The sequence below is a fragment of the Procambarus clarkii genome, chromosome 50 (genome assembly GCF_040958095.1).
Source record: "Procambarus clarkii isolate CNS0578487 chromosome 50, FALCON_Pclarkii_2.0, whole genome shotgun sequence".
Lineage (NCBI taxonomy): Eukaryota > Metazoa > Arthropoda > Malacostraca > Decapoda > Cambaridae > Procambarus > Procambarus clarkii.
Window position 1 is genome coordinate 16,315,456 of NC_091199.1, and position 144,179 is coordinate 16,459,634.

Below are 144,179 nucleotides of genomic sequence, written 5' to 3' on the forward strand. Positions count from 1 at the left end.
CCATAATCACATCAGGCAGTGAGGACCTTTCTGGTGTGCTCTCCCTGGGACGTTTAACCTGAGTGCCACTAGGTCCTGGTTGAGGCTCACTGCTCGATTTCCTCACCACAAATCTGTCCATGGAAGCTTGCTTTTCCCTTCTTCGCAAGCTCTCTCTGTAGTAAGGCATCACATTGTCATTGAAAAGATTAAGACAACGGCCTACTACAGCTTTCTCTGGGTGAGTCTGTTCAATAGTTGTTTGAATCTCTTCCCACATCTGACACACCTTCTTAATTACTGCAGAAGGGACATTCGCTGGTGCTGTTGGTGGTGCTGCTGCCACCTCCTCCTCCACTGCAGAATCATTCGCTGCTGTGTTGGCTTGCTGTTCCTGTTGAAGGGCTAGGAGTTCTTCGGTGGTCAGTTCTTCGTTGTGTTCTTCCACCAACTCCTCCACATCATCACCATCCAATTCCAAGCCCATTTGCTGGCCTAGACTAACAATTTCCTCAACAATAGGCGCATCATTTATAGGCTCAAACCCCTCAAAGTCTAGTTCTCTCACACCTTCAGGCCACAATTTTCTCCAGCCAGAGATCAGGGTTCTTTGAGTCACTTCTTGCCAGGCTTTGTCAACGAGTTTTAAAGCACTACAAATGTTAAAATGCTCTCTCCAGAACTCTTTGAGGGTGAGGTTTGTGGCTTCAGTCACTTCAAAACATTTCCGGAAAAGTGCCCTTTCATACAGTTTCTTAAAATTCGCTATGATTTTCTGGTCCATAGGCTGAATTAGAGTGGTGTTAGGAGGAAGGAATTTAACTGTGAGGAATTTATTGTATTGAGGCATCAAATCATCTTCCAAGCCTGGAGGATGAGCAGGAGCATTGTCAAGGAGAAGCACGGCTTTGAGTGGCAATTGTTTCTCCTGCAGATATTTTTCTATGGCAGGGCACACCACTTCATTCACCCACTCCGAAAAAATAAGCCTAGTGACCCATGCTTTTTTATTACACTTCCACATCACACACAAACGGGTTTTCTGCACATTATACTGTGTGAAAACCCTTGGATTTTCAGAATGATACACTAGCAAGGGTTTAATTTTCAAATCGCCACTCGCATTTGAACACAGCACAAGCGTAAACCTATCTTTCATAGGCTTGTGTCCAGGCAAGGATTTTTCCTCCTTGGTAATGTATGTCCTCTTAGGCATTCTTTTCCAAAACAGCCCTGTTTCGTCACAATTAAACACTTGTTGCGGTAGGTATCCCTCAGCCTGTGCAAACTCTTTAAATTCGTCAATAAATCGTCCAGCGGCTGGTTTGTCTGAGCTGGCTGCCTCCCCATGCCTTGTAACACTATGGATACCACTTCTCTTTCTAAATTTTTCAAACCAGCCCCTGCTTGCCTTAAACTCTTTCTTATCTGCATCACTCGTTGCAGGGGTCTTCTTTAGAAGGTCTTCGTGCAACACCCTGGCTTTCTCACAAATCATGGCCTCCGAAACACTATCACCCCTCAACTCCTTGTCGTGTATCCAAATTAATAACAACTTTTCCACTTCTTCAAGTATTTGTGGTCTTTGTGCCGTTAATGTTCTTACTCCTTTTGCCACATTAGCACTCATAATCTTATTTTTCTTCTTAAGTATAGTGCATATTGTTGATGTGGCTTTGTTGTACTGCCTACAAAGTTCAACAACACGTGTACCGTTCTCATGCTTCCGAATGATCTCTTGTTTCTCCTCTATTGTCATCCTCACATGAGCTTTCTGGCCTTTATCCTTACCACTGGCTTTCTTGGGACTCATGGTGAGATATATAATAACAAATTGTATAGACAAATCACCAAAAATCCAACAAAACACTGAAAATCCGCGAGAAGAATTGATGTGGGGGTAGTCACTGAGCGCGAGACAATGGTAAACTGAGGGGCAGAGGGGCGACGATCGCCGAACCACCACGCCCTAGGTCGGCTGTACGCGTATCAACAAACTCGCGTCCAAACTCGCCTCCCGAAGTAACCATCGCCTTCCGAGACAAATTTTTGGAGTAAATACACCTCGCCTTCCGAAAACCTCGCATACAGGGACAATCGCATTCCGAGGTACCACTGTATATATATATATATATATATATATATATATATATATATATATATATATATATATATATATATATATATATATATATATATATATGTATGTACAGTGGCACCTCGACTTACGATTGCCCTGACTTACAATAATTTCGAGTTACGATGTAAATTTGATCGAAAAATGCGACTCGATTTACAATAGTGTCGTCGACTAACGATATTTGTTGGTACACGTTTGGGTCGGCCAAGCGCGTGGTTCCTGGTCATGTGGGCCAGTAGAGGATGTCCTTTCCTCATTAAGAAAATGTGTGAAGTATGGGAAGAACTGCAGAGTTTTGTTGAAAAAAAGCTCACCCAGATAAAGCTGTAGCAGGCCATTGCATTGACCTTTAAATGACAATGTGACATCTTACTACAGACAAGTGTTAAAATGCAGGGGAAAAAAAGTGTCTTTAGACAGATTCTTAGTAAGACAAACAAGCAGCGAGCCACAAGCAGGTCATAGTGGTATGCAGGCAAAACATGCCAGAGAGTGTATCCCAGAAAATTCATCACTGCCAGATGTTATATTGGAAGGAAACTCCCCTTCCAAACAGTAACACCTCTCCTCCTCCCCCATCATCACCATCTTCCATATGCCATCAAGAGCCCTCCATAAAGATAAGGTAAACATATGTACTGTATTGTAGTTAGAGAAAAAATTGTATTCAGTATAAAATGTATTTGTAAGTTAATATTTTGGAGAGTGGGGAACAGATTAATTCAATTCCCTTAATTTCTTATGGGAAAAATCACTTTGACTTACGATATTTCGACTTACGATACGTCTCTGTATCGTAAATCATATCCATCGTAAATCGAGGCCCCACTGTACTCACCTATTTGTACTTGCAGGATCGAGCATTGGCTCTTGGATCCCGCCTTTCCAGCCATCGGTTGTTTACAGCAATGACTCCTGTCCCATTTCCCATTCATACCTAATTTTAAAATTATGAATAGAGCTTGCTTCCACAACCTGTTCCCCAAGTGCATTCCATTTTTCCACTACTCTCACACTAAAAGAAAATTTCCTAACATCTCTGTGACTCATCTGAGTTTCCAGTTTCCACCCATGTCCCCTCGTTCTGTTATTATTACGTGTGAACATTTCATCTATTTCCACTTTGTCAATTCCCCTGAGTATTTTATATGTTCCTATCATATCTCCTCTCTCCCTTCTTTTCTCTAGTGTTGTAAGGTTCAGTTCCCTCAGACGTTCTTCATATCCCATCCCTCGTAACTCTGGGACAAGCCTCGTCGCAAACCTCTGAACCTTCTCTAGTTTCCTTATGTGTTTCTTCAGGTGGGGGTTCCATGATGGCGTGGCATACTCTAAGACTGGTCTCACATAGGCAGTGTAAAGCGCCCTCACTTAGGTTTCTGAATGAAGTTCTAATTTTCGCCAGTGTAGAGTACGCTGCTATCGTTATCCTATTTATATGTACCTCAGGAGTTAGATTAGGTGTCACATCCACTCCCAGGTCTCTTTTACAAATCGTTACAGGTAGGCAGTTCCCCTTCATTGTGTACTGTCCTTTTGGTCGTCTATCACCTGATCCCATTTCCATAACTTTACATTTACTGGTGTTGAACTCCAGTAGCTATTTCCCTGACCATCTCTGCAACCTGTTTAAGTCCTCGTGGAGGATCCTACAATCCTCATCTGTCACAACTCTTCTCATTAATTTTGCATCATCCGCAAACATTGACATGTATGATTCCACTCCTGTAAACATATCATTTATGTAAATTAGAAAGAGGATTGGGCCCAGCACCAATCCTTGAGGTACTCCACTCGTTACTGTTTGCCAGTCCGACTTCTCGCCCCTTACCATTACCCTCTGGCTCCTTCCTGTTAGGTAGTTCCTCACCCATGCTAGGGCCTTTCTGCTTACTCCTGTCTGCCTCTCAAGTTTGTAAAGCAGTCTCATGTGCAGTACTGTATCAAAGGCCTTTTGGCAGTCAAGAAATATGCAGTCTGCCCAGCCTTCTCTGTCCTGCCTTATCCTTGTTACTTTGTCATAGAATTCTAAAAGGTTTGTTAGGCAGGATTTCCCTGTCCGGAACCCATGTTGGTGCTTGTCTACAAACCCAATGCTCACCAGGTGCTCAACAAGTCTTAGCCTAATTATTCTTTCAAGTATTTTGCAGGGGATGCTTGTCAGTGATACGGGTCTGTAGTTAAGTGCCTCCTCCCTATCACCTTTCTTGAAAATCGGTACGACATTTGCCTCCTTCCAGCAACTGGGCAATTCTCCCGACATAAGTGACTCATTAAAGATCATTCCCAGAGGCACGCTGAGAGCCTGCGCTGCCTTTTTTAGTATCCACGGTGATACTTTGTCTGGTCCAACCACTTTAGTTGCATCCAGTGTTGTCAACTGTTTCATTACCTCCTCTGCTGTCACCTCTATATCTGATAGTCTTCCATCTAGGGTAATCTCTTCTAACAATGGAAGCCACTCGGGCTCGGTTGTGAACACTCCATGGAAACTTGCATTCAGTACCTCACAGATTTCCTTGTTGCTTTCTGTATGTGGCCCTTCTGTTTTCCTCAGTCTTGTCACTTGGTCATTTACCGACATCTTCCTTTTTATATGGCTATGTAGTAACTTAGGTTGCTTTTTCGCTTTGATTGCAAAATCATTCTCAATTTCTTTCTGACACTCGTCTTATGTTAACGTAATCGTTCCTAGCTCTGTTACATCTAATCCTGTTGTCCTCTGTCCTTTGTCTTCTGTACTTCCTCCACTCCCTCCTGCTTCTCACTTTTGCTTCCTGACACTGTCTATTAAACCATGGGTTATTATATTCCCTCCTGCATTTTTTCCTTTACTGTTGGAATAAATCTCTCTTCAGCCTCCTTGCATTTCCATATGACTTGATTCTCATATCTTGCACTGTTTTTCCTCTAATTTCTCCCTCCCACTGCACTTCTCCCAGGTAGTTCCTTATCCTTCTGTAGTCCCCTCTTCTGTAATCAAGTCTCCTTACTCGGACCTCTTGTCCTTTGGTCACAATTTTAAGCTCCATCATGTAGTCAAAGACTAGGACACAATGGTCACTGGCTCCTAGTGGTATTTCATGTTCTAAATGCTAAATGTCTTCTACATTCTGCGTGAAAACGAGGTCTAATAGGCTGGGCGTATCCCCTCCTCTTTCCCTAGTGTCTTCCTTCACATGCTGTGTTAGGAAATTCCTGTCAATAACGTCTACTAGCTTCGCTCCCCAGGTCTCCTCCCCACCATGGGGATTCTTCGTTTCCCAATCTATCTCTCCATGATTTAGGTCCCCCATGACCAGCAGCTTCGCTCTCATTCTATGTGCTGTAGTTGCTGCCCTCTGCAGTTCATCTATACATGCCTTGTTGCTGTCCTCATACTCCTGCCTGGGCCTTCTACTGTTTGGTGGGGGATTGTAGAGTAACAAGATTACAATCTTCTTCCCATCCCCTGTCAGAGTTCCACGTATGGAGTTCGTGCTTTTATTGGTACCCGGATTTTCCAGCTCATCAAACTTCTATTTCCGCTTTATTAGGAGTGCCACTCCTCCCTGTATCTGTGTCCTTTCTTTTCTTATCACCTGTGTGTGTGTGTGTGTGTATATATATATATATATATATATATATATGTATATGTATATATATATATATATATATATATATATATATATATATATATATATATATATATATATATATATGTCGTACCTAGTAGCCAGAACGCACTTCTCAGCCTACTATGCAAGGCCCGATTTGCCTAATAAGCCAAGTTTTCATGAATTAATGTTTTTTCGACTACCTAACCTAACCTTACTTTTTGGGGTACCTAACCTAACCTAACCTATAAAGATAGGTTAGGTTAGGTTAGGTAGGGTTGGTTAGGTTCGGTCATATATCTACGTTAATTTTAACTCCAATAAAAAATAATTGACCTCATACATAATGAAATGGGTAGCTTTATCATTTCATAACAAAAAAATTAGAGAAAATATATTAATTCAGGAAAACTTGGCTTATTAGGCAAATCGGGCCTTGCATAGTAGGTCGAGTACGACATTCTGGCTACTAGGTACAACATATATATATATATATATATATATATATATATATATATATATATATATATATATATATATAAGTATCCACTCAATTTAACGGCCTCTTTTATACCGATCTGCCGGTATTAACGACCGGTTTGGGAGACCGGTATCTGGAGCCTGCTATACCGGTCTGCGGTCGATATTACCGACGGTCTGTCGGTATTGGGTTTGTTGTGGCATCAGCGTCCCCTCACATGGCGACCAGGCCACCGACCTGGATCGTCCAGTCATATATTACATCTTAATTTTCTTTTAAAATGATTCACTTTAATGAAGAAAATTGTAAATTATTATTAATAAAATATTTTGAAACAGTTTTTATTAAGCAAAAGTCATTGTTTTCTTATTAAATACCTTTTATAGTATTGGCACTAGGTATTTTTTTTCCCACGGACCTAGAATGTACTCCGCCGGGCCATGTGTTTCCATTGTTTACTCTGAACTCGCGCGGCTAGCTTCAATTGTGAAGGATATTACTGTACTGTAATTGTGATCTTATTTTTAATTTACAAAAATGCCAAAAGTTACCCAAAGGAAGCGCCTGACGGTTGCACAGAAGCTGGAGTTAATTAAGAAACTTGATAAAGGATATTCTCATGCACGAGCAGCAGCAGAGTTTAACATCGGGAAAAGTACAGTAAGTGACATCAAGAAACAGAAGGATACTCTATTAAAATATGCCTGAAAATAAGTGTACATACAGTATGTACCCTGTATACAATATAAACAATATAAAACAAGCGCTGCAGAGGATGACGTAATCTTCACAGCTTCGTAATCTTCAGCTTCATTAAAAGTAAGTCAATTTACCAATTTTATTATAGTATTACAAGATATTAATTGTTTTTTTTCAACTAAAGCTACATATTAGTCTCTGCAAATGTATACTCTATCGTCAGCAGAGAATAGGTGAGCTCAAAATATTTCGTCTTGGCTAGCTCTCAGTGACAAGGCTCGATCGCCATTGTTATGGCATGGCCGCCACAGCCTGTGTTGTAACATTAAAAATACATTACCTGCACTGTTCAGGGTAAATCAAAACATCTCTAAAATATTATTGAGAAAATATTAACTTGCTGATTGATACATGAAATATTTTGCAATACAAAGGAATGAATCAATTTTTTCCCACCCATCTGGGCTTGATCAGACCGTGTTCACACATCATCCATGCAGCAGCCAACAACTGGCTTAATCGTCGGTGTGGCACTAAATTGGAATGCAATTACACAATGAACTTTATTTAATTTTAGTTATACAGTATAAAATATATCCTACCTGAATGTTACTTGAAAAATTACCCGACCCGACTTAACTTCGGAAATAACGGAGCTCCGGAAATAACGACTAGGGCTCAGCCCCATATAGGCTGTTAAATTGAGTGGATATATATATATATATATATATATATATATATATATATATATATATATATATATATATATATAATTATTAAATATGACCGAAAAAGTAAGATTAATAATTCTAACACGAATTTTCTCAATATTTCTTATATTTCTTTTCACTGTTGATGGTAACTGAAAAATCAATTCTCCAAAATTCATTTTTATTTCTAGTCTGATGCGACACTTGAACGCGTTTCGTAATAACTTATTACATTTTTAAAGACTTTAGTTTACACACACACACAACTATACCTAAACAGAGTTTAAACAGCTTCGATTTTATACCTGCATTTGGGTGAGGTGATATGTTTCAATAGTTTTGGATGAGGTGAAAACAAACTTTCAACACAAGACAGAACACCAAACAATGGGTATAATATTTTGTAAGTTAAAGGGAAGAATGGAAGTAACTGCAAAGGGCCTATTGGCCCATATTTCTTGATGCTTCTATATTGGTGTGGAGTCTTGAAGTGGGTAGAATATAGTTGTGCATTAATTGGCTGTTGATTGCTGGTGTCGACTTCTTAATGTGTAGTGCCTCGCAGATATAAAGCCGCCTGCTATCGCTGTATCTATCGATGATTTCCGTGTTTTTTGTTAAGACTTCTCTGGTGATGGTCTGGTTGTGGGAAGAGATTATATGTTCCTTAATGGAGCCCTGTTGCTTATGCATCGTTAATCGCCTGGAAAGAGATGTTGTTGTCTTGCCTATATACTGAATTCTTTGAGGCTTACAGTCCCCAAGTGGGCATTTGAAGGCATAGACAACATTGGTCTCTTTTAAAGCGTTCTGCTTTGTGTCTGGAGTGTTTCTCATGAGTAGGTTGGCCATTTTCTTGGATTTATAGTAGATCATCAATTGTATCTTCTGATTTTTGTCTGTAGGGATAACGTTTCTATTAACAATATCTTTCAGGACCCTTTCCTCCGTTTTATGAGCTGTGGAAAAGAAGTTCCTGTAAAATAGTCTAATAGGGGGTACAGGTGTTGTGTTTTCTCTTCAGAGGTTGCATGGCGTTTCATCTTCCTTCTTATGATGTCTTCAACGAAACCATTGGAGAAGCCGTTGTTGACTAGGACCTGCCTTACCCTACAAAGTTCTTCATCGACTTGCTTCCATCCTGAGCTGTGGCTGAGAGCACGGTCGACATAAGCGTTAACGACACTCCTCTTGTACCTGTCTGAGCAGTCACTGTTGGTATTGAGGCACATTCTTATGTTTGTTTCCTTAGTGTAGACTGCAGTGTGGAAACCTCCACTCCTTTCCATGACTGTTACATCTACAAAGGGCAGCTTCCCATCCTTCTCCATCTCGTAAGTGAAACGCAACACAGAATTCTGCTCAAATGCCTCCTTCAGGTCCTGCAGATGTCTGACATCAGGTACCTGTGTAAAAATGTTGTCAACATACCTGCAGTATATGGCCGGTTTCAAGTTCATGTCAACTAAGACCTTTTGTTCGATGGTACCCATGTAGAAGTTCGCAAACAGGACACCTAGGGGAGAACCCATGGCGACCCCATCTACTTGCTTATACATGTGCCCATCCGGGCTCAAGAAGGGTGCCTCTTTAGTACAAGCTTGGAGTAGTTTCCTTAGAATGTTTTCTGGTATGTCTGGTACATTATATATATATATATATATATATATATATATATATATATATATATATATATATATATATATATATATATATATATATATAATCTTTGGACAACACCCACCAGTGGGACTCGAACCCAGAAAGCACAACTACCTTCCAGTAGCTGGCATAACTAGTATGCTTTAACCCACTACGCCATCAGACCTTACAAAAGAAGTAGATAGTTCGAGATATATATCTCAAACATCTCTACCTCCCGAAGGCACCAGATGAGTGAGGGGTCAGTCTGCATTTTTCGTCAAGCCACTGTCAATGTGAGAGAACTCGTGTCCAGCTTATAAGCCTATACTTGCATAAACCACAAGTGAAGATAAACAATCTTTGGACAACACCCACCAGTGGGACTCGAACCCAGAAAGCACAACTACCTTCCAGTAGCTGGCATAACTAGTATGCTTTAACCCACTACGCCATCAGACCTTACAAAAGTAGATAGTTCGAGATATCTTCACTTGTGGTTTATGCAAGTATAGGCTTATAAGCTGGACACGAGTTCTCTCACATTGACAGTGGCTTGACGAAAAATGCAGACTGACCCCTCACTCATCTGGTGCCTTCGGGAGGTAGAGATGTTTGAGATATATATCTCGAACTATCTACTTCTTTTGTAAGGTCTGATGGCGTAGTGGGTTAAAGCATACTAGTTATGCCAGCTACTGGAAGGTAGTTGTGCTTTCTGGGTTCGAGTCCCACTGGTGGGTGTTGTCCAAAGATTGTTTATCTTCACTTGTGGTTTATGCAAGTATAGGCTTATAAGCTGGACACGAGTTCTCTCACATTGACAGTGGCTTGACGAAAAATGCAGACTGACCCCTCACTCATCTGGTGCCTTCGGGAGGTAGAGATGTTTGAGATATATATCTCGAACTATCTACTTCTTTTGTAAGGTCTGATGGCGTAGTGGGTTAAAGCATACTAGTTATGCCAGCTACTGGAAGGTAGTTGTGCTTTCTGGGTTCGAGTCCCACTGGTGGGTGTTGTCCAAAGATTGTTTATCTTCACTTGTGGTTTATGCAAGTATAGGCTTATAAGCTGGACACGAGTTCTCTCACATTGACAGTGGCTTGACGAAAAATGCAGACTGACCCCTCACTCATCTGGTGCCTTCGGGAGGTAGAGATGTTTGAGATATATATCTCGAACTATCTACTTCTTTTGTAAGGTCTGATGGCGTAGTGGGTTAAAGCATACTAGTTATGCCAGCTACTGGAAGGTAGTTGTGCTTTCTGGGTTCGAGTCCCACTGGTGGGTGTTGTCCAAAGATTGTTTATCTTCACTTGTGGTTTATGCAAGTATAGGCTTATAAGCTGGACACGAGTTCTCTCACATTGACAGTGGCTTGACGAAAAATGCAGACTGACCCCTCACTCATCTGGTGCCTTCGGGAGGTAGAGATGTTTGAGATATATATCTCGAACTATCTACTTCTTTTGTAAGGTCTGATGGCGTAGTGGGTTAAAGCATACTAGTTATGCCAGCTACTGGAAGGTAGTTGTGCTTTCTGGGTTCGAGTCCCACTGGTGGGTGTTGTCCAAAGATTGTTTATCTTCACTTGTGGTTTATGCAAGTATAGGCTTATAAGCTGGACACGAGTTCTCTCACATTGACAGTGGCTTGACGAAAAATGCAGACTGACCCCTCACTCATCTGGTGCCTTCGGGAGGTAGAGATGTTTGAGATATATATCTCGAACTATCTACTTCTTTTGTAAGGTCTGATGGCGTAGTGGGTTAAAGCATACTAGTTATGCCAGCTACTGGAAGGTAGTTGTGCTTTCTGGGTTCGAGTCCCACTGGTGGGTGTTGTCCAAAGATTGTTTATCTTCACTTGTGGTTTATGCAAGTATAGGCTTATATATATATATACAGGCATACCTCAGAATAAGAGTTTAATCCGTTCCTGGAGACGCCTCGCCTTCCGAAAACTCGCATTCCGAAGTTAATTTCCCCATAAGAAATAAAGGGAAATGAATTAATCCGTTCCTGACTACCCCAAAAACCCCACATCAAACTAAATTTTTATACCTAATTTACCTAATTCATCTAAATAAACCTACAAAACTGTGTTCCAGTTATTACTTACCTTGCTGTCGAGTGCTGTAGGCGTATGGAAGATGGTGAGGAGGGGGGAGGAGGAGAGGAGTTACTGTTTGGAAGGGGAGTCCCCTTCCATAATCACATCACATAACCCCATGCCTTGTAACACTATGGATACCACTTCTCTTTCTAAATTTTTCAAACCAGCCCCTGCTTGCCTTAAACTCTTTCTTATCTGCATCACTCGTTGCAGGGGTATTCTTTAGAAGGTCTTCGTGCAACACCCTGGCTTTCTCACAAATAATGGCCTCCAAAACACTATCACCCCTCAACTCCTTGTCGTGTATCCAAATTAATAACAACTTTTCCACTTCAAGTATTTGTGGTCTTTGTGCCGTTAATGTTCTTACTCCTTTTGCCACTTTAGCACCCATAATCTTATTTTTCTTCTTAAGTATAGTGCATATTGTTGATGTGGCTTTGTTGTACTGCCTACAAAGTTCAACAACACGTGTACCGTTCTCATGCTTCCGAATGATCTCTTGTTTCTCCTCTATTGTCATCCTCACATGAGCTTTCTGGCCTTTATCCTTACCACTGGCTTTCTTGGGACCCATGGTGAGATATATAATAACAAATTGTATAGACAAATCACCAAAAATCCAACAAAACACTGAAAATCCGCGAGAAGAATTGATGTGGGGGTAGTCACTGAGCGCGAGACAATAATAAACTGAGGGGCGGAGGGGCGACGAACGCGCTAGGTCGGCTGTACGCGTATCAACAAACTCGCGTCCAAACTCGCCTCCCGAAGTAACCCTCGCCTTCTGAGACAAATTTTTGGAGTAAATACACCTCGCCTTCCGAAAACCTCGCATACAGGGACAATCGCATTCCGAGGTACCACTGTATATATATATATATATATATATATATATATATATATATATATATATATATATATATATATATATATATATATATATATATATATATATATGCCACACATTGCTGTGGCTCAGCAATCAGCAATGCATGTGCACTGCTGAACAACAGCAACCTTTCCCCTGTCTCCCAGTCCTCCCCGCCATTTCTTCCCTCCCCCATCCCAATGTCCTCCTCACCATCCCCCACTCCACCGTCCCCTCGTCCTCCTAACTACTCCATACTCCACCGTCCCCATATCCTCTTTACCATCTCCCACTCCCCCGTCCCCTTGTCCTTCCTATCATTCCCCCCTCCCGTGTACCCTCGTCCTCCGCACCATCACTCACTCTCCTGTCCCCTTGTCCTTTTCCACCATTCTCCATTCTGCAGTCTCCTCGTCCCCACCATCCTCAACTCCCCCGTCCCCCTCGTTCTCCAAACCATTTTCCCCCTCCCCTGTCCTGCAGTCCTCAGTACTAACCTGTACTCCCGTCCCCTTATTCTGCCCACCATTCCCAATTCACTTGTCCGATGCATTCCCAAATGATCTGATGTTCCAATCAGAAAATTGGGAACATCAAATGATCTGATGTTTCCATCACTGAAATATAAGAAAAACAATTAAAAAAACGAAATGAAAAGCAATAAAAAAATAAAGAAAATACCTACACTCATGAAATGAACCGTATGGTAAACAACAAAGCTCAGTTCCATCGCAATGCCACACAAAATAATTACATCAAAATTAAAATAAATTTAAATCTATGAGAATTCAATTTATCAATGCAATCAGACACATTGAAATGGAATTCATAATATATTTAGTATATCGTGTGTGTTGCTAACATGTGCAACAGATGGCGCTGTTTTTGAAAAAAAACATGTTTTTACCTGTCACAGGTGTGGCATCTATATAGTAGGTATATAAAAACAGACGCATATTCGAATGGAACGTTGTGTCAGAATTTCAAAGCATTCGGTGAAAAACTTTGGAAGATTACAGCATGTGTTGCTCTTGTGTCCAACAGATGGTGCTGTTTTTCAAAAAAGCATGTTTTTCCTGTCCTAGGTGAGGCATGTATATAGTAGGTATATGAAAACACGCGCCTATTCAAATGCAACGTTAAGTCAAAATTTCAAAGCAATCGGTAAAGAGGTTTTTCAAAAAACCTCTTTACAAATGGAAAAAAAAATTCAGTACAAAAAGAAAAAAGTTAAAAAAAAAAAATGTTTTTTCCATCACAGACGTGACATCAATACAATATGTATATAAAAACCTGCTTGGATGCAAATGGAACATTGTGTGAAAATTTGAAAGCAATCGGTGCAGAACTTTCGGAGATTAGCGATTTTGAACAAACATATACATTTTTATTTATATACAAGCAAGCTCAATTCCAATGCAATTCACACAAAATAATTCAATCAATATGAAAATAAATCAAAATCTATGAAAATTCCATTTATCAATGCAATCAGCAACATTGAAATGGAATTGTAACATTTAGTATAGCATGGGTGTTGCTCTTACATGCAACAGATGGCGCTGTTTTTCAAGAAAAGCATAGTTTTACCTGTCACAGGTGTGGCATCTATACTTATACTTACGAAATGTACGGTATGGTAAACAGCACAGCTTAATTCCAACATAATGTCACACAAAATAATTCAATAAAAATCAAATAAATCAAAATCTATGCAAATAAAATTTATCAATGCAATCGGAAACATTGAAATGGAATTCGTGACATATTTAGTATAGCGTGCATGTTGCTATTATGTGCAACAGATGGCACTGTTTTTCAAAAACGCATGTTTTTAGCTGGCTCAGAGGTGGTATCTATAGAGTAGGTATATAAAAAGCTGCGCCTATTCGAATGTAATGTTAAGTCAAAATTTCAAAGCAATCGGTGAAGAACTTTCGGAGATTACAGCATGTGTTGCTTTTACGTTCAACAGATGGCACTCTTTTTCAAAAAAGCATTTTTTTTTCCTGTCACAGGTGAGGCATATATATAGTAGATATATAAAAAGATGCGCCTATTCGAATGTAACGTTGTGTCAAAATTTCAAAGCAATCAGTAAAGAGGTTTCAAAGATTTCCCTCACATGAAAAACACAGTTCTTCAGAAAAAGAATGATTTTTTACCGTCACAGACGTGACATCTATATAGCAAGTATATATAAACCTGGCCGGATGCGAATGGAACATTGCGTGAAAATTTCAAAGCAATCGGTGAAGAACTTTCGGAGATTAGCGATTTTGAACAAACGAACATTTCCATTTATATATATATATATATATATATATATATATATATATATATATATATATATATATATATATATATATATATATATATATGTCGTACCTAATAGCCAGAACGCACTTCTCAGCCTACTATGCAAGGCCCGATTTGCCTAATAAGCTAAGTTTTCATGAATTAATGTTTTTTCGACTACCTAACCTACCTAACCTAACCTAACCTACCTTTTTCGGCAACCTAACCCAACCTAACCTATGAAGATAGGTTAGGTTAGGTTAGGTAGGGTTGGTTAGGTTCGGTCATATATCTACATTAATTTTAACTACAATAAAAAAAAATTGACCTCATACATAATGAAATGGGTAGCTTTATCATTTCATAAGAAAAAAATTAGAAAAAATATATTAATTCAGGAAAACTTGGCTTATTAGGCAAATCGGGCCTTGAATAGTAGGCCAAAAAGTGAGTTCTGGCTACTAGGTACGACATATATATATATATATATACACACACACACACAGTGTGTGTGTGTGTGTGTCGAGTTACGGTGAGGGGTGAGACCTCCGATTGGCATAAAGTCACCAGTGGAGTCCCACAGGGCTCTTTACTCGGTCCTATCTTGTTTCTGATATACAGTGGTACCTCGGAATGCGAGTGTCCCTGTATGCGAGTTTTTCGGAAGACGAGCAGGATTTACTCCAAAAATATGTCTCGGAAGGCGAGGGTTACCTCGGGACGCGAGTTTGTTGATACGTGTACAGGCCGACTGGCGCGTGGTGGCATGGCGATCGCGCCTCAGTTTACCAGTGTCTCGTGTCCAGTGACTATCCCACCTGAATTCTTCACAAGGATTTACAGTTTTTTATCGTTTTTTTGGCCATTTGAGCATAAAAGTTGTCATTATATATCTTGCCATAGGTCTCAAGAAAGCCATTGGTAAGGTTCAACCTAAGAAAATAGCTGTGAGTAGAGGCAGTAGAGGATGTCCCTTCTTGATTAAGAAAATGTGTGACGTATGGGAAGAACTGCAAAGTTTTGTTGAAAAAACTCACCCAGATAAAGCTGTAGCAGGCCGTTGCATTGACCTTTTAAATGATAATGTGATGTCTTACTACAGACAAGTGTTAAAATGTAGGGAAAAACAAGTGTCATTAGACAAATTCTTAGTAAAACAAGCAAGTCCTAGTGGTATGCAGGCAAAATGTGCCAGAGTGTGCATACCAGTGAAGTCCTCACTGCCTGATGTGATAATGGAAGGGGACTCCCCTTCCAAACAGTAACTCCTCTCTTCCTCCCCCCTCCTCACCATCTTCCATACGCCTACAGCATTCAACAGCAAGGTAAGTAATAACTTGAACATAGTTTTGTAGGTTTATTTAGATGAATTAGGTATAAAAATTTAGTTTGATGTGGGGTTTTTGGGGTAGTCAGGAACGGATTAATTCATTTCCCTTTATTTCTTATGGGGAAATTAGCTTTGGAATGCGAGTTTTCGGAATACGAGGCGTCTCCAGGAACCAATTAAACTCTTAAACTGAGGTATGCCTGTATGTAAATGATCTCCCGGAGGGTATCGATTCATTTCTCTCAATGTTTGCGGACGATGTTAATATTATGAGAAGGATTAAAACAGAAGAGGGCTGTTTGAGGCTTCAAGAAGACCTAGACAAGCTGAAGGAATGGTCGAACAAATGGTTGTTAGAGTTTAACCCAACCAAATGTAATGTAATGAAGATAGGTGTAGGGAGCAGGAGGCCAGATACAAGGTATCATCTGGGAGAGGAAATTCTTCAGGAGTCGGAGAAAGAAAAAGACTTGGGGGTTGATATCACGCCAGACCTGTCTCCTGCAGCACATATCAAGAGGATAACATCAGCGGCATATGCATGGCTGGCCAACATACGAACGGCATTCAGAAACTTGTGTAAAGAATCATTTAGAACTTTGTATACCACATATGTCAGGCCAATCCTGGAGTATGCAGCCCCAGCATGGCGTCCATATCTAGTCAAGGATAAAACTAAACTGGAAAAGGTTCAAAGGTTTGCCACCAGACTAGTACCCGAGCTGAGAGGTATGAGCTACGAGGAGAGACTACGGGAATTAAACCTCACTTCGCTGGAAGACAGAAGAGTTAGGGGGGACATGATCACCACATTCAAGATTCTGAAGGGAATTGATAGGGTAGATAAAGACAGGCTATTTAACACTTTCGCCCGGGCATGACGCAGCATTGCGTCATCCGTTTACTGGCGATAATACCGGGGATGATGCAGCATTGCGTCATCCACTTTAAATAATCACCAAAAATCAGGTTTTTATCCGATTTTTTTGGGACTGGTTTTAAAATGTGCGCCGATGTCTTCCCATTTTCTTTATTGAGCCTCGTGGCCCTCAGGTGGCTTGGCACACGCCGTTGGCCCATTGTTTTCGCTCCATTGTTGTGACCAGTGTCGCCTCCCCTCACATCTCAAATGTGTGAACATTTCGTCTATTTTCCGTGGCTATATTTCTTACTGCAGCTTTAGAAACTATCTACGCTTACTCCACGATGGATAGTGATCATGAACAAGGTCCTTCCAGGAAGAAAATTGCGAAAGAAAGGCTTGAAAAGGAAGGGAATTGGGAGTGTAGCTGGAAGGCGTCTGAGCGCTCATTCGCGGCTAACGCGTGGCCCGTCTTCAACTCGTCGGCGGTTGGAGCGTGACCAGGTTTTTTATTTTATATGCTAATGTTCCTCTAGAGAATTCTATTGCGAACCCATTGAGACCAAAATGAAAGACCTAGGACAAAAATTGAGGTGACCAGAGTGAAAATAGTGAAAACATTTTATCGCGTTTGCGCGCTCCTGCATAACTCATTCGCACTTTCTCTGTTTGCAGCGGGTAATTAGCCTGGCTTTTGGAGTTTATATGCATTTAGTGCTGTAGAGAATTCTATTGCAAACACAATGATACTAAATTTAATCTCGTAGGATGAGAATTAAGGTGACAAAGTTGGAGAGAGTATACACTTTTCAGAATTTACGCGCGCTCCCGTGACACCCTGGGTCCCATATCGCACAGTTGAAGGGTGGCGCGTGGGGTACGCCAAAGTGCACTACACATCAAGAAGTCAACACCAGCAATCAACAGCCAATTAATGCACAACTATATTCTACCCACCTCAAGACTCCGCTCCAATATAGAAGCATCAAGAAATATGGACCAATAGGCTTTCTACAATCACTTCCATTCAATACCCATTGTTTCGTGTTCTGTCTTGTATTTAGGAATTTAATACCCTATTAATACCACCTCACCCCATCCACCTCACTCAAATGTAGATATAAACAAATCGAAGATGTTTAAGTTCTATTCAGTTGTGTATGTGTAAACTAAAGTCTTTGAAAATGTAATAAGTTTTACGAAACGCGCTCAAGTGTCGCGTCAGACTAGAAATAAAAATGAATTTTGGAGAATTGATTTTTGACTTACCACCAACAGTGAAAAGAAAAGTACGAAAGATCGAGAAAATTCGTGTTAGAATTATTAATCTTACTTTTTCGGTCATATTTAATATATAAATATATATATATATACAGTGTGTCCTCACTTGAACGAACTATATGGGGCGAAGCCGATTCGTTCCAGTGCGGAATTCGTTCCATCCGTCCGGCCCCAACAACCTTATTTTTTTTTTTTTTAACATATGCCAGGACACATTAGTTTGTTTCTTTGTTGTGTGGTGCTTCATTATAATATCTTTCATGCTCTTTTGGTGTCAATAATAATCTGAGATGCGAGAATCACCATCCCCCACCCCACTCACACCATCCTCCACACCACCCACACCATCCCCCACACCACCCACACCACCTACACCATCCCCCACACCACCCACACCATCCCCCACACCACCCACACCATCCTCCACACCACCCACACCATCCTCCACACCACCCACACCATCCTCCACACCACCCACACCATCCTCCACACCACCCACACCATCCTCCACACCACCCACACCATCCTCCACACCACCCACACCATCCCCCCACACCACCCACACCATCCCCCACACCACCCACACCATCCCCCACACCACCCACACCATCCCCCACACCACCCACACCATCCCCCACACCACCCACACCATCCCCCACACCATCCCCCACACCACCCACACCATCCTCCACACCACCCACACCATCCACACCATCCCCCACACCACCCACACCATCCTCCACACCACCCACACCATCCCCCACACCACCTACACCATCCCCCACACCACCCACACCATCCCCCACACCACCCACACCACCTACACCATCCCCCACACCACCCACACCATCCCCCACACCACCCACACCATCCCCCACACCACCTACACCATCCCCCACACCACCCACACCATCCCCCACACCACCCACACCATCCCCCACACCACCCACACCATCCCCCACACCATCCTCTACACCACCCACACCATCCCCCACACCACCCACACCATCCCCCACACCACTAACACCATTCGCCCCCACCACCCACACTCCCCACACCACCACCCACACACCCCACACCACCACCCACATCATCCCCCACACACCCCACACCACCCACATCATCCCCCCACACCCAACCACACCACCCACACCCAACCACACCACCCACACCAACCCACCCACACCCAAACCACACCACACCACCCAAACCATACCACACCACCCACACCGTGTATTGAAGCAGCAGGCTTGGAAGCGTCTCAATTCGCCCGACAAAAAAAAAATGATGGGTTGACAGGTCTCCTCTCACACCTCCAGGACCCCCCCTCCACCCCCAGGTACCCGGCCATACACACCACAATGCCAAGTCAGCTATTGTTTTCTTCAGGAAACAATAATACGTGTTAATGATTAATAATGTATATTAATACACGAAAATTAACATATTTTGGCATAAATATTTTACAGCTAAGATTGAGATTTATAATAGAGTATGAATGAGAGGTTTGGCAACCATGCGTGGTCACCACCCTTCTCTCTCCACTTCCACCTCCCCTGACAACACCTTCCACCACTGACCCCACCTGCCTCTTTCCACTACCTGCCTCCCCTGACACCGCCTGCCTCCCCTGACCCCACCTGCCTCCCCTGACCCCACCTGCCTCCCCTGACCCCACCTGCCTCCCCTGACCCCACCTGCCTCCCCTGACCCCACCTGCCTCCCCTGACCCCACCTGCCTCCCCTGACCCCACCTGCCTCCCCTGACCCCGCCTGCCTCCCCTGACCCCGCCTGCCTCCCCTGACACCGCCTGCCTCCCCTGACACCGCCTGCCTCCCCTGACACCGCCTGCCTCCCCTGACACCGCCTGCCTCCCCTGACACCACCTGCCTCCCCTGACACCACCTGCCTCCCCTGACACCACCTGCCTCCCCTGACACCACCTGCCTCCCCTGACACCGCCTGCCTCCCCTGACACCACCTGCCTCCCCTGACACCGCCTGCCTCCCCTGACACCGCCTGCCTCCCCTGACACCGCCTGCCTCCCCTGACACCGCCTGCCTCCCCTGACACCGCCTGCCTCCCCTGACACCGCCTGCCTCCCCTGATACCGCCTGCCTCCCCTGACACCTCCTGCCTCCCCTGACACCACCTGCCTCCCCTGACACCACCTGCCTCCCCTGACACCACCACAAATGATGCCAGCCACCTCACCAAGGCCTAACGTTCACACGACCTGTGCTTGTTTTATTGGCCTCCTCAAAATTTATTCTAAATAGGTAGGCTGTTAGAGGAGGGAGGGAGGGATCCAGGAAACCCCCCCCCACCCACCCCCCACCCCCCACCCCCCCAATGGCTCAGGGAGCGACCGGCCGGCCACACAATGCCGGCTGTTATCTACACCCCAATTGTATTAAAAATTCTGTGAAAAGGAAATGTGTTCAAACTGTTTAAAATATGTACTGTATATATTACAATTTTCACCATTATTATTGCTCCAATATGACATTTTTCTAATAAAAAGGCTATTTTCAGTGTAGATAATGCGATAATTATCATTAAATTGACTCTTGGCATCTGACGACGAGAGGAGAGTGAGTGGTCTCTGTGGTCAGGTGGAGGAAGGAGGGTGGGGGCGGGGGAGCACGTGTTGCCTCCTGACAACAACTCTCTCACCAATGCCCCCCTGACACCATTTTATCACCATTTTTATCACCATTTCTCCCTAGAAACAATGGGTAGGGATAATAAAACACTACATAACTGTTTACACTCTGGCGAATCATAGTTGATGACAGCCAGCTCTGACGCTCGGCCTCGGTGACCGCTTGGACGAACATTCCTCACTTAATCGAACATTTGTATGTTCCACTGAACATTTGGTACCGAATTCAATTTGTTCGGCTCTTCCGGGAATTCGATAGAGCGGGGTTCGTTAGTCTGAGGAAGCACTGTATATATATATATATATATATATATATATATATATATATATATATATATATATATATATATATATATATATATATGTCGTACCTAGTAGCCAGAACGCAATTCTCAGCCTACTATGCAAGGCCCGATTTGCCTAATATGCCAAGTTTTCATGAATTAATGTTTTTTCGACTACCTAACCTACCTAACCTAACCTAATTTTTTCGGCTACCTAACCTAACCTAACCGATAAAGCTAGGTTAGGTTAGGTTAGGTAGGGTTGGTTAGGTTCGGTCATATATCTACGTTAATTTTAACTCCAATAAAATAAAATTGACCTCATACATAATGAAAAAGGTAGCTTTATCATTTCATAAGAAGAAAATTAGAGAAAATATATTAATTCAGGAAAACTTGGCTTATTAGGCAAATCGGGCCTTGCATAGTAGGCTGAGAAGTGCGTTCTGGCTACTAGGTACGACATATATATATATATATATATATATATATATATATATATATATATATATATATATATATATATATATATATATATATATATATATATGAGACAGTGTCAGACCACGGAGGAAAAATGAAACGGGAATTTCCTTAAGTGCTTTCGTATATTAATACATCTTCAGGAGTCTGAGTAGCATTTTGGTTGTTTGGTGGCAGCAGTCTCCATCTTTTCTGGCGCGGGGTGGGGCTGCTGCGTTCTGGAGGGGTCCTTGGTTTGTTGGTTCTTGGTTGGTCGGGCTGGGGGTGTGTCGTGTTTTGTGTTCAGTGGCGGCCCTCCGCTGTTATTTGCGTACCATGGCATCTGTGTCCGGGGCGCGTTTTGCGTTGATCTGGTTCTGTTCTTTCCGGTTCGCGGGTGGTGGTGTCCCGGGTTGTCAGCCGTGTTCTTGCGGCTAAGCTGCCTGTGTTCTTTCCCCCATGCCCATGGCGTTCATGGCTTCACTGCTCTTGCTCCCATCTGAGCGACGCGTCCTTGCAGTCATTCGGGCATGGATCTTTGGTGTTCGTACGGGGGCCTTGCTGCTCATTGTTCTCATGTTGTTCCCGGGACTTTTCGGGGCTGTGGCGCCTTGGGTTGGCGTTTGCTGCCAATTGTCTCGCTTCCGTGGGGGGTGCGTGGTGTCCGCCTCCCGGTTCCGTCCCTTTGACCTTCCTCTGTGGGTAGTTAGCTCCGGGGAGCCGACGGGGCTCCCCCCAGAAAACCAGCGTTGAATGTAATGAAACACCATTTTCTGGGTGAGACCCGGAGGCTTCCCGGCAACCCTTCCTCCCTCCGGTTGGCGGTTTTTCGCGTGTTTTGACATCCAGCCGAAGAACTGATGGGTGGATAGCCGGCGTGGGAGGTCTGGGGCACCCCCTTCCCCCTCCCGGGGAGGGGGGAGCTGCGCAGACAGTGGCGTGGTAACGTGTGATGTCATACTAGTTTGCTTGTTTTCTATTGGGGAGTTCTATCTACTAGTTCGGCTTTAGGTAGCAATTTTAACCAGAATAGGGGTTTGTTTTGGAATGCTTACCTTTCTGGATGCTTGACCCGGTCGATGACAGACATAGAATGCTTCCAACCACATGGGGATTTCTATAGGCCATTGCTCCCCTTGCCTCTCTGAGGGGGCCAGGTTCTGGCCGTGGTCCCCGGTAGGCCCCTAGAACTCCATACACATGACTGATGCCAAAGTCTGACATTAGCATATCAGCCTGGTAAAAGCTCCGGGGAGCCTCTGGGTCTCACCCAGAAAATGGCGTTTCATTACATTCAAGGCTGGTTTTTTCCTCACTACAATACAGTACCAAAGTTTCTCTTACTTTTATGAAGGGCTCTTGATGGCATATGGAAGATGGTGATAGGGAGGAGGAGGAGAGTTGTTACTGTTTGGAAGGGGAGTCCCCTTCCATTATCACATCAGGCAGTGATGTTTTCTCTGGGGTACTCTCTCTCTCTCCTACGTTTTGCCTGAATACCACTAGGACCTGGTTGTGGTTCAGTGCTTGTTTGTCTCACTACAAATTTGTCATGAGACATTTGTTTTTCCCTTCGTTTTAACATTTGTCTGTAATGATGCGTCACAGTGTCATTGAATAGGTTAAGGCAACGACCTACTGCAGCTTGATTTGGGCGAGTCATTTCAGCAAAGGTTTGCAATTCTTCCCATGCTGCACACATTTTCTTAATTGTTGAGGAAGAGACATTCTATACTCTTGTTTCTGCTCTATGGTCATCCTTACATGGGTTTTCATATCTTGAGCCTTACCACTGACTTTCCTGGGACTCATGGCGTGATATATAATAATTAATGTTCAAAATGCAAAAAATCCCCACAAAAGCGGAATTTCTTATAGGCGCGATCGTCACTCAGCGGACAGCTGTAGTAAACTGAGGCAGGTCAGCTGCGTGACCGGGAACCAAACGCTCGGTCAACCCGAACGTGTACCAACAAATATCAGAAGTCGACGACACCATTTGATGTCGAGTCACAGTTTTCGATGAAATTTACATCGTAACTCAAAATTATCGTAAGTAGGGGCAATCGTATGTCGAGGTGCCACTGTATATATATAATGTTAAAATAATTAAAAAATTTGCATATTCAGCAATATTGAGCATAAATAATAATTCTGACAAAATTTTGTATCAAGACTAGAACACATTAATTTGCTAAATCTTTAACAAAAATGTTAAATCGAATGCAATAAATAATTCCACAAATACACACAAATCACAAAAGTGTCATATATCAAATGAACAAACCCACAGGGGCCGTGATGAGGGTTCGAACCTACGCACGGGATGTTCCCAGCTGCGCCTTAGTTAACTGTGCCATATCGTGGCACAGTTGACTAAGGCACAGCTGGGAACATCCCATGCATAGGTTCAAAACCTCACCACGTCCCTTATGGATTTGTTCATTTCACAAATGATACAGAAGGCACCGAGCAGGATACATCAATTGAGTATTAACTAAGTTGGCAATGCCGGACTGCTAGTGTTAATCTACAGCCATTTTTATTCATGGGACATAATTCATATCCATTGCATCATTCCCAGGGCCAATTCCTACTATTCAACCCCTCCACCTGTTTAGACAGTATTTGTACTTGTACTATGCAGACCATCGTACATACACGAAATGGACAATTAAATATAAGAATTTGGTACTATTCATGTTATATTCCAAAAAAAAAAAAAACAGTGTTGAATGAAATGAAATGCAATTTTTCCTTGGCAAGACCCGAAGGCTCCCCGGAGCTATCCAGGCTGATATGTAACAGTATCCACTCAATTTAACGACCTCTTTTATACTAATCTGCCGGTAATAACGACCGGTTTGGGAGACCGGTATTTAGAACCTCATATAACGGTCAGGCGGTTGATATTACTGAAGATCGGTATTGAGTCAGGGGGGTCCTCACACAGCAAGCAGGCCGCCCACCTCTTTCATCCCCTCCCTCACCCTCACTGCACCTCTCCCCCACTCCTTCACTCCCTCACTTTCGCACTCCCCCACTTTCGCTCTCCCCCATACCCTGCTTCCCTCCCCCCCCCCCCCCCCGAAGACCCTTCTGGGAAATGGCTCAATTGACTGCCAGCCAGCCAGAAACAGCCTGGAGAATCTCCATCTAATACAATAAAGCATTCATGAAACAAGTATTTTATAACTTTTTATTATCCTAATAATATTACTAAACAAAATCTGTAACCAAAAATATATATGATGTACATCCAGAATTTAACCCTTGTGTGGCTCTGGGCTATTTGGATGAAGGTGTGGTGAACCCCATGTATCCGCGGGCCGTTTAAATCTTGCGCAGTACTCGCAATACATCCTATGATGTAGAGCGCAAGTTACTGCAAGTCACTGAACACATCATATGATGTGTTGCGCAGGTAAAGGGTTAATTAGGAAACATCTGGTTAACTGGATCAAGTGTGTTCAAGTGACCCCTTCCCTACCACAGACACCCCTCCTCCCCTCCCCATACACACGCTCTCTCTGCTTCACCTCAATTCAACATCCATCCCTCCATCCCTCCCTCACTCCCTCCCTCTCTTCTTCCCTCCCTCCATCCAACCATCCCTCCCTCCATCCAACCATCCCTCCCTCCCTCACTCCCCTCCATCCCTTCCTCCCCCCTTCCATCCCTCCCTCCCTCCTTCCTTCCATCCCTCCCCTCCCTCCTCCTTCCTTCCTTCCATCCCTCCCTCCCTCCCTCCCTCCCTCCCACCTTCCTTCCTTCCTTCCTTCCTTCCTTCCATCCATCCCTCCCTCCCTCCCTCCCTCCCTCCTTCCTTCCTTCCATCCCTCCCTCCTTCCTTCCAACCCTTCCTCCTCCCTTTCATCCCTCCCCCCTCCTTCCTTTCTTCCATCCCTCCCTCCTTCCTTCCTTCCATCCCTCCCTTCTTCCATCCCTTCCTCCCTCCCTCCCTCCCTCCTTCCTTCCATCCCTCCCTCCTCCCTTCCATCCCTCCCTCCTTCCTTCCTTCCATCCCTCCCTCCCTCCCTCCTTCCAACCCTCCCTCCCTCCCTCCTTCCTTCCAACCCTCCCTCCCTCCCTCCTTCCTTCCTTCCATCCCTCCCTCCCTCCTTCCTTCCTTCCATCCCTCCCTCCCTCCTTCCTTCCTTCCATCCCTCCCTCCCTCCCTCCTTCCTTCCTTCCATCCCTCCCTCCCTCCTTCCTTCCAACCCTCCCTCCCTCCCTCCTTCCTTCCAACCCTCCCACCCTCCCTCCTTCCTTCCTTCCTTCCATCCCTCCCTCCCTCCCTCCCTCCTTCCTTCCTTCCATCCCTCCCTCCCTCCTTCCATCCCTCCTTCCTTCCAACCCTCCCTCCCTCCCTCCTTCCTTCCAACCCTCCCTCCCTCCCTCCTTCCTTCCTTCCATCCCTCCCTCCCTCCTTCCTTCCTTCCATCCCTCCCTCCCTCCCTCCTTCCTTCCTTCCATCCCTCCCTCCCTCCCTCCCTCCTTCCTTCCTTCCATCCCTCCCTCCCTCCTTCCTTCCTTCCATCCCTCCCTCCCTCCTTCCTTCCTTCCATCCCTCCCTCCCTCCATCCTTCCTTCCTTCCATCCATCCATCCATCCATCCCTCCCTCCTTCCTTCCATCCCTCCCTCCCTCCCTCCTTCCTTCCATCCCTCCCTCCCTCCCTCCTTCCTTCCATCCCTCCCTCCCTCCCTCCCTCCTTCCTTCCTTCCATCCCTCCCTCCCTCCTTCCTTCCATCCCTCCCTCCTTCCTTCCATCCCTCCTTCCTTCCATCCCTCCCTCCATCCTTCCTTCCTTCCATCCATCCATCCATCCATCCCTCCCTCCTTCCTTCCATCCCTCCCTCCCTCCCTCCTTCCTTCCATCCCTCCCTCCCTCCCTCCTTCCTTCCATCCCTCCCTCCCTCCCTCCTTCCTTCCATCCCTCCCTCCTTCCTTCCATCCCTCCCTCCTTCCATCCCTCCCTCCCTCCTTCCATCCCTCCCTCCCTCCTTCCTTCCATCCATCCATCCATCCAAAATTTTAAGAAACATCTGGTTACCTGGGTCAAGCGTGTTAGGCTTATCAGTGAGCCGGTCCCCACCACAGACCATATCTGCCATCGACCGGGACAGGCACCCACAAAGGTAAGCACCAAAAAACAAACCCTATTCTAGTTAACAACAGAAATTATCAAATGAGTGGACAGAACTCCCCAAAAGAAAAACGAGCAAACAAGCATGCCTTCATACGAGCTGCGCCGCATGTCTGCGCAGTGAAGATTGAACCAGTGAAGAGCAGAGGTGCCATAGGCACAATCAGAGAACACTGTATAAATATCAGGGGTCCGCGGTTGTTCAACGTCCTCCCAGCGACTATAAGAAATATTGCCGGAACAACCGTGGACATCTTCAAGAGAAAACTGGACGGTTTTCTAAGAGAAGTTCCAGATCAACCGGGCTGTGGTGGGTACGTGGCCCGGCGGGCCGCTTCAAGCAACAGCCTGGTGGACCAAACTCTCACAAGTCAAGCCTGGCCTCAGGCCGGGCTTGGGGAGTAGAAGAACTCCCAGAACCCCATCAACCAGGTATCAACCAGGCAGCTCCCCCCCTCCCTGGGAGGGGAAAGGGGGAGCCCTAGACCCCTTGAGCCGACGATCCCCACCCCCAGTTCTGAGGCGCGATATAAAAAAAATGTGAAAAAACGCCGACCAGGAGGGAGGGACGGTTGCAGGAGAGCCTCTGGGACTCAACTAGAAAATGGTGTTTCATTATATTCAACGCTGGCTTTCTAGGGGAAGCCCCTATGGCTCCCCGGAGCTACTTCACCAAAGACAATAGAAAAATAGGGGACTTACCCGGGAGGCGGTTGGTGCTCCACTCCTCAACTCCAAGTCGAGACAACGGGCTGCAACTGCCATCCCAAAGCAACACAGGCTCGATTGAGCCCAGGAACGTTCATGAGGTAGTGTGAAACCAGGACCCTGTTCGACCGCCAAAAACCCCGTGCCCTAATGTCAGCCCAAGACATGTTGCCAAAGACGGAGCAAGAGCAGCAAACTTACGAATGTCATGGGCACGGGGATAGATCGCAGGCTGGCTAGATTTAATTACCCTGCGGACAACCTGAGAGACCCGAACCCGCGAGCAGGGAAGAAAGGAAACCAGATCAACCCAAAGTGCGTCCCCAGACACAGAAGCCTTGGCGCACAGATAACGGTGGAGGGCCGCAGACACAACACATGATGAACCCCCGGCCTGACAAAACAAGCATCAACAACCCAAGGACCCCTCCGGAAGGCACCAGTCTCATTCTTCTATCTTCAGAAGAATGCCTCATTCTTCATTCTTCATTCTTCTCATTCGTCAGCAGAGACGAATGATTCTGGCAGAGCCAACTGAATGAGTCGGCGTCGACCGTCCATTCCGTGGACAGGGGAATGAACTGGGACAGGCCATCAGCCAGGACGTTGGATACCCCCCCAACGTGAACCGCCAGGAGAGTCAAACCCCGAGAACTCAGCAAACGAGTCACCCGAAGCAACCAACCCCAAAAAGCCAAGGATCACATCGAACCCCCTCAGTTCAGACAATGAACCACCTGGGAGCAGTCCGAATGGAGCCAGATTGTTGATCCACGGGCAAACCCGAACCCTCCGTTGAAAACAATGAACAGCACTAAGAGAAGACTGGAGCTGGAGCTACATAACTGTGCACGATCCCATCAGAAGAGGAACTGTTGTGGGGATTGCCGGCGCGGGGGTCTGGGGCTCCCCCTTCCGGGGAGGGGAGAGCTGCGCAGACATGCGGCGCGACTCGTGTGATGTCATGCTAGTTTGCCCATTTTTTTTTGGGGGGGGGGGGGGGGGGGGAGTTCTGTCCACTTGTTTGGCGATTTTCGTTGTTAGCCAGAATAGGGGTTTGTTTTGTGGAACTTACCTTTCTGGGTGCCTTTCCCAGTCGATGGCAGATATAGAATGCTCCAAATCACATGTGCATTTGTTTGGGCCATTGCTCCTTGTGCCTCTGTGAGGGGGGCCAGGTTCTGGCTCGTGGTCCCTGGTAGGCCTAGAACTCCAGCCACATCGACTGATGCAAAATAGTTAGGGGTATCCATATCAGCCATGGATAGGTCCGGGAAGCCGCAGGGGCTCCCCCCAGAAAAGTGCTGGACCAATCAAGCTGTGGTGGGTATGTGGGCCTGCGAGTCGCTTCAAGCAACAGCCTGGTGGACCAAGCTCTCATAAGACAAGCCTGGACTTGGGCAGGGCTTGGAGAGTAGAACTCCCAGAAATCCATGAAGCAGGTATCAAGCAAGTAACTAGCTGCAACCGCCGACCAATGCAACACATGCCTTACCAGGTCCAGAGACACTGACAAGGTAGCGTGCGGCCAAAACCCTGTTCGACCTCCAAAGACCCCGTGCCCGAATGTCAACCCAGGACATGTTGCCAAAGACGGCAGCCAAAGCAGCAAACTTATGAACGTCGTGGGCACAGGGATAAACCGCAGGCTGGCTAGACTTAATAACCCTACAGACGACCTGAGAGACCCGAGCCCGGGAACAGGGAAGGAGGGAAATTCCCGTCAACCCAAAGCGCATCCCTAGCCACCAAAGCCGTGGTGTGCAAATAACGGCAGAGAGTCATAACCGGACACAGCTCATGATGCACCCCCGGCCTGACCAACCAAGCATCAACAACCCAAGGACCTACCGGAAAGTAGCAGTCATTCTTTGCCAGAAAAGAAGGAGACGGCTGTAATCAGACAAATCTACCACCAGGACCGAAGGAGCAGAAGCCCCTGTGCTGGAGGAGAGCATGAAGCTCCCCGACCCAACCCCCCCAAGGCCAATGCCAACAGGAAAAAGAGTCTTGGAAAAACAATCCTGGACCGAAGGGGCCACAACAAACCGAGAAGGGAGAAAAGAGAGCACTTGGTTCAAAGACCAGGACGGCTCAGGGGGTGTATAAACAGGCCATAGGTGAAACAAAGCATGAGACAGCTTGTGGAATGAGGCAGAAGTAACATCAACACCAAATGCAAGCTGAAGCGGCTGCGCCAGCGCTACATGATACGAGAAGACAGTATTCGGCAAAAGATGACGGTCCTGGAACAACCACAAAAGGACAAAACAACCCTATCAGAGACCAAACGACACCTACACAGTGATAGGAAAAACTGGAAGAACCACCAGGAAACTTCATACTGCCGCATATACGAAGCACACAGGTGGGAGACCAATAAAGAAGCCACCTGTGCCCCATACAAGTTATGATCGACTTAAGTCAGAAACTCCAGATGCGAAGACTCAAAGAGAAGAATGAATCAGGTTCGTACCGGGCTGGACCGATCTGCTGAAAAAGGTGGAGCAACGGGAAGACCCTCAGGTTCGGACACCGAGCAAGCAGTGCCTGAAACCAAAGCTGGGCCGGCCACCAAGGCGCCAGAGGGACAACTCTCCCTTGGTAAGTCTCCAAGCGAGCTAGGACTGGGAGCAACAGCTGAACTGAGGAAAAGAGGTACAGGTAACCCCACCTCGCCCAGTCCTGCCTGAAGGCGTCGACCCCGATGGCCTCACAGTCGGGAAAGGGCGCCAAGAATACCAGGAGACACTTCCCATGTCCGGGGTTCCTATAACCAAAATGGGGCAGCCTCAGGGCATCCGGGGAAGCAATGAATCCATCGCGTTGCAGCAACCTAAATCAGGCATGCAACGCCTCTGCCGCCTGCATCCTCATATCATGTACAGTTGCTTGGGTAACCTGGAGCACGTACAAGGAACAAAAGTCGCACAACTCCGGGTCAAACGAATCACCGACCCGACAGGCAGCATGGGGGAGGCACCTGTGATTGTCATCCCGAGACAAGGGGACAGAGTTGACCAGACCACACACTAGAAGGTGAAGGGACGACGACGTTTCGGTCCGTCCTGGACCATTCTCAAGTCGATTGTCACAATCAACTTGAGAATGGTCCAGGACGGACCGAAACGTCGTCGTCCCTTCACCTTCTAGTGTGTGGTCTGGTCAACATACTTTAGCCATGTTATTGTGACTCATCGCCTGCATTAGGGGACAGAGCAACCATCAACCTCGCACGAAACGAGAGAGGACTCAAGGGTCGCATCCAGCCGACCATGAAGTCCCCGTGGGGTTTCCCAGGGCCTTAGTGTCACGCTAAGGAAAGCCCAGGCAGGGTTATCTTGAGGTTATCTTGAGATGATTTCGGGGCTTTTTAAGTGTCCCCGCGGCCCGGTCCTCGACCAGACCTCCACCCCCAGGAAGCAGCCCGTGACAGCTGACTAACACCCAGGTACCTTATTTACTGCTAGGTAACAGGGGCATAGGGTGAAAGAAACTGTGCCCATTGTTTCTCGCCGGTGGCTGGGATCGAGAGGGTACTGCAAACCGGTGCCCAAAACTACCAAGCAATCTTCTAAAGCTGAACCCCCGGGACATGTCCACTCATAGGGGCCAAGCAGGGAGGGGGGTACCACCATAAACATTGAGATGTCTAGCAAAAGACCCCCAAGTATAGATAGAGGGCAACCAACCAAAGGCAGACCTTCCTGCCAAGCAGGGGAAACAAAAACAAAAGATAAACCCTGCAAGAGGACAACGTACCCAGGCAGAACAGAGCCGGCCGCTACATTAGGTGAAAACTAGCTGTGCAGTAGCCTGCACCCCCTACCAGTGACAAAAACTACCTCCTACCCAGAGGCAAACAAGGGCAACAAAAACCCCAGCTGACTCCAAGGGCAGCCAAGTACCGAGCAGTAAAAGACACAGCAGAGGTAGGCCCAAGGTGACTTGTGGAAGGAGGCCCCAAGCCCCAAGGGCAGTACTTACCAGACTCCTAGAGAAGAAAACCCCTAGGTGCATGCAGCCCGAGTACCGTGGAATATTACTCCTGGCTCTCACACCACCTGTAGAGAAAGCCCACACCACAAGTCACAGAACTGAAAACAGAAACTAGAGCCAGAGGTACCCGATCAGCCAGTATCACATCAGCCAAGAACTGCCGGTTTGATCGCTAACGCGAGGGTCTGGGACTCCCCCTTCCCCCTCCCGGGAAGGGAGGGGTATTGTGCAGACAGCGGCGCGGCAACTTGATATCATGGTCGTTTGCTAATTTTCGTTGGGGAGTTCTGTCCACTCGTTTGGCTTTCGGTAACAATATTTTCACTAGAATAGGGGTTTGTTTTGGGGTGCCCACCTTTCTGGGTGCCAGACCCGGTCGATGACAGACATAGAATGCTCCTAACCACACGGGGTTTCTATAGGCCATTGCTCCTCGCGCCTCTCTGAGAGGGGCCAGGTTCTGGCTTGTGGTCTTCGTAGGCAAGAACTCCAAGCACTTTGACTGGTGCCAGAAAGCTAATAGTTAGATATCAGCCTGGATAGCTCCGGGGAGCCGAAGGGGCTCCCCCAGAAAACAAACTTAAATATTATTAGGCCTATTATAGCATATACAGCATATGTACTATATTAGGCCTCAGAAAACATGCATTAGGCCTAGAAGGATTAGGTTAAGTTTTCCTTGCAACCTCAGTATGAAAATTTTTGCAGTTTGTCCAAATTCAATAGTACTGATTTTTACTTTCTAATTGCCTTGTATGTTAATATATGTACGATAATCCTCACTGTTACTTTAAGTAGTACCTGAAGAGGGGGATGGGTTGTACTATTCCATCATACCAACTATAATAATTTCTGTATACCAGATGTTCTTGGCTCTCATTTTTTACTGGTGAGATTATACTCATCTCATTCTTTACACTACTATACACAGCACTTTAATTTCTCTCTCTCTCTCTCTCTTCTGTCATTACATGCAGGCACTTTGAACTGTGACACTAAGTCAGTCATTGTCCCATACTATACTTAATTTATTTCCAGACTTAAATCTGTCTTACTCTCTCTTCTTTTCTACTTTCACTCATACATTTACTTAATGTCATTCTAACCTTTAAATTTCTTTCAGCTTTGTTTTACACAGACATGTCACATCAAGCTTTCCATCCTTAATTAAAAGCTTTCACCACATTGCCACATAAACCTACCTTGGATTCCTGGGGCCTGGGGAGGTGTAGACTGGACCAGGGGAGAATCGTGCACTTTGTGGAGAAGAATGTGAGAGGTGTAGAGCAGAGTGCACCACACACTAAATACTTGTGTCATTCAACTATGCTAAGCACAGCAATCTGGCATTTAACATTTACACCTATTTTAGTAAATAATTTAACAAACATTTCTTGTACTTAATCATAAAAGAATTTTTACAAGTAGCAAGCCTTCGAACAGCAATTCCCCAGACAGATGAGAACTATAAACCATTAGATGAAATTTGCAAGAGTACAAAATAAAATAAAATGCATGAAAAATGTTGACATGAATGACAATTAAAATTTCAATCAACATAATTTGAGCTGTTAAGATAGAGCACTTGGTCTCAACAGGAATGCAATATTGCCCCCTGTGGCATACACTTGAAATAATTCCAGGTCATAGATTAGATAAACACACATGGATTTCATTGTCAACTGAAAGGAGATGATATCTGCTTTTGACTTTGATGCTGGTTAAATGAGAAAAATTAAACACAAAAATACATTTACATATGATTAGAATTAGCATATTTATCACTACCTCTTGCAGAACCCTTAGTTACCTAGGGGTTCCGCTGAGCCAAGTTTGAGAAACGATGGATAGAGAAAACGCATAATAACACAATTACTCAATTTGGATAAGTTATTGTCTGACAAACTAAAGAACAACTTGGTCAATCATAAGCTATATATATGGAAGGTTTTTTTCTCTTAGCCAATGCATGCATACAGAATGAGTTGCATCTGACCACAAATGCTAGAATAAAGAGAATACCCATAATTTCACTGAAATTTGATAAAATGTTTTCAGGTGCATTCAACAATGTTTTTCTCATCATGAACTTTCATGTGCTTCAATAGGCAAGAATTTTCTGTAAATGATTTTAGACATACTGTACAGTGATAAGGCTTCTCTCCAGTATGACCTCTAATGTGATTTGCTAGAGATGATTCATCCTCAAAATCTTGATGACACTCTACACACTGATGTATAGTATTCACTGAATGAGTTTTCATATGTTTTACTACAGTTTGTTGATCTGTGACATCTTCACAAATCTCTGAGCTCTCATGTGGTTTATCACCTGCATGAACTCTCATATGTTTAACTAGACATGATTTATCAGTAAATTCTTCAAGACATTCTGAACACTGATGTGGATTATCATTTTTATGATTTCGCATATGTTTAACTAGAGATGATTCAAATATGAAGTCTTCAAGACACACTGAACACTGATGTGGTTTATGTCCGGTATGAGCTCGCATGTGTTCAATTAGAGATGACTCTTCCATGAAGATTTCAAGACACATGGTACATTGATGTGGTTTAACCTCAGTATGAATATTCATATGTTTAACTAGTGATGATTCATCTAAGAATTCTTCAAGACATTCTGAACACAGATGAGGTTTATCCCCTGAATGAGTTTTCATATGTTTAAGTAGAGATGATTCATCCATAAAGTCTTCAAGACATTCTGAACACTGACGTGGTTTATCATTTTTATGACTTCGCATATGTTTAACTAGAGATGATTCAAACATGAAGTCTTCAAGACACACTGAACACTGATGTGGTTTATATCCAGTATGAGCTCGCATGTGTTCAATTAGAGACGACTCGTCCATGAAGATTTCAAGACACACTGTACATTGATGTGGTTTAACCTCTGAATGAGATTTCATGTGGTTAACTAAAGATGATTCATCTATGAAGCCTTCAACACACTCCAAACATTGAAGTTGTTTATTCCTTTTATGAACTCTCATATGTATATCTAACAATGAGTTATCTCCGAAGTCTTCAAGACACTCTGAACACTGATGTGGTCTATCCTCCGAATGAGTTCTCATGTGCATTATAAGTGATGTTTTTTCTGAGAAGTATGTAAGACACTCTGTACACTGATACTGTCTGTCCTCAGTATGAACTTTCAGATGCATTTCAAGAGCTGATTTTTGCAAAAAGGTTTGGTGACACATTGAACATTTATATTTGTTATCAGTTGTGTGAATTTTCAAATGTTGCACTAGTTGAGATTTTTGGTTAAAATTTTTAGGACATAAGGAGCACTGAAATGGTCTCTTTCCTGTATGAAGTCTCATGTGTTTAACAAGATTTGATTTTACGGAGAAATCTTTTTGACACTCTGAACAACGGTATGGTTTCTCTCCTGTATGAACTCTCATATGCTGTATTAGAGCAGAATTTTGTGAAAAATCTTTAAAACACACTGAACACTGAAGCGGCTGTTTTCCTGCATGACCTCTCATGTGTGTTGCAAGTGCAGATTGTGTGTCAAAGTCTTTTAGACATACTGTACACTGATTTGGTTTGTCTTCATCATGAACTTTCATATGTTTTACAAGGTTTGATTTTATTGCAAAGTTTCTTTGACACTCCGAACACTGATATGGCTTTTCACCTGTATGAATTCTATTGTGTTTCACAAGAGATGACTTTTCAGAGAAGTCTTTAAAACACTCTGTACACCGATATGGTTTCTCTCCTGTATGAACTCTCATATGTTTCACTAGAGATGAATTTACTTTAAACTCTTTTAGACACACCGAACACTGAAATGGTTTCTCTCCCGTATGAATTCGCATATGTTTTACTAGAGATGACTTGCCAGAGTAGCATCTCAGACACACTGTACATTGAAATGGTTTCTCTCCTGTATGAACTCTCATATGTTGTACTAGAGCAGAATTGACTGCAAAAACTTTTAGACACTCTGAACACTGATACGGTTTCTCGCCTGTATGAACTCTCAAGTGCTTTACTAGAGATGATCTGATTGAAAAGGTTTTTGGACACACTGAACACAAATATGGTTTCTCTCCAGTATGGACTCTCATATGTTGAACTAGAGCTGATTTTACTTTAAAGTCTTTGAAACATTCTGTACAACGGTGAGGTTTTTTCCTGTATGAACTTAAAGATGTCTTACTAGATGTGATTTTAGAGGGAGGACTTTCAGAATCACTGATTACAGACATGGCTTCTGCTCTGTGACAGCTCTCATGTAATAATTTGCTAAATTATCTAAAAACTTAATACACTGACCACCAATGCAGCTTTTCTGTATGAACTTTAATATAGCATTAGAATGTAAGATTTTGGTGACTTTTTATAGAGACTTCAATACAATTTCATATCTCATTTGTTCCCAAGAAGACGAGAAGCCCAATAATTGTACCTTACACAAGTAGCCCGGTGGATGTCAAGAGTAGACTTTCATTCATGACTGAAAAATAAAAAAAAAAAAGATTTATGAGAATTAACTAAATACTGGCTTCATTCCTTTACAAACAATAAGAATAAGTGCAATATAAAAAGCTGATGCAGGAAATTCTTTGGGGGACTACTTGAACACAAATATTCTCCACAACACAATTTAAAATGCAACATCAAAGTTAAACATGTTGTACTGTATAAGGCTAATTCATGATGCAAAAACCATGATAATTTTCCTCATTATAATTATATCATGTAATCATTATAATTATATACTGTATAATCTAAGAATTAGGTTTAGATTTACAAGCTTTATTTGCCAGTGACTTTAAAACATTAATACAGCTCTGGCTGTTTAGTGTCAACGTATTGTCAGCTCCATGTCACAAGTTGTTCCTGGCATTATTTCACCTCTGGCTTGTTCATGCTCCTCCTGGGCCAGCTTGGTCCTTGGACTAGGTTTTGTCTTTCCTCTCATTTCATCAGTTTTCAGAATTGTTGCTAGGCTACAATTCTGAAGCCTAGCCTACAGGGCCTTAACCCCTCCCCCCCCCCTTCCCCGCAAGCTGCTAAGGGCTATTTGGCCTTTGTCACCCACAAGCGCATAAAAAAACTTATAAACCCGTTAATTTGCGTTCCCTGATCACGGGAAAAATAACAAAAAAATTGTAACTGGCATATTTTGGCCGCAATAGGGCAGGGAAGTCTAGCAAAAAGACGCGCTGACTCAGCAAGCATCGGGGAAGTTCTGCTTCGTCCCAGCTGTCAGGCAGGAGTTGCCACAAAGATATAATTACCTAATTATTTCAATGTCGCCGATTGATTTTTTCTTTGTTTTTTGCAGTAATATTATTCAATAGTGTGTAGTGTGATATATTTATATAATAAAATGTGTGAATCATCGCTGTACTCAAAATTATGGTGTGCATATTATTGATTCAATTATTGTGTTCATAAAACAATAAACAAATACTTTTGCAGTTATTAAACTATATACACAGGTTATATATAAGTATCTGCATGTTTTGTTCACCATAACGAACCACTAAGTTGATATTGTGAGCCAAAAAGCAACGAGGACCACTCGTTGCTTTTTGCCACCACATCACCACTCCCTCCCTCAAAAACTCCTCAGTTGCCTACATTCTCCCACCATACTGTTTTTGCTTTTATTCACTACATACAGACGTTATATATAATTATCTACATATTTTGTTCACCATAACTGTTCATCTAAGCTGGCAAAGTGCAAAAAGAGCATAGTGGCCACCCTTACACAGCATGACAAGTCAGGAAGATGATGCCACCTCCCTCACCAAAATATCTTCTCCTAACACTTCTTTTGATGTTATTACACTATATATATGCACGTTATATATAAGTATCTATGCACTGACTTGCTTAAACCACAAGTGAAGTTTAACAAACTTTAGACAACACTCACCAGTGGGCCTCGATCTCAGAAAGCACAACTACCTTCCAGTAGCTGCCATAACTAGTATGCCTTAGTCCACTACACCAACATCAGACCTTTAAAAGAGATAGAGATTTTGAGGTATTTACCCCAAATTTCTCTATCTCCCAGTCAGAGGTCAACAAAAAACCAGCGTTGAATGTAATGAAACACCATTTTCTGGGTGAGCCCCGGAGGCCCCCTTGAGCTATCTTACTTATATATGCTATATTCATCTGGGGCGTCAGTCAATGGAGTTCTGCCTACCAGGTACCACGAGCCAGAACCTGGCCCTCTTAGAGGAGCACAGGGAGCAATGGCCCAAGAAAAAACACCTTGTATTTGGGGATTACCCCATATCTGCCATCAACTGACGTTTGGCACCCAGAAAGGTAGGCATCTCAAAACAAACCCCAATTGGTAGGAAATTGTTAAAAACATGAAGACCAAACAGATAAACAGAACTCCCCAAAGGAAAAAAACAAGCAAACAACAAAAACGTCATCCAATGCCACCTAGCCGCTTGTCTGCCCAGCTCTTCCTCCCTCTTAGGAGGGGGGTGTTGGAAATTTCCAACCCCCAAATACTAACCCTTAGTGCAATAATATAACTTATTATACTAGGAATTCATATTTACTAATATTACTAATAAGTAGCCATATATAGTAAATTCTTACTAATATTGGGGGGGCCCAGTATTGAGTCAATCCCCCAGTTCCCTCGAGAATAAATTATATAGTAGAACCTCGAGTGATGACCGCCTCAAATGGCGACCATTTTGGGTAACGAACGCCCCAATCGCCGACAATTTGTCTTGTTAGGCGACCAATCGTTTGAATAGCGTCAACACCACATGGTGAGGTCTGGGGCTGCTGCTCCCACATTCTCGGGTGCCTCCGACGATGCAAATAATTTTTTTTTTTTAAAGATGCTAATGATGCTGGGATGTAAAGGGGTGACTGATGTGATGTTGCAAAGCATTGGCTTTTTTTGTAAAAAAAAAAAAAAAAATACTAAAAAAAAAAAAAAGTTTGTTCGGTGTTTGTCAGGTAGGCTGCTCCATGTTTCTTAAAAAAAAAAACATGAAAAATTTCGAAAAAACAGAACAACTGTCAAAAAGGTTCATTCGGTGTTCGGCAGGAAGGCTGCTCCATGTTTCTAAAAAAAAAAAAAAAAAAAAAAAAAAAAAAAAATTGAAACAATTTGACAAACGAACAAATGCCACATAGGTTCGTTCAGTGTTTGTAAAGTAGGCAGCTCCATTATTGAGAAATAAATGAAAAATACAAAACAAATGGAACACATTTGAAACAAAGATAGATTGTCATAATGGACAGCCTACCCAACAAACACTGAACTAACCTTTATGGCATTTGTCTGTTTTTCAAATTGTTTCAACTTTTTTTTTTTAAAGAAACATGGAGCAGCCTACCTGCCGAACACCAAACAAATTTTTTTGTTATTTGTTCTGTTTTTTTATTTTTTTTTTTTCAAGAAACATGGAGCAGCCTACCTGACAAACACCAAACGAACCTTTTGCTATAAAAAAATATGAAAAAAAAACAGCATTGAATGTAATGCAACGCCAATTTCTGGGTGAGACCCGGAGGCTCCCTGGAGCTTACTAGGCTGATATGCTAATGTCATGTGATACTTTGGCATCAGTCATGTGTATGGAGTTCTGTGGGCCTATCGGGGACTACGAGCCAGAACCTGACCCCCCTCACAGAGGTGGGGGGGGGGGGGGTGAGGGGGAGCAATGGCTTATATGTGGTTGGAAGCATTCTATGTCTGCCATCGACCGAGTCAGGCACCCAAAGATGGGAAGCATCCCAAAATAAACCCCTATTCTGGTGAAATTATTGCTACCAAAAGCCGAACAAGTGGATAAAACTCCCCTAAAATAAACGAGCAAACGATCATGACGTCACATGACGCAGTGCCGCTGTCTGCACAGCTCCCCCCTCCCCAGGAGGGGAAAGGATGAGCCCCAGACCCCTCATGTCTGGGGATGCCGGGGAGCCTCCGGGTCTCACCCAAAAAATGGTGTTTCATTACATTCAATGCTGGTTTTCTGGGGGGAGCCCCTTCGGCTCCCCGGAGCTAACTACCCACAGAGGAAGAACGTAGGGACTTACCCGGGAGGCCGTCGTTGCTCACTCCATAACTCAAAGCCGCAACAAATGGCTGCAACCGCCGACCCAAAACAACAGGCCCGACTCGGCCTAGGGACGTGCATGAGGTAACAAGCAGCCAGGACCCTGTTCGACCGTCAAAAGCCCCGTGCCCAAATGTCAGCCCAGGACATGGTGCCAAAGATGGCAGCAAGTGCAGTGAACATACGAGTGTCATGGGCACGGGGATAGACAGCAAGTTGGCTAGCCTTAGGAACTCTGCAGATGATCTGGGAGACTTGCACTCACAAACAGGGAAGAAAGGGAAACCTGATCAACCCAAAGCGCGTCCCCAGACACGGAGGCTGAGGCGCGCAAGTAACGGCAAAGAGTTGCCTACGTACACAAAACATGATGCACCCCCGGCCCAACCAACCAAGCATCAACAGCCCAGGGACCCTTCTGGAAAGCAGCAGTCTCAATCTTTGCCAGAAAAGGAGAAAACGGCTACAGACGAACAAAACTATCACGAAGAGCGAAAGAGCAGAAACCCCTGCGCCGGAGGAGAGCATGAAGCTCCTCAACCCGACCTCCAGAGGCTAATGCCAACAGAAAAGGAGCCTTGGAGAACAATCCTGAACCGAAGGGGCCACAACAAACCGAGGAGAAGAAAGAAAAGAGTACTCTGTCCAATGACCAGGACGGCTCAGGCAGCGCAAGAGCAGGCCGGAGGTGAAACAATGCATGAGACAGCTTGCGAAACGGCGCACAAGTAATATAAAAACCGAAAGCAAGCCGACGTGGCTCCGCCAGCACCGCACGATACGAGGTGACAGTATGGGGCAAGATGACGGCCCCAAACCTCCACAACAAAAGGACAAGGCCACGCCAACAAACGCAGTTACCGAAGAGGGGACAGAAGGAAATGGGAGGACCGCCAAAAGACCCACACTGCCGCCAAGAAGAAACACGCAGGTGGGACACCATCAACGAAGCCACCCAACCACCAACAGAAGGTGAGAGACTCAAGGCAGAACCGAACCGGCCCCCCATGGGCCAATCGAGCCTAGGAAAAGGCGGAGCCGCGGGAAGATCTCGGGTGCGACCACGGAGCCAGTAAAGCCAGAAACCCAAGCCGGCAAAGGAGGAGATGGAACATCCTTCGTACAGAAAACATACCAACTCCCACAAGCCCGCCAGGAGATTGGAGACGACAGTCCCGAAGCGCAATTCTAGAAAAGGGAAACCGAGAGAATGTGAAAACACCAACAGACTGGGTAAGCCAGGTAATCAGGAACCAAAACCTGGCAATAGGTGAGCCAAAAGGCACAAACAAAACACACAATCATGTACTCACCTAATTGTGCTTGTGGGGGGTTGAGCATTGGCTCTTTGGTCCCACCTCTCAACTGTCAATCAACTGGTGTACAGATTCCTGAGCCTACTGGGCTCTATCATATTTACATTTGAAACTGTGTATGGAGTCAGCCTCCACCACATCACTTCCTAGTGCATTCCATTTATTAACTACTCTGACACTGAAAAAATTCTTTCTAACGTCTCTGTGGCTCATCTGGGTACTAAGTTTCCACCTGTGTCCCCTTGTTCGTGTCCCACCCAATGTTGAAGAGTTTGTCTCTGTCCACCCTGTCAATTCCCCTGAGAATTTTGTAGGTTGTTATCATGTCTCCCCTTACTCTTCTGTTTTCCAGGGATGTGAGGTTTAACTCCTTTAGTCTTTCCTTGTAGCTCATTCCTCTCAGTTCCGGGACGAGCCTGGTGGCATACCGCTGAATCTTCTCTAGCTTTGTCTTGTGTTTAACTAGGTATGGACTCCAGGCTGGAGCTGCATACTCCAGGATTGGTCTTACATAAGTGGTATACAGGGTTCTGAAAGATTCCTTACACAAGTTTCTAAAGGCAGTTCTTATGTTGGCCAGTGTAGCATATGCCGCTGATGATATTCTTTTGATGTGGGCCTCTGGGGACAGGTTCGGTGTGATATTAACGCCCAGATCTTTCTCTCTATTTGATTCTTGCAGGATTTCACCTCCCAGATGATACCTTGTGTTCAGCCTCCTGCTCCCTTCGCCTAATTTCATCACCTTACATTTTCCCGAGTTGAACATTAGCAGCCATTTTCTAGACCATTCCTCCAGTTTATCCAGGTCATCCTGTAGTCTCTGTCTATCTTCATCCGTCTTGATTCTTCTCATAATTTTTGCATCATCGGCAAACATTGAGAGGAATGAGTCTATACCCTCCGGAAGATCGTTTACATATATTAGAAACAGGATGGGTCCAAGTACTGAGCCCTGTGGGACTCCGCTGGTGACATCTCACCACTCTTATGTCTTCCCCCTCACCATTATTCGCTGTTTGCTGTTGCTTAAGTGCTCCCTTATCCACTGGAACACCTTCCCTTTTACTCCTGCCTGTTGCTCCAACTTTTTTAACAGCCTTTTATGGGGTACTGTGTCAAAGGCTTTCTGGCAGTCCAGGAAAATGCAGTCGGCCCACCCTTCTCTTTCTGGCCTAAATTTTGTTGCCTGGTCATAAAATTCTATTAAACCTGTGAGGCACGATTTACCATCCCTGAACCCATGTTGGTGGTGCGTTACAAAGTTATTTCCCTCCAGATGCTCTACGAGCCTTTTCCTCACGATCTTCTCCATCACCTTGCATGGTATACAAGTTAAGGAAACTGGCCTGTAGTTCAGTGCCTCTTGCCTGTCACACTTCTTGTATATTGGAACCACGTTAGCTGTCTTCCAACTTTCTGGTAAGTCTCGTGTTTCCAGTGACTTGTTATACACCATAGAGAGTGGCACACTTAGTGCGTCTGCACCTTCCTTTAATATCCATGGTGAGATTCTGTCAGGCCCAACAGCCTTTGTCACATCCAGCTCCTGCAGACATCTTTTGACCTCATCACTGGTGAGGTCAAATTCCTCCAAGGTTGCTTGGTTTGCCGACTCCTCATTTAGTGCAGGGGCTTCTCCTTGTTCTATTGTGAAGACCTCCTGGAATCTCTTGTTGAGTTCTTCACACACCTCCTTGTCATTCTCTGTGTATCTGTTCGCCCCTTTTCGCAGCTTCATCACTTGTTCTTTCACTGCTGTTTTCCTCCTGATGTGGCTGTGGAGCAGCTTTGGTTGGGTCTTGACTTTACTCACGATGTCCTTTTCAAACTGTCTCTCTGCTTCCCTCCTCACTCTGAGGTACTCATTTCTGGCCCTCTGGTATCTCTCCCTGCTCTCTGGTGTTCTGTTATTTCTGTAGTTTCTCCATGTTCTTTTACTCATTTGTTTCGCTACCTTGCATTCCTGGTTGAACCATGGGTTTTTCTGCTGTTTTTCGTTTTTCTCCTTTTGGACAGGGATAAACCTGTCTGCAGCTTCCTGGCACTTCTGAGTGACAAAATCCATCATGACCTGCACATTCTTGTCTCTAAGTTCTGTTTCCCATGGTATTCCCCTGAGGAAGTTCCTCATCTCGGCATATTTTCCTCTTCGGTAATTCAGTCTTTTTCCCTCCAACCCCATCCTTGGATAGGTTATCCCTACCTCCACCAAGTACTCAAAGGTCAGTACACTGTGGTCACTCATTCCTATGGGGGCTTCAACTTTGACTTCCCTTATTTCTGACTCATTCAGGGTGAATATCAAGTCGAGTCTAGCTGGTTCATCATTGCCTCTCAATCTTGTGGGTTCCTTGACATGCTGGCTCAGAAAATTCCTTGTTGCCACTTCCAAGAGTTTAGCTCTCCACGTATCTGCACCTCCATGTGGGTCCCCATTCTCCCAGTCTATCTTTCCATGGTTGAAATTGCCTATGATTAAGAGTCTTGAGCCATTCCTGCAGGCAACTGAAGCTGCTCTCTCTATTATATTAATGGTTGCCATGTTGTTCCTATCAAACTCCTATCTAGGTCTTCTGTCATTTAGGGGAGGGTTGTAAATGACTGCCACTATTATCTTAGGTCCACCCATTGTTATAGTTCCTGTTATGTAATCTCTGAATCCGTCACAGCCCGGAATTTCCATCTCATCAAATCTACAGTCCTTCCTTATAAGCAGGGCCACTCCTCCACCTCCTCTCCCTTCCCTCTCTTTCCATAATATATAGTAGTCCTTTGGAAATACAGCATCTGTTATGACTTCTGACAATTTTGTTTCCATTAGTCCTATTACATCAGGGTTTTCTTCCTGCTCCCCTTCTGCCAGTTCACTTGCTTTATTGGTAATCCCATCAATGTTTGAGTACATTACCTTGAAGCTCACTTTCTTATATCCAATTTCACCCTCACTCCCCACAAGTGTAGGAAGTTGTTCCATGGTCATTGCTACTTGGGTAGGCTCATCCTCCTGTGAGGTAGTTGCCAGGGGTTCAGGGGGAGGTGGAGTGGGGGATGGAGGGCTTAGGTCTTCCTCAGGCCTGCTTGGGGCAGGAAGAAGTCCTGGGGGTGTGGGGACAGGGATTGCTTGGGGAAAGGGCACGCCCTCCTGCGGTGTAGTTGACAGGGGTTTGGGGGGAGGTGGAGTGGGGGATAGAGGGCTTTGGTCTTGCTCAAGCCTGCTTGGGGCAGGGAGAAGACCAGGGGCTGGGAAAGCAGGGGATACTTGGGGTAAGGGGAAGGGGAGGATTTGGGTTTCATGATGGGCATTGTGCAGGGGCAAGGAAGAGTTTGTGCTGGGGGATAGGGGGGGGGCCTTATTGGCTGGTGGGCTGGGGTGTTGCATTCCCCCCCTGGGGTTCCTGGATTGGGGATCCCCACTCCCCTCTGGGATTGCTGGGTTGGAGGCTGAGGTTCCCTGGCTCCCTTCCCTCTCCTTGCACCTTTTCCTTGCATCTGCTGCCCTTACTATCTCGTCTCTGGTCATATCCCTCTGAACATATACCTCTTTGTAGTTCCTTGCATACCTCAGTTTGCTCTTCTTTACTAGGATGTCCTCTTTGATGACCTCGCTCTTGAATACTTCCTTGATCAATCTCTTTTTGTCTCTGTTGTACTGGCCAATTCAGAAAAACTGTTATATGTCTCGTGTAGGATAAAAACAAACATGTGTAGGATAAAAGGAGAAAATGGAAAAACACAAGACCAGAAGAAAAGCCCCAGCACCAAGGGCCAGGGACAAAAGCGTAGAAGGAAGATGAGGAACGAAGAAGGCAAGGAGAAAAACGAGAATGAAAGGGACACGACCAACAACACACAGAGCCGCAGGTCATGTCCCAACAAGCCACGCCAACAACACAGGTGTGTGACACGTCAACAACACAGGTGTGTGACACGCCAACAACACAAGCATATGATACATCCCAACACATGACGAAAAGGAAAAAACGCACAAAGGTACGCCAACAGACCAGCACCCGAACCAAGGAGTACGAGCTACGAGGATATGATCACCACATCGAAGATTCCCAAAGGAATCGATAAGGAAGAGAAAGACCGACTACGGGACCCCAGGGGCACACGCACCAGGGGACACCGGTGGAATGAGAGCCCAAACGAACTAAAGAGACATGGGAATGCAGTGTCAGAGTAGTAGACAAGCGGAACGCATGAGGAAGCGATGTGGTAGAGGATGACATCACATACAGCTTCAAGCGCAGATATGATAGAGCCCAGCAGGCCCAGGAATCTGCACATGAGCGAATGACAGGTGGGAAGTGGGACCAAAAGTCAGAGCCCAACTCCAGCAACACAACAAGGGAAGTATAACGAGGTAAGTACCGTACAGAGAATCCAATGTGTATGGAAGGTCTAAGCCAGGCACTGCAAGACCTGCAAGGAAAGAGAGACCCAGATAAGAACATGAAAAATGGGGCCAAGACCCCCCTTGCAACCAAGAACCCAGATAAAACAAGGCACCAGGAAGAAGCACGAAAGGGCCAAACAAAAATCCCCAACCAATCCCCAACACACATCCACAGCATGAAAACTGCTGTAAAATGTCACATCAGAACATCTAGACAGGAACACTTACTCCATAACATATACCCCCACCACTGTACCTTGTAACCTGGTGGAGGTAGGGCCCCCATCTGGACTCAATCATGGGCTGGACATGCATAAGAGTGGGACTGAATAGGTATAAATAGGAGCTGCCTCGTATGGCCCAATAGGCCTGCTGCAGTCACCTATGTTCCGATGTTTGTACATTCGTATCCAAAAAACACTAACCAGAGCCTAGCCAAAGAGAATCCAGACCGCATAAACTCACCTGCAGAGCGTAGGCATGAACATATCACGAACGACACAACATAGCCGAAAAGATTCCGGGAGCCCTGCCAGTGAAAGAAGGCAGAGTCGCACGTGCAGGAGAAGAGGGTAGAGGCAACAGAAGAGTCCCACACCCATACACAGGAAAACCCCGCATCTGCCCTATAGCAGCAATCCAGAACACTCCCAGGAGCTACCGGGCATGGACTGGGGAATGGAGAAGAGCGAGAGGTGAAGCACCTGAAAGAAAAGGGACTCAAAACCCCAGCTCATGTGCACACTGCCCATATCAAAACAAACAACCACGGCGCATGCGCAGCAGGGATGCCAGATGTGGGCCGCCAGAAGTCGCGAGCTGAAGAAAGAAACCATGAATGTGACTAGAAAGAGAGACAAAATAGTGTTGTTAACGACCGAATCCCATATGAAAGTACACAGGGCAGCCGCTAACTGCAGTCGAAAAGAGCAAGGAGCTAAAAGAAATAGCACAGCTCCCCATTTGGGCTACAAAGACCACAACCAGGCTACAAAGAGCCCAACCAGGCAACAAAGAGCCCAATCTGGCAACCCTGTGCAGCGCAGGACAGTGCACGGAGAGAAGAGACAAACACGAAAGAACGAAACAGGACTGAAAAAAGAAAAGCTTGGAGAAGGACCAGCAAGCCCCAGAAAGGACCAGAAGACGACAGACGTTCCAAGAATATGGGAAGAAACAAAACCTTCCCGATCCTTCTAGAACATAAAGAAGCAAACGTGAAGCACGAAGGCACGGAAGGCAAAGTCGCACCCGAGACCAAAAGTCATGCAGATCCCCCAGAAGAGGGGAACATAACTGTGAAGGCTTGTCCCAAGATGAAGGGTGGAGAAACGTACCACCATAGTCAGGACGGACCCGACGGATCCAAGGGACGAGGAACTGATCCTAGGGAGGGGCCGACTCCCAAAAACATGTACGGAGATGGGGGGGGAGAAAAAACCACTCCTCATAACTGCAAGCCCCCCCCAAAGGGTAAAAAAACCAGGAGGGGTCCAAACGTCAGCCCCTCACCAGCCCCAGGAACTCGCAAGACAGGGCCCAGGGCCGAGCCGTTCCCCCAAAGCCCCAGCCTCACAAGAAAAAGCCCGGGCAACCGGACAAATACTAAGGAAGAGAGCCCACTGGCAGATTCATACAACACGGCTGGAGAAACAGGCTCCAATGCCTCCGTTGCTACCCTGGAAGGGGAAAATCCCCGAGACTGCCCGAGTCTCAAGACCAGAGAAGCCCCACCCCGACCCCCAACCCACAAATGGTAAGGATCCGGATGCAGGGAGAAAGGGGGGGGGGGGCAACCATAACAGGGAAAGACAAGGGGGCACAGAAGGAACAAAACCAAAGCGTCCAACACCCCCAAGCCCGTCACAACAACCAAAACGGGGAGGCCCTGGGGCTCCCGGGGAGCAAACGACCTAGCACTTTGCACCACTGAAACTTAACTTGTAACGCCCGTACTGCCTGCACCCGCATAGTCAGCATAAGACAGGGTAATCGAGCCACAAACAAGCAACAAAACTCGCAGGGGGCTCCAAGGCAGAAGGTGCCACCGACCCCACAGGCAGCAGACAGAGGCAAAAACAATAAGTCACCCTGAGACAAGGGGACAGAGCAACCCTCGAACTCACACAAAGCGATGGGGAACTCCGGGGCCACATTCATCAGACCCACGTGCCCCCTAGGGGTTTCCCAGGGTCCTGAGCGTTTACCAACAGGGACTCACGCCCAGGTAATCCCAGGCAGGGTACTGCTAACCGGCGCCCAAGTCTACCAAGCAACAGTCTAAGAACTGAATTCCCCTCGGGACGTGTACACTCACGGGGACCTAGCAGGGAGCACCACCGTAAGAATGAAGAGTACTCAGTACACAGGGGGCAAGAACCAAGGCAGACAAAAAAAAGAAAACCCCGCAAGAGGACAACGTACCCAGGTGTAACAGAGCCTGCCGCTATGATTGTTGAAAACAAGCTGTGCAGTACCCTGCGCCCCTACCAGTGCAAACTGCCCCCTGCCCCCAAGGCGAACAAGGGAGACAGAACACCCGAGCACACAAAGGGAGGCCGAAAACCAAGCAATAAAAGCCAAGCAGGGGCAGAACCCAAGGAACTTGTGGAAGGTGGCCCCAAGGGCAGTACTTACAGGGCACCTAAGGCAAAACAATAAGTCACCCTGAGACAAGGGGACAGAGCAACCCTCGAACTCACACAAAGCGATGGGGAACCCTAGGCGCATGCAGCCCGAGTACTGTAGAATCACTCCTGGCTTATGCACCACCTAGAAGACAATCACCACACACTAGGTACAGTGCTGAAACAACCACCGGAGCCAGAGCACACAACCTCAGCCTTTAGCATCGGCCTTAGAACTGACGGGTGGATAGCCGGTGTAATGGGTCTGGGGCTCCCACTTCCCCCAGCTGTGCTGCTAGTGGCGCGGCGATGTGTGATGTCTTGATCGTTTGCTCGTTTCTTTTAGGGAAGTTCTATCCACTTGTTCGGCTTTTGGTAGCAATAATTTCACCAGAATAGGGGTTTGTTTTGGGATGCTTACCTTTCTGGGTGCCTGACCCGGTCGATGGCTGACATAGAATGCTTCCAACCACACGGGGGTTTCTATTGGCCATTGCTCCCCATGCCTCTTTGAGGGGGGGGGGGGGCCAGGTTCTGGCTCGTGGTCGCCGGTAGGCCCACAGAACTCCATACACATGACTGATGCCAAAGTCTGACATTAGCATATCAGCCTAGTAAGCTCCGGGGAGTCGAAGGGGCTCCCCCCCCCCAGAAAATTGAACAAATTTGAAGAAAGAAATATGTCATAATGGTTGTTCAGGTATGTAAGGTAGGCTACGCCATTATTTAAAACATAAAATATCATATTGATGTTTTCAGTGGTAGAACAGATTAATTTGATTTCCATTATTTTAAATGGGGAAATTCGTTCTGAATGACGAGCATTTCACATAACGAGTTCGGTGCCAGAACGGATTAAATTCGTTATTCGAGGTTCCACTGTATTTTCATAAATCAAATTACATTCAATCTAACCTTGTATTATTTATTAAGAAATATCAATTGGTAATAGATTTATATTTATTTAGCAAATTATAAAGCCGTTTATTGGAAATAATTTTATACCGCTGCGATTAGCTGTTCCAGTAAACAAAGCGATGAACTGAATTTCCACTATGAATATTTCTCATCCATCTAACATCATATAGATTAAATGTTTTGCATAGCAATTAACAATCTGACGTTACATAAAGCACTTTATTATGACATAAATTAACGTCAGTAATGTTTCCATCCATTCGGAAATTAGAATTAAGTACAGTATAGCAAATAATTCCCCAAGTTTTTAATATTTGGCGCTAGGTGGAGCACACATCACTTACTAGAGAGGAGACTTGGCAGAGATAGACGCCATCACAATCTAGTGTCCTGGAGCTGATCCTTATTATCGACCAAATAGAGCACAGTAACGAGCTTCAGATTGATTCGACAGCTTCCATAAGATTACGGACACCACATCTGGCAAGGCTGAGTACCACATTCATACTAATTTGGCCATTTTTTTTATGTTTATGCTGGTGCCTTGTCGTTATACAGCATGCAATTAAAAAAACTCCCGTGTCATTATCATATTCTATTGGCACTAAATTTATGCATATGTGTGGGAATATGTACTCATAAATGGAAATTACATATGATTCATATTTCAGCATGGAGTTAGCTGCAAGGAAATGGTAAGTCTGCCAGTATAATCATGAGTCGCCAGAGATAACCGACTCGGACAAGACTAAACTGGTCATAGCTGCTGGACGCAATCAACGTTCAACTTTGGCAGCTAAGCTGTTAATCGTTAACATTTGTAGTTAACATATTTACCCATGTGCAGGCGATGAGTCACAATAACGTGGCTGAAGTATGTTGACCAGACCACACACTAGAAGGTGAAGGGATGACGACATTTCGGTCCGTCCTGGACCATTCTCAAGTCGATTGTGATAAGGGTGGTGATAAAGGCAATCATTAGGCCAAAGAGAGGTGAGGAGCAAGGCAAAAGGTACGAATGTTAAGTTGTAGTAGAGGAGATAGTAGTAGAAATAAGAACTGCAGAAGGCTCATTGGCCCATACGAGGCAGCTCCTATTATAACCACCGAATGAGAAGAGGATAGTAATAGGAATAAGAAGAGGATAACAAGGGAACGTAAGAGAAAACAATGAACAGAAAAAAAGAAAAAGAAAAAAGAAAATTTAAGAGGAAGAAAGATAAATGGAAGGGTAAGCTTATGTTAGGTCACGTTTGTTAGAAAGATTAGAGCACTTGAGTATATACTGTGAAAGGGAAGCGTCAACAGCAACAAAGCCAGGACTCAAGTTCATGTTGGGTACATTGTGTATTAAGAGCCGATTCAACAAGACAGCGTCTGTGTAGAGTAGAGGCAGCAAAGATTATTTTGGAGGAAGACCAATCAATAGGATGATTAGAATCCCTCACATGATAGAAGAGAGCATTGTTATTGTCTGCAGACTTAACACTTCTCTAGTGTTCTTTAAGGGGCCTCGTAGCCTGGTGGATAGCGCGCAGGACTCGTAATTCTGTGGCGCGGGTTCGATTCCCGCACAAGGCAGAAACAAATAGGCAAAGTTTCTTTCACCCTGAATGCCCCTGTTACCTAGCAGTAAATAGGTACCTGGGAGTTAGTCAGCTGTCACGGGCTGCTTCCTGGGGGTGGAGGCCTGGTCGAGGACCGGGCCGCGGGGACACTAAAGCCCCGAAATCATCTCAAGATAACCTCAAGATAACTCAAGATAAGTCTGTCATTAAGTGTACGGCCAGTTTCGTCAAAGTATTGGAGAGGACAAGACGAACAGGAAATAGAGTAGACACCAGCAGCATTAGAAGCAGGAGGAGCAGTGTGAACTAGATTGCTACAAAGTGTGGTAGTTTGTCGAAAGGCGAGCTTTATGTCAAGAGGACGAAAGGTATTAGTAAAAGTTTTGAGTTCAGATATGAAGGGAAGGCATAGAACAGTGTTACTAGTGTTGGAAGCAGGTTTAGGATGAAAGAAATTTCGTTTAGCTTGAGAGTAGGCACAGTTGAAGAAATGCAAAGGGTAACCAAGGCGAGAGAATGATTTGTAGATAAAGGCAATTTCAGAATCAAGAAACTGAGGGTCGCTGATGCATAGAGCACGGAGGGAGAGAGAGAGACGAGGACACTTTTCTTAACAGAAGGAGGATGGTAGGAAAAGAAGTGAATGTACATGCTACTATGCATGGGTTTGCGGTAGACAGAGAAAGAGAACCCGGACACAGAGCTGTGATCGTGAACATCAAGAAAAGGAAGGAGGGAATTAGATTCCAATTCAACTTTGAAATGGATACAAGGAGCCAGATTGTAAACCACTTAACAGTATCGCTCGCTTTGGACACCAATCACGTCCATTTTTTTTCTCTTGAGTCCCAGCCGTGGACAGGACTCGTGTCCACTACAAAAATATTTGAATAAAATTCCTTTTTTATCTGATCGACCTCGGGTTTGTTTCACAATAACCGCCTTTGGAATGCGCACAATTTGATACCAAAATGAAAGATGTAACACGAAACTTGATGTCAGAATACTTGAAAGATTATAAATGATAAATTTCCATATATTTGTTAAAATTCTATTTATTGTGCTATTATTATGGGACAAGTTTTAAAATGCGTGCCTTTATATTGTGAACAATTTGATACCAAAACGAGCGATGTAACATGAAAATTGATGTCAGAACACTGGAAAGATATAAATAATTTTGATGATGAGTGTCCAAAATTAAAATATTTGTTAAAATTCCAGTTATTGCTCTATTATTATTAGACTAGTTTTAAAATGCGCGTCTTTATATTGCGAACAATTTGATACCAAAACGAGCAAAGTAACATGAAAATTTATGTTATCAAACTGAACGAGTATACACATTAGGTTGTGGTGTGCAAATTGGTGCTTGTTCACAGGTAATTCTAGGCTTTGCTGCGGGGAGTCTTGCCAGGCTTTTGGACATTATATGCATATACGTCTGCAGGGAATTTAATTGCGAACACAATGATACCAAAAGGAACGACGTAGCACGAGAATTAACGTGAGAAAACTGAAACGAGTATAAACATTTAGGCGTCGCCGCACGCTCGCCCGCACCATTAGCGCCATGACGTCGAAGTCTGCGGTGCTCACGTGGTGCGGGCGATAGTGTTAACTGCGCCAGCGAAGTATTTTCAGTCAGTGGGAAACTGCGCCAACCGAGAAAACTCTTTTTGATTTTTTCGTACTGTGACAGGAAAGTGTTGGAGTGTAGATGTTCAGCAGTCCTCCAATGGCAGGTGTCAATGCCTCTCACATTTACAAAAAAAAAAAAAGATAGATTGCTTGCCTGTTGTCTGTGGTAAGTGAGAGGGAGGAACACGTAAAACACAAAGTATGAACAATGAAACTTTAATATACTTTAAACATAAATAAAAATAAAGACAAGTCCCGTGGCAATGAACAGTACAATTAAAGAACAAGGATAAATGCAAGAACACAAATGTAACATAAAATAGTAATAATGTAAGACAAAATAGTAAATGGGGAATGGTGCTGAGAATATTGGCTATGGCTGAGACCTCCCTTAGTATACAGAGCCAGAGAGCTTAGTATGCCAAAGAGAGATGTCAACTGGTTGATACCTGGTTGATTGTTGGTTAGAGCACAAAGAATATTCTGAAGTTGATGGCTGGTTCAAGCTCAGACATCGACTCAGGTAGATGGCGCTGAGGTGCAGTGTGCAGGTGTGCAGTCAGCGAGTCACCAATCAGGAGCAGGCAGGCTGGGAAGGGTAGTTGGCTGGTTGATGACGAGCCGGTGTGGAGTTGGGGGTGATTCTTGGATACGTTTTGCCTCCTGGTCAAAATGTTTTGTGCTACTGGTGGATGTATCTTGAATGTAGCATCTTATACTTGTAGAATAAACGTAACTTTATGTAGGGAAGAGCAGGCTCAATCTCTCTTGAAAGAGATTACCGTCACAGTACCCATTCTAAATGTGAGCGAGGTTGGTTGTGTACGAAATGGACTCTTAGGACCTCCAGTGAGAGACGGCCATCTTGGAAAAATTCCCAGAATGCCCAAGGGCTGCTGGCTGGGTTAGTACTGAATGAACAACCATGGGTGGCGCATGCACCTCTGGCTCCCAAACACCTGTCTGTCGCGGTGTTGGAAGATAACACTTTGTCGGTGAAATTCAAACCTTATTGTTTGAAGAACATAAGGGTCATAATATTGGTGAAGCTAGGCGCAATAAGGACCTAACACAAAGATTGGATGCAAGTGATACAACACCTATGAGGACGATACAGCGAGCGTATCCAGTTGTAACTCTGAGCGTCACCCTTGCAATCCTATGCTATCTCCAATTTATTTAGATGATACATAGATGAATTCGCTTTCTGCGTTCAGTGATGATGCATCTGATACAAGTAGCATAGATGAACAGTGTTAGCGGCTTCCATGATTTTCCAAAGATATTTTCAAGAATACCTGAATCTCTTCCTGACTGACGGACACTCTTTGAGGCTAGCTGAATCTCTTTCTGACTGACGGACACTCTTTGAGGCTAACTGAATCTCTTTCTGTGTGGGACCATACAAAGCGATCATTTCAAGACTACCTTACAAATTGATCCTTTTCAATACTACCTTGACTGTTCAACACGCTTCCACTACACATAAGGGGCATAACTGGCCGACCCCTCACAGTGTTCAAGAGAGAACTGGATAAGCACCTCCAAAGGATACCTGATCAACCAGGCTGTGACTCATACGTCAGGCTGCGAGCAGCCGCGTCCAACAGCCTGGTTGATCAGTCCGGCAACCAGGAGGCCTGGTCGACGACCGGGCCGCGGGGACGCTAAGCCCCGGAAGCACCTCAAGGTAACCTCAAGGTAAGGTAACCTTGTGCTTTACAAGCTTGGCTACATACAACCTATAAGTACTAAAGCCAAGGGTGTATGTGAGTGCGTTATTTGCAAGCACACAGAATGAAGAAACAAGAAGCGAAAATTTATCTGTACTTAGTGCAATGTGAGCGAAGTCGCGCTGTGCACAATGGACTATTTCATTGATTATTACTCACATCTGAAGTACTGAGTGTGTAATACAGTGTGTTACTGTGTAAATAGTGTGTGAAACTACATATTGTAATTTTAGTGAATTTTTAACAAGTAATATAGCGACAATAAACATTTATTGTGGACACATTACTGACACATTTATCACAGTTCCATGGAACATTATGAACGTTCTACTGTATACATATTGTAAAGGACACAAATATGCATCATATACGACAAACACAAATAAAACTGCATTGGAAATACATAGAACAAATAATTGAAAATATATTTGTGGCAACATCCGATGCTTGAATGGCCCGCGCGACCGTGTCTGGGCGGCTCTTGCATGGGTGGCCAGGCCCTGATGACGTCCCAACTCACCTTGTCCATGTCCCCACAGCCAAAGTAAGTGGAATTTGGTATTTATTTTTACATAGACATGTTCAGGGAAGGGAATTTATCATTTTACGAAGAAAAAAGAATTTTGGGGAACACTTGATTTCATGCGCACCGGGGGAATTTCACAATAAACTCGCCGCAGCACGGTGGTTAAGAGAGGAGAGGAAAGGCTGGAAAAGACTAAGATCATGAGGTCATAAAGTAAAAATGTCATCAACATAGCGAAGCCAGAGAGAGGGACGAGTATCAACTACTCTAACCCTTTGAGATGTATTTCTTTCTTGTCTCAATAAACATACTTGAACTTGAACGAGTATCAATAGAAGGAAGAAGATCAGTTTCGAAGTATTTCATGTAGAAATTAGCAAGAACAGGGGAGAGAGGGGAACTCATAGCGACATCGAAAGTTTGAGTGTAATATTTACCATTGAAAGAGAAAGAGTTAGAGTCAACACAGAGTCTAATGAGCTCGAGGAAAACGTCAGTGGGAAGCGGGAGAGGAAGAAGGCCCTCAGACGCCTTCTGTCTAAAGAGAGAACGTCATCGAGCGGAACATTAGTGAACAGAGAGTCGACATCAAGACTAAGCATCTTACAGGAGGGCTGCAGGTGCAGTTTTTCTATGAAGTCCTGAGAGTGACGAAGGTGGGCAGGGGAATAAGTGCCAAGGTAACGCATCAGAGTTTTAGCGAGCCAGAAGGCAAGAGGATAGCTGGCAGAGCCCCATGAAGAAATGATAGGACGAAGAGGAACACCAGGTTTATGAGTCTTAGGAAGACCATAGAAATAAGGAAGAGAAGGGCAGATGATACGGAAACGTTTAATGAGATCAAAGGCAGGAGGACAAAGACTAGAGAGCTGTCTTAGTTTGTCGTTAAAGGAAGTTTTGAGGTGATCCAAAGGGTTAGAAGTCAGAGGAGCATAAGTGCGAGAGTCAGAGAGCAAGCCATCTGCTTTTCGGAGGTAGTCCTCACGGCCAAGGACAACCACCGAATTGCCAATGTCGGAAGGAAGGATAAGAATAGAGTTGTTAGATTTCAGGGAGGCAAGGGCAAGCTGGAAGCGACGATGAAGGTGGTGATTTTTAGAAAATAAGCTGTCAAGAACGGGGATAAGGGCCCCTCTAAAGGCAGACAGGTCCGAAAGAGTACTAGAGTTAGAATTGACAAACCTGTCAAAGGAACTAATGAGGTCAATGCTACAGCGTGGGCCAGGGAAAGTAACAAAAGAAAAACCAAGTCCAAGAAGTTTATTATATTTTTATAATATTTGCATATTTGCAAATATTTGTTCGTCGCATATTTGTTCGTCTCATGAACAAAATGTTCCATTAGCGGCTCATCAAAATATGCAGTAAAATAGTCCATTTTGCACATATCTGCACCTTTATCAAGGAAAATGTCTGTAATTCCAACATCCGAATTATCAAAAACAGGATTTTGTGGAACAAAATCTGTCCCATCACTCCACACAAAAACACCGGGTGTCTTTCTAGAGCCAATAGCAGCACCACGGCGAGGAAACTGTGGACCAGGAGCTGAAGCAGGTCTAGGAACAGTAGGGGCGGGCAGGGACGGTGATGGAAAATTCCTCGATGTTGAGGGTCTTTGTTCATGTGGTGCCATGCGGTGCCGCATGGCTTGGCCAGATGCTGCTGACGCGACAAATTGTCACTTGGCAAAACCGCACACTCCTCCACTGGCACTAGCGAAACTATTTTCCGATTCTAAGTCACTAAAACCGGAAAATGATTCACCTTCTTCAGAATCGTCAAGCAAAACATCAATATCTTGCAAGGGAGCACATGAACTGGGTGGTCTAGCACAAATTGGGGTTGAGTGAAGGCGAGGAGGCATGGGCGAGATGCTAGGCCTAGCCCTGATGGAGCCAGCATGTTCACACTTGTCGTCGGTCGTATCCACCTCTGAGGGCTGTATGTAGTCATGATCAAAGTCTGAGTCGTCTATATCAGACTCATCACCATCCGGGAACAAATTACGAGTAATTTCTTCCTCAGTCAGAGGTCGCGAGGAACATCTCGCTGAGTGGGGTCGGTCGTCAGAACGTGATGCGCTCGCCATGATGTCCGCCGGGTAACTGAGCTCTGTACACAAAGGGGACCCACGCTGGATTTTTTTCCCAGGTGGGGTTTGTTTATGGTCGGTCGAGGCTCGCTGATGACTACCCCTATCCCACGCGGGGCGTTTAAATTATAGCGCTAGACACAAAATCATATATAAATGATGTGCGCGGTTTCGGTTTTGTCACTGATATCATTTATACATGATATGTGCGGTTTGAGGGTTAAAGGAAGGTAGAAAGAAATTATCAAAGAAATTAAACAGAGTAAGATGTTTACGTGTGGTATCCATATGCAGGTGATGAGTCACAATAACGTGGCTGAAGTATGTTGACCAGACCACACACTAGAAGGTGAATGGACGACGACGTTTCGGTCCGTCCTGGACCATTCTCAAGTCACCTGGATCCCTGGACTGATTGATTGATTGATTGATTGAAGATTAAGCCACCCAAAAGGTGGCACGGGCATGAATAGCCCGTAAGTGGTGGCCCTTTGGAGCCATTACCAGTATCAAGAGCTGATACTGGAGATCTGTGGAGGTGCGAGCGCACCCTGCGTGACGGGAGATGTCTCCCGTGTCCCTGGACCATTTGAGAATGGTCTAGGACGGACCGAAACGTCGTTGTCCCTTCACCTTCTAGTGTGTGGTCTGGCCAACATATTAACCCATGTCTTATTATTTCTAATAATTTATGCACATGTTATTTCCATATAAACTGTAGACTAACATTATAGAATTTACTCCCCCAAAGATGTACAGGGATACCTCGGTTTAAGAGTTTAATCCGTTCCTGGAGACAGCTCGTATTCCGAAAACTCGTATTCCGAAGCTAATTTCCCCATAAGAAATAATGGGAAATGAATTAATCCGTTCCTGACTACCCCAAAAACCCCACATCAAACTAAATTTTTATATCTAATTCATCTAAATAAGTCTACAAAACTATGTTCAAGTTATTACTTACCCTTGCTGAGGACTGCTGTTGGTGTATGGAAGATGTGAGGAGGAGGGAGGAGGAGAGGTGTTACTGTTTGGAAGGGGAGTCCCCTTCTATTATAACATCAGGCAGTGAGGACTTCACTGGTATGCACACTCTGGCACATTTTGCCTGCATACCACTAGGACTTGCTTGTTTTACTAAGAATCTGTCTAAAGACACTTGTTTTTCCCTACATTTTAACACTTGTCTGTAGTAAGACATCACATTGTCATTTAAAAGGTCAATGCAATGGCCTGCTACAGCTTTATCTGGGTGAGTTTTTTCAACAAAACTTTGCAGTTCTTCCCATACTTCACACATTTTCTTAATCAAGAAGGGACATCCTTTACTGCCTCTACTCACAGCTATTTTCTTAGGATGAACCTTACCAATGGCTTTCTTGAGACCCATGGCGAGATATATAATGACAACTTTTATGCTCAAATGGCCAAAAACCGACAAAAAAACTGTAAATCCTTGTGAAGAATTCAGGTGGGATAGTCACTGGGCACAAGACACTGGTAAACTGAGGCGCGATCACTGTGCCACCATGTGCTAGTCGGCCTGTACACGTATCAACAAACTCGTGTTCCGAGGTAACCCTCGCCTTCCGAGGCACATTATCCGAGCAAATCCTGCTCGTATTCCAAAAAACTTGTATTCAGGGACACTCGTATTCCGAGGTACCACTGTATATGGGAATCACTCCAATTTAAACCGAAGTTTTACAGTCCACTTCTCTTAATTCATAGTGCATTGCTTATAAAATTTATTATTATAAAATCCATATGTCATAGGTTTCAGAGCCACAAACATTTTTTATGGTCCTTAGGAATCTATGAATGATATATACTGGAGTAGATTTTCCCCACAGGAGAAGGGGAAGCCCCGGACTTCTACGCAGGCTGCCCACACCTTTAGTTCAAAGGCTGAGCATCAAAAACGAGACAAAAACCACCGAACGGAGGGAGGGAGGGTGCCCCAGAAAATAGTGTTTCATTACATTCAACGTTGGTTTTCTGTGGGGAGCTCCGTCAGTTCCCTGTAGCTACATAGCCAGAGATAAGTTAAAGAGAGACTTACCCTGGAGGCGGCCGCACCATGTTCCTCAACTCGAAGATGAGAAAACTGGCTGCAACCTACGACCCATGGAAACACATGAATGACTGGGAACAGGAACATTCACCAAATAACAGGTGTCCAGGACCCTGCTTGACCTCCAAAACCCCCCGTGCTCGAATGTCAGCCCAAGACATGTTCCCAAACACAGCAGCCAGAGCAGCATACTTACGAACATCATGGGTATGAGGGTAGACCGCAGGCTGGCTAGACTTAATAACCCAGTGGACGACCAGAGAGACCCGAGTCCTGAAACAGGGAACGAGGGATATATAGCCACCTGCCCAAATAGCTGCCCAAATCCACCCACCCCGCCTGAATAGCTGGCCACCCATCTGCCTGCCCAAATAGCCGCCCACCCTATATAAAATAGCAATGTTGATTAAAATAAAATAGCAATAAAATAGCACCCTATAATAAAATAGCAATGTTGATAGTCGGTGACTTCAACTTGAAATCCATAGACTGGGAAGCATATGAAGATAAAAAAGAAGATTTTTGGACCTGTAGATTTGTAGACCTCATCCTGGGAACATTCTTGTATCAACATGTTAATTAAACAAGCTACGAGGATGAGGGAAGGGGACGTTCCCTCCATGCTAGATTTGATATTTACCAGGAAGGAGGAAGAGATATTTGACATTCAGTACCTTCCTCCCTTGGGTAAAAGTGACCATGTCTTTTTGGGAATAAAGTATGCAATGCGTTATAATCTGGAAGCAAATAAGGAGGTTGAAGCAGTTGAAAAACATGACTTTAGGAGAGGGCATTATGGTGACCTTAGAATTTTTTTAGTGAGTATAATTGGACAGACTTGATGCTAGGCAAGGAAGTGAATGAGATGTATGTCAAGTTTTGTGAAATATATGATAAAGGCACAAAAAAATTTATACCAAAACAGAGATGCAGAACTAGGAAACAGGATTGGTTCAATAGAAATTGCGAGAGGGCCAGAGACCAAAAGACACAAAAATGGAATCAATACAGGAAGAGGCCAAACCCCCAAACATACCAGCGATACAAAGATGCGAGAAACAACTACACGGCAGTAAGGAGAGAGGCAGAAAGAAATTTTGAAAAAGGGATTGCAGACAAATGTAAAACAGAACCAGGTCTATTCTATAAATTCATAAACAATAAATTGCAGGTAAAGGCTAATATTCAGAGGTTGAAAAGGGGAAATAGATTCACAGAAAATGAAAAGGAAATGTGTGAAACACTAAACGAAAAGTTCCAAAGTGTGTTTAATCAAAATGAAATCTTTAGGGAACCAGACACAATAAGAATTCCAGAGAACAACATGGAGCACATAGAGGTGTCTAGAGACGAAGTGGAAAAAATGCTCAAGGAGCTAAGTAAGAACAAAGCAGTTGGTCCAGATGGAGTTTCACCATGGGTTCTGAGAGAATGTGCACCTGAGCTCAGCATTCTACTTCAACTGATTTTTCAGGCATCCCTATGTACAGGAGTTGTAGCTGATGTGTGGAAAAAGGCCAACGTAGTTCCAGTCTACAAAAGTGAAAGCAGGGAAGACCCCCTTAATTATAGACCTGTATCATTGACAAGTATAATAAGTCAAAATATTGGAAAAACTAATTAAAACTAAATGGGTAGAACACCTGGAGGAAAACGATATAATATCAGACAGACAGTATTGTTTTCGATCTGGAAGATCCTGTGTAACGAACTTACTCAGTTTTTATGATCGAGCCACAGAGATTTTACAGGAAAAAGATGGTTGGGTTGACTGCATCTATCTGGACCTAAAAAAGACTTTCGACAGAGTTCCCCATAAGAGGTTGTTCTGGAAACTGGAAAATATTGGAGGAGTGACAGGTAAGCAACTAACATGGATGAAAAATTTCCTGACAGAAAAATGAGGGCCGTAATCAGATGCAAGGTATCAGATTGGAGGAATGTCACGAGTGGAGTACCACAGGGTTCAGTTCTTGCACCAGTAATGTTTGTGGTCTACATAAACGATCTACCAGTGGGAATACAGAATTACATGAACATGTTTGTTGATGATGCTAAGATAACAGGAAAGATAAGAAACCTAGATGATTGTCATGCCCTTCAAGAAGACCTGGACAAAATAAGTATATGGAGCAACACTTGGCAAATGGAATTTAATGTGAATAAATGCCATGTTATGGAATGTGGAATTGGAGAACATAGACCCCCACACAACCTATAAATTATGTGAGAAATCTTTAAAGAATTCTGACATTTTTTCTTTAAAGAAATTTAAAGAATTTCTGACAAGAAAGGGATCTAGGGGTGGTTCTAGATAGAAAACTGTCACCTGAGGAACATTAAGAACATTGTGCGAGGAGCCTATGCTTCACTTTCTAACCTCAGAATTGCTTTTAAATACATGGATGGAGAAATGCTAAAGAAATTGTTCACGACTTTTATTAGACCAAAGCTGGAATATGCAGCGGTTGTATGGTGCCCATATCTTAAGAAGCACATCAACAAACTGGAAAAGGTGCAACGACATGCCACTAAGTGGCTCCCAGAACTGAAGGACAAGAGCTACGAGGAGAGGTTAGAGGCATTAAATATGCAAAAACTAGAAGATAGAAGAAAAAGAGGCGATATGATCACTACGTTCAAAATACTGTAGTAACAGGAATCAATAAAATTGATAGGGAAGAATTCCTGAGACCCAGAACTTCAAGAACAAGAGGTCATAGATTTAAACTAACGAAACAAAGCTGCCGGAGAAATATACACTTTTGTAAACAGGGTGGTAGACGGTTGGAACAAGTTAAGTGAGAAGGTGGTGGAGGCCAAAACCGTCAGTAATTTCAAAGCATTATATGACAAAGAGTGCTGGGGAGACGGGACACCATGAGCATAGCTCTCATCCTGTAACTACACTTAGGTAATTACATTTGTCAAAAGGCTTTGGCGAAATCTGTGTAAATTACATCAGTGTTTTGTTTGTCTTCCATGGCATCTAATGCCATGTCATAGTGGTCCAGCAACTGTGACAGGCAAGAGCGCCCTGTTCTGAAACCATGTTGTCCGGCGTTATGGAGATGCTGTGATTCCACGTATTTTGTGATCTTACTTCTTAGCACTCTCTCAAAGATTTTTATGATGTGTGATGTTAGTGCTATCGGTCTGTAATTTTTTGCCTGTGCCTTATTACCTCCTTTATGGAGTGATGCTATCTCTGCTGTTTTTAGTATGTCAGGGATAATGCCATTATCTAGGCTTTGTCTCCAAAGAATGTGAAGGGCTTGCAATAGTGGTTTTTTACAGTTATCGAGTTCCAAGAATCAGGGCCTGGTGCAGAGTGCATAGGCATACTGTTTATGGCTTCTTCAAAATCCAGTAGAGATAGGGTGACATCTGATATATGGTTTAATAATAGTATCGTATCCATGAAAAATTCATTTGGATTATCAATCTTTAGTGTGTTTCGTGGCTCGCTGAAAACAGTCGTATTGCTTCCTCAGTATCTCGCTCATTTCTTTGTTATTCATCAGTGAAAGTTCCATCTCCTTTTTGCAGGGGTCCGATACTAGATGTGGTTTTTGATCTTGATTTTGCATAGGAGAAAAAGTATTTTGGATTTCTCTCTATTTCACTGATGGCCTTTTGCTCTCTTTGCCTCTCCTGGATTCTGTATGATTCTTGTAGCTTTAGTTCAATTGTTTCTATTTCTCTACCTAACCTTCTTCGCCATTCTTGAGATAAGCTGCGACTCTCAAGTTGTTCCGCGATTCGTTTTCTTCGCCTATATAGGGAACGATGTTCTCGTTACAATCTATATCTCTTCCTCTTTTTTCTTAGGGGTTTGCGGTTTGAGCATATTTCTAGTGCTACTGAGCTTATTTTTTCCAGGCACTGGTTCAGGTTCGCATTTTCTAGCTGTTTTTCCCAGCTTATTTCTGTGAAGTCTTAGTTTATTTGCTCCCAGTTTATCTGTTTAATATGAAAGTTGAATTTGCTGAAATCTCCTCCACCGGGAATCGGGACTGGTTTTGAAGGTTTATTCCCCATGCTTGTCAGAACTTCAATTAAGTTGTGATCTGAGTAACAGGTATTTGTAATCATTATGTTCCTGATCAATTAATCATTATTGGTGAAAATGAGGTCCAGCGTGTTCTCCTTCCTAGTTGGTTCTACTATTTGCTGGTTTAAGGTAAACCTGTCGCACATCCGTAGCAGGTCATTTACATGTGCCTGTTCATTTAGACTACTCCCTGGTATTCTTTCTGATATAACTGTATTAGCTAGGTTCTTCCATTTCAGGTGCCATAGGTTTAAGTCCCCAAGCAGAATGTTGTTCAGGGCCGGATTTGTGAGGTTTTCCAAGCAGTGTTCTATTTTCATTAGTTGGTCTTTAAACTGCTGGTGATTTGCCTCCGGTGACTTATATACAAGGACAATAACTACATTTAAGATCTCTATTTTGATTATCAGCACTTTCCATGTCACATATCACCACATAACATTAACACCACATATAATTTGTGGTGTTCAGCAGCTCAGTACAGATAAGTGCCTTTGATGTAGAGGCTAAACCCCCCCCCTTCCTGTAGCCGGTGTTTCCTGCCACATCTGAAAAGATTGTACTCTGAGATCCATATTTCACCATCATGGTAGTCTTTGGTGTGAGTTTCCATTAGGGCAGCAAACACTGCATTTGCCTCATGTAGAAGGCTATCTATGAATTGCACTTTGTTACATATGCGTGTTTTTATACCCTGAATGTTGGCAAATAAAAATTATGTTATATTTGTGAAAGTGCTGGATGCTTTACTTGGTGTTAATATCTGAGGCTCTGGTAAGGAGGCCACTGTGTTTGCGTCCTCTCCAGCATTTGACCAAGTTGGTGGCAGAGTCTGGACATTTTTACCCAATCTTCTCCTCCTCCTCCTCCTCCTCTTCCTAAAAAATTATCCTGGTAAGTAGTGTTGTAGCTGCTTTCCTCGAACCGGTTTGTCTGTCTTATTCGCCTGGTACCCCTTATATGAAAAGATGGACATTCCATAATGAATATCCATATTACACCAATATAATATGTATTCACATTGTTCATTATTATATTTACACACATGCACGCACTATTTACAGGTTTTTGCACATTTAGAAGTCTTGGAGAGAGTGGTAGTCGTTAAAGCAGTCGACAGCACACAAAGGGACTTCACACCATGTTTGCATAAGTTTACGTTTCTGATCTCCTTTTTGTTGTTTTACAAACTAAGCAATCACATTGGCCTATTGCACGCTTTCCAGCTGGTGGCAAATGTTTTAGTCTGTGTGCTTGAAAGGCCTCCATGTGAGCAAGCCTGGGTGTAACAGCATGCTGCAACACTGGGTTCATGACGGGCCTTTGTATGCCACAAACATCTTTGCCAAACTTTGCTAATAACTGTGTCTTAAATGTAAGAGCAAACAAATGGAAATTTGGTTTACGTCCAGTTTTCACCAGATACATATTGTAGCAGTTCAGCCGCCTCATGTCAACAAGATGGAAAAACAGTTTTTTCGTCCACTTCAATGTTTTCCTAACACACTCGACAGTGCCCACCATCATGTCAGATTTATCAACCAAACGCATGTTGATATTATAGTCAAGAACGCAATCTGGCGTATATACTGGTTCTTGCGTTACTCGGTTCACCTTGCCACTGCTCACCATTGTACCATCATGAACGGTTGTCAGTATGTTCACTTCTCTCTTGTCTTTCCACCTAGTTGAGAGTATTTGATCACATTTTCTTACCTCGCAGTCACCAAATTCAAGTTTATTGTCAAACACTGGCATTTCCCCTCTTCTTGGCTTTACTGTGCCAACCAATCCAGTTCTATTTTCAATCAAGAACCTAGCTAGCAAGGGACTTGTACAATAGTTATCCGTGTACAAAATGTGGCGCTTGTTCATCTATGGTGCCATCAGTGACTTCACCACACTACCTGAGAGACCATGTTGGTTGTTTCCGAGAATGTCAACATCGCTAGCAGAATACAGAATCATGTGTAACACGTAACCTGTTTCACAGGTTATTGTCATGCCCTTCAAGAAGACCTGGACAAAATAAGTATATGGAGCACCACTTGACAAATGGAATTTAAAGTGAATAAATGCCAAGTTATGGAATGTGGAATATGAGAACATAGACCCCACACAACCTATAAATTATGTGAGAAATCTTTAAAGAATTCTGACAAATAAAGGGATCTAGGGTGGTTCTAGATAGAAAACTATCACCTGAGAACCACATTAAGAACATTGTGAGCGAAGCCTATGCTTCACTTTCTAACTTTAAAGTTGCTTTTAAATACATGGATGGCAAAATACTGAAGAAATTGTTCAGGACTTTTGTTAGACCAAAGCTGGAATATGCAGCGGTTGTATGGTGCCCATATCTTAAGCAGCACATCAACAAACTGGAAAAGGTGCAAAGACATGCCACTAAGTGGCTCCCAGAAATGAAGGACAAGAGCTACGAGGAGAGGTTAGAGGCATTAAATATGCAAAAACTAGAAGATAGAAGAAAAAGAGGCGATATGATCACTACATACAAAATAGTAACAAGAATCAATAAAATTGATAGGGAAGAATTCCTGAGACCTGGAACTTCAAGAACAAGAGGTCATAGATTTAAACTAACGAAACAAAGCTGCCGGAGAAATATAAGAAAATTCACTTTTGTAAACAAGAGTGGTAGACAGTTGGAACAACTTAGGTGAGAAGGTGGTGGAGGCCAAGACCGTCAGTAATTTCAAAGCATTATATGAGAGAGAGTGCTGGGGGAGACGGGACACCACGAGCGTAGCTCTCATTCTGTAACTACACTTAGGTAATTACAGTCACACAGAACAAAGAATTTCAATCCAAATCTGTTGCGTTTGGAGGGAATATACTACTTGAAGGCAACACGTCTTTTGAAAAGCACAAGGGATTCGTCAATCACCAGCTTCTGTGCTGGTACGGAGAAATCTCTGAATTTTCCAATCACTTCATTCATATACCTGCTTGCTTAATACCTGCTTGATGGGGTTCTGGGAGTTATTCTACTCCCCAAGCCCAGCCCGGGGCCAGGCTCGACTTGTGAGAATTTGGTCCACCAGGCTGTTGCTTGGAGCGGCCCGCAGGGCCACATACCAACCAGAGCCCGGCTGATCCGGAACGTCTCTTAGAAAACAGTCAAGTTTTCTCTTGAAGATGTCCACGGTTGTTCCAGCAATATTTCCTAAGAGTCGCTGGGAGGACGTTGAACAACCGCGAACCTCTGATGTTTATACAGTGCTCTCTGATTGTGCCCATGGCACCTCTGCTCTTCACTGGTTCAATCTTGCATTTTCTTCCATATCGTTCACTCCAGTACGTTGTTATTTTACTGTGTAGATTTGGGACCTGGCCCTCCAGTATTTTCCATGTGTATATTATTTGGTATCTCTCTCGTCTCCTTTCTAGAGAGTACATTTGGAGAGCTTTGAGATGATCCCAATAATTTAGGTGTTTTATCTCGTCTATGCGTGCCATATATGTTCTCTGTATTCCCTCTATTTCAGCAATCTCTCCTGCTCTGAAGGGGAAAGTGAGTACTGAGCAGTACTCGAGACGGGACAACACAAGTGACTTGAAGAGTACAACCATTGTGATGGATCCCTGGATTTGAAAGTTCTTGTAATCCATCCTATCATTTTTCTGGCTGAAAAGATTTGCTTGGTTATGCTCCCTAAACGTTAGATCGTTGGACATCATTATTCCCAAATCTTTGACATGCTGTTTTCCTACTATGGGCAGATTCGATTGTGTTTTTTACCCTGTATTATGTTTCAGATCCTCATTTTTGCCGTACCTGACTACCTGAAATTTATCACTGTTAAACATCATGTTATTTTCTGCTGCCCAATCGAAAACTTTGTTGATATCTGCTTGTAATTTTTCAATGTCTTCAGCAGAGATAATTTTCATGCTGATTTTTGTGTCATCTGTGAAGGATGACATGAAGCTGTGACGTGCATTTTTGTCTATATCTGATATGAGAATAAAGAACAGTAGTGGTGCAAGGGCTGTAACTTGAATTACTGTACAGAGCTTTTAACTTCGCTTGGACTTGATTTTATTTGATTGACTGTTACTCTTTGTGTTCTGTTCGACAGGAAATTGAGTATCCAGCGTCCTATTTTACCAGTTTTTCCCATTGACCTCATTTTGTGTGCTATCACCCCATGGTCATATTTCACGCCTTTGCAAAGTCTGTGTATACAACATCTGCATTTTGCTTTTCTTCTGGAGCTTCTGTGATTTTGTCATAGTGGTTGAGGAACTGTAACAGACAGGATCTTCCCGCTCTAAATCCACATTGTACTGGATTGTGTAGCTCATTATTTTCCATAAAACTAGAAATTTGATTCCTAATCACTCTTTCAAACACTTTTATTATGTGTGATGTTGGTGCAACTGGTCTATAATTTTGTTTTGCCAAGGCTTTATTACCCCCCTTTGTGCAGAGGAGCTATATCCGTAGATTTAAGTGCAGCTGGTATCCAGGCTCTTTCTCCATATTACGCTGAGTGCTCGCGCCACTGGTACTTTACATTTCTTTATGAATATTGAATTCCAGGAGTCAGGCCCAGGAGTTGAGTGCATAGGCATATTGTCAATTTCTCTTTCAAAGTCTTCCGAGGTCATGTTAATATCCATTATATTATCTGCAGCTTGAATGTCATTCATAAAGAAGCTGTCTGGGTCATCAACTTTCATGTTGTTTATTGGTGTGCTAAATATAGCCTCATACTGGCTTCTTAGAATTTCACTAATCTCTTTGTTGTCCTCTGTGTACGTACCTTCATTTGTAATTAACGGTCCAATACTGGTCGAGGTTTTTTATTTTGATTTTGCGTATGTGAAAAAATATTTAGGATTTTTCTTTATCTTTTGTATAGCTTTCTGTTCCAATTCCATTTCCTCACTCATATGATCGCTTCAACGTTTGTTCTATTTCTTCGATCTCCCTGCTTAGGTTTATTTTCCTTTCTTGTGATAGTTGTGTCTGCCGAAGCATTTCCGTTATTTTTCCTTCTCCTGTACAGTCGTCTCCGTTCTCTTTCTAGAGTGGTCCTCTTTCTGACCCTCCTCACAGGCACGTGCTTCAAGCAGACCTTGTAAGCTTCAGCTGTCAGTTGAGCTATTCCCTGTGTGGGAGTTTTGTCACTTAAGACCGTCTCCCATTGAATGATTGCAAGGTCTACATTTATTTTATCCCAGTCGATCCTCTTATTGTTGAAATTGAATTGATTGAATACTCCTTCTCGCTTGTTGGGTCTCTTAGACCTCCTACCATAATTTATGCTAGTTCGCACTTCGATGAGCTTATGGTCTGAGTATATATTATCTGAGATTGTAATGTCTCTGATTAGTTCATCATTGTTTGTGAATAACAAGTCTAGTGTGTTTTCGTTCCTAGTTGGTTCTGTAATCTGTTGATTGAGTGAGAATTTGTCACAGAATCTCAAAAGTTCTCTGACCTGTGGTTGATTATTTTCCGGGTCATTCCCTGCTATGCTATTTGTGTTTACCATTCTCCATCTTAGACTTGGTAAATTGCCATCTCCAAGGAAGATAATATCTGAAGCTGGGTTTGCTAGGTTATCAAGAATGCTCTCTATTTTGTGCATCTGCTCTGTGAATTCCTCAACTGTTGTATCTGGCAGTTTATACATTAGAATAATAATTAGGTTTAGTTTTTCTACCTTAATTCCAAGTACCTCTACCACCTCATTAGTTGAGTTTAGTAGCTCTGAGCATATCAGGTCTTCTTTAATATACAGATCTACTCCTCAATTTGACCTGGTTTCTCTATCACATCTATATAAATTATAATTTGGAATCCAGATTTCACTATCCATGTAATCTTTCGTATGAGTTTCCATGAATGCCCCGAATATTGAGTTTGACTCTAATAGGAGGCCATTTATGAACTTAACTTTATTTCTTGACTTTGACTTTAAACCTTGAATGTTTGCAGATATGAATGAATGTCCATATTGTGTGTCACTTCTGGAAGGTTTTGGTCGTTCTCCCTCCTCTCTACCCTGATCCAGGGTGTGTTGTTGTGGCAATGGTTTGTCCAGTTTTGGAAGTGATACTGGGGAGTGTGGTAGTCTCTGTGTTGTTGGGGGGTGTAGTATGTGTGAGCTTGATGATGAACAGTAGTCAAGTCTTGGGCATTTCCCCCTCTCAATCCATACTCCTGCAACGTTTCTGCCTGTCGGTTTCTCCCTATGTTTCTGCCTGCCTGTAAAAAATTTCCAGGGCTATTATATTGGACTTCCTCTCTTATATAGCGCTGTGTACCTCTGACGTGGGAATCAGGGCAATGAAGATCGTAGCATTTCCTCTCATTAACTGAGAGTTTGCACAGCTTAGGATGAATATACTATAACCCCGCGATTATCCGGGATTCGAACATCCGAAAAACGCCCTTATACGGCCAAAATCGTGAATGGATAAAGTTATCACAATATCCGGCCAAAATAGCCACAGGGACCGGATTAAAGCAGGTTTTCTGCAGAAATTACACTATCCGGTCAGTCCCCCAGATAATCGTGCCTTTGTCCGTATATGAAAACATGAGGCAGGCCATACGGTATTAATCCCGTCTGCCCGAGACTCGAGGCGCATGGTGTAGGTGGGGGTGGGGTGGGTGGGTGGTGTTGGGAGGGTGGGAGGGGTGCGTCAGGAGGGACTACCTGGGTACAGGAATTACCATTAATTTTAGAACAATTAATCATAGCCAAAAACAAATAAAATAACTACTAGTAATTATGTAATAACAAATAAATAAGTTTCCTAAAAGCATTGTGCACAGGCTGAAGTTTCCTTAAAAAATATTGTGAATTTTTTTCCTCCTGGCGGCCTACATAACGCATTATGGCTGCCCCAAGTGGACCTGTCCAACACTGGTCAACCCATGTGCGTCCGTCCCTCGTGTTATACACAGTGCTGCGCCATTAGTGAAATATTTTTTTAAATAACTTTCTTAATTTTCATAGTAATTTTGAACATTTTTGGCCAAGAATATGTCTGGTAGCAGCATCAATCGTTCTGGAAGTGTTAAGAGGAAGAAGATTGTCCTAGCAATTAAAGACAAGTTACGTGTTGTTCAAACAGTGAGGCGTCACAGGCAGCCAAGCGCCTTCAACAAGTGAGGCGCCACAGGCAAGCCAAGCTCCTTCAACAAGTGAGGCATTATAGGCAAGCCAAACGCTTTCAACAAGTGAGGCGCCACAGGCAAGCCAAGCGTTTTCAACAAGTGAGGCGCCACAGGCAAGCCAAGCGCTTTCAACAAGTGAGGCGCAAGCAAGCGCCTTTAACAAGTGAGGCGTCACAGGCAAGCCAAGCGCCTTCAACAAGTGAGGGCATGCAAGCGCTTCAACAAGTGAGGTGCAAGCAAGCACCTTCAACAAGTGAGGCCTCACAGGCAACCCAAATGCCCTCAACCAGTGAGGCTTCAGCAGCTGGCAGTCAAAACTAACTTAGCTTAATGAACTGTACAGTAATTTTAAGTGTTAATTTTAGTGTTGTGTTAGTATAGGTTACGTAAATTGTTAAGAAATTTTAACTTCAAGATGTGTGGCATCAATCAAGAAGACGAACACCAACAAGGTAAGTTGAGGTTTCTAGTTGAATATTTAATAATTGTATGTGGCAAGGCAATTCAAATTATGTTGTTTGTAGTATAAAAATAGTTGGAAATGGTCACTTTTGGACTCGTAGGTGAAAAAGTACCATTATCCGAAAAATGTGATAATCCGGCTGGGGGTCCTTCCCATATAGTCCGGATGATCGAGTGGAGACAGTATCTACACTCTGTATCAAAATGACATCTGCCTTTCCCTAACAGAATGCACAGAATGTGCATTCTGTGCCTCTGGTCCCATATCTGCACTGTCCTTTTGCATAATACCTGCAAATATTTTCATCTGTGATTTTATTCTTATTGTTTGCACCCGTGCAAGACTTGGCTACCTCTGTGTTTTTTGTTCCAACTTTCTCGTTTCCGCATTCATTCTCGGTATTGCCCTTATCTTTCTCCTTGTTGCTTTCGTCTTTCTCATTTGTGTTCTCATCTGTCTCATTTTTTCTCTCCTTATTTATATCACCAGTTTGCTCTACAATATTGCCTTCATTTTTGTGTACCTCGACACCATGTCCTTCTACATTGCTACTTTGGCTCTCTAAATTCTCAGTCCCTGGGTTGTGTTCAGAGTTCGTTGCTGTCTTTATATACTCTGCATATATTTCTGGTAGTTTTTGTGTGAATTGTAGCCTGTGTACTTCATGAATGTTATTCATTAATTTGGTGATGTTTTCCCACATCTGTCTGTCACTTTGACAGATCCAGTAGTTACCTTCTCGGTTTGCATATTGTGTAGGTAATCCTGTACAACTCAGGTGAAATCTTATGTTACAAATGTTACATACAATCCCTACACAGTCCAATTTCAGCACTGGAAAAAGATGGGAAACCCATCTGAGGGGGACGACGTCGTTTTGACGACGCCTAAGCGAACCCAATCCAAGACGATGCGACGAAGCACAGGAGAAGAGGCCTGCCCCGCCAGCACCAAACCCCCCGAAGGAGGAAGGGCCACCCAACGCCACCGCAGGCCAAAGAAAATGACCCGAAACGCCCACAAATCATGGGGCCAGGCGTGAGCGAACAGCGCAAGCCTCCCCTTCATCGCCCTGTCAATGGGGCGAACTGCTCAAGGGTCGGCGCCCCTTACAAGACCCAGAATCTCGCATAGAGCGAGCACCGCCGCCGACTAGACGAAGGCGGGTCCGCAGGCAGAATCGAACCCGAACCCGACACCAGTGGCCTACCACGACGAATGGAACCCCAAGCCCTGGCATGACCTCCCGGGAAGGACCCCCACCTGGGACCCCCGGAGAACCACCAAGTCAGACATAGGACGGCAACTGGCCGAAGCAGCCTGAATATACTGCCCCATGGCCAAAGGAACAAAAAGCAAACGACAAAAAGGCGAAGACATCCTAACAGTCAGGGCCCAGGCCGATTCCAAAGAGAAGGCGATCACCCCTGCCGACACGTGAGCCGGGAAGCGTAGAACAGGGAAACCGCATCCCACAAAATCGGCGCAAACAGCTTCAACAAGGAAGACGACGCGTGCACCGCCGAACCCAAGGCACCGGATCCCGGAACGACCCAGAGCGCCCCACATCCTTCCCAAGCCAGTCTGAAGACAGCTCCCAAAGGGAAAAGAAGCACAAAGCCGAAACCAAGAGGCCCCGGCATGCACATCCTAAGCCACCTGCGCAGCCGACAGGGAGGGAACCTGCACATGGAGCTGCTGAACACCAACATCCCAGGAAAGGGCAGGAGCAAACAAGCACTCATTGAGGTGCTCAAGGTCGTCCCCCCAGGAAAACTTGAACCACCGTCGAGACCTCGCGCCACTCAAGCGTGCAGGAACGACAGAAAGAATGCCAAGCCTCCAAAGCAAAAATAGGACAGTCCACCAGCCAGGACGACTCTGGAACATCATAACGGACCCAGAAAGAGAACGAATTCCCAAACCTGAAAGACGATGGATCCATCACCGAGGCATAATCCGGGTCACACAGGAGGTAAGACGCCAGGGCAGCCCGCACCGCAGACGGTTGGATGCGGGAAGCCGAAAACCTCCGGAAAGACGGAACCGATGCACCCGAGGCAACACAGAACTGAACCCAGGGAGGGGCAGATGCCAAATCCAACTCGTAGAGGGAGGAAAAGAGAACCCCCACTCCTTGTAACAATAAGACCCGCTCCGAGGGTAGAAAAACCCAGGCGGAGGTCCAGCGAGGCCCAAGGCTCCCAAGTCAGCCCCTCCCCAGCCCCAAGATCCCCCTCCTCGGGACCCGGGGCCGAGTCATCTCCCAGAGCACCGGTCCCTAATATAAAAGCTAGCGCAGCCGAAAGAGCCAAACAGAAGAGGGCCCACTGGTCAGACACCAGAGGCTTCAACAGGAAGATCGGACTCGAATGCCTCCATCACCACACCGGAAGGAGCTTCCCCCGAGACCGCCCGAGACTCAAGACCATCTAAACCCTACCCCAACCCTGAAATCCTCAGACGCTTCGGGGCAGGAAGCAGGGGGAGGAGACCAGGACGCACCACAGCAGAAGGACGAGGGGGTGCGGACTGAACCAAGGTCGAAGCGACCCCCACCCCCAAGTCCGGGTTCCTATAAGCAAAACGGGGCAGCCTCGGGGCATCCGGGCGAGCAACCAACCTAGCGTTTTGCAAGAACCTAAACCGAGCATGCAACGCTTGAGCTGCCTGTACTCGTAGAACATCATCTTGAGATTGGGTAAACTGAGTCACTAGCAAGCAACAGAACTCGCATGACTCCGGGTCGAAGGTGTCACCGACCCAACAGGCAGCGTGACGGAGGCAAAAACTGTGAGGGGTCACCCGAGTCAAGGGGACTGAGCAACCCTCGAACTTGCACAAAGCGAGGGGGGACTACAGGGGGACATCCATCGGCCCCACATGCCCCCTAGGGGTTTCCCAGGGTCCTGAACGCTTAACAGAAACTCATGCCCAGGTAATCCCAGGCAGGGTACTGCTAACCGGCACCCAACACTACCAAACAGCTGTCTAAAGCTGAATCCCCGGGACATGTACACTCACAGGGACCTAGCAGGAGGCACCACCAGAAAACAACTGTGCACAGGTCAGGCACAAAAAGGGGAAACAAGGCAGGCTCTACTACAAGGCGGAAAAAAACAAAAAAAAAAAAAAACTCAAGAGGACAACGTACCTCAAGGAATAGAGCCGACCGCTGTAAGTGGTGAAAACAAGCTGTGCAGTACCCTGCGCCCCACCAGTGGAACTGCCTCTTACCCTAAGGTAAACCAGGAAGACAAAACCCCCCCAGCACCCAAAGGACAGTCGAAAACCGAGCAGTAATACAGCCTAGCAGAGGCAGACCCCGAGGAACTTGTGGAAGGTAACCCCAAGCCCCAAGGGCAGTACTTACAAGGCACCTTGGGACGATTACCCTAGGCACATCTAGCCTGAGTACTGAAGAATAACTCCAGGCTCTCGCACCCCCAGAAGACAGCCACCACTCTCAAAGCACAGTGCTGGAAAAGCTAGAGCCAAGCACACGACCTCCACCTCTAGCATCAGCCTGAGAACTGATGGGTGGATAGCCAGCGCAGGGATGGTCTGGTGCTCCACCTTCCCCCTCCCGGGGAGGAGGGAGCTGCGCAGACAGCGGCATGGCGGCGTGTGACGTCATGCTCGTTTGCTCGTTTCTTTTAGGGGAGTTCTATCCAATTGTTCGGTTTTTAGCAGTAATATTTTCACCAGAATAGGGGTTTGTTTTGGGATGCTGGGTGCCTGACCCAGTCGATGGCAGACATAGAATGCTTCCAACCACATGGGGGGTTTCTATAAGCCATTGCTCCCTATGCCTCTCTGGGGGGGACCAGGTTCTGGCTCGTGGTCCCCGGTAGGCCCACAGAACTCCATACACATGACTGATGACAAAGTCTGACATTACCATATCAGCCTAGTAAGCTCCGGGGAGCCGATGGGGCTTCACCCAGAAACTCACCTAAATAAAGCTGTAACAGGCCGTTGCATTAACCCTTTAAATGACAATGTGAAGTCTCACTACAGATGAGCATTAAAATGTAGGGACAAACAAGTGTCTTTAGACAGATTCTTAGCAAGACAAGCAAGCAGTGAGCCACAACCAGGTCCTAGATGTATGGCTACAAAATGTAGGAGAGAGTGTACCCCAGAGAAGTCATCACTGCCTGATGTTATAATGGAAGGAAACTCCCTGTCCAAACACTAACACCTCTCCTCCTCCCTCCTCCTCACCGTCTTCCATACACCAACAAGAGTCATCAATAAAGGTAAGCAATAATGTGTACATACTTTAGTACTAAAGATTTGGGTGAATTAGGTATAAAATTTATTTTGAATTTAATATTTTTGGGAGTGTAGAACAGATAAATTAAATTTACTTTATTTCTTGTGGGAAAATTCGCTTTGGTTTACGAATTTTCGGGTTACAAACCATCTCTGGGAATGGATTAAATTCGTAAATGGAGGGGGCTACTGAGCATCCATATACAGCTAAAATAGCCATGTTCGCATCACTGGTGTAAAACCCAGACAATAACAGTTTAATGTATTATGGGACAGTAACCGCACTTTAGAGGTTAATGTTTCACTTACATACAGGACAAATGTATTACCACATTATTTCCTAGCAAATAATAATTGTAAATAAATGTTATAAAATTAGAAACCCAATGAATTACCTTGTACTGTAGCACCCAATGTGCATTCAGAAGTAGAAAAGAGGAGCAATATATCCTTGAGACACATCAAACACTCAGCACTGATATCCAACACCCAGCCACATCATCAAGACCACACTGGTGGTCCAGCCACACGTCCAACACCCGTCCACATCATCAAGACCACACTGGTGGTCCAGCCACACGTCCAACACCCGTCCACATCATCAAGACTACACTGGTGGTCCAGCCACACGTCCAACACCCATTCGTAATCTACAATCTAGAAATAACAATAAAACCTTAGATTCTAAACACCATCATTGTTCAGATTTGTATTCTAATGTTGGTCAACAAGAAATTAATATCTAATATTGAGCTAATGGATTAAATTTGATATCTTGTTTACCCTCAAAATGCAGCTATCAGCAAGATAGCTTACCCTGACTGAGAGCAATCAAAAGAACAGCGTTGAATGTAATGAAACGCCATTTTCTGGGCGAGTCCCAGAGGCTCCCAGAATTATCCAGGCTGAATGGATATGTTTAACCCTTTAACTGCGCGGCTTATAAATATGACACCCCCCAGTGCACAAAAAATGAAACCTCGGGGAAAAAATTCTTTTTTCTTCTGAAAGTGTCAAAAACCCCTCCCTGTATATGGGTATAGCAACGGAACTTTGAAATTGTACTTACTTTGGCTGCTATGGGGTCCAAAATGTGGGGCGTGACATCATACTGCGCCAGAGCGCCAGAGCAGTAAGCTCCCGGGGCCGGTGGGGCGCCCGGGGCGGGGCGCGCGAGTTGCCGCGAATATATTTTTGTTAATTTTTTGCGCACAGTTCCAAATACATTTTATTTGTTTTTACATGCTAATCCTATGTATAATGAACACGTACACTATATTATGGCAGTAAAACATCCGTACTGTCCAAGGACACTGTTACGTGCATGACACTTGTGTACACACATGTTGCACATATTTACCATGTATCATGCTAATTTATGTATATATACAGTCTATTTACAGACTATACACTGTCACACACTATATACATTCACTATCAACACATTCAGAACACCGCGAGTGTGAGCAGCCACACCCAGCCAGCCCTCCCTCACTCCAACATCTTACTCGCCAACATTGCTCCTCCCACCATTCTGTTATTGTTCTTATTACACTAATTACACATGTTATATATACCTATCTACATGTTTTATTTACCAGAACTATGCAAGTAAGCCGGTATTGTGTCCAAACAGTACAGTGGCCACCATACACTGTATGACAAATCACACAGCAGACGACGCCACGATTACGACGTCACCTCCCTCACCAAAATAGCTCCTTACAACATACTCCTGGTGCTGTTATTACACTATTCACACACACACTGTATATACCCATGTACATGTGTGTTCCCCATAGCGAACCACGAAGGTGAGCAAAACAAGAGTTACTGCCACACAGTGAGGCTACCTCAATTCTCTCCCTTCCTCCCTCCCTCACCAAAATTCCTCCTTCCTATGCATAATGCTAATTATAACCACAACCCTGGTCACTAATACCTGTAAATGATCAATTGACCACAAGTTTATTTTGAAAAGGAACCTAAAAAGTAGTTTGAAGATTCCTAGATGGACGAAATAAAACTGTGGTGCTGTGGCTAGCGCTGTGAACATCGTGAACAGCATTGAATCACTGATATTTGAACACTGTACCCAGTCATTATCACACTCGGGCTCTTCTATAATACTATCATGGCTAAATAAAACAGATTATATATATATTTTGACAATATTAGGCAATGCTGTGGTCACACGCTGAACAGCAGTGCTGTGCGCTCATGCTGCGAGCACCAGCCTTGGTTGCTCACTCACTACTGAGGCTCTGACACCCGGCAATGTGGACCATGATTTTTTTTAAAGATGGCGTCTGTTTACAAGAGCCCTGAGGAAGCTGATGTAAACCCCATGTAGCCGCGGGAGTTTTGAATGGGACGTGAAAAATAAAAACACCCGGAGGCGCATTGAACACCTGAAGCCTGGGCCTGCAGGCGCGTTGAGCAGTTAAAGGGTTAACTTTCTGGCATCAGTCAATGTGCTTGGAGTTCTTTCCTACCGGGGACCACGAGCCAGAACCTAGCCCCCCCCCCCTCAGAGAGACACGAGGAGCAATGGCCTATAGAAACCCCCATGTGGATGGGAGCATTCTACCATCGACCAGGACAGGCACCCAGAGAGGTAGGTGCCCCAAAACAAACCCCTATTCTGGTGAAAATATTGCTACCTAAAGCTGAACAAATGGACAGAATTCCCCAAACAAATTTAGCAAACTAGCATCACGTCGCCGCGCCGTCTTTACACCTTCCGCCAGTGATCCAAATGGCAGTTCTTAGGCTGGAAGTCAAAATGCACGAAAAACACCACCAGAGGAAGGGAGGGATGCTAGGGAGCCTCTGGGACTCACCTAGAAAATGACGTTTCATTACATTCATCGCTGGTTTTCTGGGGGAAGCCCCGTCGGCACCCCAGAGCTACCTCATCAAAGATAAGGAAAAGAGGGAAGGAACCGGGAGGCTGAAGCCACGCGCTCTAACCCAAAAACAAGACCACAGAGTGACCCAAAGGATTCTGCAGATGACTCGGGAGACCCAAGCCCCAGAACAGGAAGGAAGGAAGGAAGGGAACCCAAGCGAACCAAAACACGCCTATGGTCCCAGAGGCCAAGACACTCAGAGAACAGCGAAGAGCCACAACCGAACACAACACATGAAGAACCCCCGGTCTGACCAATCAAGCAGCAACCCAAGAACCCCTCCGGAAAACAGCAGACCCAAACATCACCTGAAAAGAAGGAGACTGCAGCAAACTAACAACCTACCACCAGGACCAAACGAGCAGAAAAACACTCCAGAACCAAAGGGGTCATGAGAAACCGAGGAGAAGAAAGAAGATAGACCATCCAGGCCAGTGACCAGGACGACACCGGAAGCGCATGAGCAGGCCGGAGGTGAAACAATACACTAGACAGCTAGCGAAACGAAGCAGAAGGAACAGCAACACCGAACGCAAATTGTAGTGGCCCCGCCAGCGCCGCCCAAGACGAGACGACAGTATTCGACACCAGATGAGGATCCTGGAACAACCCTAGGGAGAAGGACAAGACAACCCTATCAGAGACCGAAGTACACCTATGCAGTGATAGGAAAACCGGAAGGACCACCAGGTAACTACACACTGCCGCCGAGACAAAACACACAGGCGGGAGACCAACAACGAAGCCACCAGTGCCCACACAAGTGACAAGAAACTCGAGACAAAAACCACGAGACGCGAAGACTCGAGGGAAAGAGTGAACCAGCCTCGTACTGGACTGGACCGATCTGCAAAAAGAGGCGGAGCCGTGGGAAGACCTTCAGGATCGGACACCGAGTAAAGAAATGCCCCCAATCAAGGCCGGCAAAGATCCAGAAGGAGCGCCCACCAGGGAAACCTAGAACCCAAACCCGGCGAGCAGAAACGCCCTGTCTGGGAAGAACCCGCCCCCTCCTCAAGATCCCTGAAGGACCAACAAGGCCGAAAACAGATGACAACGCGAAGAATCCACGTGCCGAAAGAGTTGAACCGCAGACACCGCAACAGCAAGGGCTAAATGACGATGAAAACTGAAGAGCAAGGATCCAGGCATAGGCCAACGAGGAAAACAAGCACCACGAACGCAATCGCAAGTTGCGAAGAGAAAAACAGTGACCCCGCAACCTACAGGAGCAGCACAACCAGCTCCAGCAGGGAAGAATGACACACGTGTCTTCCAAGTTATATATGAGGAGAACTACTCAGGACGTGTACCGCACTAAAACAAAAAATGTAGGGTCTGGAAAAGAAACACAAAGAAAAACCATAGCCCGGATCATAAGCCTAGCTCCCCCTGTCCCAACGAAAAGGAACCATAGGGGGCAGGAGGGGGTGAATGGAAATCTACATCTACCTGCAGACATTACAACACAGAAGCTAGCAGTGACATACAAGGAAAAAATGAAAGAACTTAGGGCTATAACTGAACACTGGTGCAGTCCAAAATCAGGGAACTGACTATGTACAGAAGCCTGGTTGATACCTGGTTGATGGGGTTCTGGGAGTTCTTCTACTCCCCAAGCCCGGCCCGAGGCCAGGCTTGACTTGTGAGAGTTTGGTCTACTAGGCTGTTGCTTGGAGCGGCCCGCAGGCCCACATACCCACCACAGCCCGGTTGGTCCGGCACTCCTTGGAGGAATAAATCTAGTTTCCTCTTGAAGATGTCCACGGTTGTTCCGACAATATTTCTTATGCTTGCTGGGAGGGTGTTGAACAACCGTGGACCTCTGATGTTTATACAGTGTTCTCTGATTGTGCCTATGGCACCTCTGCTCTTCACTGGTTCTATTCTGCATTTTCTTCCATATCGTTCACTCCAGTACGTTGTTATTTTGCTGTGTAGATTTGGTACTTGGCTCTCCAGTATCTTCCAGGTGTATATTAGTTGATATCTCTCTCGTCTTCTTTCTAGTGAGTACATTTGGAGGGCTTTGACACGATCCCAATAATTTAGGTGCTGTATCGTGTCTATGCGTGCCGTATATGTTCTCTGTATTCCCTCTTATTTCAGCAATCTCTCCTGCTCTGAAGGGGGAAGTGAGTACTGAGCAGTACTCAAGACAGGACAACACAAGTGACTTGAAGAGTACAACCATTGTGATGGGATCCCTGGATTTGAAAGTTCTCGTAATCCATCCTATCATTTTTCTGGCTGTCGCAATATTTGCTTGGTTATGCTCCCTAAACGTTAGGTCGTCGGACATCATTATTCCCAAATCCTTTACATGCTGTTTTCCTACTATGCGTACATTTGATTGTGTTTTGTATCCTGTATTATGTTTAAGGTCCTCATTTTTACCATACCTGAGTACCTGGAATTTATCACTGTTAAACATCATGTTATTTTCTGATGCCCAGTCGAAAACTTTATTAATATCCGCTTGAAGTTTTTCAATGTCTTCAGCCGAGGTAATTTTCATACTAATTTTTGTGTCATCTGCAAAGGATGATACGAAGCTGTGACTTGTATTTTTGTCTGTATCTGATATGAGAATAAGGAAAAGCTGCGGTGCACGGACTGTACCCTGAGGTACAGAGCTTTTAACTGCACTTGGACTAGATTTTATATGGTTGACCGTTATTCGCTGAGTCCTATTTGATAGAAAACTGAGTATCCAGCATCCTACTTTACCAGTTATTCCCATTGACTTCATTTTGTGTGCTATCACACCATGGTCACATTTATCGAAAGCCTTTGCGAAGTCCGTGTATATCACATCAGCATTCTGTTTTTCCTCTAATGCCTCAGTGACTTTATCATAGTGCTCAAGTAGCTGTGAGAGGCACGATCTTCCCGCTCGAAATCCATGTTGGCCTGGGTTGTGAAGGTCATTGGTCTCCATGAAATTGGTGACCTGACTCCTAATCACTCTCTCAAATACTTTTATTATGTGCGATGTTAGTGCAACTGGTCTATAATTCTTTGCCAATGCTTTGCTCCCTCCCTTGTGTAGAGGGGCTATGTCTGCTACTTTAAGTGCATCTGGTATCTCCCCCGTGTCCAAGCTCTTCCTCCACACTATACTGAGTGCCTGTGCTACCGGCACTTTGCATTTCTTTATAAATATTGAATTCCATGAGTCTGGACCTGGGGCCGAGTGCATGGGCATGTTTTCAATTTCTCTTTCAAAATTTAGTGCGCTCGTGTTGATATCAGTTATATTTATAGGGGTTTGAATATCCCGCATAAAGAAATTGTCTGGATCTTCCACTTTCATGTTGTTTATTGAAGTGCTAAACATGTCCTCATACTGCTTTTTTAGGATTTCACTAACCTAGCACCAACACCAGCACAGCCAATAAGCACCTACCAAGATACACAACAATGTGTTGGATACAGGTAGGAAAAACGGAAATAGGCAATGAAAAGACCCTACGTACAATCCAAGCACCGGTAGCTAGGGTCATGGATTTAAACTAGCTAAACAAAGATGTTGAAGAGATATAAGAAAATTCACTTTCGCAAACAGAGTGGTAGACGGTTGGAACAAGTTAGGTGAGAAGGTGGTGGAGGCCAAGACCGTCAGTAGTTTCAAAGCATTATATGACAAAGAGTGCTGGGAAGACGGGACACCACGAGCGTAGCTCTCATCCTGTAACTACACTAAGGTAATTACACTTAGGTAATTACAAGAGAGTATAATGAATATGATGAATGAAGAAGATAGAAGAAGCAGCCGGCAACGTAATGTACACGACCAACCACATATACAGACACACCAATGTAGAGAAGGGTGCAGCCAGGCAATGAAAGACAGGCAATCAGGGAGTGCCCAGAGAGCATAGACCGAGGCAATGAATGGGTGTACAGACAGCATGGACTGAGACAATGAAGGAGTGTCCAGATATCGAGAACAGATTAAGGCGCCAAAAGATTAGGAAAAGGCACCGAAATTTGAGGCTGTGTATCACACTGTAACTAAGAACAAGATACACGGACAGAGTAATGTCATGGTAAGACGCACGCAACGTGGCCAAGCAAAACACACAACACCACCTCACCTAACACCCCACCAAAAATTAAGAACAGTCTCCGTGGTGTAGTGGTAAGACACTCGCCTGGCGTTCCTCGAGCGCTATGTCATGGGTTCGTATCCTGGCCGAGGAGGATTTACTGGGCGCAATTCCTTAACTGTAGCCTCTGTTTAACGCAACAGTAAAATGTGTACTTGGATGAAAAAACGATTCTTCGCGGCAGGGGATCGTATTCCAGGGACCATAGGATTAAGGACTTGCCCGAAACGCTACGCGTACTAGTGGCTGTACAAGAATGTAACAACTCTTGTATATATATCTCAAACCAGTCTGGCCGACAGAGCCGCCAGACTGTACAAACCCACTTGCAGAGTGGAGACACGACCGGGTCACGACACAGCCGAACCATGTAATATACCAGGAGCATCACTAGCGGAATATGTCCAGCTGCGTGCCCAGTAGGAGAAGACAAAGTGCAGAATAGAGGTGGAGGTGGCACCACTCTGAGACACCCCACACCCAGAAGTAGAGAAAAACTAGGAGATTATCCCACATATAAAAGCCAGAACACCCCCACACCTAAGGGACTATGACTGGAGAGATAAGAGGAGCGAGAACGGCATATAATCCGCTATAAAGGACACAGAACACCAACACGTGTACACTGCCCAGAAACAAAACAATCATCCCTGCACCTGAGAGCCGAATCGCAACACCCGTCTTCCGGGGAGGGCGCCAGCAAGGTATATGTAACGAATATTTGGAATGCCGAGACAGGAAGGAGAGACGATGTGAATACAAAATAATGCGTAACAGAATCGAAAGAAGACACGGAGTACGGAAGAGGACCAACAAGTCCGAGAGAGAATTGGAGGGAAGCCGCACTGGAAGTCAACAGACGTTCCAAAAATATTTCAGGTATCGAAGAGTTTCGTGAACCATTGAGAATCGGGAGAAGTAAGCACAAATCCATGGAGGCACATAGAGGCCCAATGGCACCCTTGACCAAGGGTCATGCAGGTAACCCGATACGAAGGGAACATGATTGCAACATGAAGAGAAGTATATATCCAAGAAAAAAAGTTAAGAAAGTGGTGAAAAGCACCCACAGGAATGACGGAACCGACGGACCTGAAGGGACACGGAACCGAACCCGGAGAGGGGCAGACCCGTAACTAACTCGGACGCAGAGGGGGGAAAGAAAACCCCACACTGAGGAACTGCAAGCCCCGCTCCAAGGGGACAAAATCCCAAGTAGGGCAAACAGAACCAAGGCCCCTAGGCAACCCCTCCCCAACCCTGAGAATCTCCACGGCAAGAACCGGAGCCGAGCCGTCCCCACAAAGCCCCAGCCTCACAAGAAAAAGCCGGGGCAGCCGTAAAAACACTAAGGGAGCCCACTGGTCATACGCCATGGCTGGAAGAACAGGCTCGAATGCCTAGCCACCACCCCGGAAGAGAAAAAACCCCAAGACTGTCTGAGTCTCAACACCAACGAGACCCTGCCCCAACCCCGAAACCCGCTGATGGTTCAGAGCCGGAAGCAAGGGGGAAGGAAAGTATGCACAACAGAAGGGGGAAGGACTAGGAGGGGCGGATGGAACCAGAGCTGAAGCGACTCCCACCACCAAGTCCAGACCCCTATAACCAAAATGGGGCAATTTTGGGGCATCCAGGGCCGCAACCAACTGAGCTTGCTGCAGCAATTGAACCAAGCATGCAACGCGCCAGCTGCCTGCACCCACATATGTCGAGTAGCATGGGTGAACGGAAGTACGTACAGACAACAAACGTTGCACAACTCCGGGTCAAAAGAATCACCGACCCAACAGGCAGCATGGCGGAGGCACAACTAGTGAATGTCGCCCAGAGACAAGGAGACAGAGCAACCTTCAAACTCGCAAGAAGCAAGAGGGGGCTCAAGGGTCACATCCACCGGACCACAGAGCCCCCATGGGGTTTTCCAGGGCCCTTACCCATTTAACACGCTAAGGGAAGCCCAGGCAGGGTACTGTGAACTGGAACCCAAGTCTACCAAACGAACTTCTAATAGCTGAACCCCTGGGACATGTCCACGCACAGGGGCCTAGCAAGGGAAACCACCAACACACAAGAAAATACACACTGATCCCAACAACAGAGAGGGGGAAGGTCAAGGCAGACCCCTACCAGGCAGAAACATAAAAGAAAAACCCTGTAAGGGGACAACGTACCCAGGCGGAACAGAGTCGGCCGCTATAATAGGTGTTAACTAGCTGTGCAGTACCCCGCGCCCCTACCAGTGACGAAAACTACCTCCTACCAAGAGACAAACAAGGGCAACAAAACCCCAAGTGGAGTTCTGTCCACTCGTTCAGCTTTCGGTAGCAATATTTTCACCAGAATAGGGGTTTGTTTTGGGGCGCCTACCTTTCTGGATGCCTGTCTCGGTCGATGGCAGACATAGAATGCTCCCAACCACAGGGAGGGGGAGGGGTCTCTATAGGCCATTGCTCCTCATGCCTCTCTGAGGAGGCGAGGTTCTGGCTCGTGGTCCCCGATATGTCCATAGAAGCCGGACTAGCGGATATTTCATCGGATCAGCGTATACTGTTAGAGTTGAAATCTGATCTGGTTAACTTCTTCCAGATGTTGCTCAATCCAGACAGTAAGCCAGACAAGCGGATATTATTCCGGATCAGAAAGGCAAGCATCAGGACGTACTGTATTAATCCCGTATGGCTTTGGCTTGAGGCGCGTGGTGCAGGCGGGGGTTGCCTTAAGCCATTGCCTTAACCTTGTAATAACACTAATGCCTCACAACAGACAAGTGTTACAACGAAAGGAAAACAATCCTCTATGGATAGATTTTTTGTGAGAAAATCAAGCAGTGAGCCACAAGCAGATCCTAGTGGTTCGCAGGCAAAACGTGCCATAGAGTGTACCCCAGAGAAGTCATCACTGCCTGATGTTATAATGGAAGGGGACTCCCCTTCCAAACACTAACACCTCTCCTTCTCTCCCCCCCCCCCCCTCTCCTCCTCACCGTCTTCCATACGCCAACAAGAGCCATCAATAAAGGTAAGCAATAATTTGTACATACTTTAGTACTAAAGATTTGGGTGAATTAGGTATAAAATTTACTTTGAAGTTAACTTTTTGGAGAGTATAGAATGGATTAATTCCTAATTCAATTTACATTACTTCTTATGGGAAAATTCGCTTAGGTTTACGAATTTTCGGCTTACGAACAGACTCTGGGAAGGGATTAAATTCGTAAGCTGAGGTACCACTGTACCAATAATTTTAGAACAATTCATCAGTCAAAAACAAAAGAAATATTATATATTACAGTACAGTGGTACCTCGGAACACGAGTGTCCCTGTATGCGAGTTTTTCGGAACACAGGCATACCTCAGTTTAAGAGTTTAATTGGTTCCTGGAGACGCCTCGTATTCCGAAAACTCGTATTCCGAAGCTAATTTCCCCATAAGAAATAAAGGGAAATGAATTAATCCGTTCCTGACTACCCCAAAAACCCCACATCACACTAAATTTTTATACATAATTCATCTAAATAAACCTACAAAACTATGATCAAGTTATTACTTACCCTGCTGTTGAATGCTGTAGGCGTATGGAAGATGGTGAGGAGGGGGGAGGAGGAGAGGAGTTACTGTTTGGAAGGGGAGTCCCCTTCCATTATTACATCAGGCAGTGAGGATCTTTCTGGTGTGCTCTCCCTGGGACGTTTTATCTGAGTGCCACTAGGTCCTGGTTGAGGCTCACTGCTCGATTTCCTCACCACAAATCTGTCCATGGAAGCTTGCTTTTCCCTTCTTTGCAAGCTCTCTCTGTAGTAAGGCATCACATAGTCATTGAAAAGATTAAGACAACGGCCTACTACAGCTTTCTCTGGGCGAGTCTTTTCAACAATTGTTTGAATCTCTTCCCACATCTGACACACCTTCTTAATTACTGCAGAAGGGACATTCGCTGCTGCCACCTCCTCCTCCACTGCAGAATCATCCGCTGCTGCGTTGGCTTGCTGTTCCTGTTGAAGGGCTAGGAGTTCTTCGGTGGTCAGTTCTTCGTTGTGTTCTTCCACCAACTCCTCCACATCATTACCATCCAATTCCAAGCCCATTTGCTGGCCTAGACTAACAATTTCCTCAACAATAGGCACATCATTTATAGGCTCAAACCCCTCAAAGTCTAGTTCTCTCACACATTCAGGCCACAATTTTCTCCAGCCAGAGATCAGGGTTCTTTGAGTCACTTCTTGCCAGGCTTTGTCAACGAATTTTAAAGCACTACAAATGTTAAAATGCTGTTTCCAGAACTCTTTGAGGGTGAGGTTTGTGGCTTCAGTCACTTCAAAACATTTCCGGAAAAGTGCCCTTTCATAAAGTTTCTTAAAATTCGCTATGATTTTCTGGTCCATAGGCTGAATTAGAGGAGTGGTGTTAGGAGGAAGGAATTTAACTGTGAGGAATTTATTGTATCTGGGCAACAAATCATCTTCCAAGCCTGGAGGATGAGCAGGAGCATTGTCGAGGAGAAGCACGGCTTTGAGTGGCAAATGTTTCTCTTGCAGATATTTTTCTATGGCAGAGCACAGCACTTCATTCACCCACTCCGAAAAAATAAGCCTAGTCACCCATGCTTTTTTATTAGACTTCCACATCACAGACAAACGGGTTTTCTGCACTTTATTCTGTTTGAAAACCCTTTGATTTTCAGAATGATATACTAGCAAGGGTTTAATTTTCAAATCGCCACTCGCATTTGAACACAGCACAAGCGTAAACCTATCTTTCATAGGCTTGTGTCCAGGCAAGGATTTTTCCTCCTTGGTAATGTATGTCCTCTTAGGCATTCTTTTCCAAAACAGTCCTGTTTCGTCACAATTAAACACTTGTTGTGGTAGGTATCCCTCAGCCTCTGCAAACTCTTTAAATTCGTCAATAAATCGTCCAGCAGCTGGTTTGTCTGAGCTGGCTGCCTCCCCATGCCTTGTAACACTATGGATACCACTTCTTCTAAATTTTTCAAACCAGCCCCTGCTTGCCTTCAACTCTTTCGTATCTGCATCACTCGTTTCAGGGGTATTCTTTAGAAGATCTTCGTGCAACACCCTGGCTTTCTCACAAATAATGGCCTCTGAAACACTGTCACCCCTTAACTCCTTGTCGTGTATCCAAATTAATAACAACTTTTCCACTTCTTCAAGTATTTGTGGTCTTTGTTTCGTTATTGTTCTTACTCCTTTTGCCACTTTAGCACTCATAATCTCATTTTTCTTCTTAAGTATAGTGCATATTGTTGATGTGGCTTTGTTGTACTGCCTACAAAGTTCAATAACACGTGTACCGTTCTCATGCTTCCGAATGATCTCTTGTTTCTCCTCTATTGTCATCCTCACATGGGCTTTCTGGCCTTTATCCTTACCACTGGCTTTCTTGGGACCCATGGTGAGATATATAATAACAAATTGTATAGTCAAATCACCAAAAATCCAACAAAACACTGAAAATCCGCAAGAAGAATTGATGTGGGGTAGTCACTGAGCGCGAGACAATGGTAAACTGAGGGGCGACGATCGCCGAACCACCACGCGCTAGGTCGGCCTGTACGCGTATCAACAAACTCGCGTCCCGAGGTAACCCTCGCGTTCCGAGACATATTTTTTGAGGAAATCCTGCTCGTCTTCCGAAAAACTCGCATACAGGGACACTCGCATTCCGAGGTACCACTGTACGAGCAGGATTTCCTCGGAAAATGTGTCTCGGAAGGCGAGACACATCAGAACACGAGTTTGTTGATACGTGTACAGGCCGACTAACGCATGGTGGCACGGCGATCGCGCCTCAATTTACCAGTGTCTCGCGCCCAGTGACTATCCCACCTGAATTCTTCACAAGGATTTACAGTTTTTTGTTGGTTTTTGGCCATTTGAGCATAAAAGTTGTCATTATATATCTCACCATGGGTCTCAAGAAAGCCATTGGTAAGGTTCACCTAAGAAAATAGCTGTGAGTAGAGGCAGTAAAGGATGTTCCTTCTTGATTAAGAAAATGTGTGAAGTATAGGAAGAACTGCAAAGTTTTGTTGATAAAACTCACCCAGATTAAGCTGTAGCAGGCCGTTGCATTGACCTTTTAAATGACAATGTGATGTCTTAATACAGACAAGTGTTAAAATGTAGGGAAAAACAAGTGTCTTTAGACAGATTCTTAGTAAAACAAGCAAGTCCTAGTGGTATGCAGGCAAAATGTGCCAGAGAGTGCACACCAGTGAAGTCCTCACTGCCTGATGTTATAATAGAAGGGGACTCCCCTTCCAAACAGTAACACCTCTCCTCCTCCCTCCTCCTCACATCTTCCATACACCAACAGCAGTCCTCAGCAAGGGTAAGTAATAACTTGAACATAGTTTTGTAGGTTTATTTAGATGAATTAGGTATAAAAATTTAGTTTGATGTGGGGTTTTTGGGGTAGTCAGGAACGGATTAATTCAATCCCATCATTTCTTATGGGGAAATTAGCTTCGGTATACGAGTTTTCGGAATACGAGCCGTCTCCAGGAACGAATTAAACTCTTAAACTGAGGTACCCCTGTACTGTATTATAACAAATACAAGTTTCCTAAGAACAATTCGCACAGGCGAAGTTTGCTCCAAAATATTGTGTTTTTTCCGCTTGGCAGCCTACATAATGTGCCTGCCTGCCCCAAGTGGACCTGTCCAGGCCTGGTCAAGCCAAACAGCCCATGTGCTCCCATCCCTCGTGTTATACCACAGTGCCCGCCATTAGTGAAATATTTTTTAAATAACTTTTTTGTTTTCATAGTAACTTTGAACATTTTTGGCCAAGACTATGTCTGGTAGCAGCATCAATCATTCTGGAGGTGTTAAGAGGAAGAAGGTTGTCCTAACAATTAAAGACAAGTTACGTGTTAAACAACTTTGTGAAAGTGGCCGGTCAACTTCAAGTGTTGCCAAGGATTTTAATATAGGCACTAGTACTGTTTCTGATATGAGGAATCAAAAAGAGCAATACCTGAAATACATTTAAACCAGTGAGAGTGAAGGTGCAAGCACTAGCAGAAGGTGCGGTAGAAGAGCTTTGAAGCTTTCAGAGCATGTACAGTTGGATGAGGCCATGTACAGTTGGATGAGGCCATGTACAAGTGGTTTGCTCAGCACCACACAGCTGGTGTGACAATTTGCGGCCCAGAAATAAGAAATGCTGCAAGCAAGTTTGCAACAAGCCTTGAAATAAAGGATTTCCAAGCAAATGATGGGTGGGTTTCAAGGTTCAAAGCAAAGCACAATATTGTGAAGAGGAAAATTGGTGGTGAAAAGTTAACAAAAGACTGCAGATAAAAGCAGTGTAGAACCATTTAAACATAAATTACGAACACACATTTTGTCAAATAATTTATATTCTTATCAAATTTATAATGCTGATGAAACTGGGCTGTATTGGAGGCGTTTACCGGAAAAACTCTAGCTATGAGGAGTGAGGGTTAAGTGCCAGACCCTAAGGTTAACAAGGACAGGCTGTCAGCTATGATGTGTGCCAATGCCGACGGCACACAATCACATGTGCAATTATTGGCAAATCCAAGAAACCAAGAGCTTTGCAACTTTGCTTGGACAAACTGATTGTGAAATATTATAACTCAAAGAATGCATGGTTTACACAGGAGATCTTTCTTTCTTGGTTTCATGATGTGTTCTGTAAGAAAGTGCGTGACCATCAAGTTAAACACTATCGGGCCCTGAGCATGCGCACCGCCAACTTAGAGGTAATTACCTAAGTGTAATTACCTAAGTGTAGTTACAGGATGAGAGCTACGCTCGTGGTGTCCCGTCTTCCCAGCACTCTTTGTCATATAACGCTTTGAAACTACTGACGGTCTTGGCCTCCACCACCTTCTCACTTAACTTGTTCCAACCGTCTACCACTCTATTTGCGAAGGTGAATTTTCTTATATTTCTTCGGCATCTGTGTTTAGCTAGTTTAAATCTATGACCTCTTGTTCTTGAAATTCCAGGTCTCAGGAAGTCTTCCCTGTCGATTTTATCAATTCCTGTAACTATTTTGTATGTAGTGATCATATCACCTCTTTTTCTTCTGTCTTCTAGTTTTGGCATATTTAATGCTTCTAACCTCTCCTCGTAGCTCTTGCCCTTCAGTTCTGGGAGCCACTTAGTAGCATGTCTTTGCACCTTTTCCAGTTTGTTGATGTGCTTCTTAAGATATGGGCACCACACAACAGCTGCATATTCTAGCTTTGGCCTAACAAAAGTCATGAACAATTTCTTTAGTATATCGCCATCCATGTATTTAAATGCAATTCTGAAGTTAGAAAGCATAGCATAGGCTCCTTGCACAATATTCTTTATGTGGTCCTCAGGTGATAGTTTTCTATCTAGAACCACTCCTAGATCTCTTTCTTTATCAGAATTCTTTAAAGATTTCTCACATAATATATAGGTTGTGTGGGGTCTATGTTCTCCTATTCCACATTCCATAACATGACATTTATTAACATTAAATTCCATTTGCCAAGTGGTACTCCATATACTTATTTTGTCCAGGTCTTCTTGAAGGGCATGACAGTCATCTAAATTTCTTATCCTTCCTATTATCTTAGCATCATCAGCAAACATGTTCATATAATTCTGTATACCAACTGGTAGATCATTTATGTACACAATAAACATCACTGGTGCAAGAACTGAACCCTGTGGTACTCCACTTGTGACATTTCTCCATTCTGATACATTGCCTCTGATTACTGCCCTCATTTTTCTATCAGTCAGAAAATTTTTCATCCATGATAGAAGCTTACCTGTCACCCCTCCAATATTTTCCAGTTTCCAGAACAACCTCTTATGTGGAACTCTGTCGAAAGCCTTTTTTAGGTCCAGATAGATGCAGTCAACCCAACCATCTCTTTCCTGTAATATCTCTGTGGCTCGATCATAGAAACTGAGTAAATTCGATACACAGGATCTTCCAGATCGAAAACCATACTGTCTGTCTGATATTATATCATTTCTCTCTAGGTGTTCTACCCATTTAGTTTTGATTAGTTTTTCCAATACTTTCACTATTACACTTGTCAATGATACAGGTCTATAATTGAGGGGGTCTTCCCTGCTGCCACTTTTGTAGATTGGAACTATGTTAGCCTGTTTCCACCCATCTGCTACGATTCCTGTACACAGGGATGCCTGAAAGATCAGGTGAAGTGGAATGCTGAGCTCAGATGCACATTCTCTCAGAACCCATGGTGAAACGCCATCTGGGCCAGCTGCTTTGTTCTTACCGAGCTCCTTGAGCATTTTTTCCACTTCGTCTCTAGACACCTCTATGTGTTCTATGTTGTTCTCTGGAATTCTTATTGTATCTGGTTCCCTGAAGATTTCATTTTGTACAAACACACTTTGGAACTTTTCGTTTAGTGTTTCACACATTTCCTTTTCATCTTCCGTGAATCTATTTCCCATTTTCAACCTCTGAATATTATCCTTTACCTGCAATTTGTTGTTTATGAATTTATAGAATAGACCTGGTTCTGTTTTACATTTGTCCGCAATCCCTTTTTCAAAATTTCTTTCTGCCTCTCTCCTCACTGCCGTGTAGTTGTTTCTCGCATCTTTGTATCGCTGGTATGTTTGGGGGTTCGGCCTCTTTCTGTATTGATTCCATTTTTGTGTCTTTCGGTCTCTAGCCCTCTCGCAATTTCTATTGAACCAATCCTGTTTCCTAGTTCTGCATCTCTGTTTTGGTATAAATTTTTTTGTGCCTTTATCATATATTTCACAAAACTTGCCATACATCTCATTCACTTCCTTGCCTAGCATCAAGTCTGTCCAATTATACTCAGTAAAAAAATTTCTAAGGTCACCATAATGTCCTCTCCTGAAGTCTGGTTTTTCAACTGCTTCAACCTCCTTATTTTCTTCCAGCTTATAACGCATTGCATACTTTATTCCCAAAAAGACATGGTCACTTTTACCCAAGGGAGGAAGGTACTGAATGTCAAATATCTCTTCCTCCTTCCTGGTAAGTATCAAATCTAGCATGGAGGGAACGTCCCCTTCCCTCATCCTCGTAGCTTGTTTAACATGTTGAAACAAGAATGTTTCCAGGATGAGGTCTACAAATTTACAGGTCCAAAAATCTTCTGTTTTAGCTTCATATGCTTCCCAGTCTATGGATTTCAAGTTGAAGTCACCGACTATCAACAGTCGTGATCTATCGTTATCCGCTCTCGCTATAATCTCTCTCATTATTGTTATAAGACCTTCACGTTTACTATCTAGCTCCTCCTTTGACCATGTGCTGCTTGGCGGTGGACTATATGCATTTATCATCATTAGTTTATCATCCTCATAGCAGATCTCTAGTGCTATTATGTCAACTTCTTGTGGATTGGCAGTCATTATTTCCTTCACCTTTAGGTGTTCTTTTACCAGCACAGCAACGCCACCGCCTTTCCTAATTTTTCTGTCCCGTCTCCAAATTGAGTAGCCCCTTGGGAATATGACCTCATTTAAAATTACATCTTCAAGTTTTGTCTCCGTGAGTGCAACAATGTCTGGTGTCTGCAGCTGTATTACATCACTTAACTCCAGTATCTTCGATCTCACTCCATCTATGTTGGTGTATGCAATCTTCAGGAACTTGTTCCCCCTCTCCTTATTCTTCACTCCCCCTCTCTCTATTGATTTTGTTGGTTTGCCTTTATGTACCACTTTACTGGTTTGCCTACCCCTATCACTTTGTAGAAAAAAGAATTTATTTCTTCTTCATTCCTGCTCTCATTTAAATGTTTTGCCTCGGCGAGGTTCAGTTTCAGCTTCTCTCTATCTTCTTTTGAAAGATCTCGTCTTAAGACCACCCTTTCCCATCCTCATCCCTTTGCAATTTTCTAGCATTCCTTAGTACTTCTTCCATCTGTTTGGCACCGTTTAGGGTGATCCTCAAAGGTCGATCTTTCCCTTTTACGTACCTGCCTATTCTCCTGTAGTCGCACACATTCTCTCTGTTTGTAAGACCTTCCACGAGGCCAACAATTTTATCTACTACTTTAGCTTCTTCTACAGCTCTTTCTGACCTAGATGTTATCGCCTTTTCTTTGCAGCCAAAAATGATCAGGGACTTACTCCGATCAACTGTGTTTTGCACCAACTTCGGGTTAGATGCCAATTCTTTCCTCACTTCTAGCCTAATGTTTGTTTTATCTTGGTTGCTGCAGTGTTTGACTTCCTTTACTGCTTCTTCTATTTTTTCCTTCTCCTTGGCCACTTGTGCATAAGTGAGTTGCATATCTTTCTTGCACTGTTCTATTCCCTGTGTAACTTCCTCCATCTGTGCTGACAAAAGCTGTTTCTCCTGTTGAATTTCCTTGCCTAACCTATTGTAGTCATTTATGTTTAAATTTACTTTAACTTCTTCCAAAGCTATTTTTAAGAGTTTATTTTCTTCTTCCATGGCTTTGCAATTTGTTTCCAATTGATTCTTATCCTTGCGCAAGTCTTTCACTAAACCCTCAAGACATAAAACTTTGCTATTCAAATGGTCATTACTTTCTTTCAATTTACTAATTATTTCTACATGAGAGTTCACTATAGTATCTAAATTTACCAACTTGTTATGTAGACTACTAATATCAATGCTTTCTTCATTGAATCCCTCAAAATCAAGCTCTGTTTTGTTTTTCCCCTTGCCAGTGGCCATCTTGAATGTTCTTCTCTGCACTGTAAACACTAGGGCAACTTTTTCTCATCCGATTTTTCACTTCCCTTAGCACTTTCCTGTTATCTCACCTATTTTTCAAGAGCACTATACCTTTATGTTCTCTGGGACACCACTCACTACCATCAACCTGTACTACAATACTTAGGATTGTTGAAATATCCTGCCCTGAAATATCCTGAAATGTTGAAATAATATAATAATAAATATTATTAATAAAATAAATAGAAAGGTCATGCCCCCGACGTGCGGGCGAGCTTGCGGGCAAGAGCTTGTGGGCAAGCGCGTGGCGACACTGAAATGTGCATACTCATTTCAGTTTTCTCACCTTAATTCTCATGCTACGTCGTTCGTTTTGGTATCATTGTGTTTGCAATTAAATTCCCTACAGGTGTATATTCATATAATGTCCAAAAGCCTGGCGTGACTCCCAACAGCAAAGCCTAAAGTCGGCAAAAGTTACCCGTAAGTGCACAAAATCAGTAAAATGTGTATACACGTTTCAGTTTTCTCACCTTAATTCTCGTGCTACGTCGTTCGTTTGGTATCATTGTGTTCGTAATTAAATTCCCTACAGGTATATATGAATATAATGTACAAAAGCCCGGCGTGCTTCCTAGCAGAAAAGCCTAAAGTTACCCATAAACGAGCACCAATTGGCACACCGCAACCTAATGTGTATACTCGTTCAGTTTGATAACATCAATTTTCGTGTTATGTCTTTCATTTTGGTATCAAATTGTTCGTAATAAAAAGGCGCATATTTTAAAACTAGTCCCATAATAATAGAGCAATAACTGGAAATTTAACAAATATTTTAATTCTGGAAGCTTATCATCACAAAATTATTTATATCTTTCCAGTGTTCTGACAAATTTTTGTGTTACATCTTTCATTTTGGTATCAAATTGTTTGCAATGCAAAGGCTCGCATTTTAAAACTAGTCCCAACATAATAGCGCAATAAATAGAATTTTAACAAATATTTCAAAAATTTTGACCACAAACATATTTATAATCTTTCAAGTGTTCGGACATCAAGTTTCATGTTACATCTTTCATTTTTGGTATCAAATTGTGCGCACTCTAAAGGCGCTTATTTTGAAACTATCCTGAGGTTGATCGCATAAAAAATGAATTTTATAAAAATATTTTTTAAATGGACGCGAGTCCTGTCCTCGGCTAGGACTCGAGAGAAAAAAAGTGGACGTGATCGGTGTCCAAAGCGAGCGATAGTGTTAAGAAACTCAAAGTATGGCCAAGCAAAGTTTGTGCTTTTCTGTTGCTTAATAATGCACCTGCCCACCCCAGAATTGACACGTTAACCTCACATGATGGCAAGATAACGTGTATGGCACTTCCTCCTAATACAACCTCTCTCATCCAGCCTATGGATGAGGGAGTTATCTGTGCCACGAAGAGGTTATACACCAAAACGATGCTCAACCAAGTTTTGATGGTTTTGCCTCTTGAGGAAGATATGGAACTCAGCGTGGATAACAGGACTATAGTGTATAGATATATACAACAAAACAAGGCATAATGGGAGTAGATAAACAAATTTGTGGCCACTGTAACAATTCCTTAAAGTCGAAGGTAACGGGAATTGAATGTTATATCTGTAAGAATAGATTTCATTCGGCTTGTACAGGAGTGAGTAACACTTCGGCACTGAGAGCTGGTCACTTGCTCTGGGTGTGTAAAAATGACCTGCCAGCTTGGAATATCCTAAAAAACCTAGATAACATGACGCATGATCAGAAAACATCATTCATTGGAAGCCTACCAGCCATCCAGAAGGAGTGGGAATGGAACAACAACAATTCTAATATACCAGGGGCGGAGGCTATAGTCAGGGATGAAACTGAGGCTGAAAGTCAGGAAGTTGTAAACTCTGACTCAGTAGGCCCGGATGTAGATGACAGTAAACTAGAAAGTGTAACAGACAGCACTGACAGCTCGATAGGTACAGACACTACGACGGATCCCGATAGAGCAATTCAGAACAGAAGGACAGACTTATGCAAATTTTATGCAAAGGGCATATGCAGACATAGATATGCTGGTAATAAGAAAGGATTAGAATGCAGTTACCAACATCCCAAAAAATGTTTGAATATGCTTAGGAAAGGTGAGTGTCGATTTGGATCAATATGTAGGTTTTTCCATCCTGACATGTGCCAAACCTCACTGGAGGACAGAAAATGCTATGACCTCAGCTGCCCACACTTTCATGTGAAAGGCACGGAATGCTACATAATGAGCGGCAAGCAGGATAATGAATTTGGAGGAAACTCTATCAATTTTTTATACCAGACCGAAAGAGAATTCAAAAGAAGGAGCATGGAGTGTATGGAACTGGATGCCAGATCCACTTGCATTCCAGAATTACAGATACAATTACACACCGAAAGGGAACTACAACTACGACAGGCAACTGCCCTACAACAATCAGTACTGGTCAGAACAAACTCATTATGTCCACGCATAATGGGCTTGTCGAAAAAGTCTCCCATTCAAACTATCACTAATAGAGTAACCTCATTCATCTTTGCCAACATACAAGGACTGAAAACAAGAACAAACAACAAAGTACAGTTCATAAATGGCCTCCTCACGGAGTCAAATGCAGTATTTGGAGCTTTCACAGAAACCCATGCAGGGGAATTGTTGGACAGTGAGATTTGGATTCCAGAATATAACCTATACAGGTGTGATAGGAAAATTAGGTCACATGGAGGAGTGGGTCTGTATATTAGGGAAGACCTTGTATGCTCGGAGCTCCTAAACGTTACAAATGAGGTGGTAGAGGTACTGGGATTAAAAATAGAGAAAATAAATTTAGTGATTATTCTAATATACAAACCGCCAGATGCAACGGCTGAGGAATTCACAGAACAGATAAACAAAATAGATAATAGCTTTGATAATTTGGAGAACCCGATACCTGATATTATCTTCCTAGGTGACTTCAACTTGCCTAGTCTCAGGTGGAAAATAGCAAACAATAATATTATACCAGGAAATCTATCAGGACCTAACCAACCACAGATTAGAGAACTATTTAGATTCTGTGACAAATTTTCACTCAATCAGCAGATATCGGAGCCAACAAGAAATGAAAATATTTTAGATCTGGTCTTTACAAACAATGAAGACATTATCAGAGACTTTACGATATCAGATACCACATACTCAGATCACAAGCTCATTGAAGTGCAAACGACCATCAATACTCAGAATAGACCTAAAACGTTGATAAAGCGAGAGGGGCTATTCAGTAAATTCAATTTTAATAATAAAAGGATAGACTGGGAGATAATAAACAGGGAACTTACAAACATTCCATAGGAATCTGTTCTAAGTAATACAAGTCCTACAGAAGGAATAGAAAAACTGACTTCGGAAGCGTATCAAGTCTGTCTGAAACATGTTCCTTTGAGGAAAGCCAGAAAGAGATCCAACATAGAAAGAGAACGCAGACGACACTATAAACGCAGGAAAAAAATAACGGAACTGCTTACGCAGACACGAATTTCCCGTCAAAGAAGGAATAATTTAAATAGGGAGATTGAAGAAATCGAGCGGAAATTGAAACACTCATATGCAACTGAAGAAAGGCAGTTAGAACAGAAAGCAATTCAGGAAATAAAGAAAAATCCAAAATATTTTTTCACATATGCGAAATCAAAAGCAAAAACCACTGCCCGTATTGGACCTATTCGTACAAGTGAAGGTTCATACACGGAGGATGACAAAGAAATTAGTGAAATCCTAAAAAAGCAGTATGAGGACATGTTTAGCACTCCAATAAACAACATGAAAGTGGAAGATCCAGACAATTTCTTTATGCGGGATATTCAAACCCCTATAAATATAACTGATATCAACACGAGCGCACTAAATTTTGAAAGAGAAATTGAAAACATGCACTCTGCCCCAGGTCCAGACTCATGGAATTCAATATTTATAAAGAAATGCAAAGTGCCAGTAGCACAGGCACTCAGTATAGTGTGGAGGAAGATCTTGGACACGGGGGAGATACCAGATGCACTTAAAGTAGCAGACATAGCCCCTCTACACAAGGTAGGGAGCAAAGCATTGGCAAAGAATTATAGACCAGTTGCACTAACATCGCACATCATAAAAGTATTTGAGAGAGTGATTAGGAGTCAGGTCACCAATTTCATGGAGACCAATGACCTTCACAACCCAGGCCAACATGGATTTCGAGCGGGAAGATCGTGCCACTCACAGCTACTTGAGCGCTATGACAAAGTCACAGAGGCATTAGAAGAAAAAGAGAATGCTGACGTGATATACACGGACTTCGCAAAGGCTTTCGATAAATGTGACCATGGCTTGATAGCACACAAAATGAAGTCAATGGGAATAACCGGTAAAGTAAGACGCTGGATATTCAGTTTTCTGTCAAATAGGACTCAGCGAGTAATGGTCAACCATATAAAATCTAGTCCAAGTGCAGTTAAAAGCTCTGTACCTCAGGGTACAGTCCTTGCACCGCTGCTTTTCCTTATTCTCATATCAGATATAGACAAAAATACAAGTCACAGCTTCGTATCATCCTTTGCAGACGACACAAAAATTAGTATGAAAATTATCTCGGCTGAAGACACTGAAAAACTTCAAGCTGATATTAATAAAGTTTTTGACTGGGCATCAGAAAATAACATGATGTTTAACACTGATAAATTCCAGGTACTCAGGTACGGTAAAAATGAGGACCTTAAACATAATACAGAGTACAAAACACAATCAAATGTACCCATAGTAGGAAAACAGTATGTAAAGGATTTGGGAATAATAATGTCTGACGACCTAACGTTTAAGGAGCATAACCAAGCAAATATTGCGACAGCCAGAAAAATGATAGGATGGATTACGAGAACTTTCAAATCCAGGGATCCCATCACAATGGTTGTACTCTTCAAGTCACTTGTATTGTCCCATCTTGAGTACTGCTCAGTACTCTCTTCCCCCTTCAGAGCAGGAGAGATTGCTGAAATAGAGGGAATACAGAGAACATATACGGCACCCATAGACGCAATAAAGCACCTAAATTATTGGGATCGTCTCAAAGCCCTCCAAATGTACTCACTAGAAAGAAGACGAGAGAGATATCAAATAATATACACCTGGAAGATACTGGAGGGCCAAGTACCAAATCTACACAGTAAAATAACAACGTACTGGAGTGAACGATATGGAAGAAAATGCAGAATAGAACCAGTGAAGAGCAGAGGTGCCATAGGCAAAATCAGAGAACACTGTATAAACATCAGAGGTCCGCGGTTGTTCAACGTCCTCCCAGCAAGCATAAGAAATATTGCCGGAACAACCGTGGACATCTTCAAGAGGAAACTAGATTTATTCCTCCTAGGAGTGCCGGACCAACTGGGCTGTGGTGGGTATGTGGGCCTGCGGGCCACTCCAAGCAACAGCCTAGTGGACCAAACTCTCACAAGTCAAGCCTGGCCTCGGGCCGGGCTTGGGGAGTAGAAGAACTCCCAGAACCCCATCAACCAGATATCAACCAGGACTAAAAGAACCCTTGAGAATTTGAAGAACTATTCTATCAAGGAAACAATCTATAACTGGGCCAAGGTGTGGAGTGAAGTAAAGGAATTGACTTTAAAGAATTTCTGGAAAAAACTCCTCACGTCTACGGTCAGCAATGAGGATGATGATTAAATGAATTTTGAAGGATTTATAGATAAAATTCCTAAAATGTTTAGAAATGCTGTCAAAATTTTAGAAAGACAGGATGTAGTTGAGTGGCTTGAAAGAGATGCTAATGACCCATGGATATGGTGTGATGAATGAAGAAGAGATTCTCCAGTCTATTACTGGTGAGGTCGACGAAGAGGCGGAGGATGAAGCAGTGAGAACCAACACCACAGACAACATACAGTTTACTCACGTCTTCTGTTGACATGTTAATTAATTTTTCATCCAACTGTGCTAATCCAGAAGTTGGAAACATATATCAGTACCTGAGGCAAACCAAAGAGCTGATCATAAAAGAGGCCAATGAACACAGGCAGCAAGATAAACTTGATTCTTATTTTGTAAGAACAGCAAGGCAAGCCCCTTTAACCAGTGAGGCGTCTTAGGCAATCCAAGCACCTTCAACCAGTGTGGCGTCACAGGGAATCCAAGCACCTTCAACCAGTGAGGTGTCACAGGCAATTGAAGCGCCTTCAACTTGTGTGGCATCACAGGCCATCCAAGCACCTTCAATCAGTGAGGCATCACAGGCAATCCAAGCGCCTTCAACCAGTGAGGCGTCACAGGCAATCCAAGCACCTTCAACCAGTGAGGCGTCACAGGCAATCCAAGCACCTTCAACCAGTGTGGCATCACAGGCAATCCAGCGCCTTCAACAAGTGAGGCGTCACAGGCAATCCAAGCACCTTCAACCAGTGAAGCGTCACAGGCAACCCAAGCGCCTTCAACAGTGAGGTGTCACAGGCCATCCAAGCGCCTTCAATCAGTGAGGCATCACAGGCAATTCAAGCGCCTTCAACCAGTGAGGCATCACAGGCAATTGAAGCGCCTTCAACCAGTTTGGTGTTTGGTTCATATGGTTCACTTGTTGTGTAGTCCACTTGTGTGATCCAACTTGTCATATGAAGAAATTATAAATTGTAACATATTTAATGACATTATTAATGACTTTAATAATTAATAATGAGAACTTTATTATTATTAATGACTTTAATAATTAATAATGAGACCTTTAATAATTAATCATTTTTAATTAATAATGACATTAAGGAATTATTAATTATTTTTTATTTTTTTTTAATTTGTTCAATTTATTTTGTATTTTTCATTTCTTTTACTAATAATGGAGCAGCCTACCTGACATACACTGAACGATCCTTTATGACTGTGAGAGAGTCTCTCTCAAGATTCTCCCACAGCTGACTTGAATGGCTCATTGCAGTGCACAGTGCACTGATCTTTGTGCAGAAGCCTATCTCTCATAACCCTGGATAGTGACCTGGCATGTTGGCTATCTCCAGAATGCCCACTTAACCAGGAACACTTTTATAATACGGAGGCCGCCGTATGTCCAGGCAGGAAGTAGATACAGGGAGTTAAGCATACTTGCCACAAAGGGTCAATCAGTACATTGGCTGGTGCCCGTGTGAGAGACAGTAGAGGGGACATGCCAACGAGGCGACCGTCTGACCTCTGGGGTCAACCAGCGCGATGGTGAATAACAGCTATGACGTGTTCATGACGTCACTCCTGCTACTGCTCATCGAATGAGCTAATATGATTGGTTCCCACCCAATTGCAGCAATGCAATTGGTCAAATTGTAATCCCCTTGTGTGTGCCCCACAAGATGCCCTGAGCTTCAGGCAAAACCCATTCACGTGAGAGAGACCAAACCCAGAGGACGGGTTCTGTTCTGTCTACCGGCCAATAGACTGAACACCGTCTATTCCTCACCGTCAAGTTAACTCAGCGTCTCTACGATATACTACACACTCGCCCAGAATCACGAGTGTGAATATATTGTTCAGAAGCCTAAAGTGACAAATCTCCAGAGCGAAACAGACTGGTATCAGGTAACCCCTGGTGACAAAGATCGTTGTGAGTGACTTAGAGTGAACTAAGGCAGTGCCGCCGCCTAAGTAACCCGTGTGTGACTTTACCACACGTGTACCTGCATGGTACCACAGTCGCCGCCAGCCGCCACTCGTCCCGAATGTGTACCTCAGTACCTCAAGGCGCCCGCCGCCGCCCTCACTACTATGTGACGTCACCACCTTATTATCCGCCAGTGCCAGTGTGTGTGCGTGTGTCTGTCTGTTAAGCATACAGCACGCCCTACTGCAAGCACCCTCCGTGTCTACAAGCGAAACCAGCTGTCAGGCCACCTACAAGTGCTTGTATAAATGTGCCTGAGTGAGTGAGTAAGGAATGGCACCCTATCTGTAAGTACAAGATCTTGTCGTTGTTTTATTGTGTCTGTGTTGATCTGAGGGATCAACCACAGTTCTCACCTTCTCATACCTGTCACAGGTCATAGGTGAATCGACGGTGAACGCGTTTTTATCTGTGTGGTATCACTGCATTTCACTAGTCTGTGAATGTGAGCTTCACATACACCACACATTTAGTTATTGTGTGAAATTATTATTGTGCATGTTATTGCCTGTCCCATTGACAGTGAATTTGTGATTTATTGCATATCATCATTACCGAGTATCCGGTTGGAACTCTTGTGATCCCTTTGCATACCGACAGTTAGGTTGCCGTGTTAATGATTGGCTGTCAACTGTGTTAAGTTAGGTGTTTCTCCACGAGTGGATATGAGTCGTTTAGCCAGACGTCAAGAGTCTCGCTAATACAACCATAGCTTTGCTGACGCCAATCTAAAGTAAATCAAGCACCCCTGTGTATTGGTGGTTAAGTTAGTAAATAAACTACTGTTAAGCTTTATGAGGTGTTTCAGTTGAACCACTTCTGAATACTGCCAACATTACTCAAGCCTTCAGCTCTAAGTGTCTAACACCGAGTTGCCTATTAATCACGAAACTATAAATGTAATGAGGACCCTAGGAGTCCCTTAAAGTGTTAAATCATTGAGGAGATTCCAACAATCAATGTGGAGCAGTACCAGGTGAGGCTAGTCTGAGAAGAGACCCTCAAGGATTCTAACTCGACCTTGCTCCCAGGCCCTGTACGGTTGCTCTCGTATTTTCTATTCTGCTAATTCCGACAGCTTCGTGAAGCGTCTGCCACATGTACATTGGCGACGTACGCATTGCAGTCATGAAAGCAAAAAAGAAAACCCCCACAATGACATTTGTCTTTTTCATTTTTTCAATTTTTTTTTTTTATTTTTTTTTAGAAAATGGAGCAGTCTATCTGACATTCACTGAACAAACCTTTATAACATTTATTTTTCAAATTGTTTCAATATTTTTTATATTTTTCATTTTTTGTTTTAGAAAATGTAGCAGCCTACCTGACATTCATTGAATAAACTTTTTTGACATTTGTTCTTTTTTCAAATTTTTAAAGTTTTTTCTAATTTTGTCTAAAAGACACAAATCAATGCTTTGCAACATTACAGCAGTCACCCCTTTACATCCCAGCATCATTAGCATCTTTAACCCTTACACTGCTACAGCCTGGGCTGTAAATGGGGGAATAAACAGGGGCTGGGAGAAAATATATTTGAATTACTAGTATGTGAAAATTAATATTAAATGTTAAACAAATCTCCAACTTATTGGCTTCAGCGTCATGAAAGTTTCATCCCAATATTTTCAGAAATGGATTTTAGACACTTTTTTTTTAAAAAAGATGAACATTTTGTTGATGAGAAGACCACACACACTAGAATGTGAAGGGACGACGACGCTTCGGTCCGTCCTGGACCATTCTCAAGTCGATCTTGAGAATGGTCCAGGACAGACCGAAACGTCGTCGTCCCTTCACATCCTAGCGTGTGGTCTCGTCATCTTACTTTAGCCACATTAGTGTGACTCATCGCCTGAACATTTTGTTGATAAGGAGAACAGCTCCTATTAACTGGATCTGAGGGATAATGCAGTAATAAAGAGATGCAAGCACCTGTCCGATACACAAAGAAGAAGAATAGTAGTATGAAGTGTCCACAAAGTGGATATGCAGTTGGTTGGTATCATTGCTGAATAATACATAATAACACAAATAATAATGACTATGTTATGCTATATTTTGTTATATATCATGCAAATACATTGCCCAATGGTAATACCTGTTACTTTCACCAATGTCCAAATTTTTTTTTTTTTTTAGCGGAGAATTTTTTGTCTTTGTTTATTATCTGATTTTGTTGTAACCTACACATTATTAAGACTGCATACCCGTCCCTAACTATGTGAAGATAGAATGAAATTGGTCAACAAATAAATCAGTCACAACTTGCAAAACTTGAGACTTTTAAAACTCGAGCGAAAAAACTTTAAAACCGAGCGAAAGTGTTAACTTAACACTTTCGCTCGGTAAGAACTCAGCATTGAGTCCTCTGCAGTAATTGGCTTCGGGAGGGGCACACCATGGTTTTGGTCATTATATGCATATACTATCTTGAGATGATTTCGGGGCTTTTTTAGTGTCCCCGCGGCCCGGTCCTCGACCAGGCCTCCACCCCCAGGAAGCAGCCCGTGACAGCTGACTAACACCCAGGTACCTATTTTACTGCTAAGTAACAGGGGCATAGGGTGAAAGAAACTCTGCCCAATGTTTCTCGCCGGCGCCTGGGATCGAACCCAGGACCACAGGATCACAAGTCCAGCGTGCTGTCCGCTCGGCCGACCGGCTCCCTCAGGTAGGGAATTTCATTGCGAATACATTGATACCAAAATGAAAGACCTAGGACCAGAATTGAGGTAACAAAGTTGAAAAGAGTATACCCATTTTATTGCTCTTTATTAGCGCTCACTGGGGTAACACTCTGTCACTTTCTCTCTTTGCTGTGGGTGGTACGCCAGGCTTTTGGACTTTATATTTGCATATACACCTGTAGGGAATTCTATTGCGAACACAATGACACAAAAATGAAAGACCTAGGATGAGAATTGAGGTGACCAAAGTGAAAAGTGTAACAATTCATTGCTCTTTAGCGCTCCCAGGTAACTTTCTCTCACTTTCTCTGTTTTGTGCAGGTGGTACGTCGGGCTTTCGGACTTCATATGCACTTAATCGTGTAGAGAATTCTATTGCGCACACATTGATATCAAATTGGAAAACCTAGGATGAGAATTGAGATGACAAAGTTGAAAAGAGTATACACTTTTCAGTATTACCGCCCACTCTAATGGATGGCCCGGCGCTCCTCCCTGCTCTGATCACCTGCTTTCATCACGTTGGCGGGTGGAGAGCGCACCACGGTTTTGACACTAAATGCATATGCTCCTGTTGGGAATTTTATTGCGAACACATTGGTATCAAAATGAAAGACCTAGGACTAAAATTGAGGTGACCAAAGTGAAAAGAGTGTACACATTTTATCGCTCTTGCACGCTCCCGGGTAACTTTCACTTTCTCTGGTTGCTGCGGATGGTAAGCCAGGCTTTTTGAGTTTACAGTGGTACCTCGGCTTACGAGCGTCCCTGGTTACGAGTTTTTCGGGTTACGAGCAGGATTTGCTCGGAAAATTTGCATCGGGTTACGAAGGTTGCCTCAGGATACGAGTTTGTTGATACGCATACGGGCCGACCTACCGCGTGGTGGCTCAGCGATTGCCGCTCAGTTTGCCAATGCCCTGCGCCAAGTGACTATCCCGCCTGAATTCTTCACAAGGATTTACAGTACAGTTTATTTTCGGAGTTTTTGCTCTTTGAGCATAAAATTTGTTATAATATGCATCGCAATGGGTCCCAAGAAAGCCAGTGGTAAGGTTCAAGGCAAGAAATCGCATGTGAGGATGACAATAGAGGGAAAAGCAAGAGATCATTCGGAAGCATGAAAATGGTGCACGTGTTGTTGAACTTCGTAGGCAGTACAACAAATCGACGAAGGTGAAGGTGTGTCAGATGTGGGAAGAGATGCAAACTTTTATTAAAAAGACTCACCCAGAGAAAGCTGTAGTAGGCCGTTGCATTAATCTTTTCAATGGCAATGTGATGCCTCACTACAGAGATATCTTGTGAAGAAGGGAAAAACAAGCTTCCATGGACAGATATGTTGTGAGAACATCGAGCAGTGAGCCACAACCAGGACCTAGTGGTATGCAGGCAAAACGTGCCAGAGAATGCACCCCTGAGAGGTCCTCACTGCCTGATGTTATAATGGAAGGGGACTCCACTTCCAAACAGTAACTCCTCTCCTCTCCCCTCCTCACCATTGTCCATACGCCTACAGCATTCATCACCATCCTCCTCTCCCCTCCTCACCATTGTCCATACGCCTACAGCATTCATCACCATCCTCCTCTCCCCTCCTCACCATTGTCCATATGCCTACAGCATTCATCACCATTTAAGTAATAACTTGAACATAATTTTGTAGTGTAGATTTAGTTGAATTAAGTATAAAATTTAGTTTGAAGTGAGGTTTTTGGGTAGTCAGGAACAGATTAATTCATTTCCCATTATTTCTTATGGGGAAATTAGCTTCGGTTTACGAGTTTTTGGATTACGAGCTGTCTCCTGGAACGGATTAAGCTCTTAAACCAAGGTACCCCTGTATTTGAGAGAAATTTATGTTACTGGATCTGGCTTAAACACCAGCCTACTGTAGGTTGTATAAACCTAGTCTGCGTTCGTACAATAGGCACCCAGTGCTCTTAGCTTTGTCTGCGATTGATGTATTAATCCGCCGGTGGAAGAATAATCGTGGAATTTACCATTTTGTTACTACAGCTGTATTGTTATACAACAAAATGCCTCAGGGGCTTACTGATAATGACTTATTAATGCCAAAAATGCAGCAATATTTTGCAAGAACTAGTAGCAGAAAATCAACCAACATGAGCACAGCCGTACCCAGCATGAGCACAGCTGTATCCAGCACGAGCACAGCTGTATCCAGCACGAGCACAGCTGTATCCAGCACGAGCACAGCTGTACCCAGCATGAGCACAGCTGTATCCAGCACGAGCACAGCTGTATCCAGCACGAGCACAGCTGTATCCAGCACGAGCACAGCTGTATCCAGCACGAGCACAGCTGTATCCAGCACGAGCACAGCTGTATCCAGCACGAGCACAGCTGTATCCAGCACGAGCACAGCTGTATCCAGCACGAGCACAGCTGTATCCAGCACAAGCACAGCCGTACCCAGCATGAGCACAGCTGTACCCAGCATGAGCACAGCTGTACCCAGCATGAGCACAGCTGTATCCAGCACAAGCACAGCCGTACCCAGCATGAGCACAGCTGTACCCAGCATGAGCACAGCTGTATCCAGCACGAGCACAGCTGTATCCAGCACGAGCACAGCCGTACCCAGCATGAGCACAGCTGTACCCAGCATGAGCACAGCTGTATCCAGCACGAGCACAGCTGTATCCAGCACGAGCACAGCCGTACCCAGCATGAGCACAGCTGTACCCAGCATGAGCACAGCTGTATCCAGCACGAGCACAGCTGTATCCAGCACGAGCACAGCCGTACCCAGCATGAGCACAGCTGTACCCAGCATGAGCACAGCTGTATCCAGCACGAGCACAGCTGTATCCAGCACGAGCACAGCTGTATCCAGCACGAGCACAGCTGTATCCAGCACAAGCACAGCCGTACCCAGCATGAGCACAGCTGTACCCAGCATGAGCACAGCTGTACCCAGCATGAGCACAGCTGTATCCAGCACAAGCACAGCCGTACCCAGCATGAGCACAGCTGTACCCAGCATGAGCACAGCTGTATCCAGCACAAGCACAGCCATACCCAGCACGAGCACAGCTGTATCCAGCACGAGCACAGCTGTATCCAGCACGAGCACAGCTGTATCCAGCACGAGCACAGCTGTATCCAGCACGAGCACAGCTGTATCCAGCACGAGCACAGCTGTATCCAGCACGAGCACAGCTGTATCCAGCACGAGCACAGCTGTATCCAGCACGAGCACAGCCGTATCCAGCACGAGCACAGCTGTATCCAGCACGAGCACAGCCGTACTCAGCACGAGCACAGCCAATACCAGTACAAGCACAGCTATATCCCAGCATGGGCACAGCCGTACCCAGCACGAGCACAGCAGTACCCAGCACGAGCACAACCATACCCAGCACGAGCACAGCCATACCCAGAACGAGCACAGCTATACCCCAGCACGAGCACAGCCGTACCAGCACAAGCACAGCCATACCCAGCATGAGCACAGCTGTACTCAGCACGGTCACAGCCGCACCCAGCATGAGCACAGCAGTACCCAGCACGAGCACAGCAGTACCCAGCACGAGCACAGCCGTACCAGCATGAGCACAGTTGTACCCAGCACGAACACAGCTGTACCCCAGCACGAGCACAGCTGTACCCAGCACTGGTACAACAGCAGCCAGCACCAGCTCAGAAGCAGCTGAAGCAAACACAGCAGCAGCTGAAGCAAACACAGCAGCAGCAGCAAGCACCAGCAAAGCTGATGCAAACATCTAAGAACATCGTGTGGAGTGTGCAGTTAGAAATAAGTGTTAAATTTAAGTACATAGTGTTAGTGTCCAAATTAAAGTTGCAGTACAGAAATTTTAGTGTAAAATAGTTTTCATAAACTGTATTGTAGTACTCAACATACAGCAGAACTACTTATGGATACAGTGCTAACGGCATAATACAGTACAGTACGTATTTACTATACAGCATTCACAACTCCACAAAACTTCAAGATGGACATAACTCCAACAATAAGATAAATAACTAATGTAATACAGTATTTTTTAGTAGAGTAGTAATATATAGGTGCAGTATGTAATATGATAATGCATATTTATTGTGTACAAGAAAAAAAATGACACTAACGCAAACGCCTCTTGAAGGTCACTTCTTGCAACGAATCCAACGTTCCAACGCACTGGGGTTGGTCCCCATATAGTACGTTGAATTGAGGTTGTACATTTATGTATGTATTGCACGATTTAAGGGTTAATAGCGGAGCAGTATGGGGGGGGGGTCAAAGTGGCAAGATCAATCATAATGCTTTTTTGAAGAATGCCACCTGCTTAAGCAAACACTTGATGTCTGTAAGGATGTCACATGAGCACACCCGTAAGAGGAAGAACCATGTAAGATTCAAATATATGAGATGCCAGATAAATTGTCATCTACACTTCCATGGAAATAAACCTTCCATTCACCTGGGTTCTAGAAGACTCGAACCGCGGACCCCCGCATGTGTGAGGCTGAAGCTCTATCAACCGAGCTACTGAGTGGTCTTATTAAGGAATGTTTACAGAAGCAGCATCCTGCTGCCAAACTGGAATGTTCTACTTTCCCTGACTGCTACAGAAGCTAAGCCACGGAGACTGCTATAGCAGTCTCCGTGGTGATTTGTTGACCAGACCACACACTAGAAGTTGAAGGGACGACGACGTTTCGGTCCGTCCTGGACCATTCTCAATCGACTTGAGAATGGTCCAGGACGGACCGAAACGTCGTCGTCCCTTCAACTTCTAGTGTGTGGTCTGGTCAACATACTTCAGCCACGTTATTGTGACTCATCGCCTGCAGTCTCCGTGGTGTAGTGGTAAGACACTCGCCTGGCGTTCCGCGAGCGCTATGTCATGGGTTCGTATCCTGGCCGGGGAGGATTTACTGGGCGCAATTCCTTAACTGTAGCCTCTGTTTAACGCAACAGTAAAATGTGTACTTGGATGAAAAAACGATTCTTCGCGGCAGGGGATCGTATTCCAGGGACCATAGGATTAAGGACTTGCCCGAAATGCTACGCGTACTAGTGGCTGTACAAGATGTAACAACTCTTGTATATATCTCAAAGCTCAAGAGGAATTAATGATCTATGCCCACATCATATAAAGAATTCCTTATTAATTCTTTATTAACCCTTACACTGCTCAGGGGTCCTTGGGACATTTACACCCCTGTGCGCAAGAAAAAAAAAAATTCAAAAAATTTTTTTCGTCTTCTAAACATGTTAATTTGTGTCCCCTGAGCACGGAAAAAATAAAAAAAAAATCGTAGGTGACATATTTTGGGCGCAATTGACCGAGGAAGTCTGGCAAAAAGTGGGCGTTGACAGAGCGGTCGTCAGACCCGGTCAGCGTTACCCGCGTTGACAGATGGGAGTTGCCACAAAGATATTATTACCTAACTGTTTCAATGTCCCCGATTGATTTTTTCTTAGTTTTTTTGCAGTAATATTATTCAATAGTGTGTATTGTAATATATTTATATAATAAAAGTGGTTAATAATCGCTATACTCAAAAGTATGATGTGCATATTAGTGATTCAATTATTATGTTTATAAAACAATAAACAAATAGTTTTGCTGCTATTACACTCTATACACAGGTTATATATAAGTATTGGCATGTTTTGGTCACTATAACGAACCACTAAGTTGGTATTGAGAGTCGAAAAGCAACGAGGAGTTACCGCCACACACCAGCCAGCCACTCGCTGCCACTCCCTCAACACACGCACTAAACTTTCTCCCCCAACAATACCAGTTGTGGTGTTATTACACTATATACAGACGTTATATATAAGTATGTGTATATTTTGTTCACCACAACTGTACAGCTAAGCTGATATAGTTAGTTCAGGCACTAAGAGTCGTCGCTATACACAGATGGCGGCTGGCGGCTCCCTCACTCTTTCAAGGTCACACGCACTAAACTTTCTCCCCCAACAATACCTTTTGCAGTGTTATTACCCTATATACACATATTATATATAAATATCTACATGTTTTATGCACCGTAACTGTACACCTAAGTTTGTAGTGCGCCCAAAGAGCATAGTGGCCACCCTCTAAACAGCTAGACAAATCGTGCAGACGACGTCACCTCCGTCACCCATATGGCTCCTCCCAGCATAATCCTTTTGCTGTTATTACACTAATACACACATTATATATAAGTATCTACATTTGTGTTCACCATAGAGAACCACTGACCTGGTATGGTGAATGCAAACAATAACAGGTGGCCACACAGTCAGTAAACGATGCTGTCTCCCTCCGTCTCTCAGCATCACTCCTCCCACAGCGCTAATTATTACAACAATCCTGCTATTATCACAACCCTGGTTATTTATATCACAGTCATTGGTCATCTGTAATATTGTCATCGCTAAATAATAACAATTATATATTTATTTTGACATTTTTCGGCGATGCTGTGGTCACAAGCTGAACATCAATGCTGTTTGCTCATGCTGCGTGCGCCGGCCTTGGTTGCCGGCGCACGCAGAAAACCCTTACACTGCTCAGGGGTCCTTGGGACATTTACACCCCTGTGCGCAAGAAAAAAAAAAATTCAAAAAATTTTTTTCGTCTTCTAAACATGTTAATTTGTGTCCCCTGAGCACGGAAAAAATAAAAAAAAAATCGTAGGTGACATATTTTGGGCGCAATTGACCGAGGAAGTCTGGCAAAAAGTGGGCGTTGACAGAGCGGTCGTCAGACCCGGTCAGCGTTACCCGCGTTGACAGATGGGAGTTGCCACAAAGATATTATTACCTAACTGTTTCAATGTCCCCGATTGATTTTTTCTTAGTTTTTTTGCAGTAATATTATTCAATAGTGTGTATTGTAATATATTTATAAATTAAAAGTGGTTAATAATCGCTATACTCAAAAGTATGATGTGCATATTAGTGATTCAATTATTATGTTTATAAAACAATAAACAAATAGTTTTGCTGCTATTACACTCTATACACAGGTTATATATAAGTATTGGCATGTTTTGGTCACTATAACGAACCACTAAGTTGGTATTGAGAGTCGAAAAGCAACGAGGAGTTACCGCCACACACCAGCCAGCCACTCGCTGCCACTCCCTCAACACACGCACTAAACTTTCTCCCCCAACAATACCAGTTGTGGTGTTATTACACTATATACAGACGTTATATATAAGTATGTGTATATTTTGTTCACCACAACTGTACAGCTAAGCTGATATAGTTAGTTCAGGCACTAAGAGTCGTCGCTATACACAGATGGCGGCTGGCGGCTCCCTCACTCTTTCAAGGTCACACGCACTAAACTTTCTCCCCCAACAATACCTTTTGCAGTGTTATTACCCTATACACATATTATATATAAATATCTACATGTTTTATGCACCGTAACTGTACACCTAAGTTTGTAGTGCGCCCAAAGAGCATAGTGGCCACCCTCTAAACAGCTAGACAAATCGTGCAGACGACGTCACCTCCGTCACCCATATGGCTCCTCCCAGCATAATCCTTTTGCTGTTATTACACTAATACACACATTATATATAAGTATCTACATTTGTGTTCACCATAGAGAACCACTGACCTGGTATGGTGAATGCAAACAATAACAGGTGGCCACACAATAACATACACAATAACAGGTGGGCTACTCAATTTGGAGACGGGACAGAAAAATTAGGAAAGGCGGTGGCGTTGCTGTGCTGGTAAAAGAACACCTAAAGGTGAAGGAAATAATGACTGCCAATCCACAAGAAGTTGACATAATAGCACTAGAGATCTGCTATGAGGATGATAAACTAATGATGATAAATGCATATAGTCCACCGCCAAGCAGCACATGGTCAAAGGAGGAGCTAGATAGTAAACGTGAAGGTCTTATAACAATAATGAGAGAGATTATAGCGAGAGCGGATAACGATAGATCACGACTGTTGATAGTCGGTGACTTCAACTTGAAATCCATAGACTGGGAAGCATATGAAGCTAAAACAGAAGATTTTTGGACCTGTAAATTTGTAGACCTCATCCTGGAAACATTCTTGTATCAACATGTTAAACAAGCTACGAGGATGAGGGAAGGGGACGTTCCCTCCATGCTAGATTTGATATTTACCAGGAAGGAGGAAGAGATATTTGACATTCAGTACCTTCCTCCCTTGGGTAAAAGTGACCATGTCTTTTTGGGAATAAAGTATGCAATGCGTTATAAGCTGGAAGAAAATAAGGAGGTTGAAGCAGTTGAAAAACCAGACTTCAGGAGAGGACATTATGGTGACCTTAGAAATTTTTTTAGTGAGTATAATTGGACAGACTTGATGCTAGGCAAGGAAGTGAATGAGATGTATGGCAAGTTTTGTGAAATATATGATAAAGGCACAAAAAAATTTATACCAAAACAGAGATGCAGAACTAGGAAACAGGATTGGTTCAATAGAAATTGCGAGAGGGCTAGAGACCGAAAGACACAAAAATGGAATCAATACAGGAAGAGGCCGAACCCCCAAACATACCAGCGATACAAAGATGCGAGAAACAACTACACGGCAGTGAGGAGAGAGGCAGAAAGAAATTTTGAAAAAGGGATTGCGGACAAATGTAAAACAGAACCAGGTCTATTCTATAAATTCATAAACAACAAATTGCAGGTAAAGGATAATATTCAGAGGTTGAAAATGGGAAATAGATTCACGGAAGATGAAAAGGAAATGTGTGAAACACTAAACGAAAAGTTCCAAAGTGTGTTTGAACAAAATGAAATCTTTAGGGAACCAGATACAATAAGAATTCCAGAGAACAACATAGAACACATAGAGGTGTCTAGAGACGAAGTGGAAAAAATGCTCAAGGAGCTCGGTAAGAACAAAGCAGCTGGCCCAGATGGCGTTTCACCATGGGTTCTGAGAGAATGTGCATCTGAGCTCAGCATTCCACTTCACCTGATCTTTCAGGCATCCCTGTGTACAGGAATCGTAGCAGACGGGTGGAAACAGGCTAACATAGTTCCAATCTACAAAAGTGGCAGCAGGGAAGACCCCCTCAATTATAGACCTGTATCATTGACAAGTGTAATAGTGAAAGTATTGGAAAAACTAATCAAAACTAAATGGGTAGAACACCTAGAGAGAAATGATATAATATCAGACAGACAGTATGGTTTTCGATCTGGAAGATCCTGTGTATCGAATTTACTCAGTTTCTATGATCGAGCCACAGAGATATTACAGGAAAGAGATGGTTGGGTTGACTGCATCTATCTGGACCTAAAAAAGGCTTTCGACAGAGTTCCACATAAGAGGTTGTTCTGGAAACTGGAAAATATTGGAGGGGTGACAGGTAAGCTTCTATCATGGATGAAAAATTTTCTGACTGATAGAAAAATGAGGGCAGTAATCAGAGGCAATGTATCAGAATGGAGAAATGTCACAAGTGGAGTACCACAGGGTTCAGTTCTTGCACCAGTGATGTTTATTGTGTACATAAATGATCTACCAGTTGGTATACAGAATTATATGAACATGTTTGCTGATGATGCTAAGATAATAGGAAGGATAAGAAATTTAGATGACTGTCATGCCCTTCAAAAAGACCTGGACAAAATAAGTATATGGAGCACCACTTGGCAAATGGAATTTAATGTTAATAAATGTCATGTTATGGAATGTGGAATAGGAGAACATAGACCCCACACAACCTATATATTATGTGAGAAATCTTTAAAGAATTCTGATAAAGAAAGAGATCTAGGAGTGGTTCTAGATAGAAAACTATCACCTGAGGACCACATAAAGAATATTGTGCAAGGAGCCTATGCTATGCTTTCTATCTTCAGAATTGCATTTAAATACATGGATGGCGATATACTAAAGAAATTGTTCATGACTTTTGTTAGGCCAAAGCTAGAATATGCAGCTGTTGTGTGGTGCCCATATCTTAAGAAGCACATCAACAAACTGGAAAAGGTGCAAAGACATGCTACTAAGTGGCTCCCAGAACTGAAGGGCAAGAGCTACGAGGAGAGGTTAGAAGCATTAAATATGCCAAAACTAGAAGACAGAAGAAAAAGAGGTGATATGATCACTACATACAAAATAGTAACAGGAATTGACAAAATCGACAGGGAAGACTTCCTGAGACCTGGAACTTCAAGAACAAGAGGTCATAGATTTAAACTAGCTAAACACAGATGCCGAAGAAATATAAGAAAATTCACCTTCGCAAATAGAGTGGTAGACGGTTGGAACAAGTTAAGTGAGAAGGTGGTGGAGGCCAAGACCGTCAGTAGTTTCAAAGCGTTATATGACAAAGAGTGCTGGGAAGACGGGACACCACGAGCGTAGCTCTCATCCTGTAACTACACTTAGGTAATTACACTTAGGTAATTACACAGTCAGTAAACGATGCTGTCTCCCTCCGTCTCTCAGCATCACTCCTCCCACAGCGCTAATTATTACAACAATCCTGCTATTATCACAACCCTGGTTATTTATATCACAGTCATTGGTCATCTGTAATATTGTCATCGCTAAATAATAACAATTATATATTTATTTTGACATTTTTCGGCGATGCTGTGGTCACAAGCTGAACATCAATGCTGTTCGCTCATGCTGCGTGCGCCGGCCTTGGTTGCTCCAACAGTACTGTGCTTCTCACACCTGAGAATATTGCCCACGATTTTTTTTTTAAATGGCATCTGTTTACAAGAGCCCTGAGGAAGCTACTGTGAACCCCGTGTAGCCGCGGGCCATTTGAATCAGGCCTGGCACCCTATGGCGTATATATACACCATGCGCACCATGGGACATGTTACTCAGGGCGTATATATACGCCATGCGCAGTTTAAGGGTTAAGTCTGCTCAATAGCTCGGTTGATAGAGTTTCGGCCTCTCACTCATTGGGGTCCATGATTCGAGTCTCCTAGAGCCCAGGTGAATGGAATGAGATGCTAGTGAAGTCCAGCATGTTACCTCAAGAAATGAAACATACCTTGAGGAAATTAACAGAGAAACAGGAAATGAATTAGACTATATCGACACTGATAGATTTGCTAACCCTACTAATGTCAGGGCCGGAGCAGCGTACACTGCAATCAGAAAAAATACCTCCCAAAACATAAACGTAGAAATGCACGGACTGAGTACCACACGTCCTCAACACCAGCAGAGCTCAGTGCAATTATGAAGCCTAGTAGCTCATTATAACGAATAAATAGATGATTAAAGTGGAATTAATTATGGTGACTAATAATGATTAGTGAATAACCATAAATTATTATACAGAAATAAAATTATTGGATAGCCGTTATAATGATTAAATCAAATACAATGAAGAGAGATCTCATATTCTTGGCTTATCACTTTGGGGGTTCCGGTGCATAATAAATGAACTAAACTAACTGTTATGGCACTAAGATATCTAGAACGAAGCACAAAGGGGGCAGTGATCTGCACCGACTACAGAGCAGCACTACAAAGTCTCAGAAAGGCCAAGCAGAAAACAAAGTGATAGTAGCTGAAATCAAGAGAACAGTAAAAGTGATATCAAACCAAGGAAGAATGATCACGTTCCTGTGGATTCCTCTCATGATGGATTTGTGTAAATGAACTTCAACTTCAAAAACCCATTTTACAAATTGGGAGCATCATCAAAAATCACTGACAAGGCAGCTTAGGAATGGAGGTCAGACAAGGCAGCTTAGGAATGGAGGTCAGACGAACAAATCAGTAAATCCGTGCGCTGGTACAATGTAGTCGCAGCCAACAACCTCATTCATTATAGATGAAAGGGTGGTGGCAGAAGGAGGGAATCCAGAATTGCAAGAATTCACCTTGGATACAAGTACCCGTGGCGATTCAGGATGGAAACAACAGCTGAGGAGCGAAATTGCAGAACCTGCAACACGAGTGAAGGACATCGCTTGGACCACAGCCCGAGAGATTGTGTCCATTCAAGATATTAGAAATACTTGTAGTATAACAAGCCATCCTGGGTGATGATGCTCCTGTTGGACAATCGATTAATTTTTAAAATTTTGCCCTGGAGGGTGAGTTTATTGGGCCTTTGTTTATTGAGTTTATTTATTCCCCTGCATTGTTTGAGTTAGAAATGTATATACTTTTTTGTCACCTTACCTTACCTAACCTTGAGATATTTTCAAGACTTAGCGACCTCACGGCCCAGTCGTCGACCAGGCCCTCTCATTGCTGGACCGGTCAACCAGGCTATTGAACGCGCCTGCTCGCAGTCTGACATACGAGTCACAGCCTGGTTGATCAGGTATCCTTTGGAGGTGTTTGTCAAGTTCTCTTTTGAACACTGTGGAAGTGGAACAGTGTTCTCTTTTGAACACTGTAGTGGAAGCGTGTTGAACAGTCTCGGGCCTCTGATGTTGATAGTGTTCTCTCTCAGAGTACCTGTTGCACGTCTGCTTTTCAATCAGGGAATTCTGCCATGCCTTCTGGTCTCATGTGATGCTATATCTGTGTGCAGGTTTGGGATCAGCCCCTCTACTATTTTCCCTGTGTAAATTATTATGTATCTCTCCCGCCTGCATTCAAGAGAATACAGATTTAGGCTCTTTAGTCAGTCCCAATAGTTTAGATGTTTTACCGAGTTGATTCTAGCAGTAAACGATCTCTGCAGATTCTCCAGATCAGCAATTTCTCCAGCTTTGAAAGGAGCTGTCATTGTGCAGCAGTACTCTACTCTAGAGAGCACTAGCATCTTGAAAAGTATCATCATCGGTATAGCATCTCTAGTGTGAAAGGTTCTTGTTAACCAACCTGTCATTTTTCTTGCAGTTGTGACAGCTACTTTATTGTGTTCTTTATATGTAAGATCTTGCGATATGAGTACACCCAATCACCCATCATGAGTCAACTACACTGTATAGATGTTATCCTTAAAAGGCTCCTCTACTTTGCACCCGCAAGATAACGTAAACTTGAGGGGTTGTAATATGTTAATTCCCTGTTTTACAGTTTGTTCCCTTCAGACAGTAAAGTCGCAGCTGTCACTGGGTACAAGTGACAGGATGAATAACCCAGCGGGCTTTCTACCTATTGGGAAGTGTTGTACACATTGCTCTGGCGGTGTGTCCACTCACAGGATGGGTGACGCTACCCAATAAACTCACCCTCCAGGACAAAATGTAAAAAATTAATCGATTGTCCAACAGGAGCGTCATCAACCCAGGATGGCTTGTTTGGCTTTACAAGCGTGGTACCCTCGTGACACGTACCTGCCTGTACCGTACTACTAACTACAAGTATGGTAGTGCCCACGGTGCACGGTACAGGAGGTGGGACTCACCAATATCCAATAAGAACAGGCGAGATATGAGGCGGCCGGGCAGGAAGGCGTCTTGTTTACGTCCACTACCTCTGGAAACAAAATGGTGAAACGAACCTAACTTATTTATTGGCGGAATGGTCAGAAATACTGTATATTTACCGAGTGTAATCAATCTCAATCAAACATTACTATATACACAAATTAAAAAGATCATTAAAAATATTTTTCGTAACATAATTTATATATAAATAGTACATTGGCAATAATTGACTCAGGACGAGGTTGGAATCCGGCCGAAGTTAGAACAACTTCATGCTGAAGCCAAGCCGCTTTTGATACAGCTGATTGAGGGACTCCTAGTTCAACCTTGACGACGAGCGGACGTCTGGACACCTCCTCCGCCTGGGAGCCGCCTGATCACGTTCTGTTTTCGCGTTTTGGCTTTGCTACTGCCGTTTGGCATCCTTTGATGGTTGCCGCCAGAGGCGGCTAGTTTATTGTGCACCCCGTCCTCATCCTGTGAGCGGTAGCGCAAAAAATCATTACAAAGGGCACAAAAGGTCTTTATCAGACCTCATCTTAGACTATTACATAAACAATTTCATCTATCCTTCACACCTTATAGTTACAATGTCAGCTAGTGACAGAGAGAGAGTGCTATTTCAAGAGCTATATATTTACAGTAAGTCATTATACATTAATGGTAGGTCTTATCGCTAATACATAATAGTTTGAGCAATGGAGATATTACAGAGTCATAGGCGACCTTCTGTTTATTATTAGTCCTCACAATACACTACTTGTTTCTGAATCTCATATGTCGTTTATCTACTGGAAGCGAAATGTGGATACAGTGCAAGGATTTCAGGTAATTTTTCCATGGTAATAAGATAGGTTGCCATATCATGCAAAGTGAGCTTAGATTTGTCTCTAAATGGCTCAATTTTACTACAATCTTCAAAATCAAAATGTTTATTTAGGTAAGGTACATACATAAAAGAGATTTTACAAAGAGTGATGGATTTATAGTTAGGGCTAGTACATACTTATTTATTTATTTATTTATTTATTTATATATATATACAAGAAGGTACATTGGGTTTGTGAGAATACATTGGATAGTACAGTATTTACATTCTTGTAAAGCCACTAGTACGCGCAGCGTTTCGGGCAGGTCCTTAATCTAACAGATAATTTTAAGTAGGTAATTTCTATCAGAATTGATAAATGATAAAGATACATTGCAAGAGAAAAATGAGATGAGAGAGCTTAGTAAGTATATTAAAGCATATTGTTATATTAAAGCTCTGATTGATTACATTGACAGCTTGATTAGTAATTTAAACAAGATTAATAGACACCATACAACAGATTGACAGCACATATAAGACAGCAATGATCACAATGGTGAAGATGTTCAGATTGGGTACATAAAGATTGGGAGACTGGGTAGCAAAAGATACAAATAAACAAGATTTATAAACACCATACAACAGATTGGCAGCACATATAAGAAAACAGCAATGATCACAATGGTAAAGATGTTCAAATTGGGAACATAAAGGTTGGCAGATTGGGTAGCAATAGATACAGTGCAATTTTAAGGCTAAAAGTGAAAAACTATGTAGATGAAATTAGGTACTTTTTAGTATTGATTTTGAATGATGTAAAAGTTGGACAGCTTTTCAATTCAGTAGGGAGTGAGTTCCATAAACTGGGTCCCTTTATTTGCATAGAGTGTTTACACAGATTAAGTTTAACTCTGGGGATATCGAAGAGATATTTATTTCTGGTGTGGTGATAATGGATCCTATTACATCTGTCTAGGAAGAGTTTCAGACAAGGATTTGCATTTAAGAACAGGGTTTTGTAAATGTAGTTGACACAAGAGAATTTATGGAGTGAGATTATGTTTAGCAAAGTTTGATTAGATTATGTTTTTTTATATCCTCCAAAGGATACCTGATCAACCAGGCTGTGACTCATACGTCAGGCTGCGAGCAGCCGCGTCCAACAGCCTGGTTGATCAGTCCGGCAACCAGGAGGCCTGGTCGACGACCGGGCCGCGAGGACGCTAAGCCCCGGAAGCACCTCAAGGTAACCTCAAGGTAGCATGTTTAGGGAGTTAAACAAGGGGGCTGAGTGTTGTCTGAAAGCAGAATTTGATATTATTCTGATAGCAGATTTTTGCTGGGTGATGATGGACTTGAGGTGGTTTGCAGTGGTTGAACCCCATGCACAGATACCATAGTTGAGATAGGGATAGATTAGTGCATAATATAGAGAGATGAGAGCAGAGTTAGGTACATAATATCTGATTTTGGAGAGTATACCAACTGTTTTAGAGACTTTCTTAGTTATATGTTGTATGTGGGTACTGAAGTTGAGTCTCTTGTCTAGGAATGGGCCAAGAAACCTTCCATCATTTTTATTGCTAATGTTTACATTGTCTATCTGAAGCTGAATTGCATTTGTAGATTTGCTTCCAAATAGGATGTAGTAGGTCTTTTCTATGTTAAGTGTTAGTTTGTTGGTTGACATCCATAAGTGGACTTTTTTAGTTCATTATTAACAACATCATTTAGTGTATGTGGGTTGGGGTTGGAGTAGATGAGGGTAGTATCATCAGCAAACAAAATAGGTTTCAGAATGTTAAAGACATTAGGCAGATCATTGATGTATATAAGAAATAGAAGAGGTCCCAAGATGCTGCCCTGTGGCACTCCAACGGTTATTGGTAGAATGGGAGAGGTTATATTATTGATGGCTACACATTGGTGTCTATCACTAAGATAGGATTGGATATAGTCCAGTGCATGGCCTCGGATTCCATAATGATGGAGTTTACATAAGAGGTAATCGTGATTAACAGTATCAAAGGCCTTTCTCAGGTCAATGAAGAGTCCAATCGGAAACTCATTTTTGTCTAGGGCTGAGTAAATTATATCAAGGAGACTAATAATTGCATCGTTGGTACTCTTTTGGGAGCGGAAGCCAAACTGACAGGGGCTAAGAATGTCAAATTTTACGAGGTAGGAGTAAAGCTGTTTGTAGATAATTTTTTCAAATATTTTTGATAGTATGGGTAGGTTTGATATTGGTCTATAATTGTTTATGTCTGCCGGATTACCTCCTATGAACTGGTGTTACTCTTGCTTTTTTAAGGATATCAGGGAAGGTATGACACTCAAGGGATTTGTTGAACAGCAGAGCTATAGGTGGGGCAAGGGCGTGGGAGGCGCTCTTGTATACAATGGATGGGATTTCACTGATGTTCCCAGCTTTGGTTTTTAGTGAGTGTATGATGGACACAACATCTGTCGGGCTGACTGGTGAGAGGAGAAGAGAGTTTGGATAGCTGCCTGAGAGATATGTGTTGATATGTGTCTGAGTCTGTGGGATTTTACTTGCAAGGTTAGCACCAATCGATGAAAAGAAGCTATTAAATTCATTCGCCATTTCTAAGTCAGATGACAGTGTAAGGCCATCCTTAGAGAGTGTTATCTGGTTGTGGGAGTGTTGTTTAGTTCCCAGGATGTTAGAGATGGTATTCCATGTGCTTTTCATGTTGCCTTTTGCTTCTTTGAATCTAGTCTCATAATATGAAAGTTTTGCTTTTCTTATGATACTGGTAAGCACTGATGAGTACCTTTTAACTACTTCCTTTGAAACTAGGCCACTCCTAAATTTCTTTTCATATTCATGTTTTTTGTTGATTGATTTAATTATGCCACTTGTGAGCCACGGGTTATTTTTTCTTTTATCAGTTACTTGTTTGGTAAGGAGGGGACAGTGAGTGTTGTAGAGGCTTAGAGTTTTGGAGAGAAAGAGGTTAGTTAATGAGTTTATATCCTGTGTATTATTAAATTCAGGTTCCCAGTTAATAATGTGAAGTGCATTAGAGAGATTGCCTGAAGCTGATTCACTGTGTAGCCTGAATGAGAGTTTCTTGCTTATTGGTGGTGTTGTGTCCATGTTTGCTACGAGGAAGGTAGGATAGTGGTCAGTTGTTCTGTCATAGATTACCCCAGATGTAAGGGGAGCTGTTATATTAGTCCATAAGTGATCCAGGGTAGTGGCAGATGTTTGAGTGACTCGGGTGGGCTTGGTGATTGTGGGGATTAGCATACAGGAGTGCATGCTGTTACGGAAATAGTCAACTTGAGGGTTGTTGTGAAGACCCAGGTCAATATTGAAAACACCTCCCAGAATGATGTGATTTTTGTTGAGATTGTTATTTATGATAAGATTTCTTACGTTTTCTGAGAATGAAGCTAGGTTGGTATTAGGAAATCTATAGATGGCACCGATAGTCAGAGAGGATTTAAGGGATTTACTGGAGAACTTGGCAAAGGTATATTCACAGTAGTCGTCTCTATCACTGATGACACTATTGCAGATGAAGGTACCTTTGTAATAACGAAGCACTACCTAATAAATTCCCTATAACCTACCTTACCCCTCTGTTGTCAACCCATGTCTGTTTTGTTTTTTTCAAAACAACGTTGTTTGAATGTAATTGCCTGTTATAATTTGTAATTGTATTTGTGCTGCTTTTTCAGCCATGTTCCCCCCTCTTTTACCTCTATTTTTATTTGTTCTCAACACATTTTATTCTTTATACCCATTAGTATTAAGCTTTAGTCTTTAATGTTTTTCCTGCCCGAAACGCTTTGCATAATAGTGGCTTTAGGCATTGTATGTACTAGCTCTATCTTTTAACCCAACAAACTTTGTAAAATCTCTTTATGTATGTACCTTACCTAAATAAACATTTATTATTTATTATTATTATTTATATTGCTGTGTCACCTCCTTTTTTATTAGGCCTGCAGTTATGAATGGCTTTATAACCAGCTAGATTGTAGAGTTGGGTATAGTCTTTACTTAGCCAAGTTTCTGTTAAAATGATGAAAGATAATTTAGTACCTAGTGCTGTAAGAAGTGCATTTATATCATCAAAATGTTTACTAAGTGACCTAACATTTTGGTTGTAAACTGATAAGCAGGTGCTATTTAGGAGTTTGTTTTTTGCAAGATTTGCTGTGTAATACCTGCAATAATGATGATCAATGTGCTGATTTGTGTGGGTATAGGACAGAAGATTTCGATCAGGATCAATATCAGTGTGCTTGTAGACGCAATAATGTCACGATACAATAAGATAAGCAATTACAGGAACAGTTAAATACTAAATCTGCTGTAAATATAAAGTAATTATAGCAAAACACAACAATAAATGTAAGTACACAAAAAAATAGAAACAATTTGAAGTGGAGCAAAGATCCCCGTAGACAGCCAGGAAGGATACAGTAGTTAGGTCAAGAGAGAAGAAAAAATCAGTAGACTGACAAGAATAATATATAGCAAAAAATAATGAGACAAATAATAATCGTAAAGTAAAGATAATCTTAAAAATCAATTATTTAACATAGCTTAGTTGTGAACCTTTAATTAGTATGAACTTAAGAAAACAAAATGAGCTCAATAATTAATTACAATAAATGATGTATAACTCAAATTACAATTAAATTTAAAAATTAAAAAAATAACAGGGTAAGATTATATTTATGAGCAAGAGTTTACTAAGACACTGAGGTAGATGCTTACATAGATACTAAGTCTGCTATAATTAGAGAATTATTATAGCAAAACACAACAATAAATGCAAGTATACAAAAAATTGAAACAATTAGAAGTAGAATAAAGATCACTAGATAGCCATGAAGGATACACAAGTTTGGTGGAGAGAACAAAAAAATCAGTAGAGACTGTTAAGATGAATATATAACAAAGAAAAAAAATAGACAAATGATAATTGTAAAGTAAAATAATCTTAAAGATAATTAATTATATTTAGCTTAGTTTTTAACCTATTATTAGTATGAACTTAAATAAGAAAACAAAATGAGATTAATAATTAATTTCAATAAATGACATAAATCAGTACAATTAAATTTAAAATTTGAAAAGAATAGGGTAAGATTAGATTTAAGAGTTAAATTTTACAATGATACTGAGGTAGATGCTTACATAAGTGTATGGAGACTTGACTGATTACTTAGGACTTATATGAATGAGAGAACATTAGGTAAATGGTAAGGCAGAGACAGCACCTTGGACAAGGTTAGATTAAGTTAGGTCAGGCTCAGGCTCTTCATCCATAATGACTGGGATTGCCAGCTGCAACCATGTTGTACCATCGTACAGATTCACTGGTTTGTGCTTCTATCCTTCTTTCCTCAGTAACCTTGTCAAGGTGATATTGCCTGACAATATCTCTAATTTGCAGAAGAAGAGTCTTGGGTATAAAACATTCAACATGGTCTCCTTCAGCAGCCAGCACATCTGCTCGTTCATTTCCACATATTCCAACATGGAGGGGATCCACAGAAATTTGACGATTCTTCCTTGACTGGTCAGTACTCTCACCGCTCTCTTGATCTCAGCGACTATCGCAAGATTTTCTGCCCGATTTTTAGTAAGGCTTTGAAGCGCTGCTTTAGAATCAGTGCAGATCGCTGCACCGTTAATTCTTCGTCTTCTTCATAATGCTTCTAATGCTAAGAAGGAATCTTAATGCCATAACAATGGCAGTTAGCTCCGCTTGTGTTGAGGAGACATAGTTCTCAATACGGGCTTTTCCTTCATTTCCGCGTTGTAAGGCATTATTCCTAATTACAGTGTATGCTGCACCAGCCCTGCCATTGTCAGGGCGAATTCACCGGGTTAGATGACCCATCAGTGTAGATTTGATCCAACTCATTTCTGGTTTCTTTATAGGTTTCCTCCAGATAATTGTGCCTCACTTCTTGAGCTATCATGTTGGACTTTTTCGTTGCCATTTCATTGATGATGATCCTGCATGGGTCATTCACCCACGGAGGTAACCTCTCTACAGGAAGGAGCTCACGGACTTGCTCAAGCAGGTGAAGTTCTTCGAGGTAGCAGACTGATCTGTGATGCTATTTTCTGCTTCTCCTGTTTCCCCCCCTGAAAGTAGCACAGAGCTCAGTTTTTTCTTAGCAATATCATTATTACCTGGTTGATGGGGTTCTGGGAGTTCTTTTACTCCCCAAGCCCGGCCCGAGGCCAGACTTGACTTGTGAGAGTTTGGTCCACCAGGCTGTTGCTTGGAGCGGCCCGCAGGCCCACATACCCACCACAGCCCGGTTGGTCCGGCACTCCTTGAAGGAAACAATCTAGTTTCCTCTTGACGATGTCCACGGTTGTTCCTGTAATATTTCTGATGCTCGCTGGTAGGATGTTGAACAACCGTGGACCTCTGATGTTCATACAGTGTTCTCTGATTGTGCTCATGACACCTCTGCTCTTGACTGGTTCTATTCTGCATTTTCTTCCATTTCGTTCATTCCAGTACGTTGTTATTTTACTGTGTAGATTTGGTACCTGTCCCTCCAGTATTTTCCATGTGTATATTATTTGGTATCTCTCTCGTCTCCTTTCAAGTGAGTACATTTGGAGAGCTTTGAGACGATCCCAATAATTTAGGTGCTTTATCTCGTCTATGAGTGCCGTATATGTTCTCTGTATTCCCTCAATTTCAGCAATCTCTCCTGCTCTGAAGAGGAAAGTGAGTACTGAGCAGTACTCAAGATGGGACAACACAAGTGATTTGAAGAGTACAACCATTGTAATGGGGATCTCTGGATATCTTAATTGCAAGCTTAGCATTGTTACGGACCCGAGCCCAGCGTCCGAGCACGGAGCTGTGACGACCACGCTATCTGTGGGTCAGCTCCCGAAACCCCCTCCAAATGGACAGCGCCATCTAGTCAGGACAGGATATACCGGCCACAGGGGCTGGTTTCCCGTCCTAATCAGCTCGTCACATAGCCGCTGCTGACCTCTGGTGAGGTGACGCTTAGACAGCAACGCCATCTATGGAGTGGATAGGTGGGCGTTTGTGTCTAAGCCGGTAAGTGAGGTGCCCTAGAGTGTAACTAGTACTGATGACGTGTCTGATTACAGAGTCGACCTGGGACTGCTGTATTGGACGTTGGATCAGTCTACCCAAGGCAGCCGTAGTATCTTCACGCATTTGCTGCAGAAGCTGTGAGTCACCCCAGGATGAACACTGTTATGTTAGCCTGCCTGTGAGGTGGCAGAACCAGGGATTGTCGTACCCGGGGCTGACTGGCGGAGAAGACTAGCCACTGGGGTGTTGTGGTGAGGAGAGTGATCTGTGGAATCACACGAGGCTCCTGCCTAGGGCTCGCAACCCTAGTATCGGTCGTGGAGTGGCCTACGCAGCGTAGCTGATTGGAACCTGCCAGCTACAGGCTGGATTTGTGGTTGAAGGCCTCCACGACGGTGCACCCAGTGGGACCGTGATTTGGCTGGCCTGTGGCCGGGGTATGTTGAGTGTAACCTTGGAGATATATACAAGAGTTGTTACATTCTTGTACAGCCACTAACGCATAGCGTTTCGGGCAAGTCCTGGGAATACGATCCCTGTCGCGAAGAATTGTTGTTACAACCAAGTACACATTTTACTGTTGAGTTAAACAGAGGCTACAGTTAAGGAATTGCGCCCAGTAAATCCTCCCCGGTCAGGATACGAACCCGTGACAAAGCGCTAGCGGAACGCCAGGCGAGTGTCTTTCCACTACACCACGGAGACTGGTGTAGACCTTCTTCTAGACGGAGACCTTCTTGTATATAAATAAATAAATATAATAACGATATTGCTATAAGTTTTAATAAACAACTATAGCAGAAAATGCATATATAATAGGAACTAGTTAATAATGAAATAAGAATCAGTGTTATTAGAATATAGATAACATGCATAATTAGGAAGTAAATAAAAATTAACTAAGATTATGGAATTAATAAAAATAAAAGGTTAATCTTAATTTAATAATACTGATTAATGTAATCATAATGATAATTAACTAAAATTAATGAAAATATGATAATAAATTCCAATGACTAATCTTAATCAAATTACCACTAAATATAAAGATAGCAGATACAAATAAAATAAACGAGTAGGCGTTTGATGAGATACTGAGGTAGATACCTACGTAAGTACATAGAGACTTTACTGAGAAGTTAGGAACTTTTTTAACTTATATGGATAAGAGAGCATTATTTAACCAATAGAGCGAAAGAGAGCATCTTGGACGAGGTTAGGTGAGGCTCGGTCACTCATGAGATACTTTCAGTATTGACATTAGAAGAAACGATTAAAAAGATAGAGTCTCATGGTATTGGGGGTGCTATATTAAGCTGGATTAGGGCATGGCTATACCAAAGGAAACAGAGAGTTAGTATAAATGGAATCAAGTCAGAGTGGGAAAATGTTGTAAGTGGAGTGCCTCAAGGCTCTGTCCTGGGACCTCTGTTGTTTATAATATATATAAATGATTTAGATTCAGGTTTGAGTAGCAACATTTGCAAATTTGCCGATGATACGAAAATCGGTAGGGAAATTAATTCGGAGGAGGACTCACTATCACTTCAAGTTGATCTAGATAGGGTTTTGAAATGGTCAAAGGATTGGCAGATGCAGTTTAATGCTGATAAATGTAAAGTTCTGAGGTTAGGTAATGATGATAGAGTTACAAGATACGAGCTAGATGGTGTTGTGATTGCGAAGTCGGATTGCGAAAGGGATCTGGGAGTTATGATTAGTAAGAATTTAAAACAAAAGGATCAATGCATAAATGTTCGTAATAAGGCAAATCGGACACTTGGATTTATTAATCGCAGCGTTAGTAACAAGACACCTGGTGTGGTTCTCAAGCTATATCTTGCTCTAGTTAGGCCCCATTTAGATTATGCAGTTCAGTTTTGGTCGCCATATTATAGAATGGATATAAATTCACTTGAACGTGTCCAGCGTAGGATGACTAAGTTAATTCCCCAAATTAGAAATCTTTCATATGAAGAAAGATTAACAAAGCTTAAGTTGCATTCACTGGAAAGGCGAAGAGTTAGGGGCGACATGATAGAGGTTTACAAGTGGGTGAATGGACATAACAAGGGGGATATTAATAGGGTATTAAAAGTATCAACACAGGACAGAACACGAAACAATGGGTATAAATTGGATAAGTTTAGATTTAGGAAAGACTTGGGTAAATACTGGTTCAGTAACAGGGTTGTTGATTTGTGGAACCAATTGCCGCGTAACGTGGTGGAGGTGGGGTCCCTCGATTGTTTCAAGCGCGGGTTGGACAAGTATATGAGTGGGATTGGGTGGTTATAGAATAGGAGCTGCCTCGTATGGGCCAATAGGCCTTCTGCAGTTACCTTTGTTCTTATGTTCTTATGTTCTTAAACAACTAATAATAAAATATAATAATATATACTACCTTACTATACCTCAACAGGTAATCAAAAACTAATGTTTTACTAAGCTTGTACTGAACTATTGGTGATTAGAGTGAATGGTAAGAAATTTGTCTGGTTTTATTTCAATATATTTAAAGTTTTTATGTAAAAGTTTAAAAGTTCCACTTAATTATTCATTGTAAATCTTCAATTTTTTATTAATTTTACTTTATATAATTACTGCTATAAGCATTTGTTTTGTTATTGTGACGGTGTTCCCCCTTTTATATTTCTCCCACGCCTGCTGTAAGAGTCATGTCCACTTTACCCGAGCGTTCTCTACGTCGCAGGCATCAGTTTGATATATGTGGGAGAGTGTAGTGTTCTCGAGGTGGCGAGAAATTTGTAAAAGAAGAGTATTTTGGCCTGTGGTTTAGGCCCTTTAGGGAGCCAATATGGCGCTGGCCCCTCCGTTTTGCCACCAAAACTGTGTGACGTCAGTGGCACCAGATTGGTCACCGACAGCGACGTGACACAGGGAGCCAATGAAAACCTCCCCCGGCAAGTATGACGTCACGAAGGAAGGGGGGTCCGGTCATCGCGCCGCGGTGACATCACCAGTCTGAGACAGCACTCAAGGAGGTCGGACGTGCGCTGGGGGGTCCTGTCTGTTGGACAGTTTACCCTGTCTCCGGAGGATTTACGCATCACCGGCGGTCTGCCAGCACCTGTGGGGTCTTCCTTTGTTCATGTATTGGACCAGAGAGGGAATTGACAGAATATTGAGCAACAAGTGCTCCCGGGACAGGTGTTGTGCAGGCGAAGTCTAGGCAGCGACATATGGGACGTCTGATAGCTTCACAGTGATGACGTAGTGGCTGGGCCAATCCTCCGTGAGGGAATCAGTCTGACACGACGCATCGAGGTGGACGGATGTGTGAAGGTTGGTCCTGTCAGTTTGACAGTTGTACCCCGATCCCGTGGATCTCACGCGTCACCCGTAGTCTGCAAGTACGCCGAGAGGTCTTCCTTCATTCTATGTGTGGACCGAAGAGGGAATTGACGGAATATTGAGCGTCAAGTGCTCCAGGGTCGGGTGCTGTGCAGGTAAAGTCTAGGCAGTGTCGTCTGGGACGTCTGATAGCTTCACAGTGACGATGTAGCGGCTGGGCCAATCCACCGGGAAGCAGTGAAAGAAGAAACTAATTGGGAATCCGGACGACTACAGCCGAGTAGTAGGTTGGCAGCCGTAGTTGGGAGGAGAAGTCGACTGCCGGGAGACCGACTCCAACCCGGCAAGACGTTGAGGAGGAGCACGGACCTGCGGAGGACAGAACACGGAGACGACGCGTTTATTTTGGGACGTTGATTGGGTTCCTTGAGGACACAACAGTGTGTGTGTGTGGGGGCGTTCCCTACACGAGGCGAGAGCCTGGACCAGGAGCTACAACTCAACTCTCACCGGAGGATAGGTGGAAGTAGGTGATACTAGTTTCCCTCCCAATTCCCCTTTAGTCAGCTATATATTCAGCCAGAGTATCTTTCACGTCGTGAGCAAGTCTCACCTAGGTCTATGTCACAGTAAGGCACAGGTGTGCAGAGTGAGGCTGTACAGAGCTCTCACGATATATGTATGTGGTGTGTGCAGGCACCTGGAATTATTGAAGAATTTATTATGTCGTTGATGATTTCTTCCATGTGACATTAATATGATTACTTATGCTAGAGAATATACATATAAGTGAACCAGTTATTGGTGTTAGGCTGTGTGCCCAATATTTATCTTATCATTATTATTGATATCTATGATTTATCTATGTATATGTATATGTAAGTGTGATGAGTAATATTTCCATGTGTGAAGTGATTAATTGTGTTATTGCCTATGAGAGGAATTACTGAATCTAAGAACAGTACTGTGGTTAAGTGCATTCATTGTAACTATTATTAATTACAGTGCATTACTCTAGTACAGTGAAATATCACATTAAGTGCTGTAGGAATGAGTTATTGATCTTGAGATCGGTATGGTGATTCATTGCGTTCTATTTGCCATAATAGAAATATTGTGCTGATGATAAATATAGTGATTCATGCGAATTTAAAGAAACAGAGAGTGTGACGCCAGGAAAACAAGCAATAAACGTTCACACGGCGAGAAGGGCGCGGCTCAGCTGATTATGACATTGATGAGAAGGGGGAGTAGTACCCTCTAGGTGCGCCTCGATATATACGAAGAGAGAGTGAATTTCTGCAGTGTACTTGATTGTTGATGGATACGGATATAATACTTTGAATATTTTTAAGTAAAATATAAAATACCTTTGTGTTTGTATCATCACTCCATATATCTTGTTGCTATAGAACAGTACCATAGAGTGAGAGTATAGAGACATATACCTGCCTGATACCAGATCTAATGAGTGAATTCTCTGACACTAGTACCACAATTCCACAATACCACTGACGTGTTACTGGACACGGGAAACACCAGTTGGCGACCTTGCGGTTAGTAGTAGAGCCCTTGTCGGGGCGGGCACACGGTTGGGAGTGAGCAACTGTGTTCCCACTCTTTCTTTGGCTTTAAGGCTGGCTGGGGATCGACTGGGATACTCTCCTGGCGAACAGTGGCGCCGCGAGGATTGAGTGAAGACCCGCAGGGCTACGGTGAGTAGCAGTAATCGCTAATACTACTGGGTGGTGTCCATGTAGAGAGAGTGACACCCCGACGTTGGCGACCGTTGACAGAGTAAAGTACTAGGATATCTTGTATACTGTTACTCGCCCCTCATCACGCGTTGACGGCACGTGTACACCCCGACATTATTTTAAAGGAAATATTTATATATATAATCCTTTGTGGTTATGACAATCTCTGTAACCTGGCTGATGACCTCAGAGGTGGTGACCCAAGCTGGTTGTTGACCTCAGAGGTGGTGACCCAAGCTGGCTGTTGACCTCAGAGTGGTGACCCAAGCTGGCTGTTGACCTCGGTGTGGTGACCTAAGCTGGCTGTTGACCTCAGAGTGGTGAGCCAAACTGGTTGTTGACCTCAGAGGTGGTGACCCAAGCTGGCTGTTGACCTCAGAGTGGTGACCCAAGCTGGCTGTTGACCTCGGTGTGGTGACCTAAGCTGGCTGTTGACCTCGGTGTGGTGACCCAAGCTGGTTGTTGACCTCAGAGTGGTGACCCAAGCTGGCTGTTGACCTCGGTGTGGTGACCCAAGCTGGCTGTTGACCTCAGAGTGGTGACCCAAGCTGGCTGTTGACCTCAGAGTGGTGACCCAAGCTGGCTGTTGACCTCAGTGTGGTGACCCAAGCTGGCTGTTGACCTCAATGTGGTGACCCAAGCTGGATGTTGACCTTGGTGTGGTGACCCTAGCTGGCTGTTGACCTCAGTGTGGTGACCCAAGTGGGCTGATGATTGACCTCAATAACCTGCCCCATCAATGGTACTCACCTAGTTGTGCTAGCGGCGGTTGACCTTCGGCTCTTTGGTCCTGCCTCTCAACAGTCAATCAGCTGGTGTACAAGTTCGTGAGATGATGATGAATTAAATAAGGTCAAGATTCATCATGGGGTGAGCGGGGAAGTGGGTATACACTGTAATCTTTCATATAGAATAAGGTAGCAGCATATTGCTGTGTGTACCTAAGTTTGTTAATAAAAAGAAATCAGTAATAAAGATTTTAAATTATAGCTTATATTATTATTACCAGTATTATCCTTATTAAATCATAAATGTTAACCATGGATCATTAAGATCTCATATTGATATGCAATGTTAGTAATGTTGACCAAACCACACACTAGAAGATTAAAAAAAAAAACAATATTATCAATATTTCTTGTGAATCATTAAATTGTGCAGTATGTCTCAATTTTTCACTTCTTTGGATGTACATTAGAAGAAAATAGGATAAGCAACCCATAAATATTTGTTTCATTATAATTTTGTATTTAAATAACTGGATCAATATTTTTACAGCTGACAGGATTTGTTTTACTCAAAGGTGCATTATCTGTTAAAAAAAAATTGGTTTATTGTTACACACAATGCTGCTACATAGCCTTCCAGGCTTGGTGCCTTCTTTTGATAATTATTGTTACACACAGCCAAATTGTGTAACAGAAAGAGGTCTTGGACACATATTTGTTCCATGCTAAATGTAGAGGAATCAGCTGAGCATTGCTCAAATAAAATAGCCTACCTCAGCTTATATGGTAAATAAAATAAAAAAAAAGCATTCCTCAATTATGTAGCTGCCTCACCTCACTTCCTCACTGCTACATAGCCTTCCCAGCTTGGTGCCTTCTTTTGATAATTACTTATTGTTACACAGCAAAATTGTGTAACAGGAAGAGGTCTTGAACCCCTACTTCCCCCTCTCTCTTTTTTAACAGACCATAATAGCCATATAGTCATCTATATAGTCCATATAGTCATAGTCAAGATCATTTGTGCAGCATATTTTTCTTTTATGTCTCACCCAGATTTAATTTAAAAATAAAACCAAACAAAATAAATTAAAAAGGGGGTATGTATAGCTAAGGTACACCCATAGCTATACTTATTACTAGGTGAACAGGGGCATTTGGTGATAGAAAAACTCCCACCATCCCAGGTTTCCCATCCATCATCTTCATGAGAGTAGGCAACATAGAGGACACGGCGAACCTCCAGTCAGATGTAGATCAGGTCTTTCTATGGGCTACAGAAAATAATATGGTGTTTAACGAAGATAAGTTCCAGCTCATGCGCTATGGAAAAAATGAAAATATAAAAACGGAAACCACGTACAAAACTCAGGCAAATCATAACATAGAACGAAAAGGCAATGTAAAGGATCTGGGTGTACTCATGTCGGAAGACCTTACCTTTAAAGAACACAATAAAGTAGCCGTCACAACTGCAAGAAAAATGACAGGTTGGATAACAAGAACTTTTCACACTAGAGATGCTATACCGATGATGATACTTTTCAAAACGCTTGTGCTCTCTAGAGTGGAGTACTGCTGCACAATGACAGCACCTTTCAAAGCTGGAGAAATTACTGAACTGGAGAGCGTGCAGAGATCCTTTACTGCTAGAATCCACTCAGTAAAACATCTAAACTACTGGGACCGACTAAAGAGCCTAAAACTGTACTCCCTTGAGCGCAGGCGGGAGAGGTACATAATAATTTACACGTGGAAAATATTAGAGGGGCTGGTCCCAAACCTGCACACAGAAATAACATCACATGAGACCAGAAGACATGGCAGGATGTGCAGAATACCCCCGTTGAAAAACAGAGGTGCAACTGGTACTCTGAGAGAGAACTCTATCAACATCAGAGGTCCGAGACTGTTCAACACGCTTCTACTACACATAAGGGGCATAACTGGCCGACCCCTCACAGTGTTCAAGAGAGAACTGGATAAGCACCTCCAAAGGATACCTGATCAACCAGGCTGTGACTCGTACGTCAGGCTGCGAGCAGCCGCGTCCAACAGCCTGGTTGATCAGTCCGGCAACCAGGAGGCCTGGTCGACTACCGGGCCGCGGGGACGCTAAGCCCCGGAAGCACCTCAAGGTAACCTCTAGGTAAGGTTCATCACCTTCACTCATATTTCATATTCACCAGTGTTTATTTACTTAATAACTACTGGTATAATATCTTGCTATTATAAAACTACATCTAATATCGTTAAAGACATATTTACTTCAAGTTTCAAGCAGAGAATGCATATATATATAGTTAACACTAAGGACTCCGTCTTGAAACTCGCCAGCTAAAATGTTTTGTTTATAAGAAAATCGATCCTCCGTGTTATGTAGTAGAGAAAATTTGAGTTATATCAAGTTTACGTAAAGCTACGAGTGTTCGAGGCCGTCCTTAAATTGAAGTGGTATATTTACGAAGATTTTCCTTCTTAAATGCGTACTTGAATACCGACGTAGCCGCTACGAAAGTGCCAAGGAGAAAAACATTCGTAAGTACGTACGTAACTGCTTCGTGAATCTGGCCCCTGGTTCTGCAGACTATTGGAGTGGGTGTTAGTTCTTTTTATGTTTTTTGCTTGGTGGGCATGGTGAGCTCTGTCATATCTACAGGGCCCGGGTAGTATAATAACAATTTATATTCACAAGAAGATACAATGGGTTGGTGAGATTACATAAGACTGGTATTCTTACATTCTTGCAAAACCACTAACACGCATAGAGTTTCGGGCAGGTCCTTAATCTAACATATCAGGTAAGATGAAGAGGTACATTGTAGCAAATTTTGTGTCAACAAATAACTATAATATAAATTGACAGAGGTGATTACACTGGCAGGAATATATGTCTTAAGTACTAATATTGGGGAAGTGGGTAGTACAAGATACAGTGTGAGTTTGAAGCACAAGGTAGGAAACTATGAGGAGGAAATTAGGTACTTTTTGGTCTTACTTTTGAATAAGGTATAGTTGGACAGATGATTAATAATAATAATAATAATAATAATAATAATAATAATAATAATAATAATGCTTATTCAGGTAAAAGTACATACATACAAAATGAGTTTCAAACAGAATGTTGGATTTCAAGTTTTTTTTTTATTTAAAATCTTATTTTTTGTATTTATATATACAAGAGTTTTTACATTCTTGTACAGCCTCTATCACGTTTCGGGCAAGTCCTTAATCCTATGTTCCCCGGAATACGACCCGCCAAATTGTTTCACAACCAGGTACCCATTTTACTGCTGGGTAAACAGATAGAGCTAGGACATACTATGCCTAAAGCCACTAATAAGCACAGCGTTTCGGGCAAGATGTGGGGAAACACTTAAAAAATTAGACTTAAACTAATTGAGATCAAAAGAATGAATTGGACTGAGAAAGGGAAAAAAGAAAAAAACGAATGACAATAGTTATATGTTGGATGGAACAGCAGAAATTGTAACCGATCAGTAGAAGTTAGTTCAGTTCATTTATTATGCTCCCCATACCCATCTTGTGGGCAGCAGTGGAAAGGGTTACAGAGGCACATAATGGGCTCAGGAACTGAACCCCACAATTCATTTTGCTAGACAAGTTACAATCTTGATGAGCTAGTTACAAAATTCAATATAAGTCGTCACATCATCAATGGGTTCGAGATCGACCACAAGTACAGTTTCTAAATTAAGCAACTGACATATGTGGAGAGCTAGTGTCACAATTGGTATGTTTGTCCTGCACACCGCCCCCCCATCCAGTGGGCAGCGGTGGATAGGTTACAATCACTTAGTTACTACCTACAGTTAGCAAACTGGGGATATTTGGCTAAAATTTCTGGAAGAAGATCATTTTAAATAAAATACTTACACATCGTTGGAACATTGGTTATAGAATTGTCTCTGAATTCACGTATCTTTTCGCACTCCATCACATAGTGACGGAGGGTGTGCGAATAATTTTGTTGACACAGTTTACATTTGGTCAGATCTACATCGGCAGATAATGAGAATTCCCAGAGATACTTGTAACTCGGTTACAAGTATCTCTGGGAATTCTAAGCCGAGCAGTAGTAACATCTAGAAGTCTGCTGATTTTAATGGATGATCTATAGAAGTGTGGCTCCTCTTGCATGACAGTATGATGATAGATGGAATTACTGGTGTCGATTTCACTTTGCCTCTACAAGATTTTGTTGACGTTCTTGGTGTACTATTGCTCTCAGATTGCTCATTGACGATCCAAGGTTACACTCAACGTCTCCTTTAAAGGCAAATTCTTTGGCTAACTTATCAGTTCTATCATGCATTCGGAGGCCAACATGAGATGGAGACCACATGGAATCGACTCCGTTACCATCATTAATAATTTAGTTGTATTTGTGTCTAGCTTCGGAGACGAAGATTAGACACAAATTAGAGGACATAAATGATTTTGGGAAGTAGAACCCCAAGCACAAATACCATAATTAGATAAGGATAGATGAGAGAGTAATAGAGCGTTACTAGGGTAGGGTGAGGTACATAATATCTGATCTTAGAAAGAATGCCAACAGTTTTAGAAACTATTTTTGCTGTATTTATGATGTGTCCCTAGAAATTCAGTTTGTTATCGATGAGAACACATAAGAATTTGCCATCTACTTTGTTACTAATTTGGATATTGTTTACTCATAGATTAATTTGATTTGAGGATTTATTACCAAACAAAATATAGAAAGTTTTGTCCATGTTAAGGGTGAGTTTGTTACCAGTTAGCCAAAGATGAACTTTATTTAGTTCAGCATTCACTGTGACATTTAGAGCAAGAGGATCAGGACTGGAGAAAATGAAGGGTGTGTCATTAGCAAATATGATTGTTTGAGGTGTTGAGAGTCATTTGGAAAGTCAAGAAAAAAAGAGGGGAGAGTAATGTATGCTGCCCTGTGGAACATCAGTATTGATGGGCAGGGTGGGAGAAATGGAATTATTCACAGAAACATACTGGAGCCTGTCAGTAAGGTAAGACTGATGGTATTGGAGGGAGTGTCCTCTGACTCCATAATGATTTAATTTAAGAAGAAGATTTTGGTGGTTGACAGTATCAAAAGCCTTACGTATGTCAACAAATAATCCAACAGGTTAGTTTAGTTCATTTATTATGCACCCCATACCCATCTTGTGGGCGGTAGTGGAAAGGGTTACAGAGGCACATAATGGGCTCAGGGACTGAACCCCACAATTCATTTAGCTAAGCAAGTTACAATCTTGATGAGCTAGTTACAAAATTCAATATAAGTCGTCACATCAACAATGGGTTCGAGATCGACCTCAAGTACAGGTTCTAAATTAAGCAACTGACATGTGGAGAGCTAGTGTCAAAATTTATATGTTTGTCCTGCACACCGCCCCCCATCCAGTGGGCAGCGGTGGATAGGTTACAATCACTCAGTTACTACCTACAGTTAGCAAACTGGGGATATTTGGCTAAAATTTCTGGTAGCAGATCATTTTGAATGAAATATTTACACATCGCTGGAACATTGGTTATAGAATTGTCTCTAAATTCACGTATCTTTTCGCACTCCATCACATAGTGACGGAGGGTGTGCGAATAATTTTGTTGACACAGTTTACATTTGGTCAGGTCTACATTAGCAGATAATGAGAATTCCCAGAGATACTTGTAACCGAGTCTAAGCCGAGCAGTAGTAACATCTAGAAGTCTGCTGATTTTATTGGATGATCCATAGATGTGTGGCTCCTCTTGCATGATAGAATGATGATAGATGGAATTACTGGTGTCAATTTCACTTTGCCTCAGATCTACAAGATCTTGTTAAAGTTCTCGGTGTACTGCTGCTCTCAGATTGCTCATTGACAATCCAAGGTTACACTCAACGGCTCCTTTAAAGGCAGATTCTTTGGCTAACTTATCAGCTCTATCATGCATTCGGAGGCCAACATGAGATGGAGACCACATGAAATGGACTCTGTTACCATCCTTAATAGGGAACTCATTTTTATCAAGAGCTGCATGCATCCATTTAATCATATTAATTAGTGCTTTTTTTGGGGCTTGAAGCCATATTGGCAAGAACAACGTATATTGTGTTTGGTTAGATAAGAGTAAATCTGCTTGTAGATTAGTTTTTCAAATATTCTGGACAAGTTCGGCAAAATTTATGTATGTCTGAAATTGTTATAACTGAGATCACCACATTTATGGACTAGGGTTACTCTCGCTTTTTTTTTTAGGATATCTGGAAAGATTTGGAGTTCAAGTGATTTGTTGTAGAGCAATGCAATGGCAGGATCTAAAAATCTGGAGTTTTTTTTTTTAAATTAGAGTTGGTATCTCCACGAGGGCACTAGACTTTGTTTTAAGTGAAAGGATTATCTTATTATTAACATCAGTGGAATTAGCAGGAGTTAGGTACAGAGACTCTGGATAGTTACCTGTAAGGTAGTCCATAACATTAGTACGGGAGGATGGAATATAATAGACCAAGTTGCTGCAGAGTGCCTGGGTGCTGCAACAACACAACACGACATTGCTCGCCTCACAGCAGTAGCTGCCCCACATGCAGGGGATTTCCTGTTAGCAACCCCAATGTCGGCAACTGGCACGCGTCTCACACCACACGCCCTCCGAATTGCTGTGGCCCTCCGCCTTGCTGCCCCAATCCACACCAGATATAGGTGTATTTGCAGCGAGGTGGTGGCTGACAGGTACGGCCACCATGGCCTACTCTGCCAAAGCACAGGGGGATGGCACTCGAGGCACAGTGAAGCACGGTGTGAAGGCACAGTGAAGTTAACGACATCATCAAGAAGAGCCTCACGACAGCTGGATGCCCAGCTGAAAGAGAGCCCCGTTATCTAACGCCCCGTAACTCGGATGCTCTTATTGGTCGCCCGGATGGTATCACAGTGAACCCCAGGAAGAATGGCAAGCAGTTGGTATGGGACTACACGTGCGTATCAACCCTGGCTAACACCTACATTGATCTTAGTGTTACACAACCAGGTGGCGCTGCCACCCACAGGGAAGCAGCCAAATCCCGTAAGTACAGAGAACTGGATCACCCCCGCAATTTTGTCCCCATTGCTTCTGAGACACTCGGCGCCTGGGGTAAAAGTGCTACCAGTTTTTTGAAGGAACTGGGTTCTAGGCTCATTGAAACAACAAGGGACCCTAGAGCTGCCAGCTTTCTTTTCCAGCGCTTCAGCGTGGCGATACAGAGGGGAAATGCGCACTGCATTCAGGGTTCCTGCCCGCCATCTGAGGAGCTGGAGGAACTCGACAACCTATGATAACCATTTTTGTACCCTATATGTAACTCCTTTTTTGTAACAAAGTTCAAATAAAACAAATATATATGTGTACATACACAAGAATGGGGGTGGTAGGAGAAGATAATATTAGTGCTCAGTGAGAAACCACAAGGTCTCCTCTGAATACTTTTTATTTTCTTCTCCGAGGCTATGGGTCCCCACATTGGCACCAGAGGTGGTACCCTCACAAACTTTTATATACACACACACATATATATATATATGTCGTACCTAGTAGCCAGAACGCACTTCTCAGCTTACTATGCAAGGCCCGATTTGCCTAATAAGCCAGGTTTTCCTGAATTAATATATTTTCTCTAATTTTTTTCTTAGGAAATGATAAAGCTACCCATTTCATTATGTATGAGGTCAATTTTTTTTTATTGGAGTTAAAATTAACATAGATATATGACCGAACCTAACCAACCCTACCTAACCTAACCTAACCTATCTTCATAGGTTAGGTTAGGTAAGGTAGCCGAAAATGTTAGGTTAGGTTAGGTTAGGTAGGTTAGGTAGTCGAAAAAGCAATAGTTCATGAAAACTTGGCTTATTAGGCAAATCGGGCCTTGCATATTAGGCCGAGAAGTGCGTTCTGGCTACTAGGTACGACATATATATATATGTATATGCATATTTATATATATATATATATATATATATATATATATATATATATATATATATATATATATATATATATATATATATATATATATATATATATATATATATATGCAACAGGTTCAGCAGGGGCTTTACAGGCCTAAGACCCCAGCACATCAAACAAATGCTGAACCCGGTGCTTGGAGATGCTGCAAAGGACCTTCTAGTGGAACTTACCAGATTCTCCAACATGTGTTTGGCTGGCGGCATCCCTGAGGACATCAGGCCTGTCTTTTATGGAGCAGCACTCTGTGCTCTAAAGAAGAAGGATAGGGGAATCAGGCCCATTGCCGTTGGCAACACCCTCCAACGCCTCGTAGCTAAGGCTGCAGTGAGATCTATCAGCCAGGAAGCAGCCACATTGCTGAAACCTCATCAGCTCGGGTTTAGGATTCCCTTAGGTTGTGAAGCTGCAGCACATGCAGCGTGGGCTTACATTGCTGATCTCCCGGACCAGAAGGCACTAGTAAAGCTTGACTTCAAAAATGCTTTCAATCAAGTCAGACGAGACGCTGTCCTCAGGGCTGTACACAACCATTTCCGTCCCCTTTACCCATTCATCCGATCGTGCTACAGTGGGGACTAAGCTTCTTTTTGGGGTGCATGAAATAAACTCTTGTGAAGGTGTCCAACAAGGTGACCCCTTAGCCCCCCTCCTTTTCTGCCTAGCTATCAAAGAGGTCACTGATAGTCTGACAAGCGAGCTAAACATCTGGTACCTGGATGATGGCACTCTCGCTGGAACCCCGGAAACCATTTTGGAGGATATAAGGAAAATCCAGGAGCAGGGAGCAGCCTTAGGACTCATTTTTAATGCATCCAAATGTGAAATAATCTCCCGCAACCCAGACATCACTGGGCAAATACAAAATGTTCTTCCAGACATTCTCGTTGTCGAGCCACCGGACTGCACTCTCCTGGGTGCCCCCATTGGCCCACGAGCAATCGAGGAGGTCCTGGATGCAAAAATCACTGATCTAAAGAGAATACTGGACAGGATTGACAAGATTGATGCCCATGATGCTCTCTTTCTCTTCACAAGATGCCTGTCTCTCCCTAAGTTGACCTACTTTCTGAGATGTTCTCCATCCTACAGCAGCCCTAAGTTAAATGTGTATGACCCCCTTCTGAGGTCCATGCTGGTGAAAGTCCTGAACCTGCCATTGGACGACTCTCAGTGGGAGCAAGCAACCCTTCCTGTAAAACTCGGTGGCCTTGGTGTCCACACAGCCTCCCAAATTGCTCTACCAGCCTTCCTTTCCTCCTCCCATGCATCGCACGACCTCGTCAGAGATATCTCACATGCAACCCTGAGAGATTCAGCAGGAATACACGATCCTGCTTTCACTGAATGTTCAAATCAGTGGGATGTTCTTACAGCCCCAGCAACCATTATAGAGCCAACAAAACAACACAAACAGTCCGGCTGGGACCACCCTCTAGTGGAAAAAGTAGCTGATGCCATGCTCAGCGCCGCAACATCAGACAAGGAGAAAGCCCGCCTCGGAGCAGTGCGTGCCCCTCATGCAGGAGACTTCCTCCTGGCAGTACCCATGTCAGCAATGGGCACGCGCCTAGATCCAGAATCCCTTCGTGTAGCAGTGGCCCTCCGCATTGGTGCCCCAATTCACACTGAATACAAGTGTATTTGCAACAGGGTGGAAGCAGACCAATGCGGACTGCATGGGTTGCATTGCGAAAGCACAAAGGGCTGGCATGCAAAACACAACGAGGTCAATGACATCATCAAGAGAAGCCTCGTCTCAGCTAGGTGCCCAGCGGAGAGAGAACCTCGCATCCTAGGGGTCCAAAACCCGGATTTCCCCCCCACTTCGCCCTGATGCCATCACCATATACCCCTGGAAGGAGGGTAGACAGTTGGTGTGGGACTACACATGTGTATCCACCCTGGCTGACACCTATGTACACTTCGGAGCTGATCAAGCAGGTGGGGCGGCCAACCACAGGGAAACAGCAAAATCACTCAAGTACAGGCGACTGGAAAGTCAATACCTCTTTGTTCCCATAGCGTCTGAGACGCATGGCCCCTGGGGCAAGAGTGCCTTGGGATTTCTCAAGGAATTAGGTTCCAAGCTCATTGACGTCACCAGAGACCCAAGGGCTTCCAGTTTTTGGTTTCAGCACCTCAGTGTGGCGACCCAGAGGGGAAATGCTTGCAGCGTCCTCGGTTCCTGTCCGGAAGCGGAGGAGCTTCAAGAGATCCATAACCTTTGTCTTGTAACCTTTAAATAAAAAAAAAGGAAGAGGGTGGTAGGAGAGAAGCACACAGAAACTGTATTGGAGGGGACCTACATTCCCTCCAATGCGTTATGTGTGGTTTCCTCTGAGGCTATGGGTCCCTCCTTCTTCCAGCCAGAGGTGGTACTCCCTTCCCTATTTTTTATTAAATATATATATATATATATATATATATATATATATATATATATATATATATATATATATATATATATATATATATATATATATATAAATTTGTGAGGGTACCACCTCTGGTGCCAATGTGGGGACCCATAGCCTCGGAGAAGAAAATAAAAAGTATTCAGAGGAGACCTTGTGGTTTCTCACTGAACACTAATATTATCCTCTCCTACCACCCCCATTCTTTTGTATGTACACATATATATTTACTTTATTTGAACTTTGTTACAAAAAAGGAGTTACATATGGGTTACAAAGATGGTTATCATAGGTTGTCGAGTTCCTCCAGCTCCTCAGATGGCGGGCAGGAACCCTAGATGCAGTGCGCATTTCCCCTCTGAATCGCCACACTGAGGAGCTGGAAAAAAAAGCTTGCAGCTGTTGGGTCCCTTGTTGTTTCAATGAGCCTAGAACCCAGTTCCTTCAAAAAACTGGTAGCACTTTTACCCCAGGCGCCGAGTGTCTCAGAAGCAATGGGGACAAAATTGTAGTGGTGATCAGTTCACTATACTTCCGGGATTTGGCTGCTTCCCTGTGGGTGGCAGCGCCACCTGGTTGTGCAACACTGAGGTTAATGTAGGTGTTAGCCAGGGTTGATACGCATGTGTAGTCCCATACCAACTGCTTGCCATTCTTCCAGGGGTTCACTGTGATACCATCCGGGCGACCAATAAGAGCATCAGAGTTACGGGGCGTTAGGTAACGGGGCTCTCTTTCGGCTGGGCATCCAGCTGTGGTGAGGCTCCTCTTGATGATGTCATTAACTTCATTGTGCCTCGAGTGCCATCCCCCTGTGGTTTGGCAGAGTAGGCCATGGTGGCCGTGCCTGTCAGCCACCACCTCGCTGCAAATACACCTATATCTGGTGGGGATTGGGGCAGCAAGGCGGAGGGCCACAGCAATTCGGAGGGCGTGTGGTGTGAGACGCGTGCCAGTTGCCGACATTGGGATTGCTAACAGGAAATCCCCTGCATGTGGTGCTGCTACTGCTGTGAGGCGAGCAATGTCGTGTTGTGTTGTTGCAGCACCCAGGCACTCTGCAGCAACTTGGTCTACAATGGGGCCATCCCAGCTGGATTGCTTGTGGGCTTTTGGTGATGGTGGTTGAGGTGATTGGCCTGCACGAGAGGCCCACTCTGTGGCACAGCGTGTAAAATTGGGATCATGTACACCTGCCAGCTGATGTAAGTGGGCAGGTAGAATTTCCTTCACAAGGTCGTCGGATGCTGATAAGGGGGACAGGAAGGGTGGAACAACGATTTGCGTTGCTGTTCGAACTCCGAGGCCCCCAAGTCTTACAGGAAGAGAGGCTTGTTTCCACTGTAGGTCATCGAGAGAGAGGTTAAGGGCTTTTTCTAGCATTGATTTCAGTAACCGGTCATACTCACTTAGTTTTTGGCTACTGTAAGATGGTGAACACCTCAGAAAGTAGGTTAACCTGGGGAGGGACAGACATCTGGTGATGAGGTAGAGTGCATCATGAGCATCAATATCCTCAATCCTCCCATCCATCCTCTTAAGGTCGGCGATTTTCTTATCAAGGACCTCATCGATGGCTTTCAACCCCAGGGGAGCTCCTAGGAGTGTGCTGTCTTCAGGTTTAGTTTTATGGATATTTGGCAGAAGACCCTCTATTCTCTCTACGATGCCCTGGTTGGAACATATTATTTCACATTTAGAAGGGTTCAGGGTGAGGCCTAAAACTGCACCTTGCTCCTGGATTTTTCTGATGTCCTCCAGGAGGGAGTCTTGGGAACCAGCTAGGGTACCATCATCCAAGAACCAGATGTTAAGCTCGCTGGACAGGACCTCTGTGACTTGTTTGATGACTAAGCAGAAAAGGAGAGGATCAAGGGGGTCACCCTGTTGGACGCCTTCTCGCGAGTCAATTTCATGTTCGCCAAAAAGTAGCTTAAGATCCATACTGTAGCATGAATGTACAAAAGGGTAGAGGGAAGGGAAATGACTATGAACCGCACGAAGTACAGCATCCCTCCGCACCAAATTGAAGGCATTTTTGAAATCTAGCTTGATAAGGGCCTTTTCGTCTGTGATGTTGGCGATGAAGGCTCGAGCTGCATGGGCTGCCGCCTCACACCCTTGTGGAATGCCAAACCCGAGCTGTTTTGGCTTCAGCATGTTGGCCGCTGCATCACTAACTGTTCTTGCAGCTGCCTTTGCGACGAGACGCCGGAGAAAATTGCCCACAGCTATTGGCCTGATCCCTCCATTATTTTTCTTTACAGCACAGAGAGATGCTCCAAAAAAGATAGGTCTTATGGACGCTGGTATGTTGCCAGCTAGACATGTGTTGGTGAATCTGGTTAGTTCCACCAAGAGGTTCTTTGCAATGTCGCCCAGTGCAGGGTTGAGCATTTGCTTGAGGTGGTTGGGTTTTAGTCCTGTGAACCCACCTGCTGATCCTGTAGGGAAGGACATGGCTGCTTTATGGACCACAGATTCAGCCACCCAGAGAGGTTCTGCTCCGGTAGCCCCCACTTGTACAATGTCGTCCTCACGCGGAGCCCTGGGTGGGTGTTTCTCTCTTAGGGCTTGAGCTGTTGCGGCATCTCTGTCGGCAATTGAGTCCTCACTGGTGATGACTCGTATTGCGCCAAGAGTGTTTCCTTCTTCTATTTTCTTGGTGACTGATGATGTGATTTTTGATGTTTCGGATATGCCACTGTTGCTCTTCCTGCCGTGGGTGTTTCTCGCGCGAGTGGGAAGGCGCACCTGGTTGTCCTCCCTGGGAAAATCATTTATAGCTTTGATGACTGAGGCAGCTAAGGTTTTGTCTCTCCTTGCAGGGGTGGCTAGACATATGTAGACATATATATATATATATATATATATATATGTCGTACCTAATAGCCAGAACGCACTTCTCAGCCTACTATGCAAGGCCCGATTTGCCTAATAAGCCAAGTTTTTATGAATTATTGTTTTTTCGACTTCCTAACCTACCTAACCTAACCTAACCTAACTTTTTCTGCTACCTAACTTAACCTAACCTATAAAGATAGGTTAGGTTAGGTTAGGTAGGGTTGGTTAGGTTCGGTCATATATCTACGCTAATTTTAACTCCAATAAAAAAAAATTTACCTCATACACAATGAAATGGGTAGCTTTATCATTTCAAAAGAAAAAAAATAGAGAAAATATATAAATTCATGAAAACTTGGCTTATTAGGCAAATCGGGCCATGCATAGTAGGCTGAGAAGTGCGTTCTGGCTACTAGGTACGACATATATATATATATATATATATATATATATATATATATATATATATATATATATGTCGTACCTAGTAGCCAGAACGCA

General features: G+C 43.6%; 1 protein-coding gene across 3 annotated transcripts; it reads right to left on the bottom strand.

Moving 5' to 3' along the window:
* Positions 1-32,235: 32,235 nt before the first annotated feature.
* On the bottom strand, positions 32,236-116,759 carry LOC123772627 (zinc finger protein Xfin). 3 transcript variants are annotated; one of them, XM_045765874.2, is made up of 4 exons: positions 116,681-116,759; positions 74,628-74,889; positions 58,475-58,551; positions 32,236-35,774 (listed from the first exon to the last, which is right to left on the bottom strand). In XM_045765874.2, the coding sequence occupies exon 4, from the start codon at positions 35,524-35,526 to the stop codon at positions 33,328-33,330; it is 2,199 nt and encodes a 732-aa protein (XP_045621830.2). In that variant the 5' UTR covers positions 35,527-35,774; positions 58,475-58,551; positions 74,628-74,889; positions 116,681-116,759; the 3' UTR covers positions 32,236-33,327. The 3 variants fall into 3 exon arrangements, with proteins under 3 accessions (XP_045621830.2, XP_045621831.2, XP_069159715.1); XM_045765875.2 differs by lacking the exon at positions 74,628-74,889; XM_069303614.1 differs by lacking the exon at positions 58,475-58,551.
* Between the last annotated feature and the right edge of the window lie 27,420 nt (positions 116,760-144,179).

Excerpts from the sequence above, each read along its gene's own strand:
- LOC123772627 (XM_045765875.2), bottom strand. The coding sequence starts at position 35,526 with ATGTCTGTAATCAGTGATTCTGAAAGTCCTCCCTCTAAAATCACATCT.